The 144179-nt window shown below is 50.6% G+C and overlaps 1 protein-coding gene across 5 annotated transcripts; it reads right to left on the minus strand.

Annotated features, from left to right (window-relative positions):
* Positions 1-33327: 33327 nt before the first annotated feature.
* LOC308047151 (autism susceptibility gene 2 protein homolog) lies at positions 33328-95761 on the minus strand. 5 transcript variants are annotated; one of them, XM_080355438.1, is made up of 15 exons: positions 95676-95761; positions 87736-87781; positions 60934-61330; positions 59186-59433; positions 53966-54180; positions 51748-51798; positions 50756-50851; positions 47349-47420; positions 46748-46786; positions 45890-45961; positions 44483-44615; positions 41374-41451; positions 39550-39633; positions 38293-38527; positions 33328-36247 (listed from the first exon to the last, which is right to left on the minus strand). In XM_080355438.1, exons 1-15 carry the CDS (start codon positions 95703-95705, stop codon positions 35014-35016), a joined length of 3030 nt encoding a protein of 1009 aa, XP_080211564.1. In that variant the 5' UTR covers positions 95706-95761; the 3' UTR covers positions 33328-35013. The 5 variants fall into 5 exon arrangements, with proteins under 5 accessions (XP_080211564.1, XP_080211563.1, XP_080211562.1 ...); XM_080355437.1 differs by having other exon boundaries at positions 46757-46786; positions 53945-54180; XM_080355436.1 differs by having other exon boundaries at positions 53945-54180.
* Positions 95762-144179: the final 48418 nt, after the last annotated feature.

The raw sequence follows: 144179 nt of genomic DNA on the forward strand, positions 1-144179 counted from the left end.
GGATGAAAAACTGCCTACAAAAAAATTACATTAATATTTCTGCAAAGACTCCCGTCTCCATTGATAATTGGGAACATTTACAGTCTAGTTAAAGAATTTATTGCATCAAAGGGGATTTGTAAAATATTTCCTTTCTTTAAATGTTTTGAAACATATTTCCTGCAGGGGGTGCCAAATTAACACCACTGGAAAGTAGAAATATACACGTTATCCACACAGAACACATGACAGCTGTCCATACTGTACATTTCACTGCACTTGTGCGTGCCGCACCGCCGCAGCCTGCGCCACGGGCACCCGCGCTCAGAGTGTTCACTCGCGAGTCTCTCCTGAAGTCAGAAACAGTGCTGACCAGCCCTGTGATTAATGTCACCCACGTTCCCTGCCACGTTCAGATCCAGCTCGGAAAAGAGCTTTGAGAGCGTGTGAGTGGAGAGAGACATCCACCTCAGCCTTAGAAAGAAAGAGACCTTGGGGAGGGAAGAAGTTACGAATGCAGTGACAGCTGTACTTTGCTTCAACCAGTTTATGAATAAGGGCAGAAACCTGGACACAAGAATTTAAACGACACAGAAAAGCTGAAGGAAAGATGGTCAGGAGTGTCATACAGCTTTCTACAGGTCTGAGGGAATGTCAGCCCCAAGTAAGGATGTCTGTAAATGGCATTATAGCAGAGGAGAGGTTTCACTGGCTCAGAAAATAGAGATCTATCACTTAAAACATAAACCTTCCTTTGAACAAGTGACGACTTTACTCCTAGAGAAGTCTGTTTACTACATGAGAAAAATCAATCTAATCACTGTTTCCAGACGAAGAAGTAAAAGAAAATTGTTCCGAAGTAATGTTATAATAAATACATATATATATACCTTTTCCACACCTCACTGCTCTTTTCTGTGCTTTTATCTACACAGCAGTTAAAATAATCACACAGTCCAGATATTCTGGATCTTTCACCCAACTGCATTAGAAATATTACTGAAGGAGTGCCTGGTTATCTTCTACTTGACAGTAAATCTCTGCTGGATAATTATTTAAGTGGAAACCTTCTAGAATGCTCCAATAATAAGAGACAAAATCCACAATTTATATTTATTTTTCCTCTCATTTCAGATGCAAGTTTACTTTCTTACTTTGAGATTAGCAATGAAAGCCAACAGTAGCAGTGAAAACTAATAAAATCAATCTGTAACATCATGTAAGTGTGGACATTGTCAGAATGAAAAAAACCCTTAAGTATTAAATTGATCCATTATTAGGGCAATCTCAGATCCAGGCCTATCAGTTAACACTGCACTGAGGTGCAGAAGAGATGCTAATTTTTCCAGCAGAATCAGCTCACTGCATTCTCAGCTGTATCTGCCGGTGCAGTGCCGCCGCAGCCACCGAGCAGCAGCCCTGCACCAGCTCAAAGTACCATCGCTTGCCTGGACTGGCAAAGCTTTGAACTGCTCTGGAAGCACAACGAGTCCATGAACCAAAGCCTTGGATGCTGGGAGTGACCTCGGTGACCATGTAGGAGCTGTAGCGATAGGCTCCAGAGGGAAGGCTTTCCTAGTCTTCCTCCTGGCAGGAAGGTGCGGAAAGTTTTCCGTCTTTCAGGGGAAGGGGCTCACCCAGGTACTCTGCCCTGCAGATCCCTCTCGGCTGGGCCGCTCTGTAATGGGTTGTATCCTTGCCACACAATAACCCCAGGAAATACTGTCCCTGCCACAAGGGGGACAAATCCCTCTTTGAGCTGGATATGGGGAGGTAGAAAAGGTAGCTGAAGAAAAAGGGAATGATGGGCTGAGTACAGTTCCTCCTCCCAAGGTGCTGAGGTAAGTCTTTAAATCACAGTGTGATAGAGTAGCAGACTAAGCAACGTACAATCAGGATGTTTAGCGAGATTTATTTTTATTTTACATATTGTACAGTGTAATGTTCTGTAAATTGACTCGTGTAGGCACTGAGCCAGAGACAAGTTGATAAGAACTTGGTATCACATGCAGTACATACCTGGAAGTCTAGTCATTATTTCTGTAAAAGATAGCATGCCCTGAATTGCATAATATTCAAATGAGACACCGGGATTAATGGAGTATCTTGTTCCTTGCTTTCTCTCAAGGCCATATTCTAGAGACACCTTGCTGGTTTTGTTTTGCATCACCTTTGGAGGTGCAGGCTTGCACACTAACCGGGTTTACACTGAATTGCCTCCTGAGAAAGGGAAGAGTCTGTCTTCTACATCCTGTACAAAAACAAAAGGTCCCATAACATCTTGTCTGGCTTATTATAGGAAGAGAGCCAGATCCATCAACCCTGGGGGATGGGGCAGCATTTTTTATTTGATTTATTAAAAATCCCTGCTGTGGATATTAAGAGGAAATCTGCCATAATTCAGGAGCAGTACTTCTGGTGGACAGTGAGATGGAAGGTTTCATATTAAAGCCTCAGGAGGCCAAAAAGAAAATTGAAAACCTGGAAGTACCAGCTGAAGGGCACTATACTTCCATTATAAAGAACACCAAGCTCTATAAACCTCTTGGCAGGAGGGATAAAAGTAGAATCAAAACAATGACTTTGAGATCAATCTCAGGCTGGGGAACAGTAGGTTTACAACAGATGCCAAGCAAAGGAAAGGAAGAGCAAGTGCAAATCAGGTGTCATCTTCAAGCCGGACCTTGTTCTGGGCCTTCCTGGTCAGAAATGTCCAAAAATGTCCACATTTACAGTTTGTTCCTGTATAACAAAACAAATATATAATAGTTTCTCTTCATCCATGCAGCTGGAACTCTTGATGGGGTTTTCTTCACTTTTCGTCTCCACTGCTGCATTATTCTTTCCTTCATTTTAGTAATTTGATGTCTTGCCCAATTCTTTGTCGACACAGTGCCTTGCTTTGTCCTCCTATAACAGAGACCTGGTCAAAATACAGCGCGCAGGAACTATAGCAGTGCAAATGATTAACACCAATCTTTCCTCACTTCTAAGCTGATGGCTACTGTTCTCCTCCAGTTTGCCAACAGCAAAGTGATGAGTGGGAGAAGACGCAGTACCTTGTTGTATAAATAGCGGGGCTAGAAAGGCTAAGGAGCTCAGGCTGCTGTGGTGAGGATGTTGTTGCTTGCTAATAGCAGTCTCTCAGTCAGGAGAGAGGGCTTGATGGGTCCTGAAGAATTACCAGTTCTCATGGTATGGTGCATAAGGCAATGCAAGGATAAAGTTGATTTATGCATGGACTTTGTCCCACATTTCCTCCTAAGCTTGATCTCAATCTAAAGAAATCATATTGCAGACTCTTATTTGGGCTAGGCTTAGAGAAGCCAAAAAGCATATATCACTTGATAACTAAAGCTCTGGAGACAACTGGTTATTATTTATGGGGTCATAGGAACACCCAGAGCTCAGTATCCAAAGCTGTTGAGACAACGGCACAACCTGGCTGTTGGTACACCATCACCATGTGTCTTTTAAAATGTGAACACTGGTTGCTTAAACACCCTGCATTGATGTTTGACAGGCAGTAAAGTACTGAAAGTCACAATATTCCCAAAACATTGGCCTTGATGTTACTTATTTGATGGCATTCTGATCTTTTACAGCACTGTACATGTGGAGGAGTAATGGTTCAAGAGCTCATGTAAATCACTGGTTTCCAGTTTATGGTCTGCAGAGCCTGGCAAGCCCATGGAAAACTTATAAAGAGTCTGCAAAAAGTGATTGAAAAAAAGTAAATTCCTATGTGCCAGACAGCACTCCACATATGTGAAATTCCTCAAGGAGTCTGCTCTACTGCTGGAAATATTTTCAGGGGTCTACAAATCAAAAAAGGTTGAAAAAACACTGACCTAAATCTTCTCCTGCAACAGCAAATGGCCTAGAACTGCAGCAATATGAGAACTTGGCACTAAGAAACAGCGTGACAGCTAATGGCACAAAATCTCTGCAGCTTCTTACAGATGTAAATGGAAGCAAGTGGGACAGACACATATCTGTTTAGCTTTCGTAAGTATTTGTTCAGGGATTAGTGTTAAAACAGACTCAGAGAATAAAAAGAGCAGCCAATCTCAATGCTAACTAAAGTAATCTTGACTACAGATTCCTGCATGTGACAAATCTAGAGATGGACGTGTTCCCTATAGAGATTGGTCATTTCAAAGCCTGAACTTTCACCAAGTTTAAAGAAAAAAAAAAAAAAGAGGGAAGGACAATCTCTATTATGGCATCATGTAGTTAGTTCAGTAGATTTCCTGGAAATAGGCTTGTTTCTGTGCTAATTTTTCTTCTGGCAGAACCAATTCATTCTTTGCCTTTACAAGCTGGTCTTCGACATTTGATTCAAAATTGGATTTGGGTCTCTAGGGGTATCTGATGTCAGCCTGCCTGACATAGTGTCAACATGAAGACACAAAGACATAGAAAGTCGGTTTCACTTAGAGTTTCCTGTTTCCAGGTTCTGATCTGGATTTTTCACCCGCACTTTTGCACTCTGGATCTCTCAATTTTCTTGTCTTGAGCCACATTAAGCAGGAGGGCAAGAGTGCGCATAGCCAGCCTGCGTGGTTTATAGGCAGGGTCACTAACATGGCTGGAACACATACTTCATGATATCACCTCATAAAACGATCATACAGCAGACAAATTTTAAGCACATATTTGAAAAGCAGAAATTCTGGGGTCAGGATGGCATAGATTGGAGGAAGGGTAAATGTAGGCTACAATGAGGAACAATGAGACTCACTTTGCTGGAGGAAATGGTCAAGCATTAGCATTTCAATGGAAGGGGTCAAACCATTTCATCCAACACAGGATGTGGTTCCCTGCAGACCAGGCTAATACAACCCGCGACATCTGTACTCTGTACTATGCTTTTTAAATATGATGTTCAAACTGCAGGTTACTTCCCACAAAGACTTACACTGTCCCTCTTGCCTCCTTTCCTGGCCCATCATGCAGCATGTGCTTGTCTGGAATACATGAACTAAACAACTGAAAATGGGACGCAAAGGAAAAAGAGCAAGAACACAATCTCTCAAAGGTATTAGGATAATAGCATGTGAGCGTACAGCTTGGCATTTTTCGTAACACACATGGAGGAAGATTCAGTTGCGATTCCTTTGACAACCTTAGTCCTGGACTTTGCTGACACACGTATGACTTGTGACAATCAAGGCGGTGTCACTCCTTAGGGCAAAAAAATACAGTATTTATTAGACGACGAGTTGATTGTTCTCTCAACCAAAGCAAGCACTAACAAAGTATTTTCTGCTTTTGCCTGTGAGAGGCTTGAAGAACACTGAGTAGGATAAGTTCTTAAATAGTATCACATATGATTCTCATAAAATGAAGATTTCCTACCCAGGCAGATTTAAATACTCTTTTTCTGGAGGTGCTAAAATGCTGTGACCAAAAAAAAAATAATCTGCATTTCCCAGCCTAAACCACTTTCATAGTTCAACTACTTATAGACTCACACTCCTCCTCCCCAGCACTTCAGAGCAGGAAGCGGAGCTGCCTGTGCAGCGGCTTGCCTCCCACTTGCCCCTGGCTTGCTCCCGGCTTGCCCCCCGCTTGCCCCTGCCTTGCTCCCAGCTTGCCCCTGGCTTGCTCCTGGCTTGCCCTTGCCTTGCTCCTGGCTTGCCCCTGGCTTGATCCTGGCTTGCCCCCGGCTTGCTCCTGGCTTGCCCCTGGCTTGCTCCTGGCTTGCCCCTGGCTTGCTCCTGGCTTGCTCCTGGCTTGCCCCTGGCTTGCTCCTGGCTTGCCCCTGGCTTGCTCCTGGCTTGCCCCTGGCTTGCTCTTGGCTTGCTCCTGGCTTGCCCCTGGCTTGATCCTGGCTTGCTCTTGGCTTGCTCCTGGCTTGCCCCTGGCTTGCTCCTGGCTTGATCCTGGCTTGCCCCTGGCTTGCCCCTGGCTTGCTCCTGGCTTGCTCCTGGCTTGCCCCTGGCTTGATCCTGGCTTGCTCCTGGCTTGCCCCTGGCTTGCCCCTGGCTTGCTCCTGGCTTGATCCTGGCTTGCTCCTGGCTTGATCCTGGCTTGCCCCTGGCTTGATCCTGGCTTGCTCCTGGCTTGCCCCTGGCTTGCTCCTGGCTTGCCCCTGGCTTGCCCCTGGCTTGCTCCTGGCTTGATCCTGGCTTGCCCCTGGCTTGCTCCTGGCTTGCTCCTGGCTTGCTCCTGGCTTGATCCTGGCTTGCTCCCGGCTTGCTTAGCACGTTAGATTTCAGAAAGGCAGTAGAGAAGATATTTTGTTCCAGGTCTCATACTTGGTAACCGAGACAGGATTTTATGCCACAGAGAGAACATGAACTTTCTGCCATATTGCCTATCTTCTTAAAATATAAGGAAAAACCTCACACTCAGGGGAGCTGCTCAATTTTGCAGAAGACTTGTGCATTTTCCTTGACACTGTTTTCTCCTTCGCTTACACCTGTGTCTGACCTAACGCCTTCTATCCCACCAGTTTCTCAGCAGTCACTGCCCAGCGGCACATCCTCCCGTCAGTTTAGCAGCGCATACAAGCCAAGATTGTGTTAAATAGTCAATGAGATTCAGCTGGGTCTTTCTACATTGTAGCAAGAGCAGGCAGGAATTTGAATACAGTTTCTGGGTGTCGGTCTGGATATCCAGACAATCCCTTGCCAGAAAGAGAAATAGCAGCATCACATTTTTCATATTGCTTTTCTTTAATGACATTTCCTTCCTTCCATTAAGCAAATGTCGAGGGGAGATAAATGAATTGCTTTGTGTATCTACAGGATCTTTGAAATCCTTGATCCAGGCTAAGTGTGCAAGAATGAGAAAAATAACAAGGAGCTGGATGGAGGAAGGAGATTTAAACACAAACTCTCAGATTGGAAAAAAAATAGACAATGGAGGCACGGTACTTGTAAATAACTGAGACACGGGGATACTCCAAATTAACACAGCTGCTCAAGGGATAAAAACCAACACAAAGAGCCTTGTGCAGTAAAGGGAGAGTTGTTGTTCGGCAGTGCTCAGAAATTCTAATACTGATGTGTAAAATTAAACCATGAAAGCAGAACAGGCTTATCTGCAAGCATCACGTTACTTCCCCTGGGATCACCACCTTCCCAGTGCTGCCTCTGTCATCTTCTCCTCCCCCTCCGCAAGTCTCACTTGACCTGAATTCTCTTGATTTGACTCCATAATCCTCTGGTTTCCACTGTATGCACACAAAAGATTATTGTACAAAAGTGAATTCTCAGGGCCTTGGGCTTTGCTTTCCATTTAGTTAAAGAATTATCCTGCAGTAGTTTAGGTGCTGGGAAACTTGTCCTGTAGATTATTGCCTAAAGGGCAAATGCTGAGGAGGCTGCTAATGACAGAACAGATGTTCAGTGGCTTATGAGCCTTGCTGATTGTAAATATCTTCAGCCTGGTGCTTGTAAATAAGCCTCTGCCTGAGAGTCGCAAACCTTATGGATGAAATTCACCCCCAGTGTAAATGCATGGGCTTAGGCAGAATTACACTGAGGAAGAAGCTGGTCCTTGATCTGCACTAGAGAGGCAGAGTTTAAAACATTGTACAGAAATTGAGACTAAATGCCATGAAAAGCTAATACTTTTAAAGCAAACCTTGCCTCTTTCCCAGAGAAAATGCACCTCTTGGATCTGTTATGACACAACAAGCCTATGATAAATAGATTTCACTGAGATATTGGAATTAGGGGGAAAAAGATCTTAGAGTGACTGGGCCTCTAAGACTTTGCTTGCCTCCATTAAAGGATGTTATTTTCACAGGGCCTGAGTTTCATAGAGTGTTGTCTTGCCAGGCACCAGCAATTTCAGGGGCTGTAGGTGAAATTTTCTCCCAGTCCTTTGAACATATGCAAAATTTCAGCTACAAAAGCAGCACATTTGCTCTCCGTTGCTTGATGAGTGACCTTCCGAGCATGTACACTCGAGGGAGGGCTGAGGAGCTCATTGCAATCAGGTAGTGCTTCTGAGTGGCTTTTTCTTTATGAGGTCTTCTGGCAGAGAGCAAGGAATGCAAGGAGAAGACTTGCCCTCAACCTTTACCCTTTCTAGCCGCCCGTCCTGCATCAAGAGCAGACCTCGCTCCACACCTCGTCTCTGCCATTGCAGAGCTCAGTTTGTACCTACGCTGCTGGAAACCCACGAGCTCTCACTGGTCATAGGCTGCCACTTCACTGTCAAAGTTTAATGACCACACTCTGTTGTCAAGTTGCTTGGTAGACTTCTCAGGATCCACTAATGAATCTTTCCAGCCAAGCATGCCAGCTCTCTGCGTCTTTGCCAAGTGGGGCTCAAAGTTCCCACTTACGGCATGAGAAAGCATGATGAGTGAACAGAGTCTCTCTTCTATCAATGGGCCCATGAAACGGCTGTTTCCTCTCGGTGCCCTTTGTTACAAGGGCATAACCACAGTCTGAAAAATAAACAAACTCCACCAGGTACAACATTTAATTGAAAAGACTGGCTGGCAAGCTGCAACTTGGGAGACCTGGGTCAGCTACTGAACTGCTTTATGATGTGCAGCGAATCACTTTGCTTACTCACTCCTCCATCCCATCACAACCACACTGCCAGTTCTGCACAGACAAGACTGAGTTTTATTGAACATGTACACTCTGTCGAGCATAGTGAAGCCCTTGTCTCACCTGAGGCTTCTACGTATTCTTGTAGCACACATCATAATAACACTTAACAGTTCAATCTCTTATAGTGGGAAGTGCCATCAAAAATATTCTGTGTATATAGAAGTGCTTGGCATGAAAAGATGCCACAGAAAATAGTATAATTTCAATCTATTCTTTCGGAAGTAACCATTTACAACTGTAATGTGATCACTCCTGGGTGGAAAGCAGCAGCTGTTCCAGACTGCGCAGGAACAGCAGCTCAGCACCAGGCCCGACGCACAGCGCCTGCAGCAGGAACGTGGGCAGGACCCAGCCTGCTCAGCCGTGCACCTTCCTCTTGCCCTCTCCTGCAGGCGAACCGCAGCTGGCAGAGCTGAGCCCTCCCAGCTGGGTCCTGGCCAGGACAGGAAGGTTAACATCCTGATTCTCACTGGAACTGCCACGGTTTATTAATACCTGTCGAAAGGCCTCTGTGGCAGCTTGATGCTCCTGCGGGCAGCAAGCCTGCACTCACCCAGCTCTTCTTGGCACCTGGGCAGAGCGGGGCCACGGCAGCCGGGCCGACGGTCAGGTGGTAGGAGGTGTATCACCAAGTAAACCTCTGTGAGTGTACATAAACGTTCGGTACTTCAGTCACTGCTGAACCTTCGGTTGCAGCATTTTTAGGATGAGACCGCTACCAGCTGTAATGTTTCGAGCTCCAGCAAAGCTGTTTCACGTTGCTGGAGCCCCTCGGCGTGCGCGGCCGAGCCAGCACCCGCGGCGCTGCACGCGACCTGCGGGGCTCGGCGGGACCCGCGGGGCTGCACGCGACCTGCGGGGCTCGGCGGGACCCGCGGGGTCCGCTGCCCGCCGCGCGCTGCCGCGGCGAAGCGCGCTCCCGGCTGCAGAGCGAGCGGGGCCGCGCGGGCCGCCCCGGCAGCGGCGCCTCCGGCTGCGCGCGCGCTCCGCCGGCGCCAGGGGGCAGTGTGGGACCTCGGCAGCCCCGGGCGGGCCGCGGGGCCGAGCGCCCGGCGCTGCGCGTCCCCGCGCGGGGCCCCTGCGTCCCTGCCGGTGTCTGACCCCGCCGGGAGCTCGGGCGGCCTCCCCGACAAAACGTGAGAGGCAATCTCCTGGGCGGCCGTCACTGCCCTGCGCCCCGGCAACCGCTCCCCTCCCAACATGGATTTCATCCCTCTCTGTAGATAAAAGCTGCAGCTGGCAGCGGGGCTGGATAGTGCTGGCTGCAACACGTACTCCTGCGGATGGGGAGCAGCACGTTGCTGCCCAGCCTAACGTACTCATTGCTGAGACCCACAGTGTCTGTGGGAAACATATATGGGACATGAACCTCATCTGCAGGAAGCAAAATGTGCCGGTGTTTAATTTGTGCCCAAGGTATTGTTAAAAAACCCACACCCGCAATTCTGCATGCGGCGCTGGTAGGAAAGCAGCAGCTTTGTCACTGCCAGAAACTGCCAATGCCGGCTGCCTTCTGCAGCCTTTCTGCCCAGGAAAGGTTCACGTTTCCCTTTCTAAGTATAGAATAGCATTTCTGATCATTTGTATCTGGACATTTTATTAATTACCCTTAATCCAGTGACTTTTTCTTATGAAGTGTTTTTCTTAAGAAAAAGTCACAGACAGAGCATTTTCTGTTGTTGCCTTTTAATGGAGTTTTGTCAGTCAGTCACAGGCAGGTTTTTAAGAGGAAATTTTAAAGCAAATTATAAAAGACACCCTGAACTTTGCACCACAGAGATGATCTGCAGCTACTTTCTAGTTTTCAAATATGCCATGTGATGGAACTTTTAATATTTCAGTTTCAGTGTTAATGGGCTTGTCTCAAATCTTAGACCTCACTCCAGCAGTGGTATGTGTTATACGAGTTGTTTCCTCCAAGCTTGTCATAATTCTGCTGTAATTCTTACAGTTGCCTCCGCTTTGTTATCTCTCTGCTGATCACTGGGCTAGAATCAGTGTTTCAGGAGCAGAGGTTGCAGCAGCGGCCGCACCAGCGGGCTGGCAGCGCACGAGTGCAGCGACGGCACCGGCGGGCTGGCAGCGCACGAGTGGCACCGGCGGGCTGACAGCGCACGAGAGCCAGCTCCCCATCCTCATTTGTGCTGCCTGTTGCACTGGGGACTCACCATTAACTCTGTTGTCAGTACTTGTCTGCTTTAATATGATTGCTTTCAAGATTTCTCTCTCCAGGAGAACATCTGTGTTTTGGATTAGTTTTCCTTAGACAGATTTACTTAGAGTTTTTCCATGTTAAATGTGTTTATTTTGTCACTTTCTAGTCTAGCTACGTCCTTTTTTCGGTATTATTCCTCCAGGTGCATTCAAAATCTCCCCATTTAGTGGAGTCAGCAAAGTGCTCTGGTATCCCAATTTACTCTTTGTATTGGGCTATGAATGAATTACACATTCTCAGATGTCCTTCTGTAACACAGGGTGTTCGCTTCCTGCAGTCCTTTGTTTACAGTTCATGCTTTTGTCATCTGCCTGCTTGTGCCAATACTCAAAAGGATTTAAATTACTGTTTCCATCAGACACATATGAAAAAGCTATAAAACCCCAAATGACTTCCCCAATTGTTCTGCTTATCAGTCATAGTCATCTTCAGAATGTTATGAGCCTTTCCTCTTAGTATCTGTTTTATTTTATGAAGTATAAGCTTACAGTAACTTCCAGACCACTCCTGATTCCTGTTTGAAAATTGTTTGGACATTTAATTTTCACCCTATTTTCTGCCTGTGTAATATCAGTTTTCCATTGCTTAGTTGTAACTGAAGGAAAAGGTTTCTTGTCTTTCAATTCATGGACGTAATACTATAAATATGCCCATTAAAGGAATTTTTAAAAATTTGAGTAGCAACAACTGAGTTTACTGTGTTTACAACAGAAAGAAATCCAGTAGTGAATGAACATGAAGATTTCTGCCCTTTGTTCTATCAACATACTGAATTCAGCACATGTGGACTGCATCCCCAAAACACAACCCCCTTGTCCACATTCCTGTTTCATCCAGATACACCTAAAGCTCACCTTCTTTAAACCATATGAGAAAACTACACTGAAGGACTTTCAGATGGCAGAACCGCCCCAAGCGCCTTGCCAGCGCATCGCAGAGACCCGCTGCCGAAACTGCTTCTGCTCCGCACAGCTGCACTTGCGTAAGAAATGAGAGGAACTACCCCGTGCTACCTTGCTGTGCTCCCTGCTGGAGAAGCAGCGAGAGGTACCCTGCACACCTGGCTGCTTTTCTGCTCCATGCCCCAGCGCTGCTTTCAGTGAGAACTGCTTCCGCCTCCTCTGCTCTTTTCTCAATAGAGAGCCAGAACCTACAGCTTATGTCTGAACTTATTCCTAGTAGATTTGCAACTTGACCACCACATTACGATTTATTCCAGGGTCTTGTTCTCTCAAGGCATTTCATCGCCCTTTTCTTTTGAATACACTGGAGAATGAGAACCCAGTCTGATCAGTCATAGTAAAATGATTTTTACCACTGAAACTAGCCTATTGACCAATTAAATCCTCACAGCACTCACAACAAAGACTATTCAGTTTGCAATACTCAAACACTCCGTTGCTTCGCCATCACTGTGACATGACTCACATTCCACCACCCCACCCCTTCTGTAGTGCAAAAAGACATTTAGATGTTCCCAGGATTCCTTCGTCCGTTATTATTTTAAAGCTGAGCTTGGGCTCAAGCAGCTCAGTCCCCAGTGTGCATCTTGGCTACTGTGGCAAAGGCAGCGGTTACACGGATGGCTTTGGTGGTGTGACAGGGGATGGCTTTGGTGGTGTGACAGGCTTTGAACCCACGCTTCGTGCGGGGGAGGATGGAAACTTGTCTCTAAAGACCTTGCTCAGCCTGATACCCATCTTTGAGGCCATTGTGCTGTGGCTTACACCCATTCTTTAGATCCTCCCACCTGTGCCCTCTTTATCTTTACTGAGGATGATAGGGAAGTAGAGGCACAGTGGGAGTTGAAGACTCACTGTGACAATTTACAACAGCAATTACTCACCTGAAGCCTCTATGTCATGAGGGCGCACAGCACATATCCGTCAGATCACATCCCTGCTCCAGGCTCTGCAAGGTCCCGTGGGATCAGGGTTCCCGGCTTAGCGCTGCTGACGAAGCCGGAGACAGACGGGCTTCCTCTCTCACCCTTATCAGCTGTCCCTCCTCCTCCTCCCACCTGTGAGGCTTTTGCCGTGTGAGAGCTCAGTGCATTCAGCTGTCTTCCACCTCCATCATTGCTTTGATAACTGATAGCAGGGAAGGTATTACTTAAAGAATCTGGGTAACTGTTAGCAAAATAAATAGGAGATGAAAGATAAGACAGCCTCCTTGGTGTGTAATTACCTTAAATGAAGGTCTGTTTGTTAATACTGTTGTTTTGATGTGCTAAATAGCTTGGTCTTAATGCCCCAGCAGATACTAAAACTAACATAATTCCCAGTGATGTCACAGCCGAGGAGGAATATCCACAAAGTTGTGTGCAGGAGCTGTGTGCTCCCACAGCAGCGGGTGCGGCAGCCAGCAGGTTCGCCCTCGGACGGCTCTGCTGTCAGCAGGGGCTGCGCAATCCAGCCAAGTGGCGCTTCCAGGCGGGCGAGCGGCTCTCCCACAGCCACCTGCTCCCTCCACACCAGCCTGACCTTGAGGAAATGCTTTTGGGTGTGTGGCAAGGAGCGCTCGCTGCAGTCACGCCGCAGTGCTCTGCATGGCCACACTGGCTAGCCACTTCTCCATGTACGAGAGGGGACTCTCCCTTTGGTCTGAATTGGACTCCAAAAAAGCTGCAACCGGCTTGTAGGCAGCTGGGTTACCTGCATGTGAACATAATCTGACCTGTGTGTGATTGCAGGACTCCTGTCTTTTATTTAATTATCTGCCTGGAAGTATCTCCTGACCTAATTATCCCTGCAGTTGTGTCACTTATCTCGTCCTGCGCAGCGGGTGGCATAGCCTGAGCTCGCGTGACCGAGCTAATAGACACTGACATGGGGTATCAGGTTTTTTAAGACTAAGAAGTCTCCTGGGGTGTTACTAATGCCCTAGAGGGGCCATTAGATTATGATAACCACACCTTTGACATTGTTTTATTGCTTTAATAATACAGTGGTGATGGAAAATGGGGAACATGCCACATTTATTATTTATGCTGGTAAAAGATGAAAGTTAGCAATTAGAAGCTTTAAACCAAAGGTTCAGCAGAACTGCATTACTTACATTTATTCGATTTTGGACTATCCATCCCAGCACTGGAATGCCCTTACTGTCTGGGTTTGTTAGGTTGGGCTGCCTACATAAACCACAGCAAAGTGGCAGGCCAGCACAATTAACACTGCAAGACAGATACACATCTTAACTGCAGGAACGGGTGGATATTTCCTGGTGGGGAGCTGTTGGAAATGGAACAGTGCTTTATGATATCTGAACTAATCTTGTGCTATGATAATTCTGCCTTGCTTAAGTGCTTACAGCCTCCCTGCGCTGCACAGTCATGCTGTGGCAGCTGCTGTGTGCATCTGATCCAAACCCACTGCTTCCCCACACACTTACTTGGTAAAATTGCCACCTATTTTCTATAAAAAAGTGTGGAAAGAGTGAACAGAATCCTGGTCCCCAGGACTGTAGCATCAGCAGCTCTGCTGCCACAGGGCTGGGAACCACACGCTGTCAGCTCAAGGCAACACGGAGAGAATGTATGTTGTACTATATGCGTCACGATGTCTACATCTGGACGGAGCAGCTCTACTGAAATAAAAGAAGCCTGTGCAGCTGGTGGTAGAGTGCAACACTGGGCCTCTCAAAGCTGCCGCACTTTGCTTCCAAAGCACGGGGTTTTTATCCTGAGTGCCTAGAGAAAGGGGCTGCAGCACCACAGCAAAACCGAAGGAGAAGGGACAAAAGTTACGCTCGTAAAAGAAACTTGCCAAGACAGCATATGCCCATGATTGGAGCTGTAATGGAAGCGATTTCACTAACCTGCCCTGGAGCCCACTTCCTCATTCTGTGTGATCCTTCAGTGAAGCTGCAAGCTTGTTTGATCACTTCACCTTAGGATCAAATAGGCAGAGGGCTGACTGGGTGTTTTATCTGCAGTTGGCAGAAAATGAAGGTGAGAGCAAGCAAGAAAGTTTTATTAGGAATAGAGAGATTAATGCACCCAAATTTAATTGGAATTGCACAAGCAGGCAAGAGCTGTCAAGCTCTGAGTTCACGCTTAGATTACATGGCTGTCCTATGTACTACATTTTGAACATCTGCAGCGTGACTATCTCAGCCTTGTGCTTTTGTCCTTGCTATGAGTTTCACATTGTTACCAGTATTGTACATCCTTATTTCTTCTACCTTCTGCCCTTTGCCTCATTGCACTGCACCACTCCCACCGAAAAGCTGTGTGCAGACAGAAGTGACGGAGGCACCGTGTCTGTGCCTTGGTTTCCCCTCGGCTCCAACATAACGCTATCAGTGTCACACTTGTGCCCTGACCCTTGTGCCCTGGAGAGAAGCCCCTTCCCTGATGCAAACCCAGAAGCAAACTTTGGCCACGTCCAAGGCCTGATGTTTTTCAGGTGAGTAATGCTGGAGGGCAGCAGCTGGCTGTGCAAGGCAAAGTGGGATGCCCAAGGTCATTAGCATGGTTCTAATGAGCATGGACACTCTTATGTCAGCATGCTGTTAATGTGGTTCCACATTGTTTCTCTGGAAGGCTGATTCAGTGGCTTAACACTAGAAGATTACATTAACATCGGTCACTGGCATCCACCTTATTCAGGCAAGAAGAAACCTGGGATGCAACCTGGATTCTCGGCCTGCATGCCACATCTGACAAGCTCTCACTTTACAGGACCTGATCCACTTTGTGGGTGTTTCTTTTTCTCCAAGCAAAGGGCTGAGGACTGCACAGCCCTTCCTGAAGAAAGCACACGATTGCAGCCAGGCTGCTGAAGGATTGAACCTGGTACAGCCAGTGCTGCGATTGTGGACCGCTGCCCTTCTCCTGTGAACAAACCCCAGCCCTCGGTTCAGGTTACTCTGTGCGCTGGAGCCGGGCGATGGCGGCGGGCAGAGCCTGGCGATGGCGGCGGGCAGAGCCGGGCGATGGAGGCGGGCAGAGCCTGGCGATGGCGGCGGGCAGAGCCTGGCGATGGAGGCGGGCAGAGCCTGGCGATGGCGGCGGGCAGAGCCGGGCGATGGAGGCGGGCAGAGCCTGGCGATGGTGGCGGGCAGAGCCGGGCGATGGAGGCGGGCAGAGCCGGGCGATGGCGGCGGGCAGAGCCGGGCGATGGAGGCGGGCAGAGCCTGGCGATGGCGGCGGGCAGAGCCGGGCGATGGAGGCGGGCAGAGCCTGGCGATGGCGGCGGGCAGAGCCTGGCGATGGAGGCGGGCAGAGCCGGGCGATGGCGGCGGGCAGAGCCTGGCGATGGAGGCGGGCAGAGCCGGGCGATGGCGGCGGGCAGAGCCGGGCGATGGCGGCGGGCAGAGCCGGGCGATGGAGGCGGGCAGAGCCTGGCGATGGCGGCGGGCAGAGCCGGGCGATGGAGGCGGGCAGAGCCGGGCGATGGCGGCGGGCAGAGCCGGGCGATGGAGGCGGGCAGAGCCTGGCGATGGAGGCGGGCAGAGCCGGGCGATGGAGGCGGGCAGAGCCGGGCGGGGAGCTGCGCGTCCTGCTGCTCCCGCTGCCGCTGCGGGTCCGGGCGGCTCCAGCAGGGGCCCGCGGAGCCCACCCTCACCTGGGGGGCTGGCTGTGCTAGGAAAAACGCTTCTGGCTATTCTCACATGTACTTGGGGCAGAACGAAGGTGTAGTTTAGATTAGAGCACTGCAGCTTTATCAGTGTTTATCAGTGTAGGAGTTCTGCTCCGTGTAGCATAACAGCCTCAAGTCCTTTTAAACCCTGACATCAATATGTGGTGATAAGATAACACTGGTTATCCTGTACCGGTTGCCCTAGATAAGATAAACCCTTTTATGCTTTAAAACAGGACTCAAAGTTTCTGCTATGTTTTCTTTTCCTTTTAATGTAGCAAACTCCAGAAACATTTTATTTCTAAAGGAGTGGTATTTATAAGAGCAGATAAAAATAGTACATATCACAAATAAGACTTTCCAAACTTGCCTAAGGAGCATTAAAGATTTTCTTTTGAAGATTAAATAGAAACAAGCTAGTAGGAGGTAGACATCAATGTTTCAGAAAATTGTTGGATTAATTAGAAGCTAAAATTATTCCAAGTAAGTGGCCATGCCTACATTTATTTTGTCAGAAGAGTGTCCACACGGTGATATTTCAGAAGTAGTGGATGTTAATTTTGGGGTTACTTATAATCGACATGAAATTACTTTTGTAGAAGTATTGTTTGAGACAGTAGTATGGGCCATTTCTATTTTGCATTTAAATCTGGGACCAAATGTCTCTGTACAAGCCAGTATATCCACAAATCTACAGCACTGACTCTTCAAGTAGAGACTACATCTTCAGAGATTTTAGAGACACATCCATTCATTAGTGAGTTAAAATTAATAACTAGGTCCTTTATGAAATTCAGCACTTTAGTCTTGTTTGTCCCAAATGATTTTAACAATGGAGTAACAGACTCTTCACATTTTCCATATAATTAAAATTAATTGAAATGATGTGCATTAGCTGTAATTAAGCTATGCAGCTAGGAGTGGTTGTATCTAATTGCTATGATTATATAGGCTACAAATAAGCTCAAGTAACGAAAATGGAGTTATAGTGGCACAAGAACTCCGGCACCTGGCACCGCCCCGTGGAGGCTCCGCGCCGGGAGGAGCCGCAGGAGGCGCCTGCGAGCTGAGCCGGCTCAGCTGCCTCGTCTGTAAGTTACGCTTGTGCCCCAAACCCGAACATGAAAGTTTGCTGTTGCACCCTTTGCTCAGCTTTAATGTAGCACTAACGGGGGAGAAACTGAGGCAGGAATGCAGCTCCTGTAAAGCACTAAAGCCCTTGGTGCAGGGGCTGGAATAGCCTATAAATCACTGAATTAACTGCAAATTTGGCTCTGTGTTCACAGTGCATCCCATTTACATCAAGCACCCCCTTACGCTGGTACTCGATGCGCTGCCGGAGCTGTGCAGAGCACAGAAGGTGACCCTGTGATGGTGGTCCCCAACTCCTGCTTTCAGGTCGATGATGTCTGGGTCCCCATGGCAATGTTCTGTGACTGCAAAGCACCCCCAGGCAGCTTTGTCAGGCCGCCTCATACCAAAATCACCCACAGCAGTGCCATATAGGCACAAGGAAACAAAACAAAACTCTCCTCACCGCTCCATTAACTCTTTGAAGCTCCGTTTGAAGTAATCAGGCCCAAATCACAAACTTGTGGTCGTTGCGTAGATCACTACAGGGTCAGGCTGAGGTTGCTTTGGATGTCATACCCATGCAATCAGCTTCTTGTGTGCCCTACTTAGGCTTTTCTGAGCAGTATCTTGAAAAACGCAACTCTAATTGTGGGTTTGCTATGTTTATAATATATAGTTTGGGGAATAGCAAGTCCCTATTTTTTTTTTTTTTAATCTTAATTTCCTGGAAAACCCAGGGGAGAATTGTTTGTAGGCGTTTTGGTATGGGAATACAAACAAAGATTTGAACAGATGCTGTTGTAATTTGCCTTCTCACCACCTGCAACTGGCTTGTGCGTGGTGGGACCCAGAACGCAGGGCTGTGTCATGTCTTGCAGGCTGTTAGAAAAATGGACATCTCAGCCTCTACAGCAAATGGGAGTAGAAGGGATGTGGCTTTGCTCTGCTGGCGGTTCATGTGCCCACATCATAAATAAAGGAAACAGCATCTCTGAAGCATTTGCCTGGTATGTTAGCAGCAGGACAGATGCAAAACTCTATACTCAATGCACAGCATGCAACAAAGAATTATTACACTGACCAAGCTTCCCTTCTTAGAGTTCATAGGGAAGGATCAACAAGGCTGCCAAGCAAAGCTTCTTGGTATTTATAGCACATAGAAACCTTCCTGTTAATTACTGGGGGGTTGTGCTTTGGGCAAGTGGCTTCTGAAGCATTTCTGCCACCCTGTGTCTGTCCCTAACTCAGGGTGAAGGAAGCGCTGTTTATTCCCATACTACAAATACCGCAGCTGGGGATGTAACTTCAGTTATCCACCTTGGGAAAAACCTCTTGGTACACCTCAGCCTGCTTCCCCATAAAACCCCTGGAACCCCCTTCTCGCAGTACTGTTCTGTAGCCCGACACTGCAGTACCAGTTTTATCCTTGAAAGTCTCAGCTGTCTACTGTCAGGCTTAGCAATGTGACTGCAAGAACAGATTTATCCTTTACACATCAGTATAAATTAGTGACACTCTCTCACGTGAGTGTGGCAATCTGGCTGACTTCCATCATAATTTCTTTGATGCTGTGTATTAAGTTCAGGGTACAGATTTGGACAGCTCGGGGCTAACCACAAGGCCCACGTGTGCTAGCACTAATGGAGCTGCACTAACATTAAACCCACTCAGGATGCATTAAACCCACTCAGGATGGACAGACCATGATATTGGTTGGGAGGGTGGGAGGTGGAGTGCAGAGAAGTGAGAGAAACCGTTAACATTTTGCAACATCAGTTGGGAGCCTGGGGACTCGCTATAGCAAATAAAAATCCCACATAATTTAGTCAAGGGAATTCAGCCAAAAAAGATTAGAAGTTTCATTTTTTTTTCAAAGTAATAACTTTTTACTCCATTTAATCTCCAGTTTAACAGTCTGAACAAATAATAGAAAAGTACTGTGAGAAAGAATAATCAGAACTGAAGGAGAGAAATAATGCTCAGAAACGTACAGGTACATTCATGAGCAACAGTCATCCCAGATACCAGAGAAACCAGGAGGCAAGTAAATCGGAACAAAACCAGGTCTTCCTACCTCATCCCAGGAAAGGCAAGGAACCTGCTGCGCATTTCTGCCGGGCAGCAATGCAGACCAGCACAGATCCTGGGGACACACCAGCACAGGTCCTGGGGACACACCAGCACAGATCCTGGGGACACACCAGCACAGATCCTGGGGACACACCAGCACGGGCTCTGGGGACACACCAGCACAGGTCCTGGGGACACACCAGCACGGGCTCTGGGGACACACCAGCACAGGTCCTGGGGACACACCAGCACAGGTCCTGGGGACACACCAGCACAGATCCTGGGGACACACCAGCACAGGTCCTGGGGACACACCAGCACAGATCCTGGGGACACACCAGCACAGATCCTGGGGACACAGCAGCACAGGTCCTGGGGACACACCAGCACGGGCTCTGGGGACACACCAGCACAGATCCTGGGGACACACCAGCACAGGTCCTGGGGACACACCAGCACAGGTCCTGGGGACACACCAGCACGGGCTCTGGGGACACACCAGCATGGGCTCTGGGGACTCACCAGCACGGGCTCTGTGGGCAGTGCACAGGAACAGCAGGAACATCCCTCCTTCATTTACACGAAGTGATGCAGTTGCTCAGCTGTTGGGGTTGCCTCCCTGTCCTCTGCCCAAAGTAAAGCTTCGTTAAAAGGGAAAGCAGATGGGACATGAGGTCTCAATGAAGCCATGTGCCTCTGATGGGCACAGGTCCACAACACTGATCGATTCATAAGGAATGGTACAAATGAGGTTGAGCCTGCAACCATTTTAGGAGCGGAATTGAAGAAAAACGTGGCATCAGAGCACTGAGGGGGGATCCGGGTTGGCTGCACAGGAGCCAGGCTGCTGGAGCCTGGCCAGCACGGGGATTCTGTGCCGGGGGCAGGGGAGGAGCAGGCAGGGCTGGCAGGGGAGGAGCAGGCAGAGCTGGCAGGGGAGGAGCAGGCAGGGCTGGCAGGGGAGGAACAGGTAGGGCTGGCAGGGGAGGAGCAGGCAGGGCTGGCAGGGGAGGAACAGGTAGGGCTGGCAGGGGAGGAGCAGGCAGGGCTGGCAGGGGAGGAATAGGCAGGGCTGGCAGGGGAGGAGCAGGCAGGGCTGGCAGGGGAGGAGCAGGCAGGGCTGGCAGGGGAGGAGCAGGCAGAGCTGGCAGGGGAGGAGCAGGCAGGGCTGGCAGGGGAGGAGCAGGCAGGGCTGGCAGGGGAGGAGCAGGCAGGGCTGGCAGGGGAGGAGCAGGCAGGGCTGGCAGGGGAGGAGCAGGCAGGGCTGGCAGGGGCCCCGCAGCGTCCTGCAGCGCTGCCGCCGGGGAAGCAGACCCGCCGCCGGTCCAACCGCTGCCTCACCTGAACGGCGACAAATCAGAAGCGTTTTGCTATTTCAGTGACCTCGTGAGCAAACCAGAGAGACCAGGACAAGTAGCTGGTCCGCTCAGAACAGCCGGTGCTCCTCCCGCCACCTGACAAACCCTGTCCCGCCTGTGCTGCACAGGAGAATAATGGACCACAGCAACCCAAACCAGGCCAGACTCGTCTCAGCTCCACAGGCTGAGCTCAGCCGCCTGCTGCTCCGCAGACGGGTTTAAAAGGATTTCTGCAGTGAGGGCATTTTCCTCAGGCTTTGCAGGATATTAAAAAACCAAAAACCCCAAACCTCTGAGGTTCGGCTGTGCAGGCGAGCAGAATTACCTTCCTAACTGAAGAGAACTCAGAAAATGTTAATGTCTGCCCTGGTGTGAGCTGAAGAAAACACTTTTTTGGTCATTTCCCTATCAAAACCAAATAAAGAAGGTAGCTCATGTCTAAAAAACCAGCAACTTAAATAAAGATGATATCTTTTAATGTCCAAAGATCTAGATTTCTTAAATGTACATGACTCCCAATCAATCCTATTTTGTGCTAATTTTGTATTTGATAGCCAGTTTTTCAAAATATCTTGTGTTTAATGGTCTTTAAAGGCTGTATTAAGTGCTTTCCCTTGGAGATTTTAATTTGAAATACGGAGTTTTAAAATATACCCTAGTTAGTATGGCTGGGCCTTTGGTATCTAGGCTTTCTGCAAACAAATATTTCCTGTCTTCCTCTTGATACTCCCCTATCCTCCCCAAAACACTGAATGAAACTTTGGAGTAATCAAGAAGCCACAGCAACTGCTCCTGGCAGGCAGCTGTTGAGCCATTATCCAGCAGCCTGACCAGCATTATTTGGAACAGATGATCTTTCAGCTTTGTGATGTTCAGCCCCAAACCATGGCAGTAAGTGGAAGTAAAGCTGTAGGTCAAAGGAAGGCTAAACTGTATGAGGATCACATGAAAGTATTTCCAGTTTCACACATCCTCTCATTTACAGCATGTGCTTCTGAAACGGCCTGTGAACCCTGACATGCAGCTGCAGGTTTGGCCTCCACGTCCATGACCTGGATTTGCCACCAGCTGAGACCCACTGGGAGAAGCCAAGCGCGGGGTCGCCGTCCCGCGGGAGCCCTGGCCCCACACTGCGCTGCGGGAGGACACCCCCGCGTCTCCGGGGCTGCGGACACGGGCCAGACCCGAGGATCCGTTACTACCTGTAACCCCTGCCGGCCCACAAGAAAGGCACCAGGTGACATTATTGGCCAAGCAGGGGGACAATATTGCAGCCAGCCAGCACCTGGCTGTGTGCAATCTGTTGCCTTACCTGTGAGCCAAGAGCCATCGCCAGTGTAGAAAGGGGGTGGCGGCTGCTCACCTGCGCAGCCGCCTTAGCGCCCTGGAACTCGCGTGTCCTCGGGGAGGCAGGTCCTGTCCTGGGCTGCACAGGATGTGTGGAGGAGGGTGCAAAGCAGAAGGAAACTTTCAGTTATTAGGGCCAGGAAGGCAAACTCTGGTCTCCCCAGCTGTATGAAGGGTTCGCTGGGCTCCTGCCATCTCTCCCCTTTGCTAGGCATGCTCGGTTTAACTGAGCTTGAGAAACAAGCAAGTCTCAGGAAATAAATGTTTTCAGTCTCTCTTTTTTATTGCCTGTAAAATAGCAGGAGGCTTTCAAAGCAACAGCAAATCCTGTTTAAAAAAACGTAGGCAAAATTAAAGAAATGTTCCTTGTCTCAGATCCAACCCTTTTCACCTTAACTTTCCATCATGGTACATAAAACTTCTGTGTATTTTGGCAGAGCAGAGAAATAGCTTTTCCCCCTTCTCTTCCTCACACCGCCCAGGAGCTCTGAGTGAGCTTTAAAACAGAGTCTTGCACAAACACAGAATGGTCAAATAATAGAGCAAGAAAACAGCATTAAACTTTGTAGACAATCAGCTTTATTCTGTGCAGAGCAGCTAATTTCTCCTGCTCTCAGCAGAAATAAAAATTTACAAGTGTTCCGGGAAAGCATTAAAACCCAAACACGTCCAGACAAAGTCTAGTGCAAACTACTTGGAAATAGCCCCATGCATCACCTCCTGAAAGACTCGTTCCAGGCACACTGGTGTAGCCAAGCTGATGGTGTCCAAAACGAATACACCCCAAGGGCTCAGGACGGGATTTGAGGGCTGAGGTTTGGATACCAGCCATCCGTGTGTCCCGGAGAGCCGGCCGCCGTTCTTGGCTCTTGGGAATCTTCTGATCAAAGACCCATTTCTGCATCACGCTTGCACATTGCCACAGAGGGAGGATTCCTACATATTTGGAAGCAAGGAGCAGCTTCCAGCACCAGAAAAACCCAGCTACTGAGAACAAGGGATCAAAGCTAAGAGGGTAGGATGCATTCACAGGCACACACACCAGCCCTTTCCATAGGGAGCATATTAGGTTTGCTGTACACTTTTAGTGCACTGAATGTCATCTTCCAAGCATAGCAAATAACGTTTTCATAAAGCACCGCTTTTAATCAAGTACAACCTTCACATCCCCAAAGGAGCTATCTGGAGTCTATCCCTTTTCTCCACTGCTCTTCTTTGCCCCCTTTTAACTCCCTCCCTTGGAGGCTGGTGCCTCCAGCAAGGAGGGCTCCGTGCGGTTCCCTTCGGAGCTCATTAACACGGGTCCATCCATCAGGCCGTGAGGCTGCGAGCAGGACGCGTGGCGGCCACAGTCCCCTGGGACCGACTGCAGCCTGCGCGCCGGGCCGGGCTGCCACCGCACAGCACTAATAACTGGTGCTGACGTGAGAGCACAGCACCGTGCCTGGCTGTACAGCCCTGTGCACGCTGGGACGCCTGAGCAGGATGCCAGTCTGGGTGGAGCAGTGGGATCCAGCAAGCCCCGTACTTATGCAGTATATTAAAAACAATAATTATACTTCAATGTCATCCAAACGTAGAGCAGGTTATTTGCATACCCAGTCACTGTTGCATCTGAGGTCAAGAAGCTGGAATGTCTGGATTGAAAACACCTAAAATGCATTTCGGAATATCAATCCAAAGCAATAATCTCATTATTGCAGTCATGAAGACCAGTCCCTTTCCAAGTACCAGCTCCAAGACCTCATACATGATCACCAGTGAGCAGCTTGTGTGGGTGAGAGCACCCACTATGCTTCCCAAAGTCAGACAGTTATTTCCTGCGTGGCAAAAGCTTTCTATCCAGCACATCAAAGAGAAAAACCTTCCAAATATGTTCATTACTTTATTAAGAGGTACAGAGAACAGGACTGATGACTAATGAGGGTGGCCAGGGAGCACTGATACCAGCACACTCTTAGCTACACACATAGCACTGCTAGCTGGATTTACTTATCCCCATGGCTGGCTCTGGGCAGAGTCTCAGAACATGAGGACTGATCAGGAATGTAGAACACTGAAGGCTTTTGCTCTCAGGTGCAAATGGTTCATTATCACCTGTCTCAGATGGTCCTGATGAGAGGAATCATTTTTCACTGATGAGAAATCCTGCATTTTCTTCTCAGGGAGAACATAGCTTTGTTCTCTTCCCCCATTTAATAACGCACAATTTACAAGGCTAAATTGGTGAGCCTGGTAGCAAGTGATTCAAATCAACTCCAGGAGCTATGAGCAATCACAAATACTCGAAGAAACCCACTTATGCCACTTTCTGCAAAACACGAGGAAAGTTGGCTATGAATGCACTATCATAGCCTATTAATGCTCAAGAAAACCCGTTTAAATGAACCTCTAATGGCTGATTGAGACTTCTGTAATGAAACTCTATAAAGTGTCAGCTTCTTCCTTCAGGCTGGTCAGGCCAAGTGCCTCCTGGGCTCTCCTGCTCGCTGTCGGTAGGAAAAGCAAAGGGGTGGAAGGACAACTGTGCTGTGGGGAGAAAGGAGGGAAGCCTGCTGGTTGTTCAAGGGTCGACTTCCTGAGATAACAACACCAAGGTCGCTAAGTGCCAAGTCTCACCTGTGTCTCCTCATACTATAGGAAACAATTCCTTGTACTGCAGTGACCACAGTGCACAGAGAGCTGTCTCATACCTTCCTCCTTCACGAAGGACAAAGGCACTTGAAAATGCAGAGAAGAAAGGCTGAAGGCTCATGAAATTTTGCAGGCTAAGCTGTGTCCTTGGCTCCATAAGACACCTGCCAGGCCACACCAGCAGCTCTGCTGGTGGAGCCCTTCCTCTAATGTACCACTGAGCCAGTGACCCGGCAAAGGGCACTGACCCCCTGAGGGTGCCCCCGGTCCTGATGACGAGCAGAAAAGCCTCCAGCACACACGTACTGCGATGGCACAGAGGGCTCCTGGTCCTTGGTGACTGGTCTGCATTTCACCTGGGGATCAGGACTGCCCTACCCAGCTCATTTATGCTTTTCCAGCAAGGCCCAAGCGTTTTCTTAGCTAAAATAAATATTGTTAACAAAACAGCTATGTTTCACTGGATGGAAAAATGCATCATCTTGTGGGCCTGTACAAGGCGCATTCAACATCAGATCAGCTAGGCTTTTTGCTAGGTTCTCTCTAGATTGCCTAAGAAAAGTTAACCTTCTCCAGACTGCAAACACAAACATCTCTTTACTGGGAAAACCAAACCAAACATTTCTGTGCCCCACTGTATAGCACAAATTAGCCCAACATTTCAAGCCTGCCCAATACTGCAGAGGGTGCACAGACTGATGCAGAGAGGGAGAGGGCAAGACAGTCCCTGCTAATCCCAAACATTTAACTCTCCTCTTCTTGCGCCCGGCTCCCGCCTGTCCGTGGCCGTGCCTGGGCAGCGACACGGCCAGCCAGGAGCTGCCTCACCCCAACAGCCTGTTTCAGTGTGCAGCAGGACCTCACACTCAACAAACATCTGAAACAAACAGCCAGAAACCTTACAAAAGCATTTATGAGCCAACCACCTTCAACGCAGCCAGATCCCAACTGGAAAACACCCCTTTGCTCTGGAGAAAGAAGAGACTGTTCTCTCCCCGTCCCTATAAACCCTTCAGGCTCCCAATGCCTCCCAGGTGCCTTTGTTCTGGGCAGATTGGCCCTTACGAGCAGCTGGGGTGAAGTTTGCCAGGCACTGTGTCCCTGGCAATAGGATCCCAAGAGCAGCGTGAGCCTCCTCCCAGCCCAGCCCCCCTGCGCCCTCCCCGAGCAGCAGCGGGCGGCCCCGGTGGTCCCCGAGGACCCCCAGCACCTGCCCGGGACGTGGGTGGTCGTCAGGATGGAGCCCTGGAGCCCGGAAAGGTTGTGGGCGCCTCGGGAAAAATGAGGAGGACTGTCCTTCTGTCGCTGCTTTTGTAGTAGCAACTGCTGCACCGAGATAAAAGCTTTTGTTTGCCTTTTCCCTCCTACATTCCTAATCTCCCTCTGTGCTGGTCTCCCCTATAGTCCATCAAGCACTCTTAATCTCTAATTGCATAGGACTGATGAGCCTGAACTCCATACACGGCGTTGCCAAGAACCACTTTTTTCAGAGCCTGCTTTAGCTCTTTAACCCAGTTGTAACACACTGCAGGACCATTAAGAGTTTATAGTTTGTATACATAACACCCTCGGAGTACCAGAGGGTGGTTTATCCAAACAGAAAAGAATTGAGATGAATGAATGCAGAAATGACTTTTGGCCAGGAAATACTTTAATTTTAATTAGGGGGGAAGGGGGCAGAGAGGAATGAAGAGGCTTTCTTCTCTCACAAAAGACAAGACTAATGAGTTTACAGCTGCAGGCGCTGACCTTGGAGCATCCCGTATAATGCTAGTGCTGAAATGTTTGGATGTGATGTTACACCAGATAACCTTGCTTCTAAAAGGAAGAAATAAAGGGGAATGGCTGAGTGGGGAGGGAATTCATTTCATGGGGATATATGGACGTATTTATTTATTTTTCCTCTTCTCACATTCCCATTCAGCTGCCTCTGGCGACACAGCCGTTCGCCCAGCTGCTGAGCTTCCTATGGGCCTCGTGTATTTTGCTGAATAAATAGTCGCTTACAGCAGTTTTCCCATATTTAGGGCCCTCTCTTGTCCCAAAGCTCCTCTCACAAGCCCCCACCTCTCTGGTGCCTATGGCTGGAGCAAAGGGGGTACCGGAGCCTGGGGGCGCCCCCAGCGCTGGGCAGCCCCCGCGCGAGCGAAGATGCACCCGGAGCTCCCGACGCGGCAGCTGAAAGCCTGAAGTGATCCGTGCCCAGCGCAGTCACCACCCGCTTGCTTGGTCACTGGCTCACGGCCTTTGAGCCCGTTCAGCACCGGCGGTGCTGGGCGTACGGTCCTCCCCAGCCTGGGACGCTCCTTCCTCACCCTGGACCTCCCTGTCCAGGCGTGGTGCGGACGTGGAGTGGGAGACAGGCTGGGGACATGGGCCATAAAGTCTCCCTGCAGCTTCCGGACACCCTGGCATCTCCTTCCTTCCCTGGAGCTCTCTCCACGGCCCCGTAAAGCATCATCTGGCCCCACAGATCCTGCCACTGGTGCTGCCACGCTAAACCGTGGCGATGGTCAAACTCTGGCGCCACAGCGTGAGCTGCTGTGAGCTGTTGTGGCTGTGAGGCCGGCTTTGTCCCCGGAATCAACACCCCCTGCCCTGCGGAGCTGGCAGCCAGACGGGCTGAAACAATAGTGCAAGTTAATTGAGCTAAACAACCATCGGTGTTTCCTATTGAAAGTATTTTTATGATGATGATTATTATTAATATTACATAGGAGCTGTAATTTTCTCCCGACTCACTCCAACATCTCACAAAATAAACAGTTGCTGTATTATCCCCTTGTAAATGAGACCACAGGATTGTAAACTTTAATTTGTTACTTTTGGCTGCTCACAGGTTTGGCAGACAATTAAACCAATTCATTAGTTCACAGAGGCACATTTTTGGCCACGTCTGGCTGCATGAAGTCATCCAGTGAACACATTGGAGGCAGGGTGCAGAAAAAATGTACAGTGTCTTTGACAGGATCCGTCAGTAAAGTTCTGAACAGGCCGCCGTGTATTTTGCGGACTAAGGTGAGAGGGGTCTGGCTCCTCCTGCTGCTCCGCCATACCCTGGGCACGTGCCATTGGTGGCCCAGCGACCCGACGTGTTGGCCAGAGGTGTGATATCGATCTTGTATCTGACTGAAGGTAGCTGGGTCCTGCCTGAAGCTTAACCTTTAAATTCTGCACAGTTTCATCAGTGAAGCTCCACAGGACACGGCAGAAAACGCTGAGCTCTTGCACAGGCTAATCTGGCTGTGCAAGGACTCCAGAGCCATCCCCACCAGCTGAATTAATTCCTCAAACATCTGGACTGCTTTCGATCCCCGCTTTCTCTGCTGCAGAGACGTGGTTAGCCCGTAGGGCCCCATGGCAGCAATGCATAGCTTTTATCCTTTTCAGGGCTACCAGTCCTATGTGCTGAGAGTTAAGGTGGAGGTATGTTGTTTTTAAATGGAAGCCGTAACAGTATATTTTATGGTACTGTCACCTCCTCTGCCAAAGGGGCTCAGTGCATCTTAGTGCTCAGATGCGGTTCCATTGTCAGAAATTTTTTGCACGCTGTAGTTTCTTAGATGTCCATTAACAAACCAAAGATCCTGAGCCATCTTAGTTTTGTAAGAAAACCCATAAAATTCCGCGTTTCCTTTGTTGACTCTGCAGTAGTGTAGAAGCTCTCAGTGCCCGTGACCATGTACCCATAAACATTATCGGGCAGGCGGAAAGAGAGCTGATCCTCACAGTGGCCTTGACGGTGTGTATTGCTGTTTGTTACTGAGATATGCAGGAAATTTGCTCTGCCAGTCCTTTGTTCCCTGATGGACGAGGTATGGCTGCCTGCATCCTAATGGCTTCTGTGGGCATCTGCACACAAGTGGCCGAATCCATCCTTAAAAGCAGGCAGGAGGTTTTCAGCGTGTGTCTCATATTGGTGAAATGAATAGTACAGATTCCAGAAGGGAACCTGAAGTGCTTTAGGTCAGTTTTCTTGCAGCTTTTTCATTCAACAAGCCATTAAGGAGACACTCTCAAATCCTTTCATCCTCCTTCCAAAGCATTGCATTGGCCCTGTGTCTGCGACGGTAATTCAGCAAGCCCCCCGGAAGGATTTTACAGGTGATGGTGTTTCCTGCACTTCTGTTTAAGAGCCTTTGGCCTGGATGAAAGCACTTTTCAAGCCATAGAGGGACATGGGACATAAGAGGAACTTTACTCATGGTACAACTGAAAAAAGGAATTTCCAGCCTCTCCGCTCTCCTGGTACAGTTAAGCCAATGTGGAAGAGATCCCGGCTCCCTGCGGCTCGGTCTCACCCGGCACGAGGCTCCGGTGTGGCGTGCAGCTGGGCTCATTCCCTCTCAAGTTAACATTATTTGTTCCTTTCTTATTCCAACAAACTGCCTTTCTCTCTAAAATCACGCTTCTCTCAGGGATTTCGGAGTTAAATGTTTTTAAAGTGCTATTTTATAGCATTCAAAATGAAAGGAAGAAAGATTTTTGAATCATGGAACCTAAAAGCTTCCCCAGCCTGGTTCCCCACCGCTGCGTTTCTCACCGGCCAGCGCTCTGAACGTGGATGCGCAGGGTCCCTCTGCTCTGCAGCACTGTCCTGAGCGGCGCCGGCGCCGCCCGTGCGCCGGGAGCGGCCGCGGGCGCTGCCTGCACGGCTGCGCTGCGCACAGCAGCGGTCGAGGAAAGGCGCTCACGTCCTCAGTGTCAGCTGGGTTTTCCTTCTCCTAAAATAATGTTCATTGACAAAAGTGTTTCGATGAAACAGTGAGAAAATGCTGCAGAAGAGCTAATTACGACTTATATTGCGACAGCTTTTGTGCAAACCAGCAGCAGAAACCTGTCTGTCCTGGCTGAGCTGCAGCTGCTTTCTTGCAGGGTTTTCCCGCCACCGGCAAGGCCGTGCAGCGTGTGACCGAGGACAACGCGGGTGTGAGCCACGTCCTGGCCTCCTTTGGGTGCCTAATGCACCCTCTGCTCCTCGAGCTGCTTTTGTGAGGGAGCTGAAGCGCAGCGGCTCGCGGCGGGCAGCTGCCGCTGGCTGCTTCAGTTCCCATCAGGAGCTGGAGGAGGATGAAGCTGGTTGGGTTTTGAGCCAAAAATTAAGCCCTCTGTCTCTCTCCTTTCAGCCGTTTATCAAGGCTCAGCGCAAAGGGCCTGACACCTGTCCCGCGCCGCCCGGCCGCTGCGATCTGCGTCATCTGCTGTGATCTGTGTGATCTGTTGTGATCTGTTGTGACCTGCGTGATCCGCCGTGATCTGTGTGATCTGCGGTGATCTGCCATGATCTGCGTGATCTGCCGTCATTTGTGTGATCTACTGTGATCTGCTGTGATCTGCCGCGATCTGTTGTGATCTGCCTGATCCGCCGTGATCTGCGTGATCTGCCGTGATCTGCCGTGATCTTCCATGATCTGCCGTGATCTGCCGTGATCTGCCATGGTCTGCGTGACAGAAGCCACCATGGAGCCAGTAATGAGAGACCTTCTGCTCAAGGGCCCATTGAGCAGCCGGTGCCTGCGTCAGCTCCGGAGCGGGGAGGGATGGCCGGGTGTTTTGACACATCCTTGCTGAATGAGGAAGAGAACAGGCAGAAATGGCTGGTGATAAATGCAGCAATTAGGGAAGCTTAATGAAGCAGAAGGTTTTTGTGAGAAGACAAAGAAATTGCCGCTGACACCTGCAAGGAGGTCCCAGTGCTGGCAGGGAGGCCTCCAGCCGAGCCAGCCGTGCTGGGCTGGGGAGACGACCCCCTTTCTTCACACGCACCCTTCAAAGGCCTTGACAAACGCTTTCCAAGTTAAACTTCAAAACATCATTTCGTTTTTCTTTTTCCCTATCACGTTCAGAAACGGTAGCCTGTAATTCAGGCCCATTGCGGCTCTGCCCTGCTCCCTGCTTTCTGTTTGGTTTTGCGTAGCACAGTGTGCTGTTGGGAGAGGCTTTGTCCCCACAAAACATCAGTCTCGATGGCACGAAGGAGCTGTGGCCTCAGCAGGGGGATACGGGTGGACATGATGGGGCTCCCCCAGACACTGCTGTGCCCACAGTGGTGCTGTGTTTAGGGCTGAGTCCATGGCCCGCTGCCTCTTCCCCTGAAGCACCATGTTTCCGAACTAAGGATTTGTGTAAAAGTTTTATATTTGTTTGCCAAAGCCCCATTTCTCTTTATTTCTTCGGTTAGACTCTTCCGAAGCAAACTGTCTGTGCAAAGGAACACCAAGAAGCATTGGGGAAAGTCTGTAAGTGGACGTGCAGGGAAGCCTGGGTTTCAGTGATGGGCAATGTTACTTTGATCTGTCACAAGACCATTAGCAAAATTCCCTCAAAACTGCAACACAGCTATTTTCCTAAGGTTTTGGCAAAAAGGAATTTCTGAGGGAGGTAAAGTTTCCTTTCTTTTTCTTGGAATGAGCCAAAGAAAACACGAACCCTGTCTTCCCCACCGCCGAGAGCTCCCCGGCTCAAGCCCGAGCTGTGCACCAGCGCCTCGCTCCCGGCGGGTGCCCAGAGCGCCCAGCGCGAAGCTGCTGCGTCCGCTTTCGCCGGGCGCGCGGGTACCGCGTTTCTCCCCAGCTGAGCCTGGGTGACGTGCCGTTGCCCATCCGACGGTCACGGCTTGGGCTGCGCGGGGTCCCTCTGTCAAACTTGGGGTCACCAATAACTAACTCTCAATATTTATGGTATCTATAAAGGCTGAAATGGATGATTCCCATACGCTTATTGTAGGCAATGAAGCTTGCTTCTTAGGGAAGTACTAAAACTTTTTGTCAAAAGTCAGTTAATATTTTTGACGAGTCATCTGAAAATTCGCAACAGCTTTACAGATTGGCTTTTTCCTGCATGCACACTCTCCTGGTTATTTACCTGCTTTATTGACCAGTCTGACTGGCGCCTGTTAACCGAGGAGGGTGCACACCAAACTGCATTCCCCCAAGTCACAGTGGCACGTGGCGTCATGATTTGGACAAAAGGCAAAGCAAGTGCCAGAGCTGCTCTCCCTCCTGACGCTTTCTGAGCTCTTTTTGAGAGCAGGCTGCCTGAGCCAAGCGATGAACCTACACATGCGAGGAAGAGGAGTTTCGCCCACTGCCGTTTGTTGGCTCAGTCCCCCCCTTTGCTGGTGACAGAGGGAGGTCTCTGCGGAGACGGACAAAAGGAGGAAAAAAGGGTCTAAACCGTACAGAATTAAAGCTCAACGGTGGTAGAAATGCACAGAACCCAGAAGTTCTCGTGTAACAGCTCTGTTTAGCAGAAGGCGGCTCAGCTGGGGTGGCTTAAAGGAATAAGGCTGAATTAATTCGTTTCTCTGTTTAGGTAATAATACCATTAATCACGATGAACCATATTGTGAGAAGGCTGATATTCGGCACTGTGCAATTCTGCAGGAATCTCACTGCAGTGCAGCATTATCGGTGGGTCATCCTCCGCAAGCGCAAGAGCAAATGCTTCCTAACACAGTAAATGGCAAACTCCTGATTTGCTTTCATTATTCAAGCCACCCCAACATCGGCCATGCTGGATTCCTCTGGCACCGGTGTGGCTGCGATAAGCAATCCCTCAGGAATGCCGGGGGTGCATGCCATTGATTTAACGCTCACTTTTAAAATCATACGTGGACCCAATGCTTCCAGAGGGTATGGTCCATTTTTGTATTTGACTTGAACTGCACACTAAAGGCCCCTCGCTCACACTTACCTGCACTGCGAAGATGCAGCTATGGACTCTATCAGACGTCCAGGAGGTTCCTGGTGGAGTCAAGCAAGATGCCACGTTGGACAATGGCACCAGAGGAGAATTACCATCCCCCGAGGCAGCACCACCGACATGTTTATGCTGAATGCAACACACTTTTAACTTCCACCATGTGTTTTGTGTTCCTCCCATTTCAGCTGGGAGAGCAGGTGCTGATTTTTAATGCCTATTTTGTTTTAAGCCTCCTTTCATCAGATTAAGGACCCTGCTATTTTATTTCATTTTTTTATGCTCCGTAATTTAGTCCTATGCAAACTTAAAAAGAGAAGCTGTAACCCGCTGTTAGAGCAGTCGCCCGCTGGTAAACCAGTTACTGAGAGCGATGGGCTTGGAGCACTTTTCCATCCCCTGCAGGTGTCTGCTCTCAGGCTACAGGAGAAGCTGGGCAAGGGAAGGAAAAGGCACACGAGAGCAGCACCAGAGGCCATGACCCCCGCAGCAGCGCGGTGCGGCCGGCGGGCTGCGGCGCTGCTTGCCCCGCCCGTCTGCCCCAGCGGGGGCTGCGGGGGGGCTGCTCCCAGCCCGGCGCCCCCCAGCAGCACTTACGGGCCCGATCCTTCCGCCGGCAAGAGCCCCCGGGCACCTTCCGCCGGCAAGAGCCCCCGGGCACCTTCCGCCGGCCGCCTCCTGCGCGCCCCGCGCCGCCCGCGCCGCCCAGCCAGCAGCGCCACACAGACACCGCACCGCCTCGTTCATCCAAAATCAATGCTGTATTTATCTTCATTGATCTACAAGGAAACTGAATGTTTAAAATTACAGGGGATGCAGGGGGGAGGACGGGGAGGGGGGAAACGAGTTACAGAGCCAAGAAAATAGTAGCGGATGGCTGAATTAACTAGAGAGAAAAAGCCCAGGATATATAAAACATGGACACTGAAAAATAAAATAAGGGAGGGGGGATGGTACAGCAAGTAAAACATGGCAAAATTTACATATGGATGAAAAGTAAAATTGGAAATAAAAAATAAATCATGCCAAAAAGCAGTTCAAGGCAGAACCACACTGAAACAAACATTTGCTTATGGTCTTCATGTACTATAGATAATATATCAGAATTTCTTTTTTTTTTTTAATCAACCATTAGACTTTTTTTTTGCACTCCTAAAATTCTACTTTGTCTTGTATACAGATTCCATAAGAACACTGCACAATTAGCACAAGGGGTCCACAGAAAATTGTCCTTGCTTGCCAGCGATCCTGCCCACAACACAAAAAAAGAGAAAAAAAGCGAATCAAAGGAAAGGGTCTGCGTTGGGTCTGTGCCGGCTCCATCGCCCCCCGGCGCGAAGGGCGGGAAACCAGGGTTCCCTTCCAGGAGCGTGTCTGTCTGTCCTCGCTGAGCCGTCCCTTGTGTCTGCACAAGAAGTCCAGTCTCTCTTTATCCTCCCGCTAAACACGAGCACCCTCCTCCCTCCTCTCGTGCGTCCGTTCGTCTCCACAGCCGCGAGGTGGTTGGTTGGGTTGGTGCTTCCTCCCCCCAGCATCCACTGAGACCTGAAGACCTGCCTCCCAGTTCTTGCATAGTTGAAGAGTATTTGCCGTACGTTGCTTTCTGAGTGTGAATTTCTGACTGTGACAGGAGTATGAGTTGTAACCATGTTAACAAATAACCAGAGTGGTTCTAGAAACCATTTTTATAAAGTCTACCTATGTTAAGAATTTAATATTGGTGTACATTTATATTAACAGAATATTTACAGGTTTTTTTGTTGTTGTTGTTTAAAACAAGAAGTCAAAAAAAATTCCTCTTAAATTTCTGCATAATATAATAAGGCAAAAAACAAACAGTTTTGTACATTATTATTATTATTAATATTTTAATATATATCTGTAACTTCGGTTCCAAAGTACCAAGGTAAATGATCAATTGGCCTCAGAAGGGAACCTCACAGTGGACTGTAAAACTACAGTATTTCCATAAATAATACTTTTAAGAAACCCTGGGTATTTTTTCTTAAGGATCTGAGGCCCTTAAAATGCAAATTTAACTAAAAACAAAAGCAAAATTTCTTCTTTTTTTTTTCTTTTTCAAGTGAAGAAAGAGCACAAAATTAAAAAAAATACAAATCCATTAAAAATGTTTCTCACATTTGGGAAGAAATGTACAAACTGGACATTTTTAACTATTTTTTTTTTTTTTTTTTAGCACAGAAACAAAAAACAAAACCAAAATCAATACCTATATATTAAATTCCCATTCTTAGCAACCTTCTTCTTGTTGGAAAGTCTGCATCCCCGACCCCGTTATTTATGGAAATGTGCTTAACTTCTACAAATTTTACATTAAAAAAAAGTTTACAGCAGTGCATCTTGTAAAAGGCTTTTTTTTGTGGATTTTCTTTTTTGTGGATTTTTTTCCTGCTTGTTTTTTGTTTCGTTTTGTGTTTTATGTACAGGCGGGTCGAAAGCTCGGTGCTGGACTATCGCGCCTCTACCTCTTTGGGGTTCCTGGACGGGGAGTAGTCCCGCGGCTCGGCGGGCGCCAGCGGGGTAGTCCTGCGGGGGGAGGCAGGTCTGGTGCTGCTGGCCGGGACCAGGGGCGGCGGGGCGCTCAGCGCGGCGGTCGGCGGGTTCCTGTTCAAGATCCCGTTGTGCATGGCAGTGGATGGACTCAGTCTGGGGTAATGCATCCCGCTTAAATGAGGCATGAAGGATGGCACGTGCGCCAGGTGACTGTCGATGGGGGACGAGTGCAAGTGGTGCATTCTGGCACGCTCAAGTTCTTCCCGTAAGTGCAAGCGCTCTCTTTCCTCCACTTGCCGCAACCGCTCCTGCTCTCGGCGGGCTTCAAGAAGGTTTTCGTGGTTATAGTCGTGTGGCTCCCTGTCTCTATAAGAACGCTCGTGGTCATAAAATCCAGAGGTGGTAGGGAACCTATGGATAGGATCCGTCCGGAGCTGGAAGTCCATCCGACGGTGCAGGTCTAAGCTCCGGTAGGCATCACGCAGTGGGTCCCTCATCGGGTCCCAGGAAAATCCGGGATGCGGCAGCCTCTCTCTTCCTGACAAAGGATTCATGCCTATGAGCGGGGTCATCATTCTGCTGCGGTCCAGAACATTCATGTTGTTCATCTGGTGCACGCTGCCCATGGAGATGGGCATAGAGGCAGCCATCGAGTGAGGCAATGATAATCCATGCAACGCAGGTGGTGTGGGATGCTCCACTGACCGAGAGTGCTGTGAAGGCTCAGACCCTACCACCAGCACATCACTGTCTTCCTTCCTCTCCTCTTTGACTTTGATGTCGTTCTTAATCTTCTGGAGGTCGCTGGGAAGCTCTGTCTTTCTCTCCATGTCCTTGCTCATTAGATTGGTAAGCTTCAAGCTCTCACTTAGCGCGGGTTTGCTGTACGGGGACACGGACTGGATTACTGGCTTCGTGTTGTCCTCGGAGGGTCTCTTATCATGGCTTGGGGTTTCCTTCACGGGGGAACGGCTCTCTTTAATCTTGTGCTCTGCCACGGGCGGCTCTCGCAGCCGGTCAGGGTGCTCTCGCTCGGGCTCTTTGGGCCTCTCCCGCTCGCCGAGGCCGACCTGCCGGATGGGGTCACTGGAAGTCTGGCTGTTGCTGCGGATGAGGTTGCTTATCTGATGTGTCACTGGGGCCGACGCCGGTGAGGATCTGTTTGAATGTCTGTTTTTATCCATGAGGTCTCTGTAGAGAGAGAGAACAGACATCCTTGTTTTTGTGTGAACAAACATACACGTGATGCTGGACACGCATAGTGCTGTGTCTAGTTGTGTAATTAGAGATTGCTCAGAAATGACTTGAAAAGCTTTGCTAGCATCAGCTATAGCTGTGATGCTACATTAAAAGATACATGCTGCCTTCCTTTACACACTACGTAAGAAAAAAAATGATACATGTTCACAAATCTGAGGCCTAAATCGGGGATGCATTTGAAAGAACAGTGTATTCACCTTAAGAAAAAGGCCACTTCACTGAGAAATGTGGGGAGAGAAGAATTCCAGACAGTTCTGTTTTGGTTTTTTTGAATGCTTGTTGTTTATAAATACATCCTGCTGCCAGACAATGATTTTCTTGGCTGTAACACTCTTAACTCAGTTTCCTCTACTAAAACATGCATTGAGGCACACAAAATAGAAGCCTACAGAAATGTCTGCAGGTCCTTCACAAGACAGCCTTGCTGACTGGAAGCAGACACAATATAATGCTTGTTTTCCTATGGAGCTGCGGAAGAGTTTTTGTCGTTGGCTGTTCTGGCAGGTAAGCCAGGTGCTTAAGGAAAAACATCCTCAGCCAGGTCATGGAGCGCAGTAATTGACCTCCACTTCAAGAGGACCTGCTATGAGGTTTGATGGCAATGTCTATGGTTTAGAAAGAGAGGCATGAGAGTTTACACTTCTAACCGCACCTCTATCTCTGAGCAAGCCAATTAGTCACAGTTACTCCCACCTCTTTAAGAGGGGAATAAATAACACTCACCTTTTAAAAGCACTTTGCTCTGAATGAGAGTCACTTTAAATGCAAAGTATGATGGTGTGATTGAGAGAACTGCATTATGCAGCTGAGAGGCTCACTGATGCCCAGGTTTTATGCCAGGTTTGCTTCTGAGAGCTGTAAGACCTGAGTGCTGAAAGCTGGAGGTGTTTTGGAGAGTTCTGTAAGTATTTGTGCCGTATGATTACATCTGCTAACCCAGATTTCTTCCTCTGCCGTAGTCCTGATTGCTGGTCAATGATGCGGTTTATTAAAACCGTGTCCAAACGGGGATGCTGCGGACAGCTTAAGTTGAATTAATAGAAATGTGACAGACATGTTAAACCCCGTGTGAACACTCTTGAGAATAAAGTAACCTTCGTTTGCAAATGAATTGCACTAAAGCCAAGAAGGGAGCTTCCATGTGAATGCCTACCCACACAAGGGTGTCAGACAATCTAACATTTAAAGCAAGATGATTTTCAGCCTATTGATTCCATATGATCTTGTTCAAAGGCACTGCCTGAAGATCTCATTAAAAGCACTCCAGGCAAACTACGAACCCCCTATCACTACTCAAATGCACACATCTACGGCTTGCAGGCTGTTAGTGCCTACAAAGAAGTAGCCTGTTGGAGACAACCAAGCTCTGAAAAATAAAGGGCTTTACAGCTTCAAAATCATATAACTGGAAGCTAATGAAGTATCTATAGCCCAGGTGATACCCTCCTGTCATCGTTAATAAGGATTTGTCTACAATGCAATTTTAAAAATCAGTTTGGCTAATGGATTCATGCACACTGCTCCAGATACAAGCATTTGCATTTTTATCTCATCAATGTCCAGCTAACATTTGAATTCATCAGCATATATGTACATTAATGAGAACTACGACTGTCTCCAAAGGACACATCATGACGCTACTTTCATGATTTCAGAATACAGAGCAACCTTAAAGCAGCTGCACTGACAACAGGCAGGTATACCCCGAAAATAGCAACACGACCATCTCTTCAGCCTGACGCTTTTCACTGACTTACTAGCAGGGACCAGCTTGCCTTCATTTCCACAGAGGGCAAATCCTAAGAGGTAAAGACTTCTTTTTAAATGCTGCTAGGACTTGTGCTTATCTGACGAAGAGGCCTATCAGCTGCTTCACAGACAAGCAACATTTTGCTCTAAAGGCTATTTTAAGACTAGAAAAAATACAGAGGAAAAGGAGGCCCAGAAGAAAGTGCTCAAAAGCACAGGCATCTTACCTCTCTTTGTCATCTTTACTCAGGGGAAGGTCCCTCTTCTCGGGCTCTCGCTCCCGCTCCCTGTCTCGGTCGTGGTTTGTCACCGAGGAGCTTCGCTCCGAATCGGTGGGCTTGGGCCACTGTGGAGGCGTCGGGAAGGACGGTGGGGTCCGATGGAGTCTGTTCCATGGCTCGTGGGGATTATTGAAATTCTGTAGGTTTGGGCCATCTTTGTGAGTAAAAATATTGTTGTGAGCTAGAATAACAGCAGGCAGAGGAAGAGTTAAAAATAATTCAAACCAAATAATTACATACACATTTTGCACAATGCTAATCACAGCCAGAACTGTCCTTTCAAGACTTTAAAGACTTTTTAATATGGAGCTAATGCTGAGGGGGAGCTACCAGCAGGTAGACACAGATACCTCCAACACTGGGTGAAAGATCCACCAGCTCTTTTAAGGCTATCGGCAGAAGCTGCCTTAAGTGTATATCTGATTATCTCAGAGGCGACTCAAAATGCCCAGGTCCTCCTCTCCCCCACTCCGGCAAGGGCTGCAGCACAAAAGCAATATTCTCCCTCAGCAACCCTCACCGGCAGAAACTTTAATTTGTGGGTAGTTACAAGCAATCAGCTCCTGCAGCTGAGGATTCAGGGACTTCTTTGTTAAAGAAACCAGACTACTTGGTGGTGTGTGTGTGTGTGTAAAAACAGAGCTTGGCTGTCGGCTTTTCAGAACAGTCACTTGATTTTCCTCCATCAATATTCAACCAACTCCTGTTGCACCATGAGATGCAAAAGCATACTCTCTTATGTGTGGCTCTGAAGCATGTCTTGCCTACAGGTAACACGGTTTTGAAGTAAAATCATTTATACAGGCAAGTTAAACTTCAGACAATGGTTACAGAGGGAGTCTAAACGCTGAATTAGGAGAATTATCAATAGCTGTTCCACTGCACATCTTCACGGTTGAAGGGTGTTACTTTAGATGCCCATAGAGACGCAGAGCCTGATGGGGTCTTGCAGCTCTAGCAGCTCTAGGAGCACACAAGCACACGAGCCTTCAGCAGCGAGGAGACAGAGCACAGCTAGTGACCTGTGACATGCAGAAAAGCTCCCACCGCAGAGACCTGGAAATCTTAGGTGCAGTGTTTTCAGATAGGAGAATGGAGGTTAGGAATTCAACTTCTTTAAAAACTACCACCAGCTGCTGTAAATATTAGCACGTGGCTTTTCTGGAAGGGATGTTTGTCTGCAGTAACCCAGCCAGTACTTACTCAGAGCATGACTGCCTAATCCTCCAAAGGCATTGCTGCCTAAGTTCCCAAGGCCGCTGAAGGTGCTTGACCTGCTAAATGGATCTGGAAAGGCAAACAGGGATTTAGCAGGCATTTAGCCAAGAATGTTGGAGAATGAAATGCACCCCTCCCCTTCTTAACGGTCTGAATCCAAGTAGGATTAGGCCAGACTTTAAGCTGATCCTTCTCATTGCAAGGTTCTTGGCACAGAAAATTCCCATCATGTTAAAATGGAGAAGGGATTCAGTGCTCACTCTGCAACTGGTGCTGTAATAAACTTTTGTGTGTCAGTCAGAGGGGAGCTAGAAATTAAGCTCTAATAGCTGGAATTAGGGTGGCTGCTGCTGAGCTATGACTCTCTATCAGTACTATCAGTTCCTTATCAGTACATTGCAATTGCCTTGAAAGAAGAACCTCAGCAGGCTCCTCAGTCAGAATACGGAAGGGACTCACCATCTCACTCTTGTTTCTGTGTACAACTTTCTACCCTCTTTGTTATAGTGCACAGAGACTGTCCTAAGCTAATTGCTACTGACATCCATCCGTACACCAACTAACTTTGGCCTGTTTGTGCCAAAACACTCTCACAAATTAGTTTCCTTGATCCCAGTGGTGGCAGAAGAAACAACAGCATAGTCTGAGGAGCTACTGTGCAAAGGGATGGGAGATTTGCAGCCTTTGAGGCAAAAGATGAATCTTGCCCTTCCTAGTCAAGTATCCGACTATTTGGCTACTGGTGCTTATCCTGCCTTCTTTTTTCATTAGAAGCACCCACCATCAGAAGAGGTTCCTCTCTGAGCGGATACAGGTTTCTGCACTGCAGAGATGGCTATCGGTTACATTAAACCTCTGCACTTGTTTTCTTTTCTGCTGGTCATCTATAAACAAACAACTTCTCCTGCCCACTGGCTTTCTGAGCGACCCTTTAATATCTTTAACTTGCTGTGTTACAGGAGGTGAGGTGCTCTCCACCTCCTCATGGATATCCTTAGATTAAAAATTTCAAGGCAAATAGCATAAATACCTTGGATCTTTAAGCAAATAGTTATTTGCTTATTTTTAAACAGGTATTTTTGCCCTCTCCCTTAATATTAAGCAGTTGAGTGACTCTGTAGAGATAATTTTGACAGAATGTTCAGGAATTGATACAAATCTGGCTATCTGCAACAGAAAAAAGTCTACCAGGTCATGCGGCACGCCACATTTACTGATTGGATGAGTGTTACTAAAACATTAATCAACAGAGCTTGAACTTTAATTGGCAATGAGCTGCTTGTGAGCTTCCAAAATGAGGAAATTTGAGAAAGTCAGGCTCTACTTACTGTCAATTAGGAAACTGAAAAGGCTGGCAAAATGTGCAGAACAGCTATTTCCCAGGAATTGTTCACTGAACTTTAATATAGAACCTAGCCAAGAACTTCCATAGGTGGGCAACAGTACAGGAGGAGTCCATTTTAAACTGTGGCTTGTTTGAGGTACCTTTGCATAAATTTCCCCCCGATCTCCTTGGGCACGTTCAGCAGCACAGAGGGCTCTAGAGTCACATTTCAGCTCCTGTGCAGAGTCCCAGGGGTGACAGACCTGCCTGCTCTGCAGTGCCGCTTCTCTCGCAGGAGAGGCTCTGCTGGTCCTGCCGCTCTCCTCCGGAGGGGACCGGCGGCTGGCGCGGGGGGGCTGGCCAGCTCCAGGGACGGGACAAGCCTCTCCCTGCCCTCGTGCTACAGAGCTCAGGGCTGGCCCGCGCCGGGGAGCCGGGGACGGGTCACAGGCACAAAGGTGAAGGCAGGGGTTACTTGCACTTACCTGCCAAGTGGTTTGTAGGCAGGAAACTGCTGTGATGAGGTGAAGGACCAAAAGGGGTGGTGGCTGGATGGGTCGCACCTGTGAGAACAAGGCACCTTTTTAGCTGAGTGGCAAGTGACTGCTTGTATACACAGAGGTCCTGGCCGTCACAGCCAAGAACCAGATGCAAAGGCACAGGTCAGATTTAAACACAGCAAAGGCAGGGGAAGAGCCTGAGCACCAGCTAGCGAGCTACAGGCAGGTTTTCTCTGAGTGCCCTTTAACAGAGTCTGTGGGCACCAGGAGGCAGGAGAAGACCTTGCACTGAGCATTGCTGCTACCTGTAGTAAGGAGGAAGTGACTCTCTTTGTCTGGCGTTTTCAGTCATTATTCTGTGTCTACATTAAGAAGGGTCAGCCCAGGCTATGGGCCCAGACAGAAGGTGCTTGGCAGTGGCTGATTAGAGTCTACATGAAACATCAGTTAACATCAGGCACGCAGGGAACGCCAATCATGCCTCTCCCATGAGAGCTGCACCCGCGCTCTCACGTCTGTCTCTGCATCCACAGGCTCCTGCCGTGGCATTTTTTTACCTTTCTTGGACACTGCTCATGGCCATGGTGCCACGTGGCCTCATGGGACAGGAGGGACTGCTGAGCATGCTGGATTACACTGGCTTGAGGCAAGGGACAAGAAGGGGCTGAAACAAGCTTTCCACCATGTATCATCAGCGCTGAAAACACTATGGAAGGTCACAGCAAAAGTGGAGGGAAACGAAGGGAAGAAATTAATATGCACAGGAGAAACTGCATCCTAAAGAAAGGCCAAGCTGGTTTTATGGAGGTGCTGGTCAGTCCCTGACCTGGTCTTCCCTGGTGACAGAGCCCAGCAACACTGGGCGCATTGTAAAATGCTCCCACATTAGTGTCCAGAACACAAGCGGACTATAGAGCTGGAGAGGGAGACAGCGCTGCGCGTCCCTCACCAGCTTGGACACCACAAACCTAAGCAGCCAGAAAATGAGTTGAGGAAACCTAAGAGAGACCACGGCAACGAGACCTGGAGTTATCTATAAACATTCTGACTGCTCCAATGCTTCAAGATGGATGGAGACTGCCATCTTTCTAATCCTTTAAGATTTCAGAAGGAATGGGAGATTTCTTCAAAGGGGATGGCTTACAAACTCAACTACATGGGCTGATAATAAAAAAATCCTCTGGAGAAAGCCAGAAGTGGCATTGCAGGCTGTCAGGCAGTTATTAAATAGAGCGTCTGCCAGGCAGCTGAACATCCGTCCTGCAGACAGGTGGCCCCAAGATAACTTATGTCTCCCACAGTAACTAGGCAATGCAGCAGAACCAATGACTCACATCAACGGCACGCTTGTTCGATAAGGTGAAAAGAATGCTTCGGATATTGCAGAGTAAAAGATTTATTCATCTATATATTGCTGTCGCGATGTTTGTTCACTTTGATAGTACTCTTTACCTAGATGCAGTGACTCCTGTGATTAATATACTCACGAACAAGCTACTGCAAGGTTATTTATCTCTAGTGAAAGTTTTCTATTAATTTGCCTTCTTTAATGTATCTATTACATATTATTTCCCCTCTTGCTTTTATGAATAGAGAAGCAAGGCACACTTGCATCTTTAACAGAAAAAGCTCAAGATAATACTGGACTGGTGCTTTTCTGCCTGACAGGGTAAACTCTGCCCATACAGCCTCAGTGGCAAAACCATACGCGGAACAACATTTGCATAATGGCAACACAGGACAGACTGAACACAGTGATAAAGAAACAGCTACCACAGGAAGGTTTGTACATCATCTGTGTTTATGCATTGAAGCAGATGCAATAAATATTTTGGCCCTGTACTATCAAAGTACCTTTACAGAGACCAAAACACAGGGTAGCATCCCACAATGTACACGTAGCACCAGCACTGATTATATGTGCTGGAAATGTGCATTTGATAGTTAAGAATTTCCATCCACAGATAAGGGTGGGAAGACAAATGGAGCCACCGGTGGAATTCCTGAGGGGTATCTAACATCTGCATTTCAAAATCAGTTCTCACGGAGGTTTCAGCTTCATTCTCATCTGTTGCTGTTCTGTCACATTTGGGACAAAATTTGTAACACTTTGAACCTCATTAATTTCAATAGGGTTGAACCAAGGCTGAATATGACCACGTCCACATTGAGTTAGAATGAGAGCACCATATTGCATCATAAAATCAGAGTAAAGTTAGGAAAGAAAATTACATTAGTTGCCAATAAACAACATACAGAAGGCAGACTTCGATGTCTTAAATACGGAAAGAAAATCTGAAAAAGTCTAAGGGGAAAGTAAAGCCATGGGAAGAGAACAAAGCCAACGCCTGGCAGACGGCAACCAACAGCGCAGCACCAGGGACCTCCAAAAGCAGGACGGGCAGAACCACCAGGAACAGTGCAGTGAAGTTTACTGCACTTTGGGAATTGCATTAATTGTAACTACTTCTCCAACAGATTGGAAAGCAGTTGATCAATGTAAACTGCATTTAATTTTTTTTTATTATTATTATTTTTAAGTTCAATATGCCAATTTAAGCCTTAGAGATTGCTGGACTTCATAACATATAGGGGGATTTTTTAATTTAAAAAACGAACATTCCTCAAATACACCTCTTGTGATACTTTCGTGCTGTTATTGAAGTCTTCCTTTTGCAAAAAACCCTTGTTTTCAGAAAACAAACAAAAACTTTGTGAGTGGAGCAGCTGAGAACAACAACATGGCAAATATACAAGCAAGAAAGAGACCGGGGCCACTTCCAATCCTGTGCAATGGAAACATTTTCAAGTGTTTTATCAAAATCACTTAAAAAAATCACTCTATAGCCTATTAATCAGGCGCATAAGAACCAGCTGCACAGCCGTGACTGCAGGAGCCAAGTGCCGCGGCTCAGCGACGCGCAGCACCCGGCGGCGGCGGCTCCGAGCGCCCTGGGCACAACAGCCTCCCCATGCCCAGCAGCCGCCCTGCCCGCCCCGGCTCCCGAGGCACACGAGCTGCAGAGATACACGTTACACATGCTGGCTGGGTTTTGTTGATTTTTTTTCCCCACAAAAGATGATCTTCCCTTACCTGTGGTAGAAAACAGAGGCCTGGCAAGATCCTGTGGATAATGGAAGCCTGGAAACACTCCAGGGGCAGGAGGTCTGCTGAACAGGTCAAGTTTACCGCCTATTTCTAGCTTGTGGGGATCCAGCTGCATTTGCTGTCAAATGATGTAAAAACAATCTCATTATCCACTTGATTTTTTTATGGGAGAAAAAGAGAGAGAGTTCAGGCTCAGTCCTGCTTTGCCGGGCCAGGGAGGGTTAGCAAGAGTGACGGCAGCGTCCCTGGTCACGCTCCGACAGCCTCTGCAAGGCCACTTGGCTGCCTCATCCACACGAACCAGGTGCGAAGGGAGCTCAGCCCCTCAGCACACAGCGGAGCGTGCACCGCGACACCCCGAGCGCGCTGCACCCCAGGACCGGGCAGCGTCCTCGGCCTGACAAGAAGTATCCCGCAGGTGTAAAGCTGCCCACGTCCTGAGAGCAGGGTGACGGACTCGTCTGTTTTGCTGCTCCGGTTTGGAAAGACAGAGATGTTCCTAAACTATGCCCTTCCTTCAGCTACTATAGCTCAGTACACAGACAAGGGGCAAAGGATAAACAAAACCATGAGGCTTCTCCAGACGTTATTTTTATCCTTTCCCTGTTCAACTGAGCATGGTCAGAACTGCACCTGAGTCACTTGAATCTAAACAGCTTAAAGATGATACATTTGCTTTTTACAGAAAAGGACGTACACCACTTGCAGAGGCACTAATTACCGTGTAGCTGCTTAAGCAATGAATAGTCTTCATTAACGGGACAAAAAAAACTACAGCAGGAGCTATGAAAAAACACAACGCTCCACAAGTCCCATTATCAGCAACTCCTCTGCCTGCCACAGGGAGCCGGGAGCCCGTCGGAGCACCTGGTGCACCTGCGCCTTGTTACCTTTTGAGTTTTACACCCCCTCCTCCTGCCCACCATCACTGCAGTGCAGAAAGCCCAACAACCTCTAACACAGTCACTCGATCTACTTGCCTGCTCTATATTTTGTAATACGTTCTTACTGTATTGGTCATTTCATTATGAATGGGATAATAATCCATATTCCACAGGAGGCACTAGTACAGATGGGAAATGACATTAAATGCATATGCTTTGTAACAAAAATGGATTTGGGACAAAATTACTCTCCCCGTCCCTTTCTTCTTCTCTTTCTGGCTGTGCACTTAGTAACTCCTGCTCATTTTGCCACCCTTCATCACAAATCCTTTGCCCTCAAATAAACTTTACGGTTGCTACAGTAAATGTTAAAGGATTCAAAGTGTTAGTTAATCAATACAGGCAAGCCTGAGAATCACCAACGGTAACGGCTTCCTGCTCATTACTCACTAAAATGTAATCTGTAAGCCAAAAGACTTGGCTTTGTTCCAGAAACTGTCTGAATTACCTTTATCTTTTGCTGGTGATGGTAGATCTGCCAGGCGATTTGTACATGAACCGCACACCACTTCCCGGGTTTCTGCAATGGAAAGCACAAGAATTTAGATTAACTTGTATGTTAGCAATCTACATCAGATAGAACATTTCATTTCCCTCACTGCCAAACAGGCAGCTAAGCAATGAGAAAGGCTGATAACTAAAATGGCATAAGGGGTGATCAACATTTTTTTCTATACTGCAGCAGATGATGTTTAAATTAGAAGGAAACAAAGAGGAAGACTGTGGGATGTGGTTTATCTTCATCTCATGGAGACCTGAGATCCCTGCCTTGTTCGCTCCTCCTTGCACCTCCCCTTCATAAATCAAAACAGATGGCAGCAAAGAGCAGTAAGCAATGCTTACGAGAGAGCAACTGATAGTTTAACAGTTCTGCTTCTGGAAAGAGCCCTGTTCATCCATCCCTGCTGCACTGCAGGCTACGTCATGCACGGTTATTACGGCTACTTGCATTTGGGGAGGAAAAGGGTACGGACAGTCACCAGGACGAGCAGTGCCACAGCTGAACAAACTGCGCTCTGTCCATGTCTGTCCATGCTCACAGTAGTTTATTTCTGTGACCCTTACTTCATACTGCGAACTACTACTGCACATAAATGGATGCAAAATAAGGTTGGGATTCAACCTAAACATTATTAATCAGAGCAGCAAAGAGCTAACTATGACATTTTGCTTTAAATAAAGGACGAACATGAAATTTTCTACTGGACATGCTACATTTCAAAAACATATGCACAATATTTGAAGTGTGTGTGTGTATACATATATATACATGTATATATATATAAAAACGAAATCCCCCACAAACCTTACTTACTCTTACTGGAGGCCTGTAAGGGTCTGACACCTATGGAAAAAGCAGAATAAAACAATCGGTCTTTCTAAAACTGGCCAATATACAGAAAGGTGGGGAACTTCCTTCCTCTGGACAAGTAAAAGCATTTAGAAAGCAATGTTCCAGAGAAGTGCCCTGTGACACGGGAAACCTAGAAGACTTAAAAGAGGCTTAAAACTTCTTTTTCATTCTTTGCACCATGCTCAGCAGAATTTCATGATAAACAAAGCAGTTCCATGCCAGCAACTGAACACATCTAGTGCTTTTCTGAACCTTATAATCATTCTGAAATGGAGAGCACACTACTCTCCAAGCAGCGCTGAGAGGAAAGGCCTTGAAGGGGTTTCCTGCCCCACTTTCCTCTGACTTTGTTTAAAGAAGTCAATACATCCTTTTGTATTCATGACTGGTGGAGGCTATTGTTATCTCACCAGAAAAAGAAAATTCTGTCCGTCCTGAACGTATATTCAGAGTCTCAAGGGCCAACTGGCTCACCAGTTGCTCTTTTTCATTTTTTTAGGAATCACTGTGTTTACTGTAAAATCAGACAGGAAGGTCATATATTGTTGCCTACCCCCGGAGTCTTCTGCAGCAGCGTATGGTGGACTGTGCCCGGTCTACCTGCTACATCAATAGGGTTTGAAGTCTGAAAGAGAAGCACAGAGCATGAATAATACTGTATCACACCAGTGGTACATTTAACATCTCTATCTGATGTTAATGGCATTAATTAGTCCATGTTTGTACTGTGCTTTGAACACGCGTATTGCTACATTAGTACTAACTGTTATCTCTTACTGACAGCCAACAGCATTTAACCACCATGTCATCTATTATTATTTAGCAGCAGTACCAGTATTACAGCAGCGTCCCTAAGCCCCACTGAAATCAAAACCCCATTGTGCTATGCAGTATGCGAGTGGATGGGAAGAGACAGTCCCCAGCCCCCAGGCTTATTCTTCAGACAAAACAGGCAGGCAGGAGGAGAGAGAATGCGAGAGCTGGACTGATTCCCTCCATGTCTCAGGCAGCAGCCAGTATTGCAGTCAGGAACAGAACAACTCAAGCATCTTGGTCCCATATTCCAGCTGTTGGACCACAGCCCCTCTCCGACTGGGGCTAGGTAACACAACGGCTGAAATGGCAACTGCCCATCCATTTGCTTCGACAAGGCAAAATAAGAAACCTTAGATGGTGCTTGTGGGTCTTTTATGGCTTTGCATTGTTTGTCCCATCATTTTCCATCAAGAATTAAACACCTCATTGAACGAATCCCTGTTCCTCCTCCGGATCCCACCTGTTGCCCTGTCCTAGATGATCCCCAAGAACTCATTTGTCTTCACACTGGCTTCCATCCACCTCCCGCTCCCAGAGCAACTGCAGCTGGTGCCTCCACGCAGCTGAGTGCAGAGGGGTTAAACCTCATTCTCCCAGAGATTATTTCACCCACATTTTAGGTCAAATTACAGCAGATTTCAAACAGTCAAACTGTATGAGGAATAAGTAAAACCATGGGTGTGGGAGGAAAGATGGGTTTTAATTTGTCTAAGGCTCCATAACTTCCAGACTCATGAAAAGGAGAATTCTTGTGTGTGTGTGTAGGCAAGTCGACGGATTTGCCAGGCAGATCTGTGCTCTCAGGGCCCGTCTGACAACTGAGGTATATAGAAGGTGGCAAGTAAGTTACAACTATCATACAGGCAAGAGCTTTAAGATCACAACATGTTAATAGCATGGTGTCATCCTGTCCCTTTGTCCCCTGGAGAAAGATGTGAATGCTTCCTCCAGTAAAGTAAACTGAATACTTCTGACCTTTACAAGTTCTTAGCTTGTGAGAAATTGCCTTTGGGAAACTCACTGAGAAGTTACAGTCAGCCTGGATTTATGTGCAGTGGATTTACATGCACAGCTGTAGGCAACTGAGATGGGAAGGGGAAAACAAAACCAAGACCTCTGCTTCAGAAAGCAAGAAGTGCGGGATTCGGTGTGCCAAAACCAAATCATCGGGTGTGCAGTGGTGATGAAGGCTTTAGTCAAACGGCTCGGGAGGCACAGAGCATGGAAAAACAATGCAGCAATGACGACTGGAGTGGCTCTGCCCAGCAGTTCAGCTTCGGCTCCTCTAGAAAACTGGAAAACAACGGGCCAAAGCAGCAGATCCGCTTGTCCACCTATCGCTCTTTTTTTCTTTTTAAGATGTTAGATTGCCGGTAAATACAACACTGTTCAGAGATCACGTGATGGCAGCAACTAACCACGGAACTAGAGCGTGACCTTGTGCTGCTTCAACTCAAGCTAGCAAATTTCTAAGTATCTATCATTAAAATGAATTAAAAGCTCGTTATAATACAGGCCTAGGAACTGTTTAAAAACGTAAAAGGTCTCTGCTCACTTCTTTCTTGCTATGTAACTGCTTCTCTTTGGTCTAATGGTGTTTTACAGTGGGACGGTACCTATAAAGCTCTGTAATGAAGGTGGAAATCAGAAGAACATGCAATCGGTGTATCAGAAGCTCCTCGTTAACAGGAGCCTTATGGCAAAACTGACCCCTATCCTCACATTAGCAAAATATTTCAGTTCCAGCTTGTCTGCAGAGCTCCTTCTCCTGGGCCGTCGAGTGCGCCCTGGCAAGCTGGGGTCTGCCGGGAGCCCCGCACCAACAGCAACAACCAGCGCCGGCGGACAAGCGCCCTGGAGGGACAGCTGTGCTCTGTCTGTCTTGCTCCCTACGATCAGCTGCTCCTCTTCTCCGCCTGTAGCCACCACACACACAAATCTTGTCGAAAAAAGCCATTTTAGAGACTTTGCTATTTGTAATGTATCCAGAGAACAAAAAATAGTGTAAAGGATTTGATGGGCACTGAGGAAATACTTCAGCTTCAATTAAAAAATTTAAGTTAAATGGGAAGGTTGCGAGGGGCCTTATTTGTGGGCAGTTGCTAATCACTGACTTCCAGCGGTGTCGGTGACACTGCCGAGGGAAGCGCAAGCCGGGCCCGCCGGGCGCGCTGTGGGAAGAGCGCGCACGCCGCAGGACGGGCCCGCGCAGCAGCACAGCGCCCCCGAAACGCGCTTCAAGGCAAGGGACCTCCAGAATCACAGGAGGTAAGGACACACGCCACCTTACGAACTGAGTCAATGCTCCACTTTCAAACAAATGCTATATAGATTTACTGCAGCTTTCTGGTTTGGAGGGATTTAATAGTTTCTGTACATTGAAAAATAGTCAATAAAAAGAACAAGTCTAGGAGGAAAAAAAAAGCAGAGCACACCACAGAGTTCATCCAAAATGGTGGATATCATGGCAACACTTCCAAACGCCAATCAGCGCTAGCTGCAATGATACGTTGCAGTTGCAGTGCACCTTTCAAACACGCTACCTCAAAGAAGCTTGCATGCATTAATCAACCCTTATAAAACCCACTGCAAGATAACTTTACAGATGAGGACACTGAGGAACAGAAGGTTTAAGCGACTTGCCCAAGGTCAGTGTTGGAGCCGGGGATAAACATTCAGCTCCTTCAAATTGCTCTGCCCATCCACAGCAGTCTCTCCCTGCTGTTCCCACACTTGTATAGTCAATTTCTCATTTTCTTCTGGGAATAAACACAGTTTATCTTCTGCAATCTCAGACTGTTACATTTATAAAATTATTTGGGGCTCACTGGTCTACTATTAGCTGTGAATATTTCACACAAGTAACGCATCTGACTGTATGCTTCTCCTCTAGTTGCAGTTGACCTCCCAAGGGAGCCACTGTATCCTATTCCAAGGAACGATATGCAGGGCCAAGTGGAAACTTCTGCTAAAGTGCTGTCTGCTTTGTGCACAGGATGCCTCAGATCTGTGGGATGATCGCTTCCAGCCCTGGGCTGCACTTGTGCTGCTTAAATCATGTGCTACAAAATCCTCAGAGACACGACTCTGAACACAGCTCTCTCCCAGCAAAAGAACAAAGCCTTCAGAAGAAGTAGTTTGTACCTTCGGTTGAAATGCTCCCTGAAGTGACCCAAAGGGACCTGAATGTGGAAGCATGGGTGGCATTCCAGGCATTGCTGGAGGATAGGTTGGAAAGAACTACAAAAGAAAAAGAGATGCTTATGTCACAGGACAACTTGAACAATAATGGAGGTATGTGCCAAGCCTGGTACACACAAAAATGGTGCTGTGTTCAATGAGTGCCACAGTGAACACACACGCTGAATTTACTTTCAAAATTTCCAAGAGCAAAGCCAAAACTTGAGAAGCGCACTCATCTGATTAATATTCTAGATGGTGTTGAACAAGTGTGCCTTGAACATTTGTGGACTATTGCAGGAAGCACAGAGCATTCACCATTTTTAAAGGAATCGGACTCATTTGAGTTTTATGTTCACTTTTGGTTAACTTTGCATTTTTTTGCAGTAGCAAACAAATGGATTGTTTTGAAATGTGACCTGCTTTAATTTTCAAAGCAAAAAAGAACCACAAGATGCTGCGTTACACACTAACCACAGGCAACATGCACATCACCTTGTAGTTGTGTAAAGTTTTGCTCAGGCCTCTCCTGAGCACATGTAGCAGTTTTACAAGTCCCAAAACATGTAGTTTTTGTGCTTTGGAGCAGTGGGGAGCATCAGAAGAAACCGCCACTCTGACTTACTCCTGTGACCTGAGCAAAATCTTGTGCAAGGGCCATGCGCTCCGGGCTGCTGCAGGCGAGAGGCTCCAGCGGCAGCGGTGCTGCAGCGACCGATCTCTGCGCATCCCCTGCCACCCCGGGCACAGCAACACAGAGCCGCAGCAGCACAAGTGCGGTATGCAAAGACTGAACAAAAACAAGCCCAAAGAAAAGTTTGTACCTAAAAAAATAATCAAGATGGAAAAAGAGCTTTAGGAATGAATGAATCAAAACACTACCAATCAACTGGAAACAAGCAAAAGTGCAAGCAAAATCATTAACAAAGACACCACCTAGAAAGGTAAGCACTCACGTTGGAATGTCGAAAGTAAGGGTTGTCTAATTTGGGAGCGTACTTGTCAAACTGGAAAGAAAAGAGAAAAAAAAAGGCAACAGGTGAGTGTGGTTTCAGCAGCAGTGGACACATCAGGATTAACACAAAGAATCACGGCCTGTTTGTACAGCATTTCACAGAGCAGAACTGGCTGGTTTTTGCACCCCAGGGAGCTGACTGACTGCCCGGGGCCCGTGGAGACAGCAAGGCCGCGGTGCCGCCGGTCCCAGCGCACGGCCCGTCCGCAGGCTCCGCGTCCGCAGGCTCCGCGTCCGCAGGCTCCTCCGCTGCAGAGCAGAGCTGGTGCGGCAGCGCGGACCGGGGCGGGTCCAGCTCCAGGCCTAGGTCTGGGCTCTGCGCCGGGGGCACCGACCCGATCACAGACCAGAACGTAGGGAATGTTTTCCATTAGGCCCCAGCGTCTACTGTGGCGCAACCAATATCAACTCCCTGTTTTCTGGGTTCCTGTAAGTGCCAAAATCATTTGGAAAAGGGCTTAATTGCTTTAGGTGCACAAAACTCTATACATTCTCCCTCCCCTGAAAAGGAGCTGGCGCCCCAGAGAAAAGCTGATTATTAGCCTCTCCTGTTTCCAGCATGAGGTTTTAACACCTCCATGTGTGCAGTCTGCCCCATATTTACTTTTACGACCATTTGTCCTGTAGCTCCTTGGAAGAAAAACCAAAGCATCTATACATTGCATTTTTGAACAGCATGTACATTCTGCTGGGGAGGAGGGAAAAGGGAAGGAGGCAGGGAAGCGAGCTGTAGGACCCCAGGAAAAGATGCTTATTTGGCAAGTCAGCTGCTGTTTCACACTCCTCTATGTGCAAGAGAGTAGATTTGTAATTTCATTAATTACAGTTATTACTGGAGCCATGTCCCCTCCAGTGTAAATACCATAAATTACCAAACACATGCAGCTGTAAATTTCAACACTCTTCTCTGGTGTTGGGATTAGCAGACCTGATCTAGTGGAATACAAGAAGATGTGAGCAAAATATAACTAAAGGGCCTTGCAAGCTGTTTTGGCTATGAAGGCTGGCATCGACGGGCAGGGCGGCAGGGCAGGGAGCCATTCACAGGATCACGTATCAGTATTCTTAAACAACACAGGAGGTTTCTGAGAAAAGCTTCAAGGCTGTTTTACACAGACCAAGAAAAGAGGGGAAGGTGTTTACACATGAATATATTGAGCAAACACCTGGGGCTGGATTTTGAGTGGACGATATTACTTTTAATTGGTTTGCCGCTAAGCAGATTGCAACCCAAGAACGTCATCAGGCAGTGAGCAGTGGGAAAGAAAAGTGAGAAACATGATGCTCCTTGCGTTCTTGGTAGGTCTCCCCAAATGCAGCTTTTGCTGTTACTCTTGGCTTTTGCTAGCCTTAGCACAGGAGGGCTGTTTCCACATTTTGGACACAGTGTGAAACTGAGAGGGGGGAAAAAAGCTGAATCTTGCTCTTTCAGTCTCAGAAAGCAATTGCCAGAAATGAGGAGAGAGTGCATTTTCAAGTACTGACAAAATCCATTTGTAGCAGATCTGTAAGAATTTTGTAACAGCTGCACTAAAGGCCCCATTGTGCTACAAGCAAATTCAATGGCAAAACACTAACGCTTATTACACAGCCAGAAGGATCTCTCCCACAAGAACCAGCCACACACAAATTAGTGCTTGTTGATGTAATCAAATAATAAATGCCAAAATTGAATAGATTAGGGAACTCGGAGCAAGAGGGACAAAACTCCTATCAGATGAGATGCTGCACTGCGGCGAGAGCTCTGGCAAATGAGCACGGTCTGCACCACAACGAACAGTCGTGGGGCTGCGTTTGGTACGGGGGGCCACCGATCTCACGGTGTCCTTGTGGGTGTGTTCTGGTGTCGTGGCACCTGGCTCTGGGGAAGGGAATCGAAATACACAGCAGGACACACAGCAAGGGGCGCTAAAGAGCCTCTGGGCTTGTCTCACGGGTGCAGTATCTGCTCGTGGGGGGACCTGGAGCGTCGGTGTGGAAGCTCTGGATGGAAAGGGGTCCCTTTGGGGTGCTGGCCCGTCTCTCCGGGCCTCGTTGAGGGGCAGGGACAGCACGCCTGGCTGAAATAAAGAGGGCTGCGCTTTGTTTGACAGGAGCGGGTTAGGCTTTTTGACCAGAGATGCTCTACTTATCCTCACATTTTGGGCTGGGGTACGCACCATAGGAGGTGCAGAGGGCGGCATGAGCGGCGTCTGGGGCAAGCTGGATGGAAAAGGAGTGAATGTGTGCTGGTGGGTGTGTTGGTGCTGATGCGTGTGTTGGTGCTGGTGAAACTCCGCTCTCAGCAGCGGCACCGGGCCAAGTGAGGCAGCGGCCCGGTCCGAACTCTGAACCAAAAACCGGTTGTTCAGCTCTTGCCTGAGCAGTTCGTGATCTAGAGGAGAGAGAGAGAGAAAAAAAAAAGACACAGAGGCCCGTGGGCCTGTGAGTACCACAAAGACGGAGGAGAAAGAGTCAATATTCACCTGGCATTCCCTGTTTCTGCAGGTCATGCTGTGGTGGTTTTCTACGTGAGGACTCATTGGTGGAGGTAAGAGAGATGCCTGTGACAAAGTACCAATCAGAATCCCCGAATGAGGCTGGCAATACATGATTGGTTGGTTGAATGATATCAACAGGCTGGTATCTAAAGACAAGAGAGAACACCATGAGTCATCACAGCAGAAAACATCACGGGGGGTCAGCAACATCCGCCCGCGCCCCCCGCCCGCCCCCCGCGCTGCTCCCGCGGGACGCTCCAGCTCCCCGGCACCTGGCGGGCACCGCACCTGCTGGACAGGGCACCTGCTGGACAGGGCACCTGTTGGACAGGGCACCTGGCGGGCACCGCACCTGCTGGACAGGGCACCTGCTGGACAGGGCACCTGTTGGACAGGGCACCTGGCGGGCACCATACCTGCTGGACAGGGCACCTGTTGGACAGGGCACCTGCTGGACACGGCACCTGCTGGACAGGGCACCTGGCGGGCACCGCACCTGCTGGACAGGGCACCTGCTGGACACGGCACCTGTTGGACAGGGCACCTGCTGGACAGGGCACCTGGCGGGCACCGCACCTGCTGGACAGGGCACCTGTTGGACAGGGCACCTGTTGGACAGGGCACTTGGCGGGCACCGCACCTGCTGGACAGGGCACCTGCTGGACAGGGCACCTGTTGGACAGGGCACCTGCTGGACACGGCACCTGCTGGACAGGGCACCTGCTGGACAGGGCACCTGTTGGACAGGGCACCTGGCGGGCACCATACCTGCTGGACAGGGCACCTGTTGGACAGGGCACCTGCTGGACACGGCACCTGCTGGACAGGGCACCTGTTGGACAGGGCACCTGCTGGACAGGGCACCGAGGCGTCTCCGGGAGCCAGCCTCGGCGGTGGGCTGGTCTCGCGGCATGGCGGCAGGACCTTCCCGCACCAGCAAGATGCTGGGGAGCACCCTCGAGGACAAGGGCTCGCCTTAGAATGAGTCATACCCACCTGTTTCCTCTGGAGCTTTGCATACACATACACTGAAAATGGACGGTGGGCCTAACATGTTGCGTTACACTCTAACATATACATACTTAAGGCATACATTTTTGACAAGATCTACAATGCAATGAGAGAACCATGGATTTGAGTGGCTGGAAACTACCTGCTCAGACGGCCATTCCTCAACAGATCCCTGTGCCATCCCCGCCTTCTCAGCCCCAGGACACGCACACAGTGACCAAGAACATCCATCCTACAAACCGAAGCCTTCTCTGCAAATAACGTTTTTGTTTGTTTGGTTTGGTTTGGTTTTTTAGATCTTCAATACTAAGCAGTCCTTCCCTCAATTTCTAACAAGATATGACTGGCATTGCTTTCCCTGCCTCCAGGCTTTTCTCCTATGAGAAAATACGGGTGAGGAACCAGTGGGAAGAGCAGAAACACTGAACTGGTTCACAATCTCATGAAGGCTGCAGTGGCTACAGAGAATAAATTGTTTCACCATATGACACATGGCATCTTCTCAGCATTTTCCTCTATAAGAACCAAGTAGCACAGATCTGAATGTGGTTTAGGGCAGTGGAAGACACCAGCACTTTAGAAATGATGTGACTGAGGTCATTAAGGACAAATGTCCACTTCCCCATAAATGTCTGCTGGTTTCAGTTAAATCCATCTGTGCTTTGACCCAGCCTGTTGGATGTTTTGAGAGCTGAGAACGTCTGTCAGCAGCTGTGGGCGACACACGCCATTCCCGACTGACCCATTCGCTACTCAGCTCACATGAACTTTTTTAGCGTAACACTCCTTTTAAACTACAGCACCGAATATAAAGGGGCAAAAGAAGACATGTGCTCTAAAGTTTTATTTCACGTTCTGCAGGCATTTCTTAAATTTTTTAGAGTGACATTGGAAATGTCTAAATCAATCACTTTCTGAAGCGACATGGTTAAGATCTTTAAAAACAGGCACTCTGATGGGGAATTTAAGAGCCTCTATTACCTCTTCCATCCTATTGAAAGTCACTTCTGAAAGCAAATTTTGGGTGCCTAAGTAATTTGCTTTCCAGTAAGAAACGTACTCCTAAGAGCAGGTCCTGCATACTGCTACAATCTTTATAATAATTCATACAAAAGCAGAAAGTGCATATGCTTGTGATACCAAAGCCTAAGGCACTGGAAAAAAATAGTCTGTAATGGGTTCTACTTGGAGCAAGCAAACAAGAAAAAAACCCCTAGGGTGAAAGCACTGAGGTCCAAAACCTAACCTCTTTAGAGAATATGAGTATGATTTCATACGTGCGTGTGTGTGTTTCCGCATTTAAATCTGGCATGGCTCAAAGAAACTGAATCCTTCTGTTAGCATCAAGATAATCCACTTTTCTGGAGGGAGAGATAAAAGCGAGTTGGCAGCTCTGAGTGCTCTGATATCCAGTTTCTTTAAGAGACTGGAGGCCAGGCTGCTGGATTCGCAGCCGCTGCAGCCCGCAGCCCTGCTCCACAGCTTCGGCCCTTCTCAGGACAAGAAAGGCCTGCAGGCATTTGGAGAAGCGCTGTGGCACCCCAGAGGCTGCCCGAGAGCACGGATGGGGCTGCTGAGAAATGACCCAGTTCTGTGAGGGGCTCTGGGCAATGTCAGCGCAGGAACTGAGCTCCTGTGCCTACCAGCGGCGGCTCGTCCCATGGGCCCGGCCGTGTAAAAACACCACCGGGGCAGAGTAACTGAGCAGCCCTTTGAATGCCCAAACACTACTGCTCTGTGTGCGCACCGGAGGCGGGGACGGCAGAAAGAGCTCAGTCCTGCTGATGTTGCCAGGTACCCTCACGTTCAGAAGAGAAGACACGGAGATCGCTCTTTCCTCTGCGTATCCTACACCAGGGCCAGGCTTGGTGCCCTTGCGTAGAGCGCAACAGCCCCCACAAGGGTTGCTCCTAAGTTACTTGTATAAGCCTTAGGGTTTCAAAGGGAAGAAAAGTCACCAGAAGTGCATTCTTGTTATTCAGAGACCTTCATTTGTACCATCAGTGAGCTCTGAGCTCTGCTTCTCTTCTTGGTAATAGTGATAATTTTGCCAAAGTAAATCTAAAGAAAGAGTGCATTCTCCTTCGAAGCAGGAGGAAAAAAAGACGACAAAAAGAAGACTTCAAAGGGCCATACCCTCTTTGATGGCGTTTCGAAGCTGGTGGCTATTACTGTGAGCACACACGCCCTCGAACAGCACAGCAGCCACGATGCTGGCGGCAGCTGGATCCCAGCTCTTCAGGGCGCTCAGCAATATTGTTTGCTTTTAAGAAACTTTCATGTGAATGACAACAGAAGCTCCTGGCTATGCAGCGCTCTGTATCGATTTTATGATGTGCCAGCTTGCAGGCATTTCATATAATGCAGACAAGAGGCATTTCACTGTCTGCAGGGTTAGACACCCAGACCTTTCCCTCCACTAACTTAGGCTTCTCCTGCTTAAATTGCAGGAGAAATCCTTTTAGTAGGAGCAAGTCTTACCATTTCCTGGCAAGCTGTTGAATGTGAATAGGTCACTTGATCTTGCACCTCCTGAATTTAATGGTGAAAACATACTGGCTTTCAGTGACTGCAATACCACGCTTTTAGTGAGCACATTGCTATTTCCTCTCGCAATGCTTTCAAAGTCTCCATCACAGCAGCCCTTTGCCTCGAACAGGGGGAGCAATGAATAGGTCTCCCACAGCGCTGCCAACATCTCTCCAGCCATGTGGTTGAAATTCTAGATGGTGCCAGGGCCCCTGAAAGCTGGCGGCTTTGGCCTATGTGGTCCTGCTTCTGGCTGGGAACCCACAGCACTTCTGTCTATCATCATTTGAGAGCTCACTTTGGACCAATTCACGTTGTTCTTTCATTGAAAGAAACAGTTATAAATATTGGGACATTATTTAGCTCCTGGAAATAAAAAACGGGACGCAACGTCATGAGATTTTTCAGCAGCAAATCTGACCTCTCCTTATTCCTTTAAGCGGCTTCACAGGAAACAGAGGGCGCGTTTTTTTGCAAAAAGCTTGTCCTGTTTAATCCCTGCTGAGTTATATGTGGAGTCAAATGCCAGATCAAAAGGAGGCCCCGGCAAGTGAATGTTGCAGGGAAGTCTCCAGCTGCCAGGGTGTCCTCCAGGGACAGCTGCAGGCTAATGGATAGGCTATATACAGGGCATTTAGGGCAGAAGTGGCAACAGAATGGGGTCCGAGGTGGACAAAGGAAACCTTTTAAAAAGATGCAGAGACGGTGAGAGCTGAAGAGCAGAGCTCGTCCGCTGAGCCGTCTCTGCCTTGCACAGGAAGGCCAAGCGGCTGCGGATGCGGGCGCCTGCGCTGCCGCGGGTCCCTGCGCTGCCGCGGGTCCCTGCGCTGCCGCGGGTCCCTGCGCTGCCGCGGGTCCCGCTCCGCCCCAGGACCGGCCGCTCGCCCAGGATCAGAGCGCGGACAGAGGTGGGGGCTGAGTTCTCGCTCAGTTAGCACAGCCCTCTGGGGCAATTAGGAGCAGTTTCTTCATGTCAGTTCTAACACTGGCAGCTTTCATTTGAGTGGGGAGAAAGAAGTGGAGAATGGCAATTTGTACATCAGCCCTTTGCTGACCGAAAAAATGTCTGATGACTGTGGAACGCCACACTTGAGAACTCATGCCCTGAAAAGACTTTTTTCCAGAAAAATTTGTTTCATAGACTTCTCTAGGAAGCTGCAGTGCTCCTTCTACAATCTCTCACCTGGTAAAGCAGGTCCAGGTCTCCTACCAGTTTCCCGAGCACCCTCCCAGCTCCAGCGCGCGCTGCCCGCACAGCGGTCCACGTCACTGTATGTCACCTCCCACCAGCCAGCCCGTCCCTCAACACCCTCCAGCGCATGCAGGACAGATCAGCCCCGGAAGAAGAAGGGAACCTACCCGCAGGGTGACCTGGTATCACGAGGCTGTTGGTAGGTAACGCTGGTGGAGGTGGCAGCGTGGGTGGGGTGGCAAACATGGCTGGATGGTGCTGGTGTTGGGTCTGCGATCTGAGAGAGAAGTGCGAGGTAGCAAGATTAGAGATGGAGAGGGGCAGAGCTGGGCCGGAGGAATGGTGCGGAGGAATCTGGGGAGAGAGGTGTTTCGGGAGGCTGATGCTCGCTGCGCTGCTGGCACTGCTGCTCCGGCTGCGGAGAGAGATGGGGAGAGGGGAGACAGAGACAGCGTGCGTTACAATACAAGACCGAAACAGTGCAAGAAATGGGCTACCAGAAACAACACGACTACGTAACACTGATCTCCCCAGGCTTATGTTTTTGTTTTTCTTAACGACACCGGAGACAGAAATGGATCTTAATGAACTTCTCCACCAGGGCAGGGTGGGGGGCTCTGGAGCGACGCTGCTCTGGTGGCCGAGCAAGCCGCGACGCTCGGAGCCGCCCGCGAGGTGCGGACGAGGGCCGCGGAAGGCAGGCTCTGCACGTTTATTTAGGACGCGCCTGTCCCTGTGACCACACAACACAATTCCTTAATTCCTTCTTTTTTTGACTCTGGGTGCAGAGAGTTGCGCAGTGTGAGTGACCTGGGGACCAAGCTGTATCTGCTCTGTGTGCTGTGTAGTTATATTCACACAATCCTGCAAACTCCTGCCATGTTAATAAATTATTCTCATAATAACCCTGTATTTCAAATATTTTTCTATTATTATTACTCCACTGCAAGTGATCTAAGTTTTGTGAGGTGAAAGGCAACATCGCTGCAGTTATTATTTAGAGTAATTCCCACAATACCAGTATTTCTTGTAATTTAAATCTTCGAGATAGCTTGAATAGTTTGAAATATTATTGATCATTTATACTGTGGTGGCATTCGCAGGGTAAAATCACAGGAGAGGTGAAGTATGCAGGATACCATGAAACACACATTAATGGTGGCTCTCTGTATTCATATTTTGACCCTCATGCAGCCAGGTATTATGTTTTAAATCAGTCTTCTAATCTTGTTTAACAAGCTTAATTGTGGTTCGGGAGGTAGGGCATGTTTTCTGTACCAGCAAAAAGATTCTACAAGTTCCAGTTGACTGGCTAAACTCTTCTCTCCAGAAACTCTTTCTGTACCATTTTCATCCATCCTGCTTATTGGATGGAGGCAATTTGAACAGCGAAACTAATCCTCCTGCCACACCTGACCATGAGCTCTCAGCCTACGTGAAGTCCTGTCCTAGGGACACAGCAGTTTTTGATACAGAAATCCCTCTTCTGATGCTGGTGAACCAACAAAACTGTGATAACCATCAACAAACCTTCTACTTCACTTGAAGTTTTACTGAATATGAAACAAAGGAATTTCTCAAACTCCAACCACCTTAAATTTCTAAGGCAAGAACTGGCTGGCGCAGAAAAAACAGTGCAAAACTCCGCAGAAAGCAGAGCTAAAAGAACTTTACCCCACAGTTACACATGCCCTTCTCCCAGAGGTGGAACATTTATCACCATGTTCCAAACGCAGCTACCCACCATGGCTGGAAACTCCAGCCTGGGAGGTCAGCACAAAAACTCCAATAACCAAGACATGAAGCACCTTACACAGACAGTAAGAGTCTCACCTCCCAGCAATTCCTACCCCTTTTGAAACAAGTTTTGTCCCGGGAGCAGCGTCAGGATGACACAAGTGTCCGTTTCCCATACCTGATATTGTTGAGTCCGTTGTGGGCCACCTGGTGATGCACCTGGTAATTGAGAGGCGGAGGGATGTGACTCGGGGGCTGCGTGCGAAGCTCAGGGATTAACTGAGGCTGCGACTGCGGCCGAGGCTGCGGCTGCGACTGCGGCCGAGGCTGCGGCTGCGGCGTGAGCCGTGGCGGTGCTGGTGCTGAGATCACTGGCTCCTTCTTCAGGAGTGGGCTTGCTCTGGCGCTTGACGTGGGCGCTGAGGAAGTAGAAGTCACAACGGCAGCTACCGGCTGGGGGCTGGGGATGGGCAGGGCGAAGGGCACGTCGGTGCTCAGCTCCCTGCTCCGCTCTAGCCCAGACACCTTTGGGACATTGGCTGCTTTCGCTTCTGGCTTGTCATTCAAGGTGGGACCTTATGGAGGAACGAGAAAAGAACAAAGCGCACGCTGTAAGGCCTGCGTTTGCTTCTCTGCTTGGTAGAACACACGCCTGAGAAAAAACAACTCATGTTTCAGCTTGCGGGAGCATCGTGGGAGCACTGCTGCTACAAGGTGGATATGTGTTTGTCTGTCTGTCCTTGACTGGCCAGCCTACAGGACTTGTTAGCACGTAAGAGACATAGCTCTCATTAAATGAATGCACACTACAAAGAACACAGAGCTTTGTGACTTCAGAGCCTGGCCCAGGCTGCCCAGGGGATTGTGGAGTCTCCTTCTGTGCAGACATTCCAACCCGCCTGGACACCTTCCTGTGTAACCTCATCTGGGTGTTCCTGCTCCATGGGGGGATTGCACTGGATGAGCTTTCCAGGGCCCTTCAACCCCTGGCACTCTGGGATCCTGTGACTCTACAGTACAACAGGAGGGTGAATGTGTCTCAAGTTGCTGCTACAGTATTTCCTGCTCTATGTAATTTTTAAGGCTGATAATGAACTCATGAACGCAAGCCTGATCATTAAGACATTTCATTTTCTCAATGCTCTTTCCAGGTAATCTACATTGTGTTTAGGCTCAACTCCAGCTCACACTGTGCCCCAAGCACTGATCGCTAACGATAACCCCGCTGGCTCCCGGGGAGGAGGCTCCGGGGCTGCTCCCGCAGCGGGACGGGTCACCCCGCAGTGGCACTGCCGCTCCCCGGCCGCACACTCCTGTGGAAGAACAGGACGGAGAAGGCTTGAAAAATCCAGTGAGAAGTGCGACAAGCACCAACTGCAGCCCTGCTCCCCGCGAATGTCATACACACCTGTACGCACAGCATTTCACAACTACCAGGAACACTACAACCTTGCAAAATGCACTGACAGTGAGAATTCCATATGGACTTACTCCTTCTATGATGCCAAGTATTTATTTTTTTCTAAAATAAACTAAACAAAGCAGCCCAAAGGTTTAAAAGGCTAGAAAGGAAAACCAGAGGAAAGGAGAGCTATTTCCGTTCAAGCAGTTTCCAAAAGGTCAATGACAACTGAAAGGACCAACATGAACATGATTAACTCGCACCGTAAATCCCTTTTCAACATAATCTGTGTATCCTTGAGTGCACATATATCTGCAATTACACGAAAAGCTATTCCTGGGTTATGAGAACTAGTGTTGTCCGTGTGTTTCACATGCACACACCCTGCTGTGCACACACGGCACTTCTATCTGACTTCCAGGATACACGGTTTTATTATCCACCAGAACGTGTTGGGGGCTGTTTGCATTTAGCTGGTTTGCAGACATGCAAGAGACGCTGCCCCCACTCCTTAACGTGCTCCCAACATCCTCACAAACTGATTCCACCTTTGAAATTTTCCCATCTCTTCAAAGGACCGAGCCAGTTCCTGATGTAGGAGGTGTCAAAATAACAAAACCTGCACACCACGAGCTAATTCTGGCCATGCAGATGCTCTCCCCAGGCGCTGTGAACGCAGCCCGTGCGAGGCCAGCGCCCTCAGTACCGCAGCTTCGGCGTCTTCACCGCCACCGCGCGGGCACTGGCCGTGAGCGGGACAGCGATGAGCCGGCTGCAGCGCACCAGCCCTCCTTCTGTACAGAAACCGCCCACCTGGCCACGGCATCTTCCGTGGGACAAAAGCAGCTCCCCACACTGCTGCTGGCTCGGCCTGCGCCCTCGGCGTCACACCATCTCACCATTCCCTCCCTCAGTCAGTAACCAACCAACCAACCAACCAACCAACCAACCAACCAACCAACCAACCACTACATGTAAATTTAGAATGTGAAGAGAACAAATAGAAACACATGAACTATATTTATCAGTCGAAGATGTCTGAGGGCTTGTGGTCTCAAACCCGCAAATAACAGGAACAGAACTTCCAACCAGCAGTGCTTTGGCTGGCAAATACAGTCAGACCTACTTTCCAGCACCTTATACATCTTTACAGGTTTGACACAATGTCTGGAGGTCCTAAATTATTCCTCACAACGAACATAAGGCAAACTCGCATGTCAGAAAATTCCTTTTTCAAATATGAGCTCATGCATCACAGGTGCCCTGGTTTTGAGACATAACTGGACTTGGTTCCAATGGTATCTAGAGTCACAAAGAATTTATTTGTAAAATCAAATTCTCATTGCTCTTGTGCACCATTATGTTTTATAATGTTACCTATGTTTGTAAATTTTCCTCAGATTTCTTTACTAACAACTGAAAAATCGTGACCGATCAGTCAAGGCAGCGGCGCCCACCCGCGCTCCTGCAGGGGAGCGCTCAGCGCCAGAGCGCGCTGCTCGTCAGCAGCCGCCCATCCAAAGCAACTGAGCTTCCTTCTTGACCACAGGTTTCCTCAGAGCCTGTGAGCTCTGCCCGTCCAACAGGTCTCCTCCTACAGCATTAAACTTGACATCGTGGAATTACAGGCAATGCAGGCTAATGGTGTATATTCAAAATACACTGGCACCACAGAAGTTAGTTGAGTAAAAAGACAATTAGATCTAAACCAAACTGATAACGTCCTGCATTAAAAGCAGCTGTTTGACCAGTTTTATGTACAACTATTGATTCCCCGCGGTTTCAGCATTAGTTCTTATTTGCAATTTTCTCACAGCAGAAGCTCAGCTCCCTTGCTGGCTGAGCTGACCAGCCAGCCTGGTTGTGTTAGTACCAGGGGTACTGAGTAACTTCTGCTGCCAACCTGCATCTCTCAGGTTGCAATACTGAAATGGTTTTGTGTTTAATTCTTGACAACGACAAAAATACCCAGATGCTTTCCCCTGGCTCTCTGGAAAAGCTACAGGCACAAGTGTGAGCATCTTCTCTCCCTTTGTAGCCACAGTGACCAAGAGCAGCAGCACTGAGAAGGGAAAGATACGGTGTGAGTTCACAGGAGAGCATGGAGAAGCATATGGGAGACGGAAAAATCCCCAGGCCTTCTCAGCCGCCATGCAGCAAAGTCGGTGGATGCATCCCGGCACTCCGGTGACCTGGCTGCCGTGCAGGACGAGAGGGGAGCTGCTTCGCGCGGCTCGGTGAGGGGACCACACGTGACCAAAGGACAAGCCATGGAGAGACATGACAGCGTGACAGGGACGCCAGGCGCCGCCACCCGCCTGATGTTTGAAAGCAAACCTGAAAAGGAAGCTTTTCTCACTTCTAGGTGATTCACTTAAGTCTATGGTGAAACAGATTTGGACCAAACGTAAGGCAGATGCTCGAATGGAAATGCAGCTCATCCATACATCTCACTGTTCCAGGGAACACAGAAGTCAATTCTAAGCAAAGACTTAAGACCCTTCACTTCAGGCAGCTCCACGGAGAACCGTCCACGACCTACACACCGACACCGACCAGCATACGTGTCCTGGTTGCTTTCTTCCCTTTCATGCTTTTCCACCAACACTTATCATACCTGTTCAGCGTCTATTTCCAGCATCCAGTCACTGTCTAACCATACTCCAGAGGTCTCCAGAAACCTGACAATTTCGAGACCGTTTTCCCTGTGCAACCAAAGAAATGATGAATTTTGAAGGCTATAATTACCTGGTTTCCTGGGTACTTAACAAGATCTTTATCATGATACTTATCACGAAAATCTCCAGTTTAAGACTTTCCATTCAAATGAAAGTCTCTGAACTACCTTCCCTGAAATCCCTCAGAAAATTGATTTTAAGGAGTTCAACGAGACTTGGCCCACTCTGATCTGCAGTTTCTCTGCAGGATCCCTGGACGCCTCCCCGCGGGAACCGCACTCTCGTGTGCCCGAGTCCCTTCCGCTGACCAGGCTGACTGCTGGCCACGCAAATACCCCAGGGAAAGAAACCAAGTATTCCCTTTTCTGCAAGGTGGATCGGGTTTCCTTGAGATCCTTTCATAGGCTTCAGTACTTCGGCTCCTAATCTAGTCCTTCAGAGCCGAGTGACGCGGAGAGCTGAGCACAACCGCCCCAACAAAAGCACAGACCCACAAGACCACACCACAACGTTCCAGAGGCAAAAATGTGTTTATTTTTACCAAGTCCCAGAGTAATTTTCATGCTTAATGACACCAGGCTGAGCCAATTTGCCCAAGACTTGACAGTCAGCTCCAATAATTCAGCCTTAATGGAACCTGAGTGCACGTCAGTTCAGCTCGTCCCCCCGCAGGAAACGCGACATTCGCAACGCGTGGCGCTGCAGCCGCGCCGGGGAGGCGGCACCACACCTGCCCTCCAGACAGGGACGCGGTCTGGGCCTCCTGGGGACGAAGGATGGCTGGTGTGAGACAGAGAAGGGACTGCTCTAACAAGAAAAACAAAACCAACCTGGGATTAGCAGTTCTTGCCTCCTTGATCAACTCATTTGTCATTTGGAGTGTTGCAAAATTTCAGCCTCCCTGTGCCACGGGCTACATCACATTCCAATTTAACCAGATAAAGATGAATACTTTTAACGCCTCTTAGAAGCACAGAGAGCTTCAGCTACTGCTGATGGAAATTGGTAGAAACAAGAGCTAAGCCTAGGGAAACCCCGAAGTCAATTACAGTTGATTTTGCTGTAAAATGTGTTTTTCAGGAGGAGTTACCTGAACCTGAGAGACCACGAGCATGGATACAATATGAAACCTCAGTGAATTCAAAATGTGTGGCTGGAATAAACACGCACTGCCCATCCCCACGGCTGCAGAGGGTGACATGCTTGTCAGCGTGTAACTACACACCATTGCAGGCTAAATACAATACAGCAAGCCCTAGACACAAATTAGACCTTTCTGTTACAGGAATTTGCTTTCAAGCTGATTAGGAGTAGCTCAAGTGCAAGGAATGAAACACGTAAGGCTGCTCTGAGAACTCCAATAAGCAGTCACTGTGTTATACAAACAGTACTTAGGGCAACAGCGGTTCCAGCCCTGCCTCTTGCTCTTTGCAAGCTGCTGGTTGCTGCTGAAAGAGACTGTCAACACATGTACAACGTGATTGAAAATAATCTAATCTTGCCTGCACGCCTTTCCTTTGTCTCTTGAAAAAAAAGTGGAGTCATTCAGATGTCTTTCTGCAGTCTCCCTTGTTTTATTCAAACGGCAAGGGTGATGGGGCGATGCGAGAAGGAAATTCCTCTCCTACATCCATCAATGACATCTTTACCAGTGGCAATTACCCAAGAAACACAACAACCACCAGCTGCAGCCTCTCTATCCGCCCCGCGCACGTCCTCGGGAGCAGGCGGCGCCCAGGCTGGCTGTGCCGAGCCCCGCGCCACGTCGGGACTCCGGCAGGAAACTCCGCGGAAGCATCGCCAGGGGACGACAGGGACACGCGAGACGCGGACTATTGCAGAGATGAGTTTTGAACCGTTAGCAATGAGAACAGACAAACGTGATCTTACAGACGTAGGTCAAAACGAAGAAACAACTAAAGGAGAGTATTCCATGAACTTCAGCAAACTTCTTTCTTTTTAATGGAGCTTTTATAGTGCTGCATAGAGCACTGTGGACATGCAACATATATAAGCTCAAGGGAGAATAAAGTATTTTGCACTGGCAATGACAGCGCTGATGCTGGCAGAGTGCCTACGAGTGAAAATCAATATTTAAGTGCTAATTCTTTATCCTCAGCTGGCTTTTGCTTTTATATGGATGGCTTTTTCATTGCATTTCAGGAGGGTAGCACTATCTAAGACATTAAACGATTAACTGGGTCTGCAAAGGTGAGGCAAGCAGAGCTACAACACAGAGGCTATCCAACACATGGGGCACCTGTTTCCTCCACCCATTTTAATGCAAATCAGCTTAAGACAGAAAGGCTTGGGACTTGCACGTGAAACCACTGTCTGCAAGGCTCCACGATGTTTAATGGGAACCATTTTTAACATCAATGCAAAGCAAAGGCCAAATTTCCATCATGACAGTGGCAAACTGCTCACATTAGCTCACGTCAGGAGCTGTTCTTCCGTGCTCCCAGAACATCCTACATGGGCCCCTCACGGATCTTCCACAAACGACTGCGGTTTTTCCCACAAAGTAAGATGAGCCTAAACGCGAACCACCCGCCTGGCTGTGAGCCCGCGCGGGGACAGCCGGGCCGTGTCCCCAGCGCCCGGCTCCGCCGCGGCCGCGCGCGGAGACCCTCCCGCAGCCCCGTCACCCCGTTCACTTGTGCGGAGCTGTCTGTCACGTCAAACCGTCCTGCCGCAATCCCAACCACCCTCCGAGCAGCTGCCACTATCAATTACTCTCCCTGACAGCCCTGACTATCAGGAAGAGAACTGGAGCGAGCACTTGCCAGTTTTAATAAACTATGTTGCCCAAGTCATTTAACATGCTAGATTGCTGGATGCTGGGGCTGTAACGAGCCTTCAGCTTTTCAACCTAGAAGAAAGCAATAGTGGCAAAAAGCTGTCAGCTTGGTCCTCAGAATTAACTTCCAAGGGTGTCTTTCCCCCAGACTTCTGCTTTCTGAAGCACCCAAGTTTAAAAGTAAAATATCTTCAAGTCATTTTCATAATGTCACGACACGGAAGGCATCTCACACCTTCAGCACAAAGCCAGCGGCTCCCGAGCGACGCGCTGCCCCGCGGCAGGATCCGCGCTGGGAGCGCAGAGCGCCGCTGGCTCGGGGGCCGCGGGGCCTGTCCCCTGGGCTGTCCCCAGCGCTGGCGACGCAGCACCAGGACGTCCTGAGCGCCTCCGGGGCTCCGTGCTCACCGCTCCGGCCTGCCCCTTACACCCTCCTGCTCCTCACACCCTCCTGCTCCTCACGCCCTCCTGCTCCTTATGCCCTCCTGCTCCTCACACCCTCCTGCTCCTCACACCCTCCTGCTCCTCACACCCTCCTGCTCCTCACACCCTCCTGCTCCTCACACCCTCCTGCTCCTCACACCCTCCTGCTCCTCACACCCTCCTGCTCCTCACACCCTCCTGCTCCTTATGCCCTCCTGCTCCTCACACCCTCCTGCTCCTCACACCCTCCTGCTCCTCACACCCTCCTGCTCCTTATGCCCTCCTGCTCCTCACACCCTCCTGCTCCTTATGCCCTCCTGCTCCTCACACCCTCCTGCTCCTCACACCCTCCTGCTCCTCACACCCTCCTGCTCCTCACACCCTCTGTACGACTACAGTTTCTCATCCAATTGAAAACTCAAGCACAATAAATTCACATTTACTCTGGCACCTTCAGGACTGGTAGGAGAGATTTCCTAAAGGAACATTTATTTAAAATTAAAGCTCTTCCATCCAGATAATTGTTTTCGGTTTGTGGTTCATGTATATACCAAGATGTCTGTTAATGTTAATAAAAAAAGGTCTATTGTCATTAGGGTTAATTTGCACTTCCACTAGAAAGCTTAAGGGACTCTGCAAATCAAAAAGAAGATTCAAAAATACTATGCTAAATGTTTTCCCTGGCCAGCTACCCAGAGCAGAGCCTCTGCTGTGGAAGCTTGCAGCACAGAGGGATTGCACCCCCCCCTAGAAACTGAGAGCAACAGCACTAAGAGCTACGGGCTTGACACTGATTTGCTGCTTTATGGTTCTTTAACGGGATGCTTTATTTCTAGAGCTTTGGGAGCTTTCCATGCTCTATCCAGGCCTGTTAGCTGTAAGCACGCATGACGACACTCCAAAGCTGCAGGAGCTGAATGAAAACGGGTGCCAAACACCAGCACTGGGGCCAGACCGTAAAGAAGAAGGATCACCATTCAAATCCCCCCAAGTAAGTCACACTACATTTTCCTAGCAATGCTGCTTCTGGCAACATTTCAATGCAAAGCTGAAACTGGATTTGCAGCTAAAGCACCTAGTGCGGATGCTGGAGTTGTAATGAGATTGAAAGTTTCACACAGGCTTTTAATCTAGGGCTATAATGGTGGATCAAATGCCGCAGGGTTAAATCTCTCCAGCGCGGCTCCTAAGCAGATGCTGGGTGCCTAAAAACCGGAGGCGAAGGAGCTGCTCTACTGCCCAGGCCCCAAAACGTTACTAATGCTCCTTGTAGTTACTTGCTAGGGGTACGCCGGGCGTTGTTCTGTAACGTGCAACGGCGCGTTGCACACCTGATCCGAGCGACAGACGAGCAACACGGTAGATAAGCTATTAGAAAGACGACCCTCCCAACAGGAAAGCAAGCAAGCACAAACACTCAACTCCAGATGTAAGCTTTTAAACAGAAAAAACTGCCATATACCAAGCAATCCTACGGTTTTAATTAGTCAAACAAGGGCAAATAATAAACCATCAACTACTACATTATAGGAGAAAATGTACTGCTTTTGCTGTTTGAAATCCATATTGATTCCCATCTAGCCCGCGAGTGAGTTATTAATCACTCCAATTAAATCATGAACACAGGTCTTAACGCTGAAATTGAACCCCCACCAACAGATCGATAGCTCAGGCCCCCACGAGCGATCCCGGCTCAGCACGCGGAGCAGCTCTCTGCGCAGAGCGCCGCGCGGACGCGGCTGCTCCGCGTGCTCCACGGGCAGCGCGGCAGGACGGGGAGATTTCATAACGATTATTGTCAAAATAAACAGACATCTGCTTGGAGTTACCTAATCCCCCACATCACAGAGGCAGATCTGCCAAGGTCACTTTGGAGACACGATTACATTTTTTCACAATTTGTTATTCTAGCAAAGCCCTGATAAGATTGAACTATTGAAGTTCACGCTGGTTTAATTTCAGGAGGTTAAATGCCAAATCCTTTTCTTATTGCTACAAGGAAGGGATCTGCCAGGCTGCATAATACCCTGTGTGGGCTAAGACAACAATTTTGTTTCATCTGCACAGTCTTATGAAGGTTTTGATTTTATTTTTTTTTAAATGACATCACAGAACTCCAAACTCCCAAAGAATCATTTAAAGTAAAATCAGAAAGTGAGACTGTTCTGGAGGAGTGCGAGTGACCTTTCAGACCTTCCAGCCTGGAGAAGTTAAGTCAACAGCTGGCTGAGAAAGCACATTTGCTAACCAAAACCAGAAAAAGGCAAGAAAGAACATTCTCGAACACCAGATCATCTCTGCTGGGAACGGGAGACGACTGCCCTCACCGCCAAGCACACGCAAGGCCGCAGGAATTCCCAGCCCTGCCCTGGAGACAGCCGGTGCCCGTGCTGCCGGTGCCCCCGCTGCCGGTGCCCGCGCTGCCGGTGCCCGTGCTGCCGGTGCCCGTGCTGCCGGTGCCCGCGCTGCCGGTGCCCGTGCTGCCGGTGCCCGTGCTGCCGGTGCCCGCGCTGCCGGTGCCTGTGCTGCCGGTGCCCGTGCTGCCGGTGCCCCCGCTGCCGGTGCCTGTGCTGCCGGTGCCTGTGCTGCCAGTGCCTGTGCTGCTCTGAACCAGCACGTCTGGCTGTTGCGTTTTGCAGTAGCGCCTCTTCACATCAGCCCTGTTGAGGATCGAGGGTCGAGGCAAAGACAAACTGCAAGAAGAGAGTTTCCTGCAAGCTCAGGAGCAGTAAGTTCTCCCACCTCACTCCTATTTGCATGGTCAAAATCCAGCTCTAAAGCTGCTGTAATGGCTGAAATCAACAGAATGAACACATTCAACAACAATTCCAGTTGCATCATGGATAATTAAAATATTTAAAGGACAAGCCACAAGTTGTTAATCAGGGAACATTTACTTGAATGGTGTGTGCCCCCTGGATTCGGTCCCTATGGCAACCAAACAGGCACTCCAAAAGGATGCGCTGGAAGAAGCATGTCAGGAGCTGCCTCAGTGTTTTAATTCACAGACTGAGCAATGAATAAACACAGCTACTGACAAGCTCAGCACAGGCAAAAAAGGTTTGTAAACAGCATCAGGAAGCCACAGATGGCCTTTTGCTTTTTAAGATTGAAAAAGTCCACTCTTCCTTTAAACACACCCACTATAACTAAAACTGGACTGCATTGCACATGCTGTGCTGAATCACATGTGTTAGCTACTGATAACAACATTTTTATGATAGGAGTTTTTCTTCAGTTTCTAACTTCTCAAACTTTGAGAAATTGAGATTGTGTTTCCACTCCCCCTATTGCAAAATGTTGCATCAAAATCTTCAGAAAAATCTCTTCTGTCTCGCCTGGCTCAACAGGAGATGAACTCTGAGTTCGCAGCAGCACGTGGAGGGCACATCTGGGCGTCCTCGAGGAGGGAAAACCGAGGGCTGAGTCACTTTTCCTTCAAAAGAGGAAGAGCGGCTTGGTATGGAGAGAGGAGAAGCGAGCGCTGCAGTGCAGAAGGCAACCTGGGTTGGGCAATTTCCTGTAATCCCAGATTCTTGCACATTAGAAGGGGAAAGTGAGGTCTAAAGTAATTCTTGAGGGTTTCCACTCCACATGAGCACAGCAGACAACATCTTTCACCCATCATCTCCGTACTTCCCTGCACGCAGTACTCTGCAGCCAGAATTCAGTCTCCGCACCTCTACCCAGAGCCTCCTGCCGCCCCCAGCCCCCGACCGCGCGTGCCGAGGAGCGCCGCCCTGCGCCGGCTGGGAGCCAGCGAGTACCTGCAGCTCACGGGAAACCTCAGCGCAGTTGGAAACAATCTACAGCTCACACACCAAAGAGGCTTACAAAGAGAGTCACAGCAATGATGCAAGTCCTCAGCTCAGTGTCTGAGCAATGGTTTGAGGCATCTTTTCTCATATTAAACTAACTGGAGATTACATAATAGATCCTTGCAGGGAGGGGAATCCTTCTTTTAAGAAATGTGTTTGATCTAATGGACCCCAAACGGTTAATCGATCCAATGATTACAAACAAATTGCCTCATCTCTGGGCAGAAGCCAAGTTTTGGTGCCACAGGTTTTGAGGACACCATGTGGTTTTGGTTTTGAGGACAACACTCCAAACTGCCAGTGGTTAGTTTCAGGGAACCACCTCCTCCCACATCAACATATTCATTTCCAAAATCTATCACATATGTTGCGTGCAAACTGGCTGAGAGCTTGATTCAGCTCTGACAGCATGAGAGCCTGCAGCCCAAACAGCTGAAAGTAATGAAATCCACACCATCCTCCTGATTCCTCACGCTAACAGCAAATTGACCTATATTGACTTTGCACTGTCAATAGTGGAGAACCTACTCAGATCCATATCACGGTTATAGAGAAAATGGAAGGGGGATCAGCTTCCAAATGTCCCAGTTTCAGCTTGCTCCTCCTTTGGCTGAAGTAAGGATTCGAAGCCTAAATCTAGCATGTTGCCTCTCCACCAATTTTCTGCGGTAACCAGAAGGCAAACGGTGAGCCCTGTACAGCTCTCAGACACAACGGCACCGAGGAGCACAGATGACGCTGGGGGACCAGGGGCCGGAGCAGTGCAGGACAGAGCAGACCTGCAGGTAGCACCTCACAGCACCCACGGCCCTGCCTGCCGACCTCCCCAGCCACGTCCACTTTGGTTTTCTTGGTCTCCAACCAAACTGCAAAAGCATCTCTTCATCTCACACAGACGCACACAGGTGTTTTTTTCCAGAAGATGCAAAATGGTAACACTGGTCCACGCTGGGTTTTGGGATTTTCATGTGAGAAATGAAAGCAATAGTGGTTTTGTTACATGTCATGCTCATGGCTAACGGAAGTGACTGGACTATCACACTTTACCTTACAATTACTCCACAAAGAGAAATCAGGCCGGGAGAGACAGAGCAGACGTGGGACGCAAGCAGAATTACAGACAGCAAGCGTTCCCGCGTTCCGCGGGCTGGCCCGGCGCCGGGCGGCCGCAGCGCCTGCGCACCAGGCGGGGGACCAACCCCGTCTTCGGCCTGGGATTTTGAGATCCAGCTTTACAAAACCAGCAGAAGCCTCTATCTTCTCCAACATACAGAGCACATACAGAAACCATTCAATGTCTGAACAAGTTTTGTGACAGAACAACAAGCTGGACCTGCAAAACCATCCTTGGGGCTTTGCTTCTATTCTTTAGCAAAACCCTCCTCTACAATAACTTTCTGATCCTTAGTCTCTAAGAGAAACATCACAGCGTACTGAGGCTGACAAAGTACCTTAACCTCTTGCTTATAACGGACCGGGCCGCGGGCACGGTGCCGAAGCGGCTTGCCGCGCGGCGCTGCATGCCGAGCTCCGCCGGCAGCGCCGCCCCGCCCGCCCTTCTCCTCCCGTAGTGCCAAAGGGAGGAGGAGAGCGGTGACGCGCTGCAACGGCATAGCCGAGACTCAATGCCGAGACCCAAAGCACCCCTGCCGCGTTCCAAAGCGCTGTTATGGCTGCTCCCTGTGTGCAGGGCATTAGGATATGGTCTCCAATCCAGCTACGAGCAAAGGAGGCAGAGGAGCAGATGTGCTTTCGGCAAAGACCTCAGGTACTGCTGCTCTTCTGCATTAGCTGGCAAGCACAAGGTGCAGAAACACCCACGGCTAAGAGCGACTGCTGGAATCCAGGCTTATCTGAACGTGATCTAGGGGACGCTTCGCTATGATGCAGCCCAAGCAGGTGCTTGTTCAGTAGTTAAAAGGAAGGGGTATTTATTCCTACGGAGGAGGACCAGGAAATTAAACCTGGACTTGACTCAGATCTTCTTCCTTTCTCATATGGGTTTCTTTCCAGAGAGGGGGTGGCGGGGGGCTTGAATATTCTCCATATGTGACTTCCTTTTCCTCCACAAGTGATATATAGAGAAAAAGGGCTGAAGTCCCAGCAGCCTTCCACAGACAGGCCACATTCTGGAGCTCCGGGCTTTTACTTCTCTCTTTGTCTGTATCAGTTTGGCCTGTTCGCCACCTTCCCCGCAGTCAGTCCGAGACGACGTGCCCAGCTCTCCCCGCGCGCAGCAGCTGTCACGGCTGCGGGGGCGGCCGGTGACATCCCACCGCCCAGCGGCTTTTCCGCAGCCAGTGCCACGGCAGCGCCAGGAAGGCTGGAAGTCTGAAAGCCTCAGAAACCGGCACACGCCCGTGCGCGGGCCGGAGCACCGCAGCCGTGCTCACACCCCTTCCGAAGAACCACAGCAACGTTCATCACGACATGGTCAAGCTCCACAGTCACATACCAGCACCGGCGTCCTGCAGAAGGACTCTGTCACAAACAAGCGTCCACCTCAAGTACCTTTGGGGTATTCAGCATGTTGTCGCTGCACTGAATTAGTTTCTGACCAGAAAAGAGAACACTTTCTTCAGTGGTGCTGTAGAAATGTTTTCTTTATGGCCAAACTTCAGAAATATTCACCACCCAATATGGAGGTTGGTTTTTCTAAGAGCTAAGGATCATAAAGTAGCCACGTGTTTAAACAAGAGGTCATTACCCACCAGCGCCAGGGTTCAGTGCAAGCTTCTAAGCAAAGAGCAATTGGAAAATAGAGCTGTTAAAGCACTAACAGTAGTGTAGAGTAATTTAAGTTTCTGTTTTACTGATTTTTTCTGGCTAAGATTCATAGGGCTATCAAATTAGCATCTGGATATCTTGTTGAGAGGAGTAAAGTCAATAATCTAAACAGGCCCATTTCATTTCTCTTTACTGCTGCAGTCGTGTGAATCATCGACACTGAGATCCAAAGGCAAGGGACAGGAGGACAATGCCCTGCAGCAGATGCCAAACCCCTGTTCCGTGTCACACAGCACAGTCCAACAGATGAGGTTTGAAAACAGCCATCAGAAGGAACTGTTTTGTACTCAAGATGTCGTAATACCAAAGGTTTCATATTAATCTACTGGTTCCTGACATAATTATACAAAGGCAGATTTTTTCAAAGGCGCAAAGTCAGCAGGAGATTAAGTGAGGGTTTAACCCAAACCTTTGACAGCCTTGTGACCACCCAGTTCACCTGCACCGCGACCTGGAAAATTTCAGAACCAGCAACAGTAGCAAATAACATTTGTGACTTAAATAAACGTGCTCCATTCGCTCTTTGCGGAGAAATCTGCTTTGACCAACACCAAGCTCCGCAGTCTCCTTAGCGTCATCCGCCCCACGCGGTGAGGAGAGGCGAAGCTCCCGCACGCCCGTCCCTCCTGTCCCTCACCCTGGACAGCACAGCACTTGCAGCACTGGCTTGTGCTGCGTTCCACGCTGCCACACTGCTCAAACCCACAGACGGAAGGACAGACGCCTTTCCATCCCCCGCTCTGGACAGACGCAGATGTGGTAGGAAAAGCCCTGCAAACCGCCCTGGTTCCCTTTGGAACCAGAGGAGAACAGATGAGCAGCACATTTGAAATTAATCACAGCAAAACCTACTGCACTGCTCTCTCCTCCCCTTCCCTTTTCCCCGACCCTCTGGTTGCAGAGCTCTCACTGAGACCTTTGTGGCATGTATATTTTCCTAAAGCTGCCGGGGCCAGAACGGTACAGCTGAGACATTCACAGAAGTCAAAGAAAGTGCAGAGCCAGGTTAGCGCACAGGGGTACAATAGCTCCTTAAGAGCGAGTGTCTCCCCCGCCGCCACCCCCTCCTCCCAAACCTTCCGTCTCTAATGAGTCTTTGGTGTCTGTCCACAAAAAACAAACATCAATCAGGCAACAGGCTGTTCCTTTTCCCCCGTTGCTAGTCTGAAATAACAGTCATCCCCCGCTGGGCTGGGAACGCCACTTCCCTCTCCAGCACACATACGGATAATAGGGGGGAGGCGAGGAAGGGAGGAAAACCCGCTCCAAGGTGCCAGAATACACAGCGAGCTGTGCCTTTCAGAGCCAGAGAAAACTTGGGAACACAACAGCTTTTGATTCCTCCTGCCCCACTGGGCACGCTAATTATTTAATAGTTGGCTTGTGAATTGGCGGTGGTAGGAAGGGGGTGGAAGGGAAGTCAGGCCTTTCCCTCCCCGCCCCCAGCCCCCTCCGGGCACGGCAGGAGCGTGTGTGTTCACACGTGTGCACACGCGTGCGCGAGGCGCCAGGCACGGCCGGGACCTGCTCCAGCCGTGCCCTCGCTCCGCCGCTCCCACGAGACCCTCCTTGTTGGCTGGTGACCGCGGCGGCTCGGACGGCACGGGACGGCATCTGGATCGAATGAGCGACGGCGCGCAGAAACGCGCCCTGTCTGCTCTGTTTGGAGAACGGTATTTTCCATGTATTACGACGGGGGGAAGGGCACTTTGGAGTTTATATTGGATTTCAACAGAGTTGGAAACTGAGCTGCAAATCAGAGATTGGCTTATGATTTGCAACGAGGGCTTTCTAGGCGTCTGAAGCAACACTTTGGAAGGAGCGTGGGGAAAAGGAGAATGTAACTACATCTCATTTGGATGGAGAGGACTCGCAGATGTTAGGAATATTTTTGATCAACAGCTTTCCTGGCACTGCTCGTGGTGGAATCCACAACCTTGATGGCTAGCTGAGTAAGAAAGTGCTGGCAGGCTCCTGCCTACACGCAGGCAATTTGCAATGCTGCCAGTCAATATTTTAGTGAAAACAAAATTGCAGGGATCATATTAAAAGAGAGGAAAAGGGAAAATAAAACATAATAAAAACCAGCCTTCCCTTTTAAGAGAAACTCTGATACGACCTGATGGGAAAGACCCTACCGTATCAGAACGCGCTCCTGGTCTAAAACCAACGCGCCGTGCCGGGGGCCCGGCCGCGAGCACGCCAGGGCCGGCGGCAGAGGCAGGCCCAGCAGCAGCGGCTTTACACGGGGACACCGGGGAGGCCCGTTCAGGGCAGCCCTGCAGGAAACGACGCAGAAAGAGGTTTAGCTGCGTCCGTTTGGTGGAGGAAATGTATGGAGCACGCACAGCTCTGAGCTCGGTCCTCCTCAGCCGTCGGGAGGAACGGAGAGCTTCTGAGACCATACTTCCAAATCCAGGTCCAGATGCAGCCATGCTCTCAGTTTAAAACCACGGTATTCTCGGAGGACACAGCAAGTGGTGTAGCCCAGGCAGTATTTCTCACTGGACCAGATGACTGACACAGGCTACCGGGGCACCTGAGCTCCCTGGTACAGCTCCCACCACCGCGCGGACTCTGCACAGCGCCTGCGAGCCAGTCCTGCCCGCGTGGCTCGTGAAGGGCCCTGCAGCCGCCGGCGCTGGGCCCTTTTCTGCCCCGGCCTCAGGGCTAAGCTGGGCTGGCTACGCGGCCGCTGCCCGCGGGGAGTCCTCAGGCGCCTGCTTATGGCTGCTTTACAGCATGTGCTGCTGGAATGACATAAAGGGTCCAGGTACTGGCCTGTAATGCAAAAATATTTCATGCCAAAAGGTACATTATGCTCAGAGAATTTGTTCGTTCATCCAATGAAATGTATAAAATAATGTGCTCCACTTTGGTTATTAAATTGATCAGTACAGAATATAATGGACATATTCTATTTGTCGATTTCAGGTTTCTAGCTCAGTTTTAAAGACAGATTCAATAACAGAAATAATGACAATGTTCATTATTGTATAAACATTCAATGCTCGTACTGTAAATCTCTTCTTTCGGCCAGTAAGTCTGTATTAAATCAGGTTGTCTCTGCAGGGCTTGCCCTGCGAGTGCCTCTCACTGTGCCCGGAGAACGCCAGCCACGTAGCAGGGCTACCGGCGGGGGCGGCTTCGCTGTCTGGACACCAAAGCACATAGCAGTGAGGAAATTAAAATGCTAGCAGCTCCGTCCACCGGGGCGGGAGCCTCTGCCGCCCGCCTGGCGCACAGCTGCCCCGCCTGGTGCACAGCCGCCCCGCTTGGTGCACAGCCGCCCCGCCTGGCGCACAGCGCACAGCCGCCCCGCCTGGTGCACAGCGCACAGCTGCCCCGCCTGGCGCACAGCTGCCCCGCCTGGCGCACAGCGCACAGCTGCCCCGCCTGGCGCACAGCTGCCCTTCCTGGCGCACAGCTGCCCCGCCTGGCGCACAGCGCACAGCCGCCCCGCCTGGTGCACAGCCGCCCCGCCTGGCGCACAGCTGCCCTGCCTGGCGCACAGCGCACAGCCGCCCCGCCTGGCGCACAGCGCACAGCTGCCCCGCCTGGCGCACAGCCGCCCCTCCTGGTGCACAGCGCACAGCTGCCCCGCCTGGCGCACAGCTGCCCCGCCTGGCGCACAGCTGCCCCGCAGCGGGCTCGGCTTCGCTTCTGCAGACTGACATTCAGGAGTCAATGCAGGCTGAGGTGGATCTGCAAACTCCGACGTGACCCCTGGCAACGCTGCCCGGTCCTACGCTTCCCGAGACGTCACAAGGACTCATGGACCCGAGGGGCAAACTCTTCTTCCCTGGGTTTCACACCACGAGGCAGCGAGCGTTCCGGAGACCGGTCTCTCACAATACTGGCTGTGGAAATGCAGACAAACTAGGCAGACACCAGCAGCAGATGCAGGTTCATAGGTGTCTGCTTATTACCAAACCTCTCTCCAGCTGAGACTTAAATAGCCTCCTTCATGCAAAACAGGACAGGGAGTGGAAGTGAAGGAAACTGGCAATTACACAATTTTATTTCCCTCCTAGCCCATTTGCTTTGCATCACACAGCTCTGCGCTCACCTACGGAAGCTGCTTGTGAGCTCTAAGTCAAGCACAAAGACAGCCTGGTACTTCCTTTCACTGGGGGGAAGTCTCCTTGTGCTTTCCCAGATGCACTAGAAAAGCACAGCAAACACGCTATTTTACATTATTTTGAAAGCACCAGGAACTTCATGCTGCACCTCTCCAAACCAGCGGTGCTCCGACCCAGACACTGCGTCCCGGTTTAGCCCCTGCACCGGCTGTTTTCTGTACACATCTCTAACTGCAACCTTCTTCTTTCTCACCTTTTAAAAGAACCAAACAAACCCTACTTTTTTCTAAAATCTCCACCCAAACTCTACTGGCCTGAGTGGTGAAAACCCACCATCTCACAGCTAGAAGGTGTACTTGGTGAAAACCCACCACCCCACAGTTTGAAGGTTTACCTGGTGAAAACCCACCACCCCACAACTGGGGTTTCCTGGCTTTGCTGCTCACCCTGCTGATACCTTTTAAGAATATCTATCCCAACAGGCAAAAAGTTAATGTCCATTTCATTGGAGAGAGGTCTGCAAGTCTGACAATTCCCTTCTGGATAAGCCTTAAAGAATGTATTAGTGATGAAACCAATACGTTTCTTCAGAAGCTTAATAGGCTTCCATAAAAATTACTTCAATAACTTTTAAAATTTAATGACAAATGAGAACCTTTCCACAGGCTTTTTGAACTGTCCGACAGAATCCCATAGCGAGGATATAATTCTGCAATAAATTTTGTAGGACCGTTTAAAAAAAATACAGAAAGCTTTTAATTTCCTATTACCTCCTGTAAGACTTTGCCATCAATTTAAAGCAAATAAATGAACTAAAAACACTGCAGTCACTTTCCTGTCCAGCGATTTACAAGAAAATATTTACTGTTCGGAGAAAAACCCAACAAACTAGAACAAGTATCCTTTTCAGAAACACAGACACGCAAACACAAACGCTACGCCAAGTCCCGCTCTCTCGCACTGGTGTAAACCCAGTAAACCCAGTGCAGTCAATGGAGCCAGTGTGGCTCTACGTGGCTGCCCGAGCGCGGGGAGCGGGGGCCGCGCGCACGGGGCGGCCGGGGCCGCGCACACGGGGTGGAAGGAGCCGCGGGTCCCCGGGCAGCTCGGCAGCAACATTCACAGGCGCCGCGGGTTCTGTGTCCAGCCCTTGTTAGCAGGAAGACGGTCAGCGAGGCACGGAGGTGAGAGGAAAGGAGAGAACGTGTGCTCGGCTCGTGCAGCCATTAAAGGAAAAACGGCAAGAACCCCGTGGGCTGCAAGCAAGACCTGAACCCGGCCTCCCTCCTCCCCTCCCGCGGGACGGGACTGGAGAGCTACATCGCTTACAGCAGTGATTCCACATGAAGCTAATGTAAAAGAAAAACACAACCAAACGGAGAAACATAGCACAAACTAGTACTGCTCGCCACCCGGGCTGACCGGGACAGCAGGGTGCTGCTCATCAGCCACGTCCCTGTCCTGAGCGGAGGCTTTGGTGGCCTCGGAGGGTGGTGACAGCAGAGGGAGAAGCAGCCAGATGCTGACAGCAACCTCTTTTCCAGGGTCTCCACTGCTGGGTGCTGGGGCCTTGCTGGGACTTATAGACCCCATCAGCATCACACACACAAGAGTGACCAGATCCATTTGCAATTAAGCAGCACATCCCGGTCCCATTGATCACTCCCATTCATTGCCCAGAAGGAAACACAAGATGACCTGGGGTCAGACCCAGCTCCCTCCTGCACCAGCCTCCTCACCCTCCACCACCTTGTCATATTACTTGTCAGTCCTCAGACTGCCCCGTTTTATGCCGGTGACCCGCACCACGCTCAGGGTTACGCTGTCTGCGGTAGCCCCTAATGGGCTATTGCACGGCAGAGGAAAGCTGCCCATCGGCAACCTGTCAAAGCACCCCAACGGAGCAGCAGGGAGCTGACAAAACGCAGGGGAAGCCCCGGCTGTGCGCAGCACGACGCGCACCGCGGGCTGGGCGCTGGAGGGAAGGAGGACTGCCCTTCACGAGGAGCAGGCCTGATGCAAACAGGGGTGCGGTGCCCCCGGCGCGCGCAGACCTCCCCTCGCCCCGCAGTGCAGTGCTAGTCCCTAGGAATCAGCTTTATACCCAGTGTTTAATTTTCTAAGAAACTGAAGCTTTATAAAACCTTACATGAATAAAACATGTCTCTGAGGTATTTTAAAAGCAGAATCAAGAAGACCCGATAGCTTTGTGGGGGCTGCAACTACTGCTCTTAACATCACGGCCCCGCAGCTCCTCCCGGCGCGCCAGCGTCCCGCGGTCGGGGCCGCAGCGGCAGCGCCGCCACCGCCCTGCTTTCGCTGCTCAAGGAAACAGACAAGCACGCTATAAAGGAGGAGTAAAAGATGGTATCTTTCGACCATCCTTTAGAAGTCTGGACAATCTAAACTACTAAACGCATTTCCAAAGAACTCTTTTTTCTTTCTGATTTACAGTTTGATAGTCCTTTTATCTACTTTCACATGAACCAAGAAAAGCCCGAATGTGCCTCCTCAATCAATATGAGTTTGTGCTGGCGCATTCAGGATACGTATTGTTTTGCTTTTATAGTTTATTTTAAATAAAAAGTATAATTAAAGAAAATAAACCACCCACTTTATAACACTTATACAATGAAGACTTTATTTATTTATGTTTTGGTGGGCAAGGCACAGCACACAGTTAGCCTGCCGCGATACCTAACAAACCTGCATTTGAAACTTAGAATCTTCAAGGAAATGAACAAATTCTGCGGAGGAAGGGCAGCTGAGCAAAGAGACTTACATTACCCAAGGTAATTGTGCATATATATGTTTCTGCGTGTCTCTCGCCACTCCAAAAACATATTCATGACTTGGATGCTTTAAATCAAAAAGCAATTTCAGTCTGTAATACTCAAATAAATAATTGAACACATTTTATCTCCTACAGTATTGCTTCTATTCACTCTAATCCCACTGACAGGAATGCAGCAACATGCCCCACATCCTTAGAATAACAAAACAAAACACAAGACACCAACCAGAAGGCCTGGAAATGTTTACAGTTCAACTTTCCAACTCTCCGGCTGCAGTCTGCAGCTACAAAGACGGGTCTATGGGGCTCGGCTGGGGAGCCGCCCCGGGGCGGCTGTGCAACCCGCGCCGCCAACCCGCACTGCCAACGCGCACCGCCAACCCGCGCCACCAACCCGCGCCGCCAACCCGCGCGCCAATGGCGCCGCCAACCCGGCAGGTCGCGCAGCGGCTCTGCCGTTGGGAGGCACGCGGCACCCAGCTCGTGCTGAAGTTAACAGATTATCCACCTTTCCGTGCAACCCGGGCTTAGGAAGCTGGGCGGATGCAATGCGGTTAGGGTGAAGGGTCTCTCCTGCTTGTGTTTTCACAGACAGCTGCTGTGGGTAGGGATGGCTGTACCCTGAACCGCTATTGACCGCCCACAACACAGCTGACAGAGGAGGTGGTGAGTATGTTCCCGTTCCCAAAGAGAGCTTTCCAGAGCCTGCAACATCAGAAAACTGCAAGGAGACTGTAAGACTGCACTTACCGCACTGTTTTCTATGTTTGGTTTTGTTTTGAAATGTGGCTGAAACTGGCTGTGATTTGGGTGATTATCTTGGTTACCCACATTGTTTGAAAATCAAAGCCCTCCTCCTTCCCAGGCCACTGTATAATTATATACATGCATATGCAAGAACGCTAATGTGCTCATGCAGGCAGTGACGGAATTAGATAGAACTTTTCAAGAAGAGGACGCTGGATTAGCAGCAGTTCAGGGCATCCAGCATTGCTGACCCCACACATTTACAAATCACAAACTATCTTTAAAATGAGGTTAAAACCAAGGTATGTGGGTGTCTTTTTAACTGCCGGCGGGCTTTGCAGCACGGAAAAATCAGAGCTGCAGGCTCCGCTCCGTGGCCAGGAAGACTGACGTCTCACTTGAAGAAAAAAACAACCACCACCCGACTTAGATTGCCATACATTGCCATGCAATCTTAGATGGCCGTACAATTGCTCATACAATCCTCCGAGGGGCTTGTTTGCATGGAAAACACAGAATACTGTGAGACTCTGATAACATCACAAGAGCTGCAACATGGGGAACAGGGCAGCTGCAGAGCATCACGAGCGCTGTACAACTCAGAGCAATGCGGTTGCTATCTAAATACATGCATTACTTATTTTCTCTATTATTACAGCTGCCGCTGTGGAAGTTGTGCATGTCTATAATTACAGCGGGCTCCTGTCCGAAGATTCAGCTGTAAACGATCGTGCCCCAGGCTCACCGTGCAGGTCATTGCACACAAGTGACCTCACCAAAACACAACCAAAACCTGGGGATAAAGCTGAGATCAAGAGACGATGCATCTCTGCTTTTCCTGCCCCCCCGCCCTGCTGCGGACCCCATGCAGGAAACTGGGGAAATGTACGGGATCTCTCCTGCCCCCGTCCACGTACAACGCAGCTAACGGCCTGAGCGCGCCCTGCGCCCGACGCTCCCTACTCCCAGCTTTTAAAATTATTTACTGTGACAGCTTAGTGCTGAATTAAAAAAAAAGGAAAGGAAGAAAAAAGGATGAGAAGAAGTAGGGAGAAAAAGGAGAGACAGTCCCCTTAAGGCAACAACATTACAGAGCAGCGATCTCAGAGGAACAAGGGCTCTTCTCTGGTTGAGATATGCTTGTCAGGATGCAGTGTCGTCTCTGAACAAGAAATCTCTCTTGCTGGCCCAGGGCACAGTTTTGTGGTCAAGAGGACAGAAAATAAAGGGAGGGAACTTCAAAGAACCATAAGCTGCATTAGTCTGCTGGGGCAGGTGGCTGCGGCGCATCCCACGGCTGGCAATTACGACCTGCACACCCAGAAAGCCTCCCTCCCTCCCGTCACACGGATAACACACAGGCTGCGAGCTTAGAGCTTTGAGGATGTGTACAGTTCATGATGAAAGATAGCACTTCAAAGCCCTCTGCCTGGAAACCCGTGGAGAAGGGCGAGCGGAGGGTAAGCAATCTTACTTTCCTGGGGGGTGCGTATGTGGGGGAAGGACAAGACTTATTTTCACTGTCATTTATTATTGCCATGAAGTCTTGCACTGTTTATGGTATCTCTCATTAAAAGGATCTCTTGATAAACCGCTTGATAAACATTCATTAATTAAGTCTCTCAGCACACTTGGCTGACGAGCATTAGTCTCCTGACGCAGGAGGGTCGGGGAGGCTCGGGCAGAGCTGGGCCCGCAGCCGCCCCGCGCCACCGGGCAGCTGGCTCCAGCGCTCCAGCTCAAAGCCTGACACCCGGGCTGCTGGTTCCCCTGCGCCCCCCGGGGGCACCTCCGCGCCCCAGCCCGCCCGGGGCTGCGAATGGGGACGCCGAGCTGCTGCCCGGCCGCCACCGACTCCGCAACGGAGATCTCCCTCACCAGGGCCCTTGGCCAACGCCGATGGCATTTGGGAAACATCTGCTTTAAGACACTTATTTCACCCTGTTGCCACCAGCGGACCTGAGTTCGAAAGCGGGGGACTCAGCAGGTCTCCTGGGCCACAACGGCCAGGCCGACTCCTCACGGCAGGAGGGGGCCAACAACGGGAACACAGCGCCGAAGTCCTTAAAACCCAAACTATCCCCCACACGCTTGAAAACATCATCGCAGCACACAGGCGGAAATCCTTCCAGGGATCCATGAGCGAATGTCCCTCCCACCTTCCCAGCCCCACAGCACACCTGCCCTCCCGTCAACCACCATCATCTGCCTCACCCACCCGCCTGGAGACACGGGGACGGATTCGGCTTTCGCCTACGCCTCCCCTGCTCTGCACGGCACTGCCCTTCAGAAAAAGCAAAGGACTGGCTGGGAGGTTCCTGCGAGAAAGGAGCTGCATGGGAGCGCAAACAGACCTTTATTATTTGGCTATCGATTTATTCGCCAGAGGGATGTAACACTTGGCTCTTGGCAGCAAATGCCCTTGTAACTCTGCTACAGCGACAACTTGGCTAAACAAATGGTTTTCTGCATCAGAAAACAAAGACCTGTCAGCACAGCAGATCAGGGATTCTCTGCTTTTATTTTTACTTCCTTACACAGAGGATTTCGTCATGAGGCTCAAAGTGCCCCATTCAGCCCATCTCACAGCTGTGACTACCGAGGTCACCCCGGGTCAGGACACCTCTCCACACCGCATAATAGCGACCGGCCCTGAAGCGGACATCTACGCCCTGCATCTGCTGCTGCAGATGAGCCAGTGCGCAAAGGAGAAGCATCGCCAGTGCCACGGCCACCGCCAGCGCCACGGCCACCGCCAGCGCCACGGCCACCGCCACCGCCATGGCCACCGCCACGGCCACCGTCACCGCCAGCGCCACGGCCACCGCCACGGCCACCGCCAGCGCCACGGCCAGCGCCACGGCCACCACCACGGCCACCGCCAGTGCCACGGCCAGCGCCACGGCCACCACCACGGCCACCGCCAGTGCCACGGCCACCGCCAGTGCCACGGCCACCGCCAGCGCCACGGCCAGCGCCACGGCCCGGCGGGGAGGGGACCGAGGCAAACGTCACCCGAGAGGCCCAGACAAAAGATGCTGCTTCTCAGGCCTTTGTGGAGCCGTGAAATATGGTCAAAGGTTATGTTTTACAGCTGTTCCAGCCTCAAATAAGCACAATCCGTCTATCTTAATACTTAATTGCATTGCTAAGCTGCTGATAAAGTAGGATGGCACAAAACAAATATGTTGGGCCAAGCACATCCCCAGGGAAAGTCTGTGGGAACAGGAGGAGTTGCACCAGAGAATGAATACACTTTATTGTGTTTCAAAAGCCTGGCTACCTTCAATAAAAGCTGCAGCACGGATGCTGCAGATTTGCTAGTTAATATCTCTCCAAAAAGGCCGCAAGCGTTTACAAAAGGGCACGGTGCAAATGCCCACGGGAGAGGACGAGCACGCGCCGCCCACGCGTGCCCAGCGGGAACCCACGGAGCGAACCCGCGTCCCGCGCAGCCGCCACGGCTCCAGCCCTGCGGAACACGGGCCTGCAATCAACACTCATCTCACAAAAGGAATTTAAGCGCGAGGCTTTGAAAGTCACTTTCTCTCGGCCACATGGCACCACTGAGCCCGGTGGTGCTGCAGCGTTCATTTGCACGTGCGGGAGACTCATCTGGCTCTTGCCTTGCGGGAGCGGAAACGGGGCGAGGGGCAGAATTCAGTGCTGTTTGGGTTTCTGCACAGTATCTTACCGAGGCAAACCTCCCTCAGCTCCCAGTGCAAGCGTCAAACGCCGAGGCAGCCCCAGCAGAGCTTGCCCACAATCGCAGCCACCGGTAAAGGGCCAGAGACAAAAATCAGGAGCTAAACCCAAAGCTGCCTAAAGCTGGCGATGTCTACACGCACAGCAAACCAAACAGGAACAGGCTTAAGTTACAGGGACATAAACAGCACTGAATACAGACTTCAAGACAGCAAATTCACAGGCATTCACAGATTTAACTTCTGATAGGGAGGTTATTTTGAAAACTCATGTTGCTGAGCTGCTCTGTGATATGAAGGGGTGAGGGATCTCAGGTTTCAGCATGAGAAGGAGCCAACAAAGCTGCCAGTGCTTCAGCACTGCTCCAGCAGATCTCGGTGCCATGAATTTATGCAGGATGGCAAGATCTTTGTTTTGCTGAGGCAGCGCCGTATGGGCAATCTGGTTTGCCTTCTAGCGAGCCAAGGCGGAGAGAAAAGAAATGCTCTTCCCCACCATTTGTTTAAACTTCCCTCTTTCCCCCAGAAAAAGCTGCATACTTTCATAAAAATATCTGCAAATGTTATAACATAATGGGCTTGTCATCAGTTTCCCCATTTGGCACTGGAAATCTGCAGAGCTTGGAAAGAAAGAGAATTCCTAACGCTTACTGCTGCTCAAGAGCCCGTCTCTAAACCGGGCCGGGATCCAGGCGACGGAGCGCACAGCCACCAAAGCTCCGTCCCATGGCCAGCACCTACTCCTACACGACTGCAAATTGTTCTTTTCTTGGCTCCCTTGAAATAATGCACAAAGGTTATTTCATCACTACTTATTAATGTGCCTCATCTCCCATCTCTGGGATATTTGTATATCCCTAGTATTCATTACTGCTCTGAACTGGTTTTATTCCGCAGGTCAATGCTGAGAATGCTGCAGAACAGCCACACGACCTGACAATTCAGAGACACATCACCAGCCTCCTCACACGGTAAGTGGAACTATTCCCAGCACGATGCTTTCCATCGTGCACAATGCTTTCCATCCTGCACCACACTTTGCCCTCTCCACGGCTGTTTCTTCAGGATTTTTGCCTCGCATCCATCTCGGTGAGATTATCCCTGAGAACACATGAGAACAGAGGAGCTCTGTTTTGCGGCTGTACCGAGCCCTCGAAGGAGGGCTTGGCATATTTAGAGAGATGTCACGGTACTTCCCATGGGGAATGCGAACCGGTGCAGTCTCTTAGCAACACCCAGTGCGTATCGCAGGTAACTCCCAACTAACAGTACTGGTGGGAGCCACAGACCGAGACCCTGCGAAGGCGCCGAGCACCCGCGCACCCGCCACCTTGTTCTGGAGAACCCAGATGTACGGACACAAACGCTCTGTATGCACTGGCAGGAGAGGAATGTACAAGCCCTTGTAAGGGTGATACAAATAACACTGAAATGTTGCTTTGAAAAAGAAAAAGGTTTGACTGTGTTAGCGGGAGAAGCACAGGCTGACTGCCGGCAGTAACCCCTGCCCTGGGACGCTCATCACAAACCTGGCTGGTGGGGAAGAACTCCCGCCCCGCACCGAGACAAAGCAGCTCCGAATGTTAACTTTGTCATCACAAGCCTATAAAGCTGATCTTCATGACAACGTGTGTGGCAAAATGAAAGGCACCGGCAAAGCTGCTCTCCTGCTATTTGCACGATACGGATTCACGACTCAAATCTCTTGCTGTAAGATAAAGAAAGCATTTCTCCAGATCACTTACCTTTATTTGCTGCAGGAGAGAACAGCTTCTCAGAGCCTACAGAAGCCTGAAAAAGAAAGAGAAAAAGAGGGTGAATAACACTAAAGGAGAATTTAGGAAGGCTTGCTCACAAAAACACAGCTCATAAACCACGTCGGTTATCTGTAGACCTGCAATTACACATTGCACCTGGAGGGTGCAATGTTGTGCCATTAAAGAACAAGCATGCATCCTAAGAAGATGAAAGCAAAGCGTATACAAGTACTGTCCTGATCTCACCCAGCTACATCCTCCTGTCCCGTTTATTCAGGCAGCCATGCAATGCACAGCTATTTTATCCATGATTCCTCACATGAAAACAAAACCAGTGAAACTGCTATCAAGCTCAAGGAAAAAAAAATCAAAGCCTCTCTCTTTGAAAATAAGCTCATTTCTTGCCGAACATGCAAAATGTAATTTCTGTGTTGGAAACACAAGTTGCAACTGAACACATCTGTATGAAAGAGGGTGTTACACAATATTATGCCAAATGACAGGTACATGCTGCTATGCACTTAGTTGAGTATGAAATAAAATGCCTTCCTCCTGGAAGAAGCCCATCTCCCTGCAAACGGGTCGCACTGTGCTGCTGGAGCTCCACAGCATTTGTATTTGTGCTCCGCACAGCTCTGGGAAATAGCTAAAGAAATCCAATTAACCTAAACCTTGTAAACAGCTTCGCAATAATCAGGGTCACTGGGTTACAGACAAGATGATAATGACATACAGGAAAGAAAGTCCATTCATCGTAAATAAAGCTTTTATGAGATGATTTGATGGTTTCCTTCCCTCCGCGCCCTGATACCAAACAGTCCATCTGTCTCAACATGAGCTCTTCCTCCTTGTATCTGACAGAGCAGCAGAGGCCTCTGCAGAGCCACAGCTGGTCCGGGCACAGGGAGCTCGGCCCGCGCTCCCGCCAGCGGTGGACAGCGCAGCGTCCTGGCTGCGGACACCGGACAGCGCAGCGTCCTGGCTGCGGACAGCGCAGCGTCCTGGCTGTGGACACCGGACAGCGCAGCGTCCTGGCTGCGGACAGCGCAGCGTCCTGGCGGCGGACACCGGACAGCGCAGCGTCCTGGCTGCGGACAGCGCAGCGTCCTGGCGGCGGACACCGAACAGCGCAGCGTCCTGGCTGCGGACAGCGCAGCGTCCTGGCTGCGGACACCGGACAGCGCAGCGTCCTGGCTGTGGACAGCGCAGCGTCCTGGCACGGTGCTGCGCGGACACAACCGGAGACGTGCGAGGCTGGGGGGTAACACACACCGGAAGGGCAAAAAGCCTTTCTGTGACTCTGCCTTAACAGCAATGAACCAATTCAACACATGGCTGAAACAAGTTGATTTCATGTTTTGTTTTATTGATTTTATTCTAATGTGCCTTAGGAGATTTATATGATAAAGAACACTATGAATTGTATTACATCGTTACATACTTTTAATGATGACTCAGAAGGAAAAAAACCCAAAACAAATAGTAAAATGCAAGAAGATCTGTGTGAGATACAGTAAGAAACAAGAAAGAGTGATTTATTGATGTTATTTCTAAGTAAAGTGGCACTGCAAGCTTGCACTGAATGTCTTATTTAATGCAAATGTATAAAAAAGATAGGGAAAACGACATGAAAAATAGGTTGAGGCTGAGACACATAAGAAAGAAATTCTGAATCACGTCCACGACAAAGCTGCATGTGTAGCTGTGGCATGTATGAGCATCACACAGCTCAGCAAAAGGATCCTGAAATCTTAGGGAAAATCAGTTACCTGCATGATCCCTTCACTGCGTGGAGTAAAGAGAGGAAGAACCAGGATCAAACAAGGCTTTGCCTAGGCTGGTTTGCAAAGAAAGTGTAACAGTGTCACACAGCAGCAACAACAGCGGTGTATATAACGTTTGTCAGCCAGCTCTGAATTTACAACCCATTGTTAAGAGATTTTTCACTTACAGTCCACGCAAAGTCACCACGCACACAGAACACACCCGCGGGCCCCGGGAACGCACGCACGCACGCACCAGCTGACACAAAGCCGGGACCGCGCCGCGCAGCGCCCGCGAGCGCCGGGACACGGGACACGTGAAGAAAGACAACGGACCTGTTTTCCAGGCTGCGAGACTCGGGTGTGCTCGCACTAAAGCCCACGCAGCACATTGGCAGCTGAGCCACAACTCCTGAGCGCCGGTTCCGAGAGGAGCCGCTGCCCTGCCCCGGCTGGCCCGGCTATTCCCCACCGTCCCCGCTGTGCCCCCGTCGTCCCGGCTGGCCCAGCTGTGCCCCCCATCCCCGCTGCCCCGGCTGTGCCTCAAATCCCCGCTGCCCCGGCTGTGCCCCCCATCCCCGCTGCCCCGGCTGTGCCCCAAATCCCCGCTGCCCCGGCTGTGCCCCCCATCCCCGCTGCCCCGGCTGTGCCCCCCATCCCCGCTGCCCCGGCTGCCCGGCCAGCTGCTGCCGCACCAGCCCAGCTTGGTGCTTTGCCTCATCTGGAAAGTTGGGTCCTGCCAACTTTATGGCAACCACCAGCTCACTCCCATCTGTGTAATTCAGCCCCGAGGATTTGATACAGACCGGCACTGTTTAATCAGGAGCTCAAGATCTCAGTTGCTGTAGGTCCAAGCCGTATTAAAACAATGTTTAAGGAAGTCAAGTGAGAAAATACACTTTAAAGACAAAGAAACACGGATTATTGCTCAGCCTTCTGATAACAGTGTGTGGCACCACCTTCAACAATCAGAGTCAACATTTACAGAGCAGCGTTCTCAACATCATGGCCACAGTTTACAGACACAAACCTTTACACCTAGAGTTTACAGCAACTGTGCTCTCACTTCTGGCAATTTCTAACTCCAGAGCTGAGCATTTTTTGGCATGAGCACCATTCTGGAACAGTGAATGCCTGTGCTGCAGGATATGCTGCGAGCTGCAGAGGCAGGCGGGGAGCTGCGGGAGGAAGAGCCTGAAAACATCATTCAATTCCCTCGGCCGCCCTTTAAAGGAAGCATACAATAAACCTGTGTGACTGAGGGAGCCCACTAATGGGTGAAAAAATCCAGCAAACCCATGCATCTGCCTAACAAGTCCCCTCCCAAACTTCCTGCTGTTTCAGGCAAATCATTTGCATGTGTTTAAGAAAGAATTAGAAAAAAAAAAAAAGTGTAATTCTTCACTTGTGAGCAAAAGCAGGCACTGGGAGTCCTCTCTGCGGGTGGGCCAAAGCCATCCCAGGAAATCACACTTTTTTGATGAAACCAGAAGTTTCCTTCCCCCCTCTCCCTGCCCCGGTCCGTCTGCACCGCGAGCACCCGCCCCGGGGCCGGGCAGCAGCAGCGCCCGCACCTGCTGGTCCTGCAGCGCCCGCACCCGCTGGTCCTCCAGCGCCCGCACCCGCTGGTCCTGCAGCGCCCGCACCCGCTGGTCCTCCAGCGCCCGCACCCGCTGGTCCTGCAGCGCCCGCACCCGCTGGTCCTCCAGCGCCTGCACCCGCTGGTCCTGCAGCGCCCGCACCCGCTGGTCCTGCAGCGCCCGCACCCGCTAGTCCTGCAGCGCCCCCGCCCCTTTTTGTTGTTGAATAAGGCAGAGAAACGTCCCCAGCCTGAAGCAAACAACGAAAGACACGTCCAGCCCTCCTTGTGCATTTGAACACCAAGACACCTCCAGCCCTCCTTGTGCATTCAAACAACAAGACACGTCCAGCCCTCCTTGTGCATTTGAACACCAAGACACCTCCAGCGCTCCTTGCGCATTCAAACAACAAGACACGTCCAGCCCTCCTTGTGCATTCAAACAAGACACGTCCAGCCCTCCTTGGGCACTCGAACACCAAGACACCTCCAGCCCTCCTTGTGCATTCAAACAAGACACGTCCAGCGCTCGTTGCGCATTCGCTGCCCGCGCCCCAGCGCCACGCAGCGCCACAGCAGAGCCCATCACAGGCACCTTTCCACAAAAACTGCCGCTTGTAAGGACCCACTCTCACTCCCAATAACCACCCTTGCGTTTAAGCATACCCAACATCCGTCCCCAAAGTGAAACACACACAAACGATTTTGGAGAGCAGCACAGTCTCTGGGGTTGCTGCACCCTTTTGATGACACGCTCAGGTCTGCACCAAGCCTTGCGGGTCCCCCTTTGTGGTTTACTCAACCAAGTTAGCAATTCTCTGCCCCATTTTGATTTTCTTTTTTTCTACACCAGATCTAAAGGGGAAAACGTGCCCACCCAGTCCTGCGACAGTATGAAACCACGCTGAACACATTTCTAACCCCTTCCTGGGTTGCAGAGAGCAAGCAGAGGAGCCGTGCTGCAGCCCCTCCATTTTCCTCGCCTTGGACCTACCACATATAAACTCAGATTCCATTTTCAGCACTAAAAGCATAGCAATAGCAGTTTTTACTCAAAATGGAAGGTGGTAACCACGAAGGATTTAGCACACTCTCTCCTCTGAAGGGGAACAGTGAGGCATAATGAAGTCCACGCTTCATTCATCCTGATTCCCACTAAGCCAAGGCAGCTGAAAGGTGTAAGAGCTCTGACAGATTAATAATTTAATGATTATATACAACAGAACATCATCTGACAGAGACAGGATTATACACTATGTCAGGCCTCATCGCAATTACCTGTTTGTTTGTTTGTTTGGTTGTTCTTCTCCTTTCTCCGTAGCCTGTAAAATGGCTAATGGAATAAAGCTGCTCCGTGTCCCCAACAACGAGAGCTCTGATCTCCGTGCGGCCTCCTGGAGTGCCAGAGCCCGCCCGACGCGCCAGAGCCCGCCCGAGCCCGCCAGAGCCCGCCTGAGCCCGCCCGACACGCCAGAGCCCGCCTGAGCCTGCCAGAGCCCGCCTGAGCCCGCCAGAGCCCGCCTGACGCGACAGAGCCCGCCCGACGCGCCAGAGCCTGCCTGAGCCCGCCAGAGCCCGCCCGACGCGCCAGAGCCCACCTGACGCACCAGAGCCCACCTGACGCACCAGAGCCCGCCCGAGCCCGCCAGAGCCCGCCCGAGCCCGCCAGAGCCCGCCTGACACGCCAGAGCCCGCCCGACGCGCCAGAGCCCGCCTGACGCACCAGAGCCCGCCTGAGCCCGCCAGAGCCCACCTGACGCACCAGAGCCCGTCCGAGCCCGCCAGAGCCCACCTGACATGCCAGAGCCCGCCCGACGTGCCGGGCGCCTGAGCCGGCGCCGGGAAGCCGCCAACACGGCCGCAGTTCTGGGTCACCAGGAGCAAGACTGCGTGGGGTAAGGACCGGGCAGGTAATTCTCTAGAGTGCAAAAGACAGGCATTCCCTCCAAATTTGAGTCCACTTCCGTAGGCAGAAAGAAAAGGAGGCAATAAAATAGAGTCTACATTGTATTTCTGGATGGCTGCCTATCTTCTAAACAGCCAAGAGCTGGTGTCAAGAGAGACTGTTTTCACACTGTTACTGAACCTAGCAAGCACTAAAAAGCTCTCAAGAAAACCCTTCTCCAGGAGATATTCAAACTAGAAGTGTCGGATACACCTAGAGGAACTTTCAGCATAAAGCACAGCCGCTATCCGTAAATGGTGGATCAATTTTCATTCTTCCCTTTGAACTGTTTCCCCTGCTTTCACCTACCACTCTGACGCCACTTGGTCGCTTGTCTAGTAGAGAATTCCAGCACATGTCAGTACTGCTTTACTATATTCCAGGTGACTCTCTAAGTCATTCATACCAGATCCCTTCATTCAGTAATAGGAGAGCAACACCTAAACCAGGAAGGTATTGTTCAGGCTGTGATTCTTCTATAGGAAGTGGAAATCGATCCATCTGGAAAGGTGCAAGAGGAGCCCAGAAATCACACACACAAAACCAAACTGAAGTTCACCCTTAAGACCAAGAAAGTATTTAACACATTCCAGAATACAGAAGCGGCCCACGGGAAACACTGCCTGCGTTTTGAGGAGATGTTCCAAGGGAACCTACGGTCTTTTCACAACCAGGATTATTTTTGGAGGGAAACCACAGCTCAATTAAGAGGACAAAAGAAAAGTCAGACCTGCAAGTCAGTCATTTCCTGCAGCATCACAGGAAAGCAAGCTGGAGCGAGTACACGAACCGCCCTTCGGCAGCACCTCCAGAAGATCCAGCACCGCAGCACGTGGCTGGCTGGGACAGCGCTGAACCAGCGGTGCGAGGGACCGGGCACGGGGGAGCAGCACGCACGACGGCCTCGTGCAGACCCACGCGGCACCTCGCGAGCATCTTCCAACAGCAACGACATCCCCGGTCCCCTCCCTCCCGAGAGCGTCGCGCAGAAGTGGCGCTGGGCCCTCAGGAGGGCTCAGCACCCGGCACAACGAGCGGAGCTATCGGGAAGGGATCACTTCCGAAAAGCCGTTTAGATCCTGAATAGTGAACAGGCTGCTGTGAAAAACCTCGTTCCAGCCGAGGGTCAGGATCACTTATGAAATTCTGGCTGTTGACATCCGATGCAAATAAGGACTAATAATAAGTATTATTCCCTAAGCAAGAATGAATGCCAGACAGACCTCCAGCTTTCTTGCAATAATCCTAAAACTAAAGTTGTGCCTTTAGCTACACCATAACACATCACAGTGAACCGTGCAGCATCCTGAACAGGCAACTACTTATTGAAACGGCAATGCCGTAAATGCCCCAGATATTTCTACTTCGAATTTGATCCTAGGCGATCTCTGGGAGGTACTGACGGGTATTCTGTATCTTGCAGGAGAGTTCACTCCACAGAAGGTTGACCAGAAACAAAACGGTTCTTGGACTGCACTTTCATACAGCAACATATTTGTTTAGGTTCCCACCTCACATTCATTTAGCACATGCACATTCAGCACTGCTGTACTCCTGGAAAGGGCTTTCACAACGCACTCCTCTCCTGTTCACTATTTCTTCCAAGAATGCCTATTTCTCTCAGCAGTTTGTATAACCATGACTATTTTTACAACAGCCCCTTTGAGAAGCTACCACAGGTCTGTGAACAGAGAACTAAACCAGGCCACAGAGGTCCCAGAAGCAGAGATCACTGGTCCCGATTCACCATTGAATCACACTGACTTTACATGCTGACAAACAGAAAGCAAAGCAGGGGGGATGCTGCCTGGAGGGCACGGAAGGAAATGCTGTGCAGACGGTCTGACTCAGCTCGGGGCAAGGAGCAACCCAGCTCATCGCTTCTCCGCAAGTTCAACGGTACAGTTTTGTTTGGACCTCCTCTTTTGGCAACACAGTGATAAGCTTAAAACAACGCCATTTTGTGTGCAGAGCATGTTCCTCATCACCTCACAACCAATTTGGGATAGATCAAACTAGCTTTGATTAAGCAGCGACTGTAATTCTTAAACATATGCTGCGCGGTCTGTCGGCTCATTGCGCAGACAAGCGGCGACCCAGCGCTCCGATGTGGCCGGTGCCCGACCCACAGCACGGCTGCCACCGGAGCCTCGGGGCACCGGCTCGCTAAGTCCTCTTCCGCCTCTTCCCAACCCATCCCTCCAGCCCCCCGAGAACGGCCATAGCCCGGGGTTTTCCCCATCCTATTCCCTCCATTAGCCATGCTTCATGATTCACCTTCCTCTGAGCAGCTGCTGCCTCCCAAAGGACAAGATCAAACTCCCTCTCCTTCCCAGCTCAGCTCCAATAAATAAATAAACACATGCACTTAAAAGAATTTAGTAAAGGAGGAGAAGGGAGGAAGTCGGGAGCTCCCGGGCCTCAGCAAGGCTGGTCGTACAGCTGCACACGGTCCCCCGGCTGTTCGAACAGACACTGACCAGAGGAGAAAACTTCCAGCTGCTCCTCATTAAACTCAGCCAAAATCCTTGCTAAAAGTTACTGTGCTTACATGTCTTAATTTAAATTAAGGTGCAGTTGGTCTCTGTCTCAGCATCCTCCTCCCTCAAACCTCAGCTCCCAAATTGCTACCAAAACCTACCTTAATTTTACATTCCTGACTCTCTTCCATTCCAGCCAGCACTGACCGCCCCCCCGTACGCGTCTGTGTGCTCCACGTCCTGGCCTGTTCCCACCGAACAAGCGCCTGTTACGGTTAGCAGGGAAAACAAGACAAAGCAGAATGTCAGCTGGATGTTGCTCTTCTTTGTCTCACACTGGGTTGTTTTTAGTTCTGTGCTCACGTACAACACCGCTGGCTTCGCTTCTGGGCAGCCTGGCCCACAGACGGCCCCCCGAGGAGCGTCCGCTCCCGGTGTCACCGCACCGGCGGCAGCTCCCACCGTCGCCCAGAGGCAGCAACGTGCCCACGCTAACGGCAACCGGCACACACCCGCTCAGCAAACACCCGCTCTCCATGACACGCTTACAAAAGGGCCTCGTGCGACCTGGTGTAAACCTCTGACACAACAGAGATGGCACGCTGCCCCCCGAGAGCCGAGCCCCTCCTCAACAGGCAGGCTTTCCAGACTGGGTCTCCAGCACTGAAAACGTTTCCATTACCCAGACGTTGACACAGGCAACTGCAGACTCGATTACTGATTCAGCTTTTCCTGCTGATGTAGGGGAAAACCTGCCTGCAAATACAACAAGTTGGGAACACTGTGTAATATACTACTATCGTAACTTGTATTACTGTCATTACAGCTTGAAACTATCTAGCCAGGATATCTGTTTGGCTGGGATACGGGTTTTTATTTTCACTAAATCAAATGGCATGGAGAGTGCTCTTTGCAGAACTACCTACGACTTCTTATAATTCAAAGGCTGCCTTGTAGGAAGAGTGATGGGGGGAGCAGGGACTGCACTGCAAATGACAGGTGGCAGACTGTTGTTCGGTACCTACCAAATTACTCTGCGGCTCCCAGGGCTGCCTCGGCATTTCGTTATCCCAGCTCTCTCCTGGGAGGATGCAGACATGAATTCACACCTCATGTCCTGGCTTCCGTCAAACTGAGTAACAGTGCAAATGCCGGCACCAACTGGGAACGCCAAGCAGGGCTTGGCACGCGAGAGCAAACCCCGAGCTGCGGCCTCTGCCGGCTCCGGCATTTGTCGCGGCACGGCCGGCGGGCGCGAGGCGCGGGGCCGGGCAGGTCACTCCTGTGGCTCCTGCTCCGCTGTGCCAGCAGGGCAACCTTCCTTTTATTGTGTCTTTTAACCAATTACGTGTCACCCAAATCCCACCTGCAGCCCTCAACACAAATGGCTATAAATCACAGTTTAGAGACCAAGAAGGTTTTACGAGACATTTGATTTCCTAAAAAGGTCACTGTCTGAAAATTGCTGCAGTTCAAAACTGTACTGAATAACAACCTGCACTGGCAGACAGAGAAGGAACCTCTTCCATGGTCTGTTGCGTGTTGTCAGATAACATTAGAACGATTAGGGAGGCCAACAATGGCAGAATCGTTAAGATCTGGCGCAACCAAAGCGCTGATGCAAATTCAGCAGAACATCTCTTCCTTTCAATTTTTGAAGAAAACATAATCGCTTAGATGAAAAAAGGAAAACTGCACAAGCCCATGAAAACATCCAACAGCCACCTTGACCAGGCAAGCAGAACACACGCCGGCCGCCCCCAGCCGCTCCAACCTGCGCGGTTCTGCGGAGCCCAGCACCTGCCCGGGCGTTCTCAGACCACGGCGACACCGCACGGCCTCGGGCCGCTCAGGACGCTCTGCTGGTCAGGGGAAAAGCTGCCTTCTCACTTTTAATCCATACGCCGGATATGTAGTGGACCCTGTATGGCACTTTATGTGAACCACATCACAGAAAACATTTGGGAATACTCAAAACCCGTTTGACATTGATGCTGTTCGGACACCCTTGGTGCCCATCCCTGTTTTGCGGGTGCCATGTCCGGCCATACAGCCCTCAGGCAAACCAGCGCCGGATTCTTTGAAAAGGATCAGGCGAACTGCGGTAGATTCATGAGATGCAGAGAAGACTGCATCGCGCTCCTAGCCCGGCCCGTGTGACACACGTACACCCTCGTGACAGAAGTTCCCAGAGGGGGATGCCATCCTGACCTGGCCCTTTTCCTGGGCTGGGCGGCAGGGAGCTTAGCAGAAAGGCGGCTCTTGTCCGCTGCGATGGAGACAGGGTGTGCTTCCCGCAGCACCCTCACAGCAGCGTCTCTGCAGAAGGCGCTTTTGTTGTTGTTGTTTCTAATTCACTGCTCCAAAATATTTCTTGGCTGTATCCCAGGGCTGAAGCCTTATCTGCCCATCCCCCCGCAGACACACAGCAGCTGCAGAGGCTTATCAGGCTGCCTGTCCACTGAGTTTACAAATTAACACCCTATCGAGGCTGCACCAGGGCTGATTAATCAGAGAGAGGCAGTCTGAGGGCCTTTATCACTGTGAGCGGCTGCTGGGAGAGAAGTCACAAATCTCTCAGGAGGCAGGAGATGCCTCACGAATGACAGAGACGCGGCCGGAGGGGAGGAGGCCGCAGCGGTATGGGAGCAGAGGCTCTGGCGATGGAGACACCGCAGCGGTATGGGAGCAGAGGCTCTGGCGACGGAGACACCGCAGCGGTATGGGAGCAGAGGCTCTAGCGATGGCGCTGGAGGCACCGCAGCGGTATGGGAGCAGAGGCTCTGGCGACGGAGACACCGCAGTGGTATGGGAGCAGAGGCTCTGGCGCTGGAGGCACCGCAGTGGTATGGGAGCAGAGGCTCTGGCGCTGGAGGCACCGCAGCGGTATGGGAGCAGAGGCTCTAGCGATGGCACTGGAGGCACCGCAGCGGTATGGGAGCAGAGGCTCTAGCGGTGGAGGCACTGCAGCGGTATGGGAGCAGAGGCTCTAGTGATGGCGCTGGAGGCGCCGGAGCAGTGGGAGGGGGAGAGCTGCAGGCAAACCCAGCACATTATGACAACTGAAAACAGAAAGATAATTAACAGCCTATACCTCATGATTCTAGCTTTCCCTCCCCAGGCTATAATTGAGCCTATTGCTCCTTTGCTCCAGAGGACAATAAACATTTATTATGTTAAACACATAACCGTGCTGCACAAAAGCCCCGTTCTTTCCCAGGTCCACTCCTTTCACAGCTGTGCAGTCCAGGAGGAGGATGGGGCTTCTGCAGTGGGCTCCCCTTTTATCCAGAGAGTATCCATGTCCGTTTGGACATAAAATGCACCCCTGGCTTCACCCAAAGCTGCGGCGTGCTGGGTGCGTTCATCCTGAACGTCGAGGCGAACCCCAGGAGACCAAGAGCTCTCGGACGGGTCCGCTGGCCCTCCAGCGCCCGATGGCCGGCAGAAGGATGTGGCTGCATGCAGGAGCATTGGCACCGGAGCAGCTCCTGACACAGCCGCAGAGACCCTGTGGTTGAGGCGGGCTCCACCACCCAAGAAGTATCTCCTCTTCTTAATTCAGCAGCCTCACTAAGAGGTTTACTGGGAAATTTTCATTCCCATCAGAAATTACATGTAGAAGAGACTCTCGTTACGAGATGAGCATTATTCGTGTGAATCGCAGCGGAGCGGTGCCGGCGCCAGCCCTCCAAGCACTTCGGCACGGGAACAGCGCAGGGATTTAGGAGATCTGCCTGTCCCGCTGGCACTGCCCCTCCTGCGGCTCAGTGCCGGCACCTGCTGCAGCGCTGGCCTGCGCCAGGACAAGGCAAAGGCGTTACGAAGACCAAGGGGACTCGTGCTAAAGAGATGTAAAAGCAGATACATCTTTAAAGGAAAAGAAACTGGGCAACTGTCTACATTTATCGACACACATTTGTATCTTCCAGTTTTCCATGTTAATCCTTGCAACCAAGACACAGCTGGATTTTTCCTTGAAAATGTAATATATATGTAAGCTGAGATTTTCATGCAGCAACATGACTCCAGAAGGCAAAACTTGAAGAAAAATGTTACCAACACGAAGACATTAATAAGCACACACTACAATCGCCTCCTGCCCAGTCCTTTCTATGAACACACCACTAAACAATTCAACAAATACCCTCTGGATAAAAACGTCATTCCCCGCAGCTTTACCGCCGACAGCGTCGGGCTCGCGCGCCCTCGGGGAACGTCCCTCCCCGTTTTGCCCACAGAAACGGGAGAAACGCGGACGAGGCGCGCCGCAGCCCACCGCACGGCCCCTGCAGACAGGGCTGCACAGCAGAATCGAGCACAAATGAACAGTATGTGCCTTCTCCTCGTGATGCCACGAGACAACTGCTTCCTCAACCACCCACATCATGGGTCAAAGAACCCTTGCAGATGCCCAAGTTTTAACAAAATCCATTTGGTTAACGAGAAACGGGCAAGCGGATCTGAAACAGGAAAAAGAACACCCAGGAAAAGAACGCCACCTTTTTAATGTGAAAAGCCCACGCCAGGCTCTGCGAGCGGGGCACAGCCGCCCTCTGCCAGCACGCACCGCGCTCGCCGCGCCGGCGGCCACCGCGCCCTGTGTTCCGCAGCCCCGCGGGCAGCGCAGGAAGAAGCTGCGAGGCGGTGACGCCTCCCGTCACCCCAGTCAGACCAGAGCCGCTCTGTACATGAAGGAAACACCAAATATTCACTGCGAAAACAATGCGGACATGGTGGTCCCAGAACACGGCGAAAGTTCAGAAGGCGTCTCTCCAGTGTTTATTAGATTGACTTTTTAAACTTTATCACCAAGTCTGCCCATCTCCCGTCTCTCTCGTGCCTTGTGTTTCTGTTTTAGGGAAAAAAGTCTCTGCTGGAGCAGCTGTTCCGCGGGGCCCCGTCCCGCACCCCCGGCCCCGAGCGCGCAGCACAGGGTGCGTCAGCGCCTGAACCCTCAACAGACGGGATCAGGAACTCCTAAAAAGAAGGAAGCAGGACAGCATATAAATGTACCTACAAATGGAGGCTGCGAAGGAGAAAATATGGGAGACAGACTACGGTTCACATCTGCAAAACATTGGGCTTCCTATCCCTCACTCATTCAAGGGCAGCAAAGCGGTCTCGCCTGTTTTTCAAGAGAAGTGACATGGAGCATTTCTCCTGTGTTAGACGGCAAGGCAAGAAAGAAGCTCTCATATTATACTTTGATTAAACGTGGCACTAAGTGACCCCATCTTCTGTGTAAGAAGGCGGTGAAGGGGCAGTCCACCATTTGCAGCCAACATATAATCTGTCTTCTCCAATTCGATATGCTTTGCAACAAGTGTGGTGGATCCATTTATTTCCGTACTGCAATAATGCAGATAAATCCAACTCTGGCTGCAGTCCCACTGCTTTCAAAGCTGGGGCTCTGCGTTCCCAATCCTTGCCTTTATTTTTTTTTCCCTTTCTGCTGCAAAATGTCACCAATTTACTTTAGCCTGGGGGCCCATTTCGAGTTTTACCGCTAATATACGAGAAATGCATTTTTCAAGCTGTTACCACTTAACTGTACTGATATCAGCCACTCAGGGGACACAATATTGTTTACACATCCTGCTCTATGGAATAAGCACGGATGCCAAAACTCTGCCTGGGTTGTGAAGGAGACGTTTACTCTCTGTTTTATGAGATTTCCTCGATTTGTGGCTGTCTCAATGGTCGTAAAAACAGCTGTAAATCAAAAGAGCACCACAAAATTGCAATAACAACTGTCGAACTCAGCTCTAAAGAGCATAACTCCCCGCAACAGAAGGTGGAAGTCTTTTCTCTGATTTAATACCAGGTGTGGGGAGCCCTAGCAAGTCTACGTGCAGCACCATGTCTGCCACGGTCACCACGCTCCGGCTCAGCCAGCACCTCCCTCTGGCTGCTCCCCATCGCTGGTCCCCACTCTGCCCTCTGGAGAACGCTCACACGGAGAGCCGCTGAACGCGCAGCCCTGTTTAAAGCATTAAATGACAGAAAAGCCAGCCGGGTGTTCAGACACGGCTGCGCCCCGAGCCGCGGCTGCCGCGCAGAGCAGCAATGGCTCCAGCAGATCAGCGCCCGCCCGGCTGCGGGTCGGCCCGGCGCCCCGGCCCTGCACAGGCGCTCAGCGCAGGTTTTCGGGAGCGGAGCGGAGGAGGAGAGGGCTGGTGAGACAGGAGTTATTAACAAGTGTCTTCTGGGAGCCGACTCCAGCTCGCACGGTTCCAAACAGGCAGCTCCATTTGCCGACAGTCTCCAGCGAGGACTGGCCAAGTGGCAGATGCACAAAGCCGAAAGTTTCTGTTACTCTGTGCCACTGGCTACTGTCCAAACCAAAGAGTTTCACCTCACGGGTAAAAACAGCCGTGCTGGATTTTTCCATGCCCCATTCCAGTTGCTTTCACAAACAACCTTCTCATCCTTGTCTCCAAAAAACCTAAAAGGCTCTCAGTTCCTGCCTCTCATCGCCCTCCCCAATCTACGAGTAACTCAGCCAACACCAAATCTCCTTCACCGCACCGCAGGGCTCAGGAACCAGCCGTGGCACCGACAGCCGCTGCAAACCCCGGGCCAGGGACCTGCCCGCTCTCTTTGTGCCCTCCACCCAAAGCACAGGAACCTTCCCGCTCCTCGCCAGCCAGCTCTTCACTCTCGAATTTTCAAGTTTCCTCTTAAATCAAACTTCTTTCATGGGATTCAAATGGCTTTTCTCCCTTACAGAAGGAGATCTGTACGTTCATAAGCCAGAGCATGTGAAGAAACGGGGAGAGAAAGTTCATGGGAAGTAAGTTTTGACTCTGCTCAACTCGGTTTCTTTTCCATCACCTGCAGTACACTAAAATACACTCGGGTTCCAGCGCGTGACGGTGTCTGTGCCCGGTGCTGTGCTTGTCCAGGTGCATGTCCTCACTACGCCCTTCAGATAAACGCCCGGTGGAGCAAGGTAGCAGAAGAGAAAAGCTCTTCCAGCCGCCATCGCGCTGTGACACATTCTGGGCAGGAACTTCCCCTGCACTGCAAGGAAAACTTGATACCACTTGATACGAAGGGAAAAAGATGTACATTCTTTTGTCTGAACCCCACAGTGTCAGCCCGTCCTTTCCCACTCCCCTGGTACACACGTACACTCACATTCTTGAGAAAATCCCCAGTAGACGGGAATGGTCTTTCACTTCCAATACATCATGCCTCCCTGCTATAATATTTTCCTTCTTGTACAGCGCTTCTTGACTTTCCTTTGGCTCTTTTCTTTGTAATTTTTCCTTTATGAATACAATCAGAGAGACAAAACAAGAAAATCCCCCAAACCCAAATGAACAAAGAAGTCATTCAAAGCCTTTGCCGATGATGTTACTGGCAATTCCAGTTGAGAAAACATCCGTACAGACGTGAACCAATGTGACACAGGGAACAGCTAGTTTCATTTCAAAAAGCCCTGTGTTCTCAGAGTTCTGAACACAGGAACTCTACAAGCCAGCCGAGGCGAACAGGGTGGCTACGGACCAGCTACGGCTGTGCAGCTCCTCCAAAGTTACTTATTCTGTACTAGAGCCCTGATCTTGGTGGGGTTCCAAAAAACATTAAAGCAGTCCAACATACACCATGCCAACCTGACCACAAAACCGGGCCGCTTCCCCAGGCACAAACCATAAGAACTTCTCCGGCCTACTGGCTCGTATCAGTAACCACCTATTCTCAACAAAAACAGGGTTCTGCATGTTGAAAGTTACTGGATTAGGAGTCAGGTGAGAAGCACAGAAGGCTGAACTCTAGACACACACTATTCTAGCACGATGGTCCCTCTAACAGCAGTCGTTACGCTAAGGCATAATCGCAGGGCAATTACTAAGTTTATTTTCCATGTGCGCTGATACAATTTTGCCTGTAAAGCTTTGTTTGCAGTGAATGGTGGATGTCTTGCCAGAGGTTTTGTGTTCTGAAACCTTCTACTGTGTTTGCTCACGGACCTGTGAATAAGAATGGACTCAACTCTGCTCTTCTCCCTTTGTGGTGATGTCTGCTGGGAACATTCCTTGAGCCGCTGGCTAACGCTTGCCATGCTCAGCCGCCAGCAAGAGGGCTCCCAGGACACACACGCGGCTTGCCAAAGGGCCAGGCTGGCAGAAGAAAGCTGGCCCGGCTGGAGGAGGGGGAGCAGCACCAGTGCGTGTGTCCAACCGCCAGCAGACACTTCTGGCAGGAACAGGAGAGCAAGCTGCAGCAGGGACGGGCCGGGACGGGCGCTCCCCTGGCCGGGCCGGGCCGGGCGCTCCCCCAGCGGGCTGGGCTGGGACGGGCGCTCCCCTGGCCGGATGGGACGGGCCGGGACGGGCGCTCCCCTGGCCGGGCCGGGCGCTCCCCCGGTGGGACGGGACGGGACGGGCGCTCCCCCGGCCGGATGGGACGGGCCGGGACGGGCGCTCCCCTGGCCGGGCCGGGCGCTCCCCCGGTGGGACGGGACGGGACGGGCGCTCCCCCGGCCGGATGGGACGGGCGCTCCCCCGGTGGGACGGGCCGGGCCGGGCGCTCCCCTGGCCGGGCCGGGCGCTCCCGCAGCGCGGGACGGGACAGCAGCCGCTCTGTTCAGCCGAAAGGTGTTAAACCCCAGGAGCCCAGCGCCGAGCTCCCGCGGCCCATCTCCCCTCGGGGGCATGGTTTGACACCAGTGCCCTTTCCATACCTCTCTTCAAAAGTCCCACAGCAGCTAATAGCTCCTTTCACTGGAGCTTATTTCTTGAACTGGGGGCACAAATGCAGTGTTATAAGAAGCCTTTGCAATTTTAGCCCAGACATGACTGTGCCTGCTTAGTAAGGAGATGAAAAGCCGACAGTGAAAAAAGAGGCAAAATAATCCCACATGTTAATACACAGTGACAAACACCTTCCCGGTGACAATCCCCTTGTACTGGCTGCAGAGTGTAATGATCCTCCAGAGACGCTATCTTGGAGACGCACAAAAGGCTCTGATCAGACCCCAGCATCTTCTGATTAGCTTAGCAAGAGCAGCAAAAGGGACATCAATTTTCTAGGAAGCGTAGTCAGAAAAGCACTTGATCAAATGCTCAGCTCCATGGATGTGCTTAATCTCGCTGTAGCTGAAGCACTTTCCTAAACCAATGCCTTGTTTATTTCTTCTGCAAAAAATGAAATGATGGAAAGGCCTCCAAGACTCTAACGGTTGACAGTTCAGGAAAATTCTGGTGAGGCTCTGAACGAGACGGGCGCTCAGCTCGCCGGCGGAACCGCGCAGCGGGCAGGGCGGCGGGCAGGGCGCGGCGGGCAGGGCGGCGGGCAGGGCGGCGGGCAGGGCGCGGTGGGCAGGGCGGCGGGCAGGGCGGCGGGCAGGGCGGCGGGCAGGGCGGCGGGCAGGGCGGCGGGCAGGGCGCGGCGGGCAGGGCGCGGTGGGCAGGGCGCGGCGGGCAGGGCGGCGGGCAGGGCGCGGTGGGCAGGGCGGCGGGCAGGGCGGCGGGCAGGGCGGCGGGCAGGGCGCGGCGGGCAGGGCGCGGCGGGCAGGGCGGCGGGCAGGGCGGCGGGCAGGGCGTGGCGGGCAGGGCGCGGCGGCTCCGGCCGGGCCCCGCGGGAGCGCAAAGCAGAAGGCGCAGCAGCTCTACGCCCAATGAGCCAAAACCGCTCATTATGCTCATTTATAATACATGTTTTACTAGATATTTCTCAAAGCGAGCATTTGCATGTGCACAAGCTAAGTATGAGCAGGAAAAAATAACATGAGGGACTTAAGTAATTTGTGGTTTTAATTTTTCCCCCAAATACGTCTATTCCAACTTTACCATTTTGGACAACACTGTTTTGTGCAAGACCATATGCACAACTCTACAAGACTGACTAAGCTCCCCTTTAATACAGTAAAGCAAACGTTTGGTTTCCTACATCCAATCTAAGCTTTTAGGTCCCAAGACTTACTGCCTTATCTCACGGGAAGAGAAATGCACCAAAGTCAACCCCTGCACCTCTACCTCAATCTCCAGACGAGTCATTGCGGTGCCCCGAGCTGTCCTCCAGCAGCGCAGAGCGGCCTGAAGCGTGTTCTGAGCTGGGTGCTCACAAAGAACCACCGAGGTGTTTGCTGTCTTTATTGTGAACACCTCAGGGCAACGACCACCTTCAGTCTGTGCCGTCCATAACATCAAACATGATACTAAATCCTAAGAAATAGCTGTGCTTGTGCAGGATAACCTGAGGGCATTTTGCTGTAAACCACTTCCAGCACGTACAGACAAAAGAAATAACATCATCCTGCCACCAACACCCCGGCCGGCAGAGGCAGCGTTGACCAAAACTTTGCTTCTGCTCTACATTAGCGCTTCTGTGCACTGCAAACAAGCACCCCATTCAAACATCCCTCTCCAATTTATTTCACGCCAAAGAAGGGGACAGATGGTAGAAGACAGAGGGTTTTACAGTAAGAGGGGTTGGACGTTTTTTCCTCTCCATTTGTTCCCTGCGCTGTTTCTTACCCTCGGGGACCTGGAGTTTCTTTTGATAGTGCCGTGCTGCCTAATAAACACGCATCCAAGCACAGTCACAAGTACACATCTATCATCAAAGAGCCCTTCTTGTCTCCACTCCCCACAAAGTTGATTAATGATTACGTGTTTAACACATACATTATACATGGGAGGGGGAGACGAAGAGGGTATATCCAAGCCTCTGTATACATTTACATATATTTACATACATAAAGAAAGCAGAGGAAAGCAAAAGAGGGCCATTCCCATTGGGACAAAGATCCATTTTGGTAAACACACCTCCTAGCTCTCCTTTTTAAAAATACAAAGGCAAAGGGAAGGCTCTAGGTGGTCTAAGGAAGAAACTAAAGCCTGAGCAAGCAGCCCTCTTTGGTTCCTGCAATGGAATTAGTGATGCCATTACTGGTAGCCGCAGCACTTTCGGTTTGTAAACGTGATTTAGCAGCTGCAACACAGTTTAAGAGAAAGAAAAGAGGTTCAAGGGTGCTCTTAGTTTGTATTATTAATTCATACAGCTAAAATCCCAGTTTGGCAGGTGATTCATTACATAATCAATTACATTAAATGTCTCCTTTATGTAGAAAGAAAACCAAAAATGAACGATCTTGTCACATCAACCAGCACGCAGAGGTGCTGGGCGCGTTTCGCGGACGCCAGCCCGGGGCGCTGACAGACCAACCCGACGCCACCCGGCGCCCCAGCGCAGGCCAACAAGAGGTGTCTTGCAGAAGGGCACAACACGGCGAACCTCCTTCTCCACCCCCCAGGCTGAGCCAATCCTTGGACCTGGGGACTGCCCATGCAAAATAAGGCTGCCCGAAGGCTGCTTTAGTCACCACGACTGCCAGCGCTCTCAAGCAATTGTTGCAGCGGCTGGGGGACCAGTGCCATGGCAAAGGACTCCCCTGACAAAGTCCCTCCTGGCAGCTGGGACAAAGCTGGCACTGAAACTGCCATTGTGGCTCTGTGCTCTCCAGAGCACCCTCGTGCAGAGTTAATCTTCCAGCCACCCGCTCTGCTGGCTTTCAAACATCTTTGCGAGGTTCAGATTTAATGCTGCTCCGTTCGCAGGGGGTTCTCGTAGCCTGCTCGCTGCAGGCGACCGCATTGGACACCAACCTCTGCTGAACCAGCCCGCAGCGGCTTCCTGCCGGCCCAGCGCCCCCAGCCGCAGCCACGGCGCCGGTGCCGGGGAGACGAGGCGCCGCGCCGCAGCCACTGACGGTACGGTTAGAACACACTCGTCTAACATCGGCCCTAAAGCTTGGCAGCGAGAGACCAGGGGAGCAACGGGATGAAATGTTAGAAAAGAAAACCTCCCGTAGGAGGGTTTGGTCACAGTCCAAAGGCTGGGGCAGAGGGATGGCCGAAAAGCTCAACTACCCTGAAGGAACAAGGAACAAACTATTTTTTCCCCCACCTTTTTTTGCATTAGTACTGCAATGTATTGTGGAGGATATTTGAGATCCACCTGGGCTACAGCCAGGAGATGGCATCTTTGTAACAGTAAAATAATTACTAAAGAAATACAGCTCCATCAAAGCACTCTTGCTTTACCTCCATTAGGACAGACTGTGTACCTGATCTCAGTCAGTGCTTGTTTGTTTAGAAACGTAAAAACCATGTTTGACACACAACAGAAAAACGTGTGTGGTAAAAATATAACGAATGTTGAGCCACCCTCCCCCAGCCTAAAGATTTGTGGACCACATCTGGTCTATCTGAATCGATATCTAGTTGGCCTCCAACGCAAAGAGCCAGATTTCTGAGAGGAAAGACTCTACACAGCTTTGATTCCAAGACAGGGAAACGATCACACGAAAAGCATCGCGTCCGTCTGCCCTCCTTGGCCGCTGTCCAGAGGGAAGTCACGGTGCTTTCTGCTCAGTGAAATGGGTTACGGTGCCAACCTTCTGCTGAGTGGCGGCTGAGTGTGCTGCCTGCTTCCTCGTCTTGCCCATGTCCAGGGGTTCGAAAAGCGCTACACTGAAATTCACTTCTGTCTTCGCTACTTCTAGATAGCAAGTTCTTTTATTTCCAAACTGAGAAAATAAGCAAGACAGTCACTCCGGAGGCCGCTCCACAACACGCGGCCGAAGGCTCAGTCCAGCTGCCATCTCTGAGTAACGCGCGAGTCTGTGCCAGCAGAAAAATGATTCAGCTTGCAGACTCTGGGGACTTTGGGGTTAGAAACCAACAAACCATGCATGCAAAAAAATGTGATCACTCTTCACACCTTTTAAAGCAGGGAGACATCACAGAACAAAAACCGAAAAGCCAACAAGAGACTCTTGCTAACCGAAGAGTGTGTGAGACAAGGAAAGTACCAGCACTGACTAACCAGAGCCAGCGCTCCTGCACCCGGCCTCGGGGCAAGGGCACAGCCCCGGCTCAAGCGCTACGACATTTTTACATCAAAGAGATGTTGAACTATCTCATGGCTGGTATTTCCATGGCATCATCACCTGACTGGAAGATCTCCAAATACCATTTGAAACATGAAGCTGATGTGCAGAGAAGATTTTGGGTCATCGGGTTCAAAGCTTGGGGTTATTTCACCTTATACCCAGACAGAAGGCTGTGATTCCACACTAAACACGTAAAAGAAGGACAGGGACTGATCAGTCAGTGGTTTTGTACCTTGCCTTGGCTGGAGCAACGTGGGTGAGCACAAGGCGACCAGGAGAGAAGCGCGTGCCGCCTCCCGCCCGGAGCGACGTGCTGCGCCGCGCAGCCCAGCGCAACGGCCACGGCCGCACACAGACCCAGCGTCACGCGGGAGCGCGGCGGGGAACACGAGTCACGTCAGACAGGAGGAGCAGGAGCTCCCCGGCTGCTGGTGCCCCGGGTGGGCAGCAATCCAGCATTACACACCCGAATAAAACAAAGGTAAATGAGTAAGAAATAAGGGGTGTAAACCAGAGCACTACAACTGGGATATTCAAGAGACGAAGCAAGGTTTAAAGCAGCAAAATGTAATGTGACAGAGTCTGCAAGCTTTGCCAGTACAGAAGTGACTCAAACTTTGATATTTTGACTTTGAAACTCCTGTTCAAATACAAGCTACAGCTCCAAAAGCAACGAAAAAGCCCCGCAGCCGCGTCTCAGAAAACCTCCAACCTGCAGCAGATCATCTTCCCCGCCCACTGCCACGTACGTACAGCAACCCAGCGCGTGCAATCCTGCTCTGCCACTCCGGCTTTCAGGTACCACTATAATGCAAATGGTGATAAAAACCCCACTCCTTGAAATAGCAATCTTGAAAAAGCGTTACTCTCGGTACCGCAGATACCCCTATAATAATCTCCACCGTAAATTGAAAATGTTACCATCACACCAAGCAGCACTGGAAATATTTAGTGCTACTGTTATCAACCTGGGTTTAGTTTCATTAGCAGTCCAGACATACGGTAATGAAGAACCCATTCAATTCTCCATCTCTGCTAGCGGTACACTCCGCGGGCTCATGGAAAGCACACACAAACCCGTTATCTCTGACAGGGATGGACACATGTGCGCACGTCCCACATTTGGAAATTGCATTGCGGCGAGTACAGCCTTCATGTCACTCAACTGCATAGCTTAGAATTTTACATTTTAATTTTTTTGATGTCTGGGGAGATTAAAATGAGAACTGGCAGCATGTGCAAGGGATACTGCACTTTGAATGTGTTATCTATAGTGATTCAGGCTTCCCGGAGCTCCAGCTGAAGCAGGTTTTTCACGATGGAAGAAACCACATTACATTGCTCCCTAGGAAGTGAAACAAAACAATAAAGGATGGTTAATCTCTTCTCTAATTCTGCTCTGTGGGACAACTCCTTCAGCAAGCAGCGCCTGGCTGGATCTACCTGGGAGGGGGTCATTTCACTCCGGCTTCCTCCTCGGCTCCCCCTGGCCCTGGGAGCGCTCCGTCTCCCCGCTGCATCTTTCAATGGCTTTATCAGAGCTTGCGCCAACTCAAGCGTGAAAAGTAGCTCTGGGCCCAGCAGGGAGAAGTGGGGGAGTGTGTGTCTGTGTGTGTTGCAGGGGGGAGAGAGGGGAAGATGAGGGAGGAAATGTTATTCTGTCCTTTGTCTTTTCAACAATTTCTTTTTAATACAACTTGCAGAGCAGCATATAATTAGGGGTCTTGTGGAGCAGGCTTAAACTCAGGAGTAACCCTTCTAACGACCTCAGCAACGGATAATCAGGTGCGCGGCTGCGGGGCACAGCACGCCGCCCCTCCCGCCGCGCCGCTCGGCCTCGTAATTAGAAGCCTCCACACTCCGCTGCATAAAGGCAGATTGCAAGGACAGCGTGAAGCCCTTGTTTGAAGCTGGGGGCACAAAGATTGCAGTGCCTGTGATGGATGGAGACAAAGACTCCAATCCTGGAACGCTTCCAGCAGCCTCCGAATACTTGCAGCATTTCTGATGGACATTTTCAGAATTTCTTAGAGCGGCAAGGTTTATTCTCCTACATCTGCCCCACAATTCCTCCACAGCTTGCTAAGGCGGGGATGTGGATGTGCTGCTGTACCCGCACACGTCTCCAGAGGGGCTTCCACGGTCCTGTCACGAGAGAAATGTGTTGCCCCTGTTCCCCACCTATTTTTGTTAGTTCTCGTTCCTGGCCGGGAGGAGCACGGTGACACTTAGAAACTGTGCTGAGGGCGTGGGGCTCAACCCCCGCCCAGAGATTCCCAAGCCAGAGCCGTCTTAGCTGACTGCCCTCACAGTGACCTGAAACTGGCGGCAAGTCCTATGTTTAAGTCATAGTTGATGTGCGTGTAATTTCTCTTAAGCATGAATAAAAAAATTTCCCCTTCTTAAAAAGGCACGTAAACCCCCTCTTTCTTTGCTCATCACAACTTGTTTTTCCCTAATTCCTCCCATAATTTTAAGCACAGGAGCGAATGAAAATTGACACTGACAGGTAACCCAGCTACAGAAGAGGAAGAAAAAAAGGATGGAAGGCAGAATCTTCGGGTGAGGGAACGTAAAACATAAAACCACCTTCAGTTCTTTCAACTTCCCATGCACACACTTGCTGCAAATACTTTCCACAAACTACTTCACACATCTTGAATCTACCTACGAAAGCGCCTCTGCCAGCACCGTTAATCCAGCCCAGTTACCCTCCGCAGCTCTCCCCGTCGGAGGGCACACGCGCAGCCCATCTCAGCAGGGCCCTGCCCCCCCACGCCCTGCCCTGCCCCACCCTGCCCTGTCCTGCCCCGCCCCACCCTGCCCTGTCCTGCCCCGCCCCACCGCGCCCCGCCCTGCCCCACCCTGCCCTGTCCTGCCCCATCCTGCCACGCCCCACATCCTGCCCCGCCCCACCGCGCCCCGCCCCGCCGCATCCCCCGGGCCACGGGGACAGCAGGTGTCACGGATCCCGTGTCCTCGCACGCTGCGCGGGGCAGAGCTACACGAGATCAGACCAGGGAGAGAAGAAAAAGGGACCGAGAGACTCCAGAAGGCTCTTCTGCCTCTGAGGTTGTTACTCTTGGCTCCTCGTGATTAACTCCTCGACATCCTCCTCCCGTGACAAGCGAGGGAGGACAGACTGAACTCGGTGATTAATTTATCAGTGAATTACCTCCTCCCCTTTCAAACCTCGCCCCCGCCGATGATCTTTATGGCTCAGCTCTACCTTATGAGCGGGTTTACAGCCAGATACAGGTTTGACACCTGGCATTTTGTTGCTGAGAAATTCAGCTTGCAGCATCCCATGCTCCTTTGCCAGGCCCAGTGGTAACACCATTTGCAAGCTTAAGCTCACCCCATGAGCTCCACATGAGGAAAAGAAATCCTCTCCTCCCCAAACTCTCGTTCAAATGACAGTAATTAGGCAATCTCATCACTCTAGACCTGGAGGGGGAGGGGACGTTCACGGTAATTGGAGACATTACATGAAGCCACACTGCGCTTATAAAAAACTGAAAAACCGCACACGGAAGAAAGCAGCCCCCTTCCTCCCAACCTCGCCAGCACCTCCCGCATCAACCGCCTTTCTTCCAGGCACATCGGTGTGCTTCTTAATACTGGAGACTACGGGGAGGACTCCTGCAGCCTGATTAAGTGCAATGCAGTGTAAGAAAAATAGGAAGGAGGGGGGAAACCCTCAGAAAGGCAATCGAAGTGAGAAATCTATCAATGGCACAGTGCTGTGGCAGAGCCAGGAGTGCCGCGCTGAACGCGCTTCGACTTCCCAGTCATTTGCTCTGCCGGACACTCTGGGGACCCCAGCACAGCGAACTACAATTTCCAGTAAATACATCCCAGGGACACAATTAGTTTTTCAGCTGGGGGCATGATAAATTGGTCATGCATAATTCAAGGCCAGAGCGGGCTGCAGCCTGAGCCGCCCGTGGCGGGTTCCGCCATGCGGACGCGCTGCGGGCGCCGCCGCCCCCTCCCGCTGCAGCAGGGCCTTCCGTGCGCCTCCCGCCACCGCAGTTCCACAGCCACGTATCCATCACTGTCCGACGGCTTCTTGGGACTGAACGCACATTGTTGTCACAACAAATACCGCTCTGCTCTGTTTTTTCCATACTCAGACACAAGAGAATGGGTTTGGCACAGAGAGAGGCCAAGGGACTGTGAGGTCTGTTGTCAGCATCAGGTGGCCTGGGGCAAGTAATTTCAAATCTGCCTCAGTGTTCCCACTACACAGTGGAGACAACTCCAACCACGCGACCGCAAGGTTGGCAAGGTTACCTGCAGATACCGCAGCCCTTTAATTTCATGGTCAGTTCCACACACCCACATAAGTGACTTTAGATTCTGCCTAGTAGAGAGTGAAAATACTTTGTCTGTGTGTTTCAACAGGAATACTTTTCTTCCCAGAGCACGACTCTCCTATAGAGCTGGACTTTCCTAGAAAGAGACCAAATAAAAGCCGAACAGATGCACGGGGTCCAGCTCCAGGGAGCAGAGGTGGTAACCTTGGGAAGACTAACATCCTCAGCAGCTTCGACTGACACAGTTCTGCCAGCGCCCAAAGGAACCCCTTCCTGTGCCAGGCAGCGCCAACGTGCCCCGCGTGTGAACGAGACAATGGGACCGAAAAAAGCCAACACCTTCACGACACAGGATCTCTACCCATTACAAGGTTTGATGGTTCCTGGCACAGCCCTCGCACTTCGGTTCAAACACACGGCCATTCTCACTGAAGGTTTCTAGCGTAGGAAAAATGTGCTTCATTTCATTGTCTACAAACCCAGGTGTGCTTGCATACTCAAGTACACAGTTACATTGCTCACAGGTTTAAGTGTAGGTACAACCAGAACTCCCAAGTCAATACACAACCAGCAACACTGCAAAACACCAAAAGACAGCTAGAAAAAGGTCACAAGGGGAATCACATCAAGAAGAGAAATTTGTGGATGCCTGTGTGTCAACATCACTGGCCTGAACTTCCCAGGGGAAGTTTCTAGGTGCAAAGTGAAAAGAGATGCTTAAATCTACTATCAGAAAAATGACCATGAATTACCAGTGTCAGGAAATCCATGTGAAGAAGGCTTCACAAATCATCCATTAAAGGAAGAATCGGCCGACCTTTATCCACACAGAGAGAAAGAAAAAGCCAGAAGCGTTAAGCGGTGTCGCCGCGCGGCCTGCAGGGCAGCAGGCGCCGGCCCACCGGGTCCGCGGCAACGCGGCATGGAGGGCTCCAGGTCTGACGGGCGCGGGCCCCTCGGCTGGTTAAACGGGCGCGGAGGGAGCTCCAGGATGCCCCAGGGAACAGCAGTCCTATGGGCAAGCACCACGAGGGCTCTCCACAAACACAGCCGTGCCTTTGCGCTGGTGAGCCACGCACACGCAGCGGTACGGGCTGTGACGTGTGGAGCAGCACCGTGTAACCGCCATTCTGCAGACAGAACTCTGCATGTTATTTACACAGCTTGTGCGTACAACACGCTGTAAGCAGAGCCTCCCAGGCATTTACAAGGCTGGCAAATTAACACTGCAGTTTGGTCAGAAATGCTAAAACGCCTTGGTGGCTTCATGAAGCCAACAGCCCCCATGGAGGCTGCACCAGCATTTCCTTCCCAGGTTTCCTTCGGAAAAAGATTACAATGTAATATACCCATATACTTTGTTTTGTTTGCTTTTTGTTTTGCCTTTTAAGAAAAGAAGAGTGAGACAGAAACTTCCCCTCCAGAATATTAAAAGTAACAAATTTTAAAAAATTATTAACAAACACGAACCTCAGATCATTAGCCAACCTGGCAACAGACCAGAGAAAATTTATAGCTGACGTGCAACATCAGCTTCCATCCAGAAATGCTAATTTCAGTAAAATGAGTAGTGTGTGGGCTTTTCATACCGCTTTGCATTTGGCTCCTCACAGCCCTGTTTAAAGCCTGGGAACCGGCCATATAGTTAAACTGCACAGATGTTCAACAATCTGTACTTGTGTTAATTACCCTAATGTGAGCAGAAACTCAACAGATCCCTGCTAATGAAGGAGAAAGTTTTCCAGTGTGACTACCGTATGTTTCATTGTCACTGTATTACCAAGCTTCTCCCCCTCCTTCCTCTGCCCCCCCAACTCCTATTCTCTCCATCTCCTTTGCATTCACATCACCCTCCTACCTCAGCGTGCATGAATCGGACCAACTAACGACTGTATTTGCAACATGGCAGACACCATTAGGCTGATCGGAGGTGCGGCTGCTGAATTTTAACAGGCAATTTTAAACAAGGTAAGAAAAACAGATCCATCATGCTCTCGTTTCTCTCATCCCCACCCATCTGCCATACTTCTGCCCTTGCCGCAGCTAAAAGCACTCGCGAAGTGCAAATACACTTCCCTCTCTATAGAGAAACACACAAAGCAATGCAAATAGATGTTGCTGGGCAATTACTGGGGATGGAAGCTGGAGAGGCGGGCGCAGGCGGGAGGACAGAGCAAGGAGACGGCTCCACAGCGCGGCTGCAGAAGCGCCGGAGGGCGGCGGGGCGCTGCCGCCCGGCTCCGCCGCGGGAGCCGCGGGCAGGGGAGGGCGAGACGGGGCTCCGGGAGGGCACGGCGGGAAGGAGCGCGGCAGCGCTCCAGCGCCCGGCGCTGCCGGCGCAGCAAACCGGCGCTGCCGCGCAACTCAACCCGGCACCAAAGCGCACTCGACCTCCGAGGAACTGCTCACCCGCTGAGGATCCTGCCTTCTCTCATCCCCGAAGGCAGCTCCCACACAACCTGCTCGGCCAGTGGGGGCAACTGCCCAGCAGGCCCAGCTGACCTCCGAATTACACCAGCCCTGGCCTAACCACAGTTTACGTCTCTCAGGTGCCACCACTTCACACTCAGGCCGGCCTGCACCTGCAAATTCCATTACAATGACCCTCATGGGAACACATGTGCTTGCGGTGCTTGACTCGACCGCAGACTCCTGCTCGCAGAGGAAGAGCAGGGGGAAGAGCCAGCTTTGCTCACTGATGGCAGCCGTCCTGCTAGCTCACCGCTTTGCCTTCACAGAGCCGACAGCCGCAGGCTCGGGGACGAGCAGCGGCTGCCGCCCGCGGCGCTCGGCCCCGTCCCCACGTGCTCCCAGCTCTCCGCCCGCCAGCCCTCGAGACCCCTCTCAAAACCTTCGGGAGTTGAGAAGAGATGGGGAGAAACATCACACAAAAAGGTGGGGAGGGGATGCGGCATAACCCAGAATAGTTGAAAATTATTTAGAGAGCACTTGGCTCTTTTCTCCTACCTCTTCGTCATTAGTACTGGAGGCAACACAGCTGTCTAATGGCAACTCCAGGCACCCATGGGCCAGCAAAGCGACATTTTCCACAGTTAAATAACACTGAGCTGATTTAATTACTGCACTTAATAGTAACAAAAGATGTCTCAATTTAATCTTCAAATGGCCCTCCAAGATCAAAACACAGCTGGCTGGATAACAAGATGGCCTAGGCCAGCAAACAAGTAGGTCCAATTTGTTCAAGAGCTGCATCCACTCCTTGGTATGAAAGGCCAAGGAATCAAAGGAAGCAGCGCTCCCGTCACTCCCCTTCCTGCTCGACTTCTCTTATGGAGAAAAGCAATTAAAAGGCTGCTGATTCATGGGTAAAGAAACGCAACATGATAAAAGAACAAATGATGATGTTTGGGAAAGAAAGAAAAAAAGTAAGAACCCAGATTTAACAGATTTTGTTTTCATAATCCTTCAACATGATCAGGAATGGACGAATCAGATTAAAATCACATGGGGACAAAGGAAGGTCTCCAACCCTCCTGTCCGTCTCTCCACACTGGACAGGAGACGGCTCGGCAAGGAGAGCCCCCAAGGCACAGCCACAGCGAGGAGCCGCCTGCCCCCGCCCGCCCTGCTGGTTGTGTTTGGGCCATGGAAACTTAACAAAAAGGAGCCATTTACTTCTAACATGTTCTGATTGTCCATACCAGCTGTGACTGTCACTTTTTACAAGCTGTCTGAGGAACGTCCCTCCGGAGCAGCTCTCAACACGCGGTCCTGCGCACACAACGTTTGGGCTCTCCAGGCACCTTCGAGGAATTTCTGGTTCTGCGCATTCCATTACGGCTACACATGGAAAAGTTAAAGACGGTATTTCAGCTACTGCACCATTTCTGCAGTCTCTGAGCAGCAGGGAAGCCTAAAAAACCTTCTGTGCTGCACACAGGATGCAGCTTCCTAACTCCCCCTTCCAACTACTGACAGGAACACGAGGGGCACACAGCCCATGTTTCTGATACAAATTCGACCAGCATGAAGTACAAACAAATTCACTAGAAATCCATTGGTTGAGCTTTGTGGGATTACTTTGGACTGACAACAACCTGTGGGATATTTTTGCTGAAAGCTTGAAGGCTTTTTCTAGTATTGTTTCCTAAACTTTTTCTCTTGATGCAGAACTACAATTACGTAACTTCAGTGTTCCCCTTTTCTTGGAGCCCCGAATCATAGTTTTTGGGGATAATTGTTTCTTTGTTTTTTCTTTCCATTATATACAGATCTTATTCAATCAACAGCAGTTATTGAACAAGAGATTATGTCATTGGCCACCACACCATTAATCTGGAAGACTGAGGACAACGGGGAATCTGCTGGTGACTCCTCTCTCTGAACTGTGACACGATAAAAGATGATGCCCATGTTCACGACGATGAGGGTCAGGCAATCCAGTCTTCTGCTCAAATACCCTGGCAGGAATGAGACATCTAACCAGAAAACCACAGTCACTGGAGCGGTAGGACTGCGAGTCGTCATCTGGCTCAACTTCTGCTCAAACAGGGCGAACATCTGTGTTCAAGTGGGTTTCGAAGGGGTGGCTGAATCTGCATGCAAATCTAATTCCCGCACTGTTCATTTAAGCACCTTCCTTTCGCAGTGACTCTGACCCTGGATAGACCTTATGTTTAAAACCACACTATTTTGCAATAAACTGCTGAAAAAGTACTCATTGCTCCAATTTACAGTACAACCTCCATACTGATCTGTGTCCAAGATCAGAGAATGCACCTTCAAATTAGCTGGGGTCAGACATCCCAATGGCACCTGGGAATAAAATTTCCCATCTCTCTGCCCAGAAGGTTTCATTTAAGCAGGTCTGAAGCTCAGCTTAAATCCACTTTCCCAATGAGTTTAAGTTCCAGCTCAGTAACGAGAGATCTTGAGGAGATACTCGCTGCTGAAGCTCAAGCAAGTGCATGTTTCCAGTCTGCATGTTTGTTTAAGTGACAAAGATGGGGGGACCAAAAGCAATTCCCTTAACTAGAATTCACAAGCGCAACCAAACAGAAGATCTCTTGCCGCCCGGAGGGAGCGGGGGGAGCGGGACGCTCCGAGCGGCCGTGCTGGGCGCCCGAGCCCCGCGGCCGGCAGCGAAGCTCCCGCGGGTGCGCTCGGGCCGGGTGTTCAGACCCGGTCGACAGTTCCTGAAGCGCCATCGCGGGCGCAGCGCCGCGAGACTCCCAACGGCCCCTCCAGTTCTGGAGTACTTCTACAATTCCAGTTATGGGCTCTTTGTTCGCAGGGAGTTAAGCAATACAAAGAACGCAGAGAGAGAACAATGGAGGTATTACCATGCATGATTTGTCTTTTAAAAAATTCTCTTTCTTTTCATGAAGTTATAGATCCAATTTCAGTCTTTATTATCACTTTGTCATGTGAGAAAGTGGTTCTTAATTTTAATAAAGGGAGATTTATATTTCAACAAGAGCTAAAACGCTCCCTGCAACACAGGAGGAGGAAAGCTCTCTTGCTAACAGCTACCGCAGGAGGGAAAGGGAAATAATCCGTCTGCACCGAGTAAATAAATCTTGCCTAGGACATTTCTAATGGTGGGCAGTAGCCCAAAGGCATCTTGTCAAATGAGGTAATTTCTGCCCCCTCCCTTTTAAGGGAAATTAAGAGCTTGCTCTGCTAAGCATATACTAACATTTCACTTATCACCATACTTGGGGTCCAAGGAGTCTGTATCCCACTCCAGCCTGTGGACTGATAAAGCCCTTTCCAGCACGCTAACTGATCTGCGGCAAGAGCACAACCTTTTGCTACATTTCAGAGTAATTTTCTCCCTCTAACCCACTTGGGCTTTAAATGGAGTCTGCGGTATGTTTGAGGAGGTTCGCATCTAAAACTTCACCGTATTCTATTTTATGTGAAGAACGACCAGTGTAAGCCAATCCACACAACACAAGTAAACAAGTGTCCCCCATTCACACACCCCTGTGCAGTTTACCTTTGAAAAAAATAATATCAGAGGCCCATCACTCCCGTTTCATGCTACTGTATGAATCTTTGAATGGAAATACTAGTTGTGTTTGGTCAGCCAAAGCTTTGGATCTGTTCCAGTCTGAAATGCATGATGGAAATTCCTTTTTCTCTGAGGATGACCAATATCCTTATTATTTTACTGCTTTTCCCATTAGACCCTGTTCACACTAGCACTGAAGCCACAATTGCAAAATGCATTTTAAACATGGCCCTAACTGACAAGAAGCAAACACAGTTTTGTAAAGTTATTTGTAAATACTGTAATTTTGTAAATAAAGTTATTTTGTAAATACTGTTCCACCTCTCTCTGTTCTGGCGAAGGAAATGAAGCCAGTTGTAACCTGACTACCAAAAATCTGGCTTAAACATGGCCCAATGGTAAGAGAAACAAAGATGTGATGTAACACGTGCTAAGTAGCTGGTGCAGCGCCCGTCCTGTGCGGCAGACCCGTCCTGTGCGGCAGACCCGTCCTGTGCGGCGCGCCCGTCCTGTGCGGCAGACCCGTCCTGTGCGGCAGACCCGTCCTGTGCGGCAGACCCGTCCTGTGCGGCAGACCCGTCCTGTGCGGCACCCGCCCGGTGCGGCGCTCACCCGGTGCGGCAGACCCGCCTGGCGCGGCGCTCACCCGGTGCGGCAGACCCGCCCGGCGCGGCAGACCCGCCCGGTGCGGCAGACCCGCTGCAGGCGCGGGCAAAGCGTGAAGCCCCTCACCAGCTGCAGGGGCCCATCTGTTCAATACGAACGCAAAGCGAAGTGAGAGAAAGCCGTTCACACATCACGGATCTCTAATGTTTTTCATTTTTTTACAAAGGTTGAAAAAAAATCAGAGCTTTATGGAGGAAAATATCACCTCCTCTGGGCCAGGTATCAACAGCCATGTGCGACCCCTCCTCAGCCTGGCAAGTACAACACAACAAAACTGAAGGAAATACAGAGCCCTTTGCAAAAGCCCTACCTTGAGCTGCAGCTACATGGTCACCCCAGCAAACAGCACGGTGTACAGTGCCAATATTCTCATTTTTCCCCCAAAACACTCAGGCACAGGCAGGTGGGGCCGCGCCAGAGAGGAGCACGTGGCACAGGTCCCTGTCCCGGCTGCCCCAGCCACTGGGACACGTTACCCGGGCCTGTTACAGAGCTGCAGGAGCGTCAGGAGGGACAAGACGTTACTCACTGCATGCATTATCCACTGTTATTCGCTCTATACTCTGAGTCTCAGTACAAGGAAAAAAGTAACACTCAGAAACTGAGAACCACATATGGGAGACATTTATACTGAAATAGTAGTAACAAGAACATCAGCAAGACACCTCCTGACAAATTTCAAGCCAGATCCAAAGAGAGAAATAAAGAAACCGAAGCAGTAGAAGCAACTAGCATTTGTACCTTCCAGCTCTCCTGCATACAATTCCCAGCAAAGGGATTTATTTGTGATGAACAGGGCTGCAAGACACAAAAGCAAGTCATGGTGTTTTATGGTTCTTTTCAGGCAACTGAGTATGAAGCCCCCGCCCGCGCTCTGCAGGCGATGGGAAGCCGCTCTCCCAGGGGCGGCCCTGCTTTCGCAGACCTTAGTGCTTAACTGCCACAAATCAATTCCGACCTCGATGCTCAGGCTGCTGCCACCCTGTGCCCCCTTCCCCCCGGTCACAGCCCAGCGTCCTCTCACGTCGGTACATCCGCCCCCGGACACACCGCGCAGGGAACACCGAGAGGCAGACGCTGCGCCGGTGCCGTGAGCGGCCGCCGCACCCGCCGGCCACTAACAAACGTGCCTCCGTGTCGGCGCGTACGCGCACGTGTGCGCACGCACACGCCTCCTATTTTATTGTTTTGTTCAACTGGAATTAATCGGGAATGATAAACACCGTTTGTCTCCTGAAAGCAGCGGTGGGGGATGACATACTCCTCTTAAGCTTTATCAGCTTCAGCGTGCTGAGGAGAAGCCGGCTGCTGCGCCCAGGGACGACGGGCTGTCCTTTCAGGACGGCATCAGAGGTCTCGGGAGAGGGACGCAGCACAATGCTGTGACCTTCAGCTAATAAAGCCCACCCCGGAGTCCAAAGCAGCTTGGGGAATATTGACAAAAGTTCATATTTACAACGGCCTGGCCTCTTTCCAGACACCATTACCAGCCCCGAGCTGCAGCCTCGGTACGTACGCTCACACAGGCTTTTATTCTGCCTCCTCCTTTCTTTCTTTGTTCCCATGCTGGCAAAAAGAAGAATTAGTCAGAAAATGGCAATTCTTCTGCTAACGAGGCCCAACCAGCATCTTTTTTTAATGAAGCGAGTTATTTAAAATTTCAGTTTCAACTCCAGCGCTATCCTCTGCTTGAAGGAGACTCAAGGCCTCTTGCAAGGATTCTCAGTGCGTCACCGCGCTCATCAGGAGGAAAGCATATGTGTTTTTGTGGAAAATCTGCTGATGTATTTATAATTCTTTAAACAAAAAGGCAGCCAACATATTGTAAAATGAGATTTTTTAAATAGGCACTGGCAACCAACGCGGTCGCAGCCAGCAACGCACAACCAGGCTTTCCCAAGCAGAAAGCGATCCCCCCTCTGCCCCCTCTGCGTTGTGGTCAGCGAAATGATGTTTAGCCGTAACTAGAGCGCACAGGCATGACCGGAATACGAATAATAAATAATACTTTACAAACTGTTCATACAGTGCAGAAAGCCAATTTCAAAACATAAAAAACTGTTTGAAGCAAAAGTTTCATTTTTCTGCCTCCTAAAGTACTTCCAAAACAAATATATAAAAATAAAGGTTCAGAAGAAATCTGTTTTCAAGGGTAATTTCACCAAAATCAACATTAAATCTCAAAACATGGAAATAACATCTTCAGTGACAGAACTGTTTTGGCCGTATTATTTATCCAGTCATACCAGCCTGCCATTTCTATTTATCTGCCTCCTAATTCATCTTTGCCATCCTGAAACTGATCTCGCTGGGTTCAGAAGGGATGCAAGACCTGGAGCGGACCAGAACTGCTCCCAAAACCACCTTCTCACTGGTGACGCTGTGTCTTGGTCTCGCTCGCACGTCGGTGTGTGACAGGCAGGAGGAAGGCTGAGCAGGTCTCTACAGACACACACATTTCTTGCTTCCGGAGCTGTTGTTTTCCAGGTAGAACCCGTTTCCACCAACAGCTGCAGCTCCATCACCTACACAGGTTCACGAGCAGTTTCCCAATCTCCTAGAGTTTTGGCCCAAGCATGCATTCTGTCTGTTCTCCTTATCCTGTCCAGCCATGCTCACTGTCAAGAGGGTTCAGGTGATTGATTACAGCCTGCCTGAATTCCAAGAGTCAAATTAGACGTTAATGTTGTGCTTAATGTGCTCACACAAACAGGGTCATTGGCTGCATCAAGACTAACAAGAGATGACACACACTGGGAGCGCACGGCCCGAGGGACCAGCGACACGATGAAAAGCCCTCAGTTTGTGGCCACTGCTCCGAAGTCAGGGCTGATCCCACCGACATCCCTGCAGCCCTCCTGCGACCCGCTGCAGGGCAGGAGCGCCGGGTCCTCCCCGGCGCCCGCACAAGCGCTGCTGTCGCCTCCAGTGAAGCCCAATTGGGTCACTGGCGAGATTAACCACTCTCCATCCCCATGCACCCTCCTTGAGAGGGAATCCAATCAATAGGCAGTGCTGAATTTAGAGTTGGTGTAAAATACCACAAAAGAAATATGAAGAGACTTGGGAAGTTAATAGTGCCATCAGAAAAATGAAACCATGTTCATCTTGGAAAAACATCAACTAATTCATTGGGGGAAATAACAGAGAACAGAGATACTCCACAAGAAAGAGAAAGTGGGAAAAGTGGAAGATATTGGGTTTCTCCAGCAGGAATCTGTAGCTCTGGTCGATAAACTGGAGCCCGGCAGGGTGAATGGTACCGACCAGCCCACCTGGGGCATGGGGACGGAGAAAACTGCTGAAGCAAAGTGAAACCAGTGCCCCATGGGAAAGAGAAGGTGCCACACACAGAACACTCAGAATCGGTTTCCAAGGCCATCTCTCTGCGCATCTCTCGAGGAACGGAGGTTACGCCTCCTGGCTGCCACTACGGCCCCAGCTAAGTGCTTTCCATTGCCTAACCTTTGAAACAGAATTGTTTTATTTATAGGTACAGCAAGTTCCTATTGAGAAGCTCTAGCAACAACTGTGTCAGGTTGTAATTTTATACCTGTTTTTCCATGGCAGAACCCCCTGGCTCTCAGGAAACCACGGGCTGTTAACTGTATCCCAGAGAAGCAGGCAGATCCAGGACACGTCTGCTGCTGCAGTGGATGGGCAACTGCTCCCAACTGCTCCCTTCTTCATTAACAATCCCAAACACCCGAAAAGTCTCACTTTTAGGGCACGACTTTAATAACGAACGCTGGAGATGAAGGCTGGCAAGACAAGCTGCATCCTGAGGAGGTGTGGAAAACGCCATGCTCTGCTGCACCCCGCCTCTGCACACCAGAACGAGAAGCCTCAGCGACCCGGCTGTGCTGCGGCCCGCACGGCTTTGTCTTCTTGAGCAAGAGGTGAGAAAGATGAAAACTTGGGGGATGGAACTGCAAAGAACGAGGACCTGACATGGGCGAGCGGGCCCGGGGCCCGGTCCCGCCACCCCCCTCGCTGCCCGACGCGCGCGCACCGGCCCCTTCCCCGCGCGCACCGGCACCTTCCCCGCGCGCACCGGCACCTTCCCCGCGCGCACCGGCACCCTTCCCGCGCGCACCGGCACCTTCCCCGCGCGCACCGGCACCCTCCCCGCGCGCACCGGCACCTTCCCCGCGCGCACCGGCACCCTCCCCGCGCGCACCGGCACCCTCCCCGCGCGCACCGGCACCTTCCCCGCGCGCACCGGCACCCTCCCCGCGCGCACCGGCACCTTCCCCGCGCGGCCGCGTGACGGAAATACAGCACTCCCCACCATAGAGCCCTGCGCCAAAACAGCCCTGCCATAAAGCTGCAAAACCTTGGCTCCCAAGTACATTAAATTCTTATAAACCTGCCTTCATTTTAACCGCACAGTATTTCAAGACACAAAGCGCTTCTTCCGAGAGATAGCACTTTAATGAGGAAAGGGGTAAAATATATAAACTAAACCTCATTATAGCATAATTTCCAGGAGACAAGCATGCCGTTATAAAAAGAAGCCACGGCAATTGCATTTCAGATAGCTTGAAGATTTAATACTTTTAAAGAGCCACTGCTACTTCTAGCCATTGGTGTTACTTTGTTTGGAACATAACAGAAAGCAACCAGAATTATGGGTCCACTGTCTGCTATGTATTTTCTATTATGTAAATTCTTGCAGATGGTGGATTCGGCTCCACCGCATACTCACAAAGTGTAATCTGCACTGGACAGTAAGGGCCTGACCATGAGTTACTGTATATACTTTTGCCTTTGTACCTCTGCATTCCTAAAGGTTGTTGCTTTAAACACAAGGATGTAGCACAGACAGGTAAATGACCAAACCAGATCCAGTTCATACGCGACTGAAAACGTTTACAATGCTGCACCTCGTTCACATGTTAACAACCAGGTCAAAGAAACCCACCCAAACCCACGCGACAGGAACAGTGTAGGGCGGTGACGGACAAATGACACTGACGGGTACAACGCCATTAGCCGTGGCCGGTCAGACGGACCCGGGTAACTGGCACACCCGGACTTTCCAAAAATGAGAATACTCCATTTTTTAAAAAAACAGAAGCTCCACTGCTTTCTACAAAACGTTCAATGGAACGACCCCCAGCACAAAGCAACCAGAAAAATGTCACTGCAAAAACCTGTCTATCACAGCAGCACCCTGCGCTGCACCGGGCTGGCACTTTTGAAGCTAATCTAATTTAAAAAAATAAAAAATATTGATCATCGTTCTTCCACATTAGTCTTCAGTTGTAAGTTCTGAAATGAAAGCTTAGCAATGATCAGGTATTTACTACAATCAGTAGAGAAAGACAGTGAAAAAAGATGAGTGTAAAGGCCACCAGAGAGACAACATAGTGCTGTTTGGTGTGGGGGCGCGGGACGAACCGAACCGAACCAAACTGAACCGAATCGAACCGAACCGCCCCGCGCGGCAGCGCTGACTGCAGCGCACAACACGGACTGATGGTACGGACAGCGAACACACCAGCGGAAACTGAGCCCAAACAAGCACCGACATCTGGACAGGTTTTTCGTGTGTGTTCCTTGGTACCACTCAGAAAGCTATGCGAGAAGGGGCAGAATTTCAGCAAATGATCATTTTAGCAACTGTCACAGATCCGGGTCAACAGCAGGGTAAAAAGCTGATGTAACTGATGCCTTTAACCTGGTTCAAACAAGCTTTTCCTCTTATCTCATTGCTGCAGCTTATAATGAACAAAATTCTGGACTGAAGGGTGCTCATCTCCCCGATGAGCACAAGGTCCAGCACTCCCTACACGGCCGTGACGATGCGGTAGCACTCGCGATTGCAGGTCTCAGAGAGGACATCTGAGAGAACGCAACACACCAACCCTTTTTCTAAATACAAAAACAATAAAATGGCCTTTGGGTCCTGTTTCTGAGATACTTTTACAACTGTAATTTCTACTGATGTGACTCTTCTGTCTTTGTTTACAGTAACAGGGTAACAGGTTCCTCTCTCACCACCATCGCTCCCTTGTAGGTCACAAGAGGCTTTTCCAGCTCTTACCAACCCTGCCCTGGAGACGGCGGCGGGGGCCGGCGAGCCAGCGCGGCACTGCCAGCCCGGCCCCGCTCCGGCCTTCCCTTCGCTCCACTTCAGTATTTTTCTGCTTGGTTCTGCTACTGAAACTCACGGAAGAAGGTAACGGCAAGCAGGCGCACGAGCTGCTTTTGTTTTACAACCTTCCCACTTTCTCCCTTACGAACACGGGGTCTGGGGTGCTAGAGACGAGAAGCCGTTGCACAAACGTGTGATGAGACTCTGAGCTCACAGGTTAGGTGACACGGAACCGCTAACAGTGAACCGGCCTGGAGACAGCGGGCGAACGTAAAAAGGAAAAAAAAGACACAAAGAGCGAGAGACAGAGACAGCAACCAAATCAGCTGCAAGAAACCAAGCTGCACCAGTCCCAAGTGCCCATGTTGGAGAGACTTGATCTCATACCTTGCTGGTTATCAAGGCACTCCTGACACGAGTCAGCTCCAGTTCCGCTGCGGTCTACAGACAAAACAAAAAGTTTCATTCATATCAAACATAAATATTAGAAACTTCTCAAATGGCAGCCTTGCTGGAGCAATGTGTTACGTGCAAATAGCGTTAGTTCTTGAGGAAGCCATGCTGGTTTGTTGACATAAACTGTGACTTGTTACCAACAAGCTGCAATAAACTGACACCGCGCTGCCGCGAGCAGTCGGAGCCCTGGGCAGCGGGGCCGGCGCCCTCCTCCCGGCCCGGCCCGTCTGCCCCCAGCTGCCTGGACAAGGTCCTGAAGCACATGCGAGTCCGAACGCTTGCTGTTAAATCTATTATTACACTGTCCACCGCAGGCCCTATGAAACCAGCGGCTTCAGCCGGTGGATCCTGAGCTATTGTCTGGAATAAACTCTTCTGTGGCTCACGGTCCTGTGCTCCCTTTTGGGTTCTGGTTGCTACACAATAGTGAAGGCAACTGAAAATACAAGAACATACTTTCCAAGTATCACTCTTCCCCGGACGCAATGTCACGGTAGTTGCCACCAGGGTCACGCGATCCCGCAGCAGGGCAGGAGTCGGTCTGAGGAGACGGGCAGAAGCTGCGGCTCGGGACTCGTGTGTGCTGCACGCCAGGACGGAACCAGGGTGCTCTCACAGCCAGCGCGGGGGCTGCCTGACACAGCCCTCCGGCCGTGCCGCAGGCTCAGCTGGACCTCGTCGGCTGCGTGTGGAAATGGCTTAAACTGCAGGTTAGCAGAATCAGGTTGTAACATGGCCTGCATCAAAAGCAAACCAAAGAATGTTCCAGAGCTGCTTCTCCTGCTCTACAATCCAGTTCAACCACAAAAAAAAAGTCTGGGTAGTCCTTGAGAAAAAATATTAAATACATCTGTAAAACCTGGATAAACTAATGCTCTCTCAGCAGCTTACATGTACCTTGCAGACCATGCAAAGTATGAGGAATAACACAGCTGAGACCACGTCACAGGTGCACGCACACTCGGGGTCCTCAAGAAGTGACTGTTTTGTGTATCACACATGTAAGAACGCACCTGGTGCCAAAACCAGTTCTACTGTAGCACTGCGGAACCCTGGCCCAGGTCACCGCGGCCGCCGCTGCGCCAGCAGCTCCGCGCTCCCCACCAGCACAACTCGGCCGAGAGCCGGCACGGCGGTGCGGAGCTCACGCTGCGCCGAGCTCAACTGCAGCAACGGAATTCCAGTCTCCCCGCACGAGAACCAGCACAACAGCAACAGGTTAGTTTCTGTCTAAAGATGCTCCTCAGGGCCAGAAGATCAGAAATATTGTTCACAACAGAAAAAAGGCACTACTGAGAACCCTCCCGGCCAGGCGCCTGCTGACAACTGTATTTCTGCACCCCTAGGCAGTGACTGACCCTTGAATGTGATGGTTTTCGGGCATTTCTCACATTTGGAAAACACATTCCCACACAGCCTGCCCTCCCCTCTTTGCTCGGCCAACAGCCGGTGTCGGCTCCTTGAACGAAGCGATCCAGATCAGAGTTAAAAGGCTTCACGTTCAGCAATAGTATTTAATGAACAAAGAAGCAAAAATTAAAGTTGCCCCACCGTTTGTGTTGTGTAAATCCCAGATAATGGATCTTCTCCCTAATCCTAATGAGGCTTTCCTATTAAAATCTTTATTAGCTTTCAGCTCTGCAGATTGCCCAAAGGCTCATCAGTTTCCCTATCTCTCAATACCAAGATCTGCTTTAACTTTTACAAATAGCTCTAAGATATTTCTCAGCTTATCAGCATTGCCAAGCAGCCTGTCTTATCATTACTATTGCAGATAAAATAAATGAGCTCAGGATGATATGAATAATGGCATTTTCTGTAGGCTGGTTTCCCATTACGTTTTCAACAGATTGCAGATTTGAACTTCAGCACAAAAGAAAACCATAGAAAAGAGGCAGAGGGGGCAGGGCGGCTCTTCCGTCCCCCTCACCTGCCCTGTCTCGGGGCCCGGGCTCCGTTCTTTTGAGCTCACCTGATGTGAGCTGGTAATTAATTTTGAAAGGGAGCAGAAACACCTCAGCTTTGCTGTCTCTGAAGACCAAACGCACAGTTACTTCTGGGATGCTTTTTCAGCTGCATTTGTTGGAGAGAGGCAAGGGCTAAATTGCACTCCGCCTAATGAAGCCGTCTTCATTAGTTTGCTTCCTTCCCTAGCAGACTAGGAATACCAGTCAGACTGGGAATTGAAATCATGAGAAGGCAACAGAACTGCATGTGAATGAGAAGCCGAGGCTACACAGGTCTCCGACGCCGGCTCCGCGCTGCTGGAGCGCGGCACACGGCGCCTTGCGCGGCGCGCTCGGGGAGACCGGGCAGCCGCGAGCCCGCGGCTCCGTCTCTCCCCGGCTGCGAGGCCACGTCCTGGCGACCGCTGTCTGCCTGGTCCCTGCAGCAATCGCTACAGGGTCGACCGCTTTCCGCTCCCCAGATTCCTAGCCCCGTCACCGTACCAAGGTTATCTATTATTGGCAGTGACAGGTGAAAATTAATCTCCTAATTATTTCTTGCTGCGTAATCTGCACTGAAGAAGTAACATAAAAGGATTACAGTACCCTCTACGAAGGCTTTGCTAGAGAGCCAGTCATCCAGGGAGACAGAACCTATGTGGCTAAAGATATTTATGATGCATTTCCAACCATCTTGAAGGCAGACTATACCATGACTTCATAACCTACAGCTCTGTAGTAAGGATCTGATTGCATGTATCTTAATAGCCTAAACACTTGTCGATTTATTCCACACAAACAAACAAGATTTGCCTATTATGTCCCTGATTCTGCTCCGGTACAGCAGTTACTGCAGAAACAGCATCCACACACAGATGGTTTTTACCCCCACAGAAACATCATGGCAAACAATGTACCCAGCTTGCTTTAACTCGCTATTAAAAATCTTGAAGCTGCTTTCCACAGCAACTTAACCATAATGTTCTTCCAGAAACACACAAGCTAGGCCGAGTACTTTCAAAATTAAGAATATTCTACAAAAAATCTCCTTTTGTGAGTAAGCTAGAGCGATCTTTGTTAACGAAAGCAGCCACCTTGAAACACCGTCTTCACCTAGACTCTCCTACACCCACCAGAAAGTAACATTTTAAAAACCGATATTGAAGAACACATATTTTATTTATCTTTAACCCTTTCAATGCAGCTGCATAGTACACAAATGGATGTTTTGGGGAAACCTGTTTTTCTATATCCATGTCAACAGCACCATCCTTGTTTCAGTTTACAAGAACCAACACTCACAGGTTGCTATTCTTAGCGTTTAAAGTGACATCGGCTACCTGAGACAGGCTGAAGAAAGACCCCGTGCGGTGGGCACGCCGAGCCCCGTCCGCAGCTCTGCAGGGCAGCCCACGTCACCCCGGCGCCACCGCGCGCCCCCGCGCCAGCCACCAGGGTCAGCTGCACAGACTCTCCGTTCCCCTGACGGTGACCTTTTCCACAGGATGCAGAAATGTCCGTGATTTATGCAAACGCTCAGTGCTTAAATCCGGCACCATTTTCCACCCTTTTGGAAAGCAAAGCCCTGCCACAAACCGGCAAAGCGAGGCGCTGGGCAGCGAGCAGCCGCCGCTCCCCTCGGCGCTTCCAGCGTCAGGTGAATCAGAGCCCACACTAAACCCAGACACAAACCAAAACCATCGAGGCAGCACTAAAACCGGGACTGGCCTGCAACACCCACCCACACCTCGACAGCTGTAACATGTCCCGGCCGCCACACGGTGGCACACAACATACTGCAAAATATTATCATCGATGAAATGCTGAAATAGGGGCCTGGACGTCAGACCAGCCATTGCACCTTGAACTTCCCAAGCAGCAACAGCTGTGCACCCTGCCCGGGCCACCGGCCACCACGGGCGGCCACTGCGCCACCCCGGCTGCTGCAGCGCGCCTGTGCCTCCAGGGACAAAGGCTGGGCGAGCCATCTGAAGAACCACCGGCGCTCGGCTTCTGAGCGAGCGGCCCAACTGCGGCGCGGCCCGCGGCAGCAACGCAGGCGTTCGGCTCTGCTCGCCCGCCCTCGGCTCTGCTCCCCTGCCCTCGGCTCTGCTCCCCTGCCCTCGGCTCTGCTCGCCCGCCCTCGGCTCTGCTCCCCTGCCCTCGGCTCTGCTCCCCTGCCCTCGGCTCTGCTCCCCTGCCCTCGGCTCTGCTCCCCTGCCCTCGGCTCTGCTCGCCCGCCCTCGGCTCTGCTCGCCCGCCCTCGGCTCTGCTCCCCTGCCCTCGGCTCTGCTCCCCTGCCCTCGGCTCTGCTCGCCCGCCCTCGGCTCTGCTCCCCTGCCCTCGGCCGGGCCCGCGGGAAACACGCCGCAGGGCGCGTGTGCCAAGATGAATTCTCTTCCTGTTTAAGGCAACGGCTACTAAAAAAGTCAGGCTGCATCTGAGTCACTTTTAACAAGCACCTTCTTCTCCGCCCCAAAGTCAGCTCCCAGGTGACCCTTCGGATCTTGCGGGGACTCTGAAAACGCGATCCAGCTGCCGCTGCTGTGGATGACTCCAGAGCATCACCTACATGCACTTCTTTTAACCAGCATGAGGACGAGGTCATCTATGTTCACACCACTAAGTCTAGAGATTTTTCTCTTCCTTCGGACCTATTTTCAATAGATAAACAGAAATAATTTAATGAAGCCTAGAACAGAACGTAAGCCCTTAATGGTTCACCTTTGGCATTAAATAAGTAAGGAAATGATTCACTAACATCTCTCATTTTGTGGACGTTTTAATCTCATGGTTACCTAATCTCTTCCATAGCAGTAATGAGAACAAAAGAAACGTGTACAGAGGCAAAGCACCCACCTACCAACGCAACAGTACTATGTTTAACAAGCCTATTTTTCAGTAATATGTTTTGCTTATGTAAATCTGAAGAACAAATTCCTATCCACAGGCATTTTCCCCAAATGCTCCATCACCAACCTCATTATGTGATACAGAAATTATCCCAAGGGACATTATGTAATGGCAATCCCTCCTTCCTGTCCCTAAGGAGTGTATTTCTCATTATGTGTCCTAGTAATTGATCGGTCTAGGAAATAATTTCTGGTAAAACCACATGTTTCTTTACCTAGTTCAGAATTTCCATCTTTATTCAGAAGGATAAAAGACTTCAAGAAATGCTAAAATTTCCATTTCTGATGCAGAACGCCAATCTCTGCTCAAACGTGCTGTGACGTGAAGAGCAACACATTCTTGTACCTGCCTGACTTCAGATACTGTAAATTCATAGTCATTAAAATTCACCACCTTACATTTCCTATTCCAATGATACAAGTAATTTTACATGACTGAATTGTCTGTAATGGCTTTAAAAAGATTGCTTCATATTCAGACACATCCGGACGCCACAACCCTTAGCTACTGCGGGTCACCCAACACAAGGATGCTGAAGTCAAGGGAAAAAAGAAGAAGAGATTTGCAGCAGAAAACGACAAACACATCTGTGCTTTCCAGAAGCGCCGCACAGCAGCCTGGCCCCACCACGAGCGCAGCCCTTCTACTGCACTTTTGTCAACACAGCACCATTAAACATCTTAACAGCTTTTAGTTTAAAAAGCAACAACAGCAAACACCAACATTTACACCCTTTACTGACACATCAACTTCAAATCGCGACATTCTTGCGAAATCAAAGCAAACCAAACATCAACTGCTGCTACGCGGCTGTAGTTCACCACTGCAATTCGAAGCATACTCAACCCTTTCTTACGCTGAACACCCCAGAGCCACCAGCGCTGCCGCCGTGCGGCTGGGCCGGCACAGCCCGCGGGTCCCACGGCCACCGCACGCCCGGCAGAGCAACACCAGGACATGCTCCGCTCCCTCGGTCGCTTGTGAGAACAGGCTGCCCCTCTCTGACCAACAGGGCTTAAGGTTTCGCTCAGAATAACCCACCTTCAAAACAAAGTGAACCTAAAAAAATCACTCTGCACTAGCGAAAACTCAACATCCAACTAAATAAAACACTGCTCGTTTTACAGTACTAATCAGGCAGCCGAAGCTGGTGCCTTTTGGCTTTAGCACAGGGTGGCTTTAGGGGACTTGTCAGCAAAGAACATTCCTGAAGAGAGCATTAGAAGTCTGCTGCTTGTCGAAGTTAATGCTGTGTGTAAGCAAGCAGCTCGTCCTTGTGAGTCTGTATGCAGGGAAAATCGGATTTATCCATAAACATAAACCTCTGAAGTAACTTCTGATCAGGGATGCCCAGAGATTTAACTCTTTAGGAAGATGAATGGGGAGGCTCTGCTTTGCTGTAACGCCGCAGCAACCTCTCCCAGGTGAGTGAGGCTCGATTTTGAGAATTGATAACAAAGTAAACAATGCAGTTTCTGGCACGGGGGAGGGTGGTTAAGGACGATCTCCACGACCCAAAGCAATCACTCAGAACAGTAACTTACATAACAAGAAATTATCTTTGATACAAAATTAGGTTAAAAGGACCTCAGATACTGTAATGTTACAAAAACCAGGACATGCCTGGAGAAGATTAGCTAGCAAGCAGCCTCCTGAGAAAAATGTGCAACTTCAAGAAGATTTTACATGCCTAAAAACAGTTTAAATATCAGAAAGACCTACAAGCCTTTGCCATTTGAAAAGGTCCCTCTTTCCTTCGTTCTGTTCTCATCTTATTCTCGAGCCTTTCCTCCAAACCATTCTTAGTTAACCAGTGACCTGGAAATTTTACTTCGCCCCCCCCTCCATTTTGTCACTGCTAAACACACAAGGTTCAATCTCCTCTGGGCCGGCAGAGCAGCCGCAGGACTCGCACGGGCCCGGGCAGCCGGCCCGGCCGGACCCAGCGGGTCATTTCTCAGGCCAAAAACACACAGGGGAAAAAAATGCACGAAGACCCTTTTAAGACTCGTTATTCTGTGTGACTGGAAGTGCTCTGGCCTGCACCGAAGAGGTTCACCGCCGGCTACAGGTTTTTAAGTCCGTGACCGCTTTTATCGCCAGCGATCCCAGGGAGATCTCGGCCCCGTCCCGCCGCGAGCGCGCCCGGCAGAGCCGGCTCGGGCCCCGCTGCCCCCGGCAGCGAGTCGGTGTTCAGCGTTTCCTTCCACCGCTCCTGGAAGCCGGGGCGAGGGGGCGGCAAGAGGGGTGCAGTCGCACTAGAGGAACGTGCGAAACCGGGTGAAAAAGAGGCAGCTTGGGGAGCACATCGCAGCCCGGCAGCTCCTCGCTGTTACGTCTATTATTTTATTTAAACACGCCCAGTCTCCCCCGCTCAAAATCCCTTCTCCTTAAACCCGTACGGGGAGCTCCTGGGTTCGCGGGCGGGGATGCTAAGGGCCGGCTTCTGTCTCTCCGCCGCACCTCAGCACCTATTCGGAGCAAGGGACGCGAATCACCTCCGAAAAGAGAACGGGGCCGGGGAGGCGGGGCTGGCAGCGAGCGAACGGCGCGGCCGGAAAAATCAAACCACCTCGTCGACTGCACCGAAAGAGACACACACACAGAAAAGACAAAAAAACCGCACGCACACAACCATCGCACCGGGCGGAAAACGCGGCGATTTCCTTCTTTCCTTCTCCCGTCTGACCGCAAAGCCACCGAACTCCCCGGCTCCGGCAGCCCGGCTGAAAAACGGGTCGGGCAGGGGAAGAGAAGAGAAGAGAAGCCCCCGCCGCGGGTGGGGGGTCCGTTACTTACCGTGCGGCGCGCAGACCATGGCGAGCTCCGCCGGCGAACCGGGCCCCCGCCGGATAATCCACAAGGCGAGGCCGGGCGGCCCCCGCGGGCGCGGAGCGGAGCCGCTCGGGCCCCCCCGGCAGCGGCACAACGCGGCGCCCGGCCCGGAGGTGCCCCGGGGGTCCCGCCGGCCCCCGCCGCGGCGCCTCCGCCTCCTCCCGCCGCAGTCGCCGCCGCTCGCTCCTTTTCCTTCGCTCTCTCGGGGGTGCAGGCAGCGCGCCTCTTCTCCTTTTTTTCCTCCCTTGTGTTTTGTTTGGTTTTGTTTTGTTTTTTTTCCCCTGGCCGAACTCGGGGCTCAAAGTTTGCGCCCCCTCCGCCTCGCCCCGGCGAGCTGCGTCCCCGCCGCCCGCTCAGCCCCGGAGCCGCCGCGCAGCCGGCACTACGGGTCCATCACCCGCGGGGCCACGGCGGGGAGAAAAATCACGCGAGGGGGCGAAAAGCCCACAGACGCACACCAAAAAAAGGCAACAAAGCAAAAAAAAAGCGACCCAGGCGGCTCCGGCCGGCATCCGACGAGCGAGAGAACGGGGAAAGCTCAGCGCCGCAGGCAGCCCCAGCCCGGCCCCATCCAGGGGGTTCCCGCGGCCGCGGATTTCTTTCTCTCTTTCTTTTTGTGGTTCACGCCTCGGTAGCCATTATTCCCAAACATGGAGAGCCGGCTCCGCGCCGAGGCCGCTCCGCTCCGCTCCGCTCGGCGCTGCCGCTCCCCGCGGCTCCGCGGCGCGACTGCTCCGCGCGGCCCCCGCGCGCCCGCCCCGCGCCGCCCGCCGCCAGGCGAGACCAATCCAGCCACGAGACGCGGATCCGCGGCGCGCGCCCGCCCGCCCCGCCCCGCCGCGGGGCACGCGCGGGACCGGCCGCCGGGGCAGCGCGTGCAGGCGGGCCCGGAGCGGGGGCGCGCGGTCTGCGCGCGCGCGCGTCCGTGCGTGTGTCCGTGCGTGTGTCCGTGCGGGCCCGGCATGACCTGTGTCCCTAGGAACAGTGTGTGCACAGCGTGTGTGTGCACAGCGTGTGCACGCACAGCCTATCGACGCGTGTGGCCGAGGTGCACATACAATGTGCATACACGGTGTGTGCAGCACGCGTGTGTATGTGTGGGGGGTGTGTGTGCATGCCACAGCCCGTATCTGTGCACTCACAGTGGTGGTGTGTCATGGGGTGTGTGGTCTCCGCACGCAGTCTGTGTGCGCGCACATGGTCGGAGAGTCCATGGAGTGTGTAACACCCTCTGCACACACGGGTAGGTGTGTGTGTGTGCACGCATGGTGTGCATGTGTGCATGCGTGTGCACGCTTCCTTCCCCCCCCATTCTTTTGATGGGCTGAGGTCGGGCTCCTTTCCCTCTATTTCCATGTCAGTTGCAGCCTTGTGTCCCTAAGATGCATTCAGACCCCCAGGAGATTTGGATCCAGGCAGAGGGTGAAGAGAAAGCAAAGGAAATGTTTAATCGTGATTAACCTTCACATTGCAAAACAGTTTTTAGTAGGCACATTTAAAATATAATTACTATTGCAGTGATTCACAGGTGCTTTAATAAACGGTTAATCAATGGCCACAGGGGCTGAGGATCCACGCTGCCTGAAACGCCCGGTCCGTGCCCGCAGCGAACGTGATTGACGGGCCAGGCGAGCCCCTGCCCTGGCTGCCGCAGCCACAGCCCTGCACGCGCAGCCCTGCACACACGGCCCTGCACACGCGGCCCTGCACACGCGGCCCTGCACGCGCAGCCCTGCACACACAGCCCTGCACACACAGCCCTGCACACGCGGCCCTGCACACGCGGCCCTGCACACGCAGCCCTGCACGCGCAGCCCCCAGGACGCGCTCTGCACCGCCTGCCCCGCCACGGCCGCTCTGCTGCGTCTGGGCGTTCACACGTGTCCCACCCAGTACTGCGACTGCCTCCCGGGGAGGGACGGGAACCGCCTGCGCACGGTTTTCGGCCGGCCTTGAGACGTTATCTGAAAATCTTCAGGGAGAAAGGCAGTAAACATCTGTATACTATTAAACCCACTAGATGTGTTCATTATATTATATTGATTGGTATATCACTACACAAAGTTAATATATTATGATTATTAGTATATTGTTAAATCATTAAATACGACAGCAGATGCAATAAATAATTGCCAGGGGATCTCTGCTGACATTTAGGAATCGATGGGTATGTTTTTCTCTCTGCGTCCGGGCTGGCTGCAGGACTGCAGCGACGCTCTGCTCTCCTGACTGATCTCTTTCCCTGCTTTCCTTTGCAAGTGAAGGCAGCCGAAAGAGCCTGCTCCGCCATGCCCAAGTTTGCATTTTAAAAGATGAGGCTGAATTAATACAAGCCCCAAAGAAACCTGTTGGACGAGGATATTCAAACTGCTTGCATGAAACGGAGAGCCACAAGAAGGATTTACACCAGAGGCTGTATCTTGGCGTTGTGCAAAGAGAAGAACACCCTCTTGAACACCCTCTTGCAACGCCAACAGGATTTCCATGTGAAGATGCAGGGACGGAGCTGCCCGTTGCGTGAACTCTCCTGGCTGCCGAGCACGGCAGCAGATCAGCTCCGAACCCTCAGCCCGGCCTGCAGGTCACCGGCGCTCCTGGATTTATGGCACAGCTCCTCATGGAACAGCAGATGTTGCAGAGTGCGCACATCTGTATCTTTACAGCAGGGGAGCTGGATGCCAATCAGGGTTAATTTGGGATTAATTTACAAGAGCGTACAGCGTGACCCAAGGTACCTCTTTATTGGCCCACTACAGGCCTGCTAAATACATTGGCTGACTACCACACATTAAAGCTACATGAGCTTGTACGTTCAAAATGAATTTTACAGGAAGACACAGGGATAGGAAAAGGAGGAGAGCCTGTGCCACAAATGACATCCAGATGTGAAAACACTGTAAATACAAACATCAAAAGGCTCAACCATTCACATTTTGCAAAGACAACACTGGAGAAAGGACTTGCTGCATTTGAACAAACATTCTCAGCAAGGAAGCCGCGGAGCCGCTGTCCCCGGGCGCAGCGCAGCCCCGCGGGCGCGAGCGGCAGCCAGCCGTTTGTCAGAGCAAACGCGCGGCAAACATTACGCCGTCCCCTAGACAGCCCAGCCCTGGGCCAGGGGCATGGAACTGGGATGGAAGGGGAGGCGTTTTCCTAAGAAAACCAGAAGTTTAATAACTCAAATCTGAAAAGTGCACTCCAGGAAGCACGTGATTATTTAAAGTCTCCAGAGCTATGACACACTTCACCAGAACTGATATCATTCAGGGACGGCTCTGAAGCCTTGTTGGTTGCATGAAACAACTAAATAAATGGGTGCCTTTCAAAGCCTTGGTATTCACTGCAGTGAAGATATGACTGGAGTGATATCCTGGAAAATGTGGGATATCTGCTAAGCCACTCAGGAACTCTGTTTTAAATGAAGAAGATGTGGCAAATGAAAGGCCAGTCCTACGGAAGGCCTCCGAAGAGCTCGAAATCTCCGCTCACACGGACCCACAGAGGGGGGTGGACCAGCAGCGAGACACCATGGGTGAAGGATGAGCATTCCTGGAGCCAAGGGCTCATCCCACCCGTCACCCGTCACCCTGTCCCTCCTTACCCGCTCCAGCTGCAGCCGCACACAGTGCACACTGTCAACGCAGCAGACGCCACCTCCTGCCCTTCCAGAAGGGTGGGGGATTGGTGGGTAAGTGGTGCACACAGGGTGCAATCTCGGATGTTTATTTAATGTTCTCGGTTCAGCCCTGAAATGTGCAAACCAAGATGACAACAGCGGGTGTTACTTGCTTGAACTCTGCTCTCGGAGCAGCGTGGCCAGGCGCTGGGCTGGTGCAATGTGACGTGGAAGCTTAGATGGGGTGTATTCGTGTTTTCTCATCTTTTCAAGATGCTATCGGACCACCAACACTTTGAGTCCAGCCCGAGCAGACCACACCAGGGTCTCTCCTGCGCTCATCTCCTGCAGGTGCTGGATGCCGGGTGTGGGGCAGCGAGTGCCCGCAGAGATGCTGTGGCTATCGGTTTTACTCGGGTCTGACTCCAGGCCGCAGGATCGCAGCCGCTGCTCCAGCAGTGAGATCTCTCAACAGGAGAGCCCTCCCGAGACAGGACTCCCCAGCCCGGGCTGGGGCCTGGGGCAGCACGGGGGGCTCTCCTCGCGCCCTGAGCCAGACCCCGCTTCTCACTTCGGAGCTAAAAGCTTCAAGCAGTTTAGACTGGCAGCACTGACAATAGGAGAAAGCACTTAACCATAGCGTTGCATAAAGATGTCAGGAGGAAATCAGGATTTTACAGTAGAGAGAGTAGAAAAACACTCAGGAAGAGCTTGGATAAACTCAGGGCCAGATTCAATAAGAGACGCCAGCCGCCTCCTGCTCTGCGTGCCCCTACCTGGGCTTCTGCTGGAGGCAGCCGGGGAGAACTTTTATTGAACCTTTTATTGAATCTGGCTCTAGGCTGGTAGCTGCGCTAGGGACCCTCACCAGGGCCTAGAAACAGAAGTGAAACGACACAGGAATCTGCACTGAAACTGTTAAAATATGCTCTGATTTGCTTTAAAAGAAGATGTGTGCCGGGAGAGGGAGCACGGCTGGGACAGCACGGCTGGGACAGCTCCTGGGAACAGCGTGATGGGGACAGCGTGATGGGGACAGAGGGATGGGGACAGAGGGATGGGGACAGCTCCTGGGGACAGTGTGATGGGGACAGCGTGATGGGGACAGAGGGATGGGGACAGTTCCCAGGGACAGCTCATGGGGACAGCTCCCGGGGACAGCGTGGCGCGCCCCGCTGCTGGGCACCCCGTGCGGCAGCTCTCGGTCCCTGGGTGTGCTGGTAACACACGGCTCCGTTCCCAGGCCTAGCAACACTGCAAAACTATTTAGCCTTTGGAGTATCACATTACATGCACAATCTATAGCTGCTCAAGAGCTTAATTTTGACATACAATTGTCACTTGCCGCACAGAAGAGGGAGGGAAGCCCGAAACTGTCTAAACAAAAGAATGTTTTTCTTTCCACTGCACTTTCAAACGTTCATAACCCAAACAATGGTTAGAGATGGCCCTTCGCCTCGGGGCAGCCACGGCTATGGCTCCAATTAAAGAGAACAAGGATACAGGAGGTGGTACCTCGAGTCTGATTGCTCTTGCCTGGGGCAGCTAAACCTCATGAATAAACACTGTTGACTGTAACTCTCAACAAAACAATTACACATTTGTTTTTAGAATACATTTTCTTAGCCTTTCCACTTGCAATTTTGCTACTATAAACTAGCCAGGACAAGAATAAATACCTTTGTGATTCTCTAAACATCCTTGTAATTGCAGCACTTCACTCATGAATGTGTATTTCAACAGAAGAAAAGATCTCAAGCGATATGAAGAAATGTTTCTTTGAAGTAACCTTTCAGAATTAGATGCAAAATATTTACAACTAATTATTATCACAAGAACCCCTGCACACGCTGCCAGCTACAGGAGTGAAAACCTTTTGCACAAACCCAGTTATCTTTGAAGGATGCAAACACGAGGGGCCAGGTGAGACACGTATTTAGGCCTCCTGCCAGGTGGGGTCACCAGCGTGGTGCAGCCCCCGGGCCCCATCTCCCCATGGACCTGTCAGTGCCCCCGGACCCCCCATCTCCCCATGGACCTGTCAGTGCCCCCGGACCTCCCTCCTGGCAAACCCCACGGCCATCAGCCTGTGAAGGGCCCCCAAAGGGATGCTGCTGAGAGATGAGGGGGGGCTTCTACACATCAGAACTGCTCAGCGATCTCCTGGATGCAGATGAGAGGAGTGGCAGGATTTATCTTGCGGGAGAAGTCTGAACAGAACAGACAGCGGATGAATCCAAGCCAAAGGGGGTGCGTAATGTCCTCCCCCAAGCACCCCGTGGTGATGGCAGCCAGGCCAGAACCTGGCGCTTTCGTGAGGGCAGGGGACGCTGGCCCTCAGCCTCCCGGCGCCGGTTTCTCACAGACAGGTGCACAAGTAAAGCAGAGCTCTGGCTTTCTTCTGAGGACAACGGTGGAAGGAGAAGAGCGATTTACTCACCCTTCTAAGGATTCTTCCCAGAAAACCAAGATATTGCTGCAAAGATGAACAGCCAGCCACCGACCATCATTTCAAAACACCAAGCCTGAAACTGCAGTTTCTATGCTTAGCACAAAAGATTTCGGCCAACAAATAGACTTTTTTTTTTCCTTAGAAATGCTTCCTAACTGGATTATTATCCTCTTCTCACCATTAGTGTAAGGATGAGAACATACATAACGGGAAAGTAACAGAGGCTGCAGTCCTGGACTCAGGCTGTGGACTTGGGAGCGACTAAGCAATACGTTAACGATACTTGTTCCACATTCGACGTCAGAAGGCGAGCGATGTTGCCTGCTCCTATATGTTATTTATATCTTGTGTTAAGCAACAACGTGCAAATGAGCCGGAGCACAAAATATCAGACACGGCAAGATGTTACAGAGCAGCAGTACACAGTGCAGCAGAGATAAGCGACCCCCGTATGGGGCCCTGTATCCTGGGAGCGTTTACACTGGATTGTATAATTGGGACCACAGCCAGCTCATCCTAAAATCTACAGCATGAGTACGGTTAGGCATCGCATCTGTAACATATACAACTTTAGATGTCAAAGCATCTTTGTTTGAAGTCAACAGCAATAAAAACTGCACTTGTACGAGAGCGTAGCATGTGGGAATCCATATTGCTAAACCAGGATGTTAACACATGCCCTGCTCAGTTTGCTGCTGCCAAAAGTATGTCTTTCAAAATCAGGACGAGCACTCCAATAATTGGTAGGGTATTTTAAAACTTGGAGAAATCTATAGTAATCAGCCGGTATTGGAGAAAACGCTTTTTGGGCAAATTTACCTTTGGTAGAAACGAGCATAACTCTTTCTAATTGAAAGATATGGGTCCCTCACATATATGGACATGTTATAATATGTGTAAAAAAGTCCACATGAGGATTTTTCTGTCATGTTTCTTTTCACAGAACCTTTGCTTTGTCATTTAATGGCCAATCATTCTCTTACATAAGTGAAACTTTCAAATGTATACAAACCTTCAAATGTACACAAACCTAGCTTTTTAAGGCTGTTATCTTGCTATTATTTCATTAAAGCACACAGAAATTACATCAGACTGTGTTAAGCTTATTGGATTTCTGCGAATTCCCTTTCTGGACATTAAACTTTAAACAAATATTATGATTGTATTCCAAAGGCTTGAATGGGCTGATGATTTTGAAAGTGCTACTTCGGTATCATTGCACACTCCATTCTTTCGTGTATGTTTTGTTAAAACACAAAGAAGCTCTATTTATGAAAAGCCAGTCTTAAATCTATAGTTTGTGAAGCCATAATTTGTGGTTGCAATTGTGGTTAATTTAACAAAGAAAGCCTTTTGGTTCACCATGCACCATACTTACTATTTTTCATAAACTATCAGAGCAAAAAACCCCTTCAACATGTCAGATACGTGATGATCCAGCAATGCTGTAATTTTCCAACTCCTGTTTTGTGGTATACCATATTATATGCACAGGAATGCTACATCATTTATTCTGGAGCACAGCCCTGTAATTATTGCTGGCAAACTACTAATTACATACCGCCATCAAATCTAACAATTTTCCCAATAAAAAAAATAACTACTTTTGTGTGGAATACTGCAAATACAGCCACGAGTGCACCATGTTTTTATTTTAACACGCACGCCATATGGTATTGATCCTCCACGGGTACAGACTTCACCTAAACCGCCTGCACTGCCAGCAGGATTCCGCCAGCTCTGCGCTGCGGCGCGATCCCGTGGCGCGCGGGACCCCCGCGCCGCGTCAGCGGAAGAGACCACGGATCGAACCGGCCCGGCCCGGGAGCGCCCCGCGCCAGCCCCGCCGGCCATGGGGGTCCAGATCTCCCGCTTCCCCAACTCCAGGATTGTTGTGTTTGGAATTTTGCCGTCGGTTCGTCTTTAGAAGCCGCAGTATGGACCTGCTCCTGCGTCCCCGCCGAGAGCAATGGTTAGCGCTGTGGAAAAAGCCCGTCAGCGGCCAGAAACCTGCTCCTCTGCATCCCGAGGAATTCTAAGAGCCACGGCAAATTGCGCTTGCAGAACCGCACAGTTTTGAGTCGCTTCTAGGAAAAGAGGATTATGGGGAAGAGGGAGCACACAATAATACTTCCCCAAAGATAATGTCCTACACGCAGTGACATTTGCAGGAAATGGCCACAAACCCGCCGGCGCGGAGCAGCCCCGGCCCCTGCAGCGCGTGAGCAGCGTGGGCAGGGAGCCCCGCGGCCAAGGGCGGGGGGAGCCCCATCGGGCATCAGCCCCCACTGCACCACTGCAGTCACACGAGCCCTCCGGGCCGGGGGGCTGTCCTGACAGGCAGAACGAAGGGAACAGCGGTGCCCGTTCCTCCAACACGAGCAGCACGTTTGTGACTTGGCAATCAAAACTTCTGCGAGACTCGCTCCCTTTCAGAAACATGACAAACAGCATAGGTATGCGAGACAATTTTCTTAATCTTTCTCAATTTTCTCCTATTTCAAACCTGCAGTTAAAATCGACTGCAGAGCTAAGCCCCTTCCTGCTTGTTGGAAGGTATGGAGAAATGTAAGGAGCTCGTTGCACACTTTGACAATACGTGTGAAATGAAGCGGCCATGGTGCTTGTGGATGATGGCAGAACAACCCGCGCGGAGAACACAAGCGGAGCTCGTCCGCGGCCGCGCGGGCGGGGGTGCCGGACGGAGCCGCCGGACGGAGCCGCGGGGGTGCCGGACGGAGCCGCGCGCAGCCGCAGAGCGCCGCCGTTCTGCTGAAACACCGGCTGTTTGCTTAAGTTTCTGGCATGTACTCCTCAGTGTCCTTAGCAGCTTCAAGAAGAATAAAGTGTGCTTTGCACGCCAAGCAAGTTGGCTGATCTTAGTCATGGCCTTGGTCAAACACAAGGAATTGCTTGACAAGGAAGAATTGCAACTAAAACCACTAAAAATGATAACAGAACTCAGAGCTTCCAAGTTTAGTGCTGTATCTGAAGCCCGATGGTCTCTGGGAACTACCCTCATCACTCACCTCCGCAGTTCTCAGGCACCAACACTCCTTTTCCTCTTTGTATCTCTGTTCTTAGCTATTTTGCAACTACGTAAATGGTTTGGTTTAGAAAACCAACCCAAACCACAGTGACAGGTGTAAGACCCAGCTCATATGGACACCTGTGGAAAAGAGACTTTCTGCCACGGGTCTGCTCTCAGGTTTGTTGGGCCAGTGGAGGGTCCGTCAGCCCCCGCGGCACGTCTGTGCACGCACCTCCTCCCTCCTCAGCCTCGCTGCTTCAACGCCGCAACACGCAACGCTTAACCAGGTACTGTCAAAAAAGGAAAGCATCTCCGACTTATTAATTTGCTCTGCTTTCAGTACTGAGTTGGAATCCACAAAGAAATAAGCATCCAAACCCTTTGTGCTCCTAAAATACACTCACGTGAAAAGCTTGAATTACGGTCAGATAAATAAATGGCCAGTCTTGCGAGCACGCAGAATCCATTCAAAACCTTTCATAAGTTTTCTTCTTCAGCATATACACACTATGATGATTAAAGAGAAAGGAAAACTTGCAGCTTTAGCCACACGTTGTGTCTCAATACCGACGGCAGCACTATCTGCTCTGGCAGGATTATCGAGACTACACCCCGGTGCAGCTGCCGGTCCCTGCGGGCTGTAATTCAGCTCTCCCGCTCTCACTCTATCCATCACATTTACACAAATCCCCAAGGTGGACTGCCTTCTAAATGTCTTTACCTTGTGCATTATCCTGGGGCTTAACAATCCAATATTGGTGCAGCCAAGGATAATTACTCTCCATTGATGATAAAACACCCTGAATCCTGTCAGGCATGGCAATTTGCATCTTACAGTGCTGAGGATCAATAGATACAACAAAGAAGTGAAACCTGATTAGATACTGCTGCCTCTCAATGGAAATGGAAGAGCCGATTGTTTTGCAGGGTTGAAGTCCTGGTTAAAAGGGAAACAGAGGTTTCCCATTACAACAGAGTCCCCAAACCTGCTGTTCACCTAGAAACTGCTGCGGGGAGTTCGAGACTTGAGGAGAGGGCAGATGTACAAATAAGCAGGTCTAACAGACTCCTGGTAAAGAGCAGTGTTATTTACTTGTGCAGTCTCACCATAACCCAAGAGAATACAGCAGATGTGAGTCGTCTGGAGCTCTGAGAGGTCCTACTTTTTCTCTGGTTTTATAGAAGCAAGTATTTCACAACCCCGGTGTTCAGTAACGCACCTGCAGCCGGGGGGCGGCGCCCCGAGCTGCGGAGCGTCCCGGGCCGGCCCGCGGAGCGGCGGCACCAGCGGCACACACGCTCGAGCCAGGGATTGCCGGGGCTCTCACCACAACTAACTAGGTAAGCAGCTGTAGGAGGGTGGAATAAAGAATCATCCCAACTCATTCAACAGTCCTCTAGCATTCATCTAACACTGAATCTGATCGAAGATAAGAAGAGCAGTGGG

This window comes from Nesoenas mayeri, assembly GCF_963082525.1.
Source record: "Nesoenas mayeri genome assembly, chromosome: 17".
NCBI lineage: Eukaryota > Metazoa > Chordata > Aves > Columbiformes > Columbidae > Nesoenas > Nesoenas mayeri.

Bases quoted from the DNA above. Each gene is read 5' to 3' on its own strand.
- LOC308047151 (XM_080355436.1), bottom strand. From the start codon at position 95,705: ATGGAAGAGAGTCAGGAATGTAAAATTAAG. The intron at 87,782-95,675 runs GTAGGTTTTGGT...TTTCTTTTTCAG, and splicing joins GTCAGGAATGTAAAATTAAG to GCTTCTGTAGGCTCTGAGAA. The intron at 46,787-47,348 runs GTAGGCAACAAT...CTTTTTCCATAG, and splicing joins TGCTGCAGAAGACTCCGGGG to GTGTCAGACCCTTACAGGCC.